Below are 138,859 nucleotides of genomic sequence, written 5' to 3' on the forward strand. Positions count from 1 at the left end.
AAATCCCGTGGACGGCGGAGCCTGGTGGGCTGCAGTCCGTGGGGTCGCAGAGTCGGACGCGACTGAAGCAGCTTAGCAGCAGGAGCAGTGCACGCTAGCGAAACGAGCTCGGAATTCTCCGAGCCAGGCTTCAGCAGCACGTGGACTCCCAGATGTTCAAGCTGGGCTTAGAAAAGGCAGAGGAACCAGAGATCAAATGGCCAACATCTGTTGGATCATCCGAAAAGCAAGAGAATTTTGGAAAAACATCTACTCTGCTTCATTGACTACGTGGAAGCCTTAGACTGTGTGGATCAAAACAAACTGGAAAATTCTTAAAGAGATGGGAACACCAAACCGCCTTACCTGCCTCCTGAGAAATGTGTATGCAGATTAAGAAGCAACAGTTAGAATCAGACATGAACAAAAAACTGGTTCCAAACTGGGAAAGGGGTACGTCAAGGCTGTATATTGTCACCCTGCTTATTTAACTTATATGCAGAGTACATCATGAGAAATGCTGGGCTGGATGAAGCTCAAGCTGGAATCAAGATTGCTGGGAGAAATAGCAACAACCTCAGATATGCAGATGATCCACCCTTATGGGAGAAAACAGAGAACTAAAGAGCCTCTTGATGAAAGTGAAAGAGGAGAGTGAAAAAGCTGGCTTAAACCTCAATGTTCAAAATACGAACATACAAAGTGGCAACCGGTCCCATCACTTCATGGCAAATAGATGGGGAAACAATGGAAACAGTGACAGACTTTATTTTTTTGGGCTCCAAAATCACTGCAGATGGTGACTACAGCCATGAAATTAAAAGACGTTTGCTCCTTGGAAGAAAAGCTATGACCAACCTAGACAGCATATTGAAAAGCAGAGACATTACTTTGCCAACAAGGGTCCAGCTAGTCCAAGCTATGGTTTTTCCAGTAGTTGTGTATGGATGTGAGAGGTGGACCATAAAGAAAGCTGATGCTGAAGCTGAAACTCCAATACTTTGGCCACCTGGTGCAAAGAACTGACTCATTGGAAAAGACCCTGATGCTGGGAAAGATTGAAGGCAGGAGGAGAAGGGGATGACAGAGGATGAGATGGTTGGATGGCATCACTGACTCAAGGGACATGAGTTTGAGCAAACTCTGGGAGTTGGTGATGGACAGGGAGGCGCGTGCTGCCATCCATGGGGTCACAGAGTCGGACACGACTGAGCGACTGAACTGAACAGTTAAGATAATTAGTGCAGAATGACTTGACTTTGAAATCTCTGATCCTTGAAGTGATGGTAGGAAAAGTTCTCAATGGTTTGAGAGCTTGAGGCTCTCAGAGAGCCCCTTTTCCTGAGCCACCCGTCACTAAATAATGAAACAACATACAAGCTGGGGGCAGGACCACCTCAGGGCTGACCCCCATCCACAGGTGCAGCTTAGAACCTTGCTACTTAAAGTGTGGTCTGTGGCCCAGCAGAATCGGTGCCGGGCGCGGAAAGCCGTGTCAGGGTCTGAACTGATGGCACACCGCCCACTCCCCCGCACATACACGCAAAGGACTCAGTGCAAGTCCGTGCTTGAGAAGCACTATTTTGGGGACAGAGTCTGATCTACAGGACACACAGACCTTGTTTAATTGCGCTTTGGAAATATTGTGTTTTGTACAACTGAGAGTTAGTACAAGCTTATTGACACTCATTTTCCAGCAACGCTGTCTTTAAAGTGAGTCTGTTCTTTCTTTAAGACGTGAAGCCGTCACACAGCTAGCAGACGTCCTGAGAGCTTGCGTGCTCACTCCCGCAGGCGTGTCCGACTCTTTGCAACCCCGTGGACCGTAGCCCGCCAGGCTCCTCTGTCCATGGGGTTCTCCAGGCAAGAACACTGGAGTGGGCTGCCATGCCCTCCTCCAGGGCTTCTTCCCCTCCCAGGGATGGAACCCAGGCCTCCTGCATCGTCAGGCCCCTGAGCCACGGGGAAGCCCGGCCCAGGACGTGCTCTCAGGCTATCTTAGAGCCTCAGGTCTGCCCGGCAGGGCGATGATAAACGGGGCACTTCTCTTTGCACTTCTGCCGCTGGCTTTGATGAGGTTTCCTTTGCTTTCCCTCACCAGTTTGATCACGCATTCTTCCCCGGGCGTTTCCAGTGATTCTGCTAAGCTAGTGATCAGAGCCTCATCTCAAATTCAAGTGCCCCAAAGACTTCAGTCTTTAGAGCAAAGTAGAGGCGACATGAGATTCCGACTTTTGCCGCACGTATTTGACTTGGAAGAAGGGCGTCATCGTCCTCTCTGGACCCCCTGGAAACGCTGCACGATCTGGTCCGGGTAAGGCAGGAAGCTCCCCGCCGAGGCCTTTAGGAAGCGTGTGTCATGCGAGCGTCGTCCACGAGGTGGCGCTATTGCGCCACAGAAGGAGGCGTCCCTCCTGCCTCTCCGTCTGAAAACCCCAAAACGGCTTTAAAAAGAGATCCCAGGGCTAAGAGGAATCACTTCTGGGGCTCTCACGTGCAGTTCGGTGAGTGTGGTCCATGCTATTTAGCACACGCTTGAACACTGGTAATGATACACGCTCTCAGCACAGGAAAGAAACGGCCCCCGTGTGCTGCGCCGTGGCTGCCGCGGTGGGCGGCTCACCAGATGCGAGCGAATCCGGGGGACCCGGGCCCGGCTGGCGCGCGGCCTCCTGCCGGCTCCCGCCCCCCTCACTCGGCCCTGAACCCCGGCGGCTCCGTCCTGTTTTCCAGCCCTGGTCTCTCGCAGGCCGAGGCTTTTCTTCCCACGGTCACGTCGCACACGCTCTTGAACCCAGCTGTTTGCAGAGTGTGTGTTCCTGCCCCTTTCTCAGTGTCTTATCTGTTTTGTTTCTGAGGCTAATCTTGTCTGTCTGCCCTCCTGGGAGTAACCCCTGAGGGATGGGGTGCATGGGGCTCGCCCACCCGGGTGTCGAGAGCTGCCCCTTGCCCCTGACAGCGCTGGGGTGGTCCCCAGGGTCAAGTGGCGCTGGGAGGGGGGTGGCTGGGAGCTGCGTGGCTGGGAGCTGGGGGGCTGGGAGCTGGGGGGCTGGGAACTGGGGGGCTGGGAAGAGGGCCCATTCCCTTTCCTGCAAAATGGATTGTTCCTTTTTGTTTCAATTTGGTAAAATGCGCAGCTGGCTCAGCCAGTAAAGAATCCACCTGCAATGCAAGAGACCTGGGGTCGATCCCTGGGTTGAGAAAATCCCTGGAGAAGGGAAAGGCTACTGACTCCAGTATTCCGGCCTGGAGAATTCCATGGACTGTGTAGTCCATGGGGGCACGAAGAGCCGGACACGACCGAGTGACTTCCACTTTCACACAGCCTAAAATGGAGCGTCTGCGCTATTCTGGAGTCCGCAGCGCCGCAGCAGCCAGTGCATTCTCAGCTCTGTGCTCCCATCCCTCCACCCTCCCCCAGACTTCCTCGCCCCCCAAACTGAAGCTCAGTCCCCATTAAACTCTACCTGCCCCTCCCCGCCCCGCCCCCCCCCCCCCACCTGCTCGCTACACTCTGTCTCCATGACGTCGACGGCTTGTATTCGTGGGATCAGGTGGTACAAGGCTCTTTGTGTCAGGCTTGTCTCCCTGGGCCTGGTGTCTTCAAGGTTTAGCTGTATTGGAGGCTGCGTCAGAATGTCCTTCTGTGTAAGTCTAACTGGTACTCCACTGTATGGAGAGACTACCTTTGGTGTGTCCATCATCTGCGGATGGACGTTGGCTTGCTCACACCACTTGGCTCTTGAGAAGCATGCTGCGTGAGCCTGGGTATGCAAATGTCTTTGAGATTCTGCTTTCAGTTCTTTTGGACAGGTATCCGGAAGTGGGGCTCGTAAATCACGTGGTTGCTCGACTTTTGGTGTTTTGAGGAAGCTGCGTGCAGTTCTCCTCGGGATGTACCATTCAGCATCCCCACCAGCAGCACACAGGTGTCCCCTTTTCTCCACACGGCCCCCAACGCTTGTTCAGACCATGTTTAAAACCTGCTGGGCGCGCACACCTAGCAGGGAAGAGTTAGCGTCCTGCTGGGCGCGCAAGGGTTGGCGTCCTGCTGGGCGCGCAAGGGTTGGAGTCCTGCCTCATTCGGAGCTCATGATGGCTGTTTCTGTTGGGACGCCTGCCTTCTATTTTCCCAGACAGTGTGCAGACTATTTCTTTTAGTCAATTTGCCTTCACGTCCCTCTTTTTGAGATGGTCATTTAAGATAAAAACTACACTGACTTCTTTCTTGTTGGGAAAACATCATAGTATGGTTTAGAATTACTTTTGAAAGCAGAGGAGGTATGTGAAAGGAATACCTTCAGGATGTCAACTTTTGGGTTCTCTAGCCAGATGGTGACTGAGGATCAGAGCTCTGGTTCTTCGAATGAGGAGGGCGGAGTCTAGCAGGTGAAGGCAGGAGACTTCCAAGCTGCGGACAGCAGAGGGGGGCTGACCGCAGGAGGCAAGTCCCAGGCCCCACCCCCTGTCCATGGGGGTGAGATGCACAAGTTTGCCCTCAACATCCATTTCCTGGATTTCAGTGAGTACCAGACGTGAGTCATGGACGATGGATACAGATTGCGGTTGGTCTGTGTCACCAGCAAACCACTCTCCGAAGTTTTACCCAAGCTTTACTTTTCCTCGCATTACGATAGTTCGGGGGAGAGAAACAGCGTGTCTGAACGATAGATGCTCCTGGTGTGACCCCAGCTGTTCTCCTTGGGGTTCAGGAAGCCCCTGCCAGGGCGAGGGTGGATGGCGTGCCCAGAGGGAGACCCTCCGTATTCCTGGCAGGGGCCCTTCCCCAGGCGCTGCCCTTGCTCTCAGCAGACTGTCTTGGCATCTGATTCTTCGTGTACAAGAACCCAGAGAGGACCTCAAGTGACATATCATTTAAAATAGGGGTTAAGTTATTTAAAATGATAGCATGTGGAATCCGTGGAAGGGGGGCAAATGGACCTATCTGCGGGGCAAGAATAGAGACGCAAACGTGGAGAACAGGCTTGTGGGCACAGGGGTCGGGAGGCTGGGACTACCTGGGAGGTCATACTCACACACTCCCGTGCGCAGAACGGACAGCTGGTGGGAGCTGCTAGCACAGGGACCTCGGCTAGGTGCTGTGGTGACTGGGGGGTGGGACGGGGGCAGGGAGGCTCCAGAGGGAGGGGGGACACAGGCATGCGTGCGGCCGAGTCATCTCATCGCGCAGCAGAAACCAGCACGGCACTGCAAAGCAAATATGTTCCAGTTTTTTAAAAAGAAGAAACACAGTATTGCAGCGCATTACTGAAATAGGTGAGCCAGCATGGACACCACTGGCTCTGTCTGCAGAGGTTCTGTGAAACTGGGGTGAAATATAGCACTTTCTAAATGTTCCAGGCTCAAATCTACAATTTTGAAAGCCCGCTTCTCCTGTCTGTGAGCATATAAAGCAGGTGTTCCTGTGAGCTGGGTGCGACCACACACAGGCAAGGAGGGATTTCCCACTTGGACGCACAGCACTGGCCTCGGTTTCTCGCAGTGAAGGGGCGGGCAGGGTTCCACCTCCCCCCTCCCCCACCCCTCCCTCCTCCAAAACCCTTCCCTCCCCTCCTCTCCCCCTCCCCTTCCCCTCCCCTAACCCCCTCCCTTCCCCTCCCCTCCCCCTCCCCTAACCCCCTCCCCCCACCCCTCCCCTCCTCTCTCCTCCCCTCCCTGCCACTAACACACAAACTCTGAGTCTTTGTTCATTTTCGTGTCTAATGTCTGGGCAAGAAAGAAAACGATAGCTAAGACCTGCAAATTCTATCCTCACAGGATTGGTAAACCCTTTAAATGGCCTGCTGAGCGCATGGCCTGATGGGGATTTCAGAGATGCTCCAGGCCACGAGTGGGCCTGTCCTTGCTGTTGGGCAGTCCCTTCCCTCGGTGAGCTCCTTGTGCGCTCACATCGATTCCCCAGCAGGGCAGGGCCCCCGGCCTGGCCTGGAAGCCCAGTTTCACGCTCAGCCCCTCTGTGGTCGCGGACAGGTCAGGGACCCGTGCTCAGCTCATCCGTCAAAACCAGCTGCTGGCGCCACGTCTGGGGGGAAGCAGAGTTTGCCACGGAGCCCGAGCTCCTCGCTGCCTGAGGTCCTGGCAGCAGAGTGGACTGTGACACGGGCCGGGGGGTGAGGGGTGGGGGTGCAGGCGGTGGTGCAGAAGCTGGGCCTGGAAGGAGAAGGGCCAGGCCTCATGGGGGCAGGCAGATGGGGGTCCCAGAGTGCCTTGGGCTGGGCACCCCCTGACCGCCTGCCCCGCTCCCGAGGTCAGTGTGACTAGTGCTGGGGGGCGCTGGAAGGCGTTTCATGGCAGAGACCGTCTCGTAGCGGAGCACCGGGTCTTCCTGGCAGAGAAGCCTGATCCTAATTAGGCTTCCATCGGGTGGCCCATCTATGGGCTCCGGGCTCCTCCAGTGGGGGGATCACACTGGCCCGCTTGACTCTGAAGCTGGGAGGTGGGGGGAACCACCAGGGCAAGAGTTTGAGCTACGGACACGCTCTGCGCAGCCAGCATCTGCAGCCCCTTCTGCTTACCGCTGTGGGTGGTGACCCACAGCGTCCCGGCCGAGCCCTGGCGACCTGGTCTGAGCAGATCTGCCGACGCGGCTCCCCCACCCACCCCTGTGCCATCCCTCCCGCCCGAGGGCCGTGGTCGAGATGTTGCTATTCCCTGCACTTCCATCGGTCCTGGGAGCCATCTGACAGCCGCCTGGGGCTCAGAATGGGGAGGAGACAGGCTCCGCAGCTCAGAGACTTGGTGTGACTCCGGCCACACCACTAGGTGCGGGGTCACAGCTCTGTGTAACTTGCCCACTCTGAGCCTCATTTCCTTACAAATCTACCTGAAGAGTAGCTGGGAAGATAAAAGAAAATGCTACCCAACATCTGCTCTGGGATGCGGCACACGCAGCGAGAGGGTGGTGACTGCTACAGAGAGAAAGCCGCTGCTACACTAACGTGGCGCCTCGGTCTGGCTTCCTGTCCCCTGCATCCGCCGCGGTCCTGGCCCTCCTGAGCCAGTCCGGGGGCCGTGCCAGTTCTTGGCGTCAAAGGAGGCTGCTGCAGCCACACTCCTGTTTTATCCTGAAACTGAGCTCTTACTGTTCTGAAAACCCTTGAGATAAGCTCTTGTCTTCTAGCCCTGGAGGTTTAGAGCAGGAAGAAGCTAGAGACTGCCTGACCCCTCCCTTGGCATTTGATGAGAAAAGGCCTGAAAAGCTCAGGGCGCGCCAGCAAACGGGAAGCAGGGACTGAGGCCCAGCTGAGCTCCCTGGGCGCCCACTCGGGCCTGGCTGGGCTGGTCGGCAGGCACCCGCCGGGACCCTGTGGTCACAGCTCACTGCATCTCCTCCTGCAGACAAGGGTGAAGGCGCCCGAGTCTGCCAGCTTCGATGCCGAGGCTCTCGCCTCCTGCCACCTCCTCATCCTTGTGGACACACGTGTGGCTGTCAGGGTGATGGGCTCGGCCGGGGCCGTCCATTTGACTCTGGCAGTCAGACCTGGAGCTGGAGTTGGAGAAGCAGCTCCGAAAAGCACTCCCCAATGCCTTTTCGGGCAGCTTTGCTGGAGCTGTATTGTGATTGGCATCGGGAGGGCCAGGCGGGAGCTGAGCCACCCCTGCTCAGGAAAGTCACAGGGCCTGACCCTCACCTCCAGGCATGAGGCAGGCCGAGGGGATTCCGAGGACGCTCTGCGCCTCGTCCCCCTGGCCTGGCGTCACCGAGAGCTCCTCAGCACTCCCTGCCTTGTTCCAGCCTGCCCGGTGGGAGCAAAATAAATCTTTATTTGGCTCCCCTCTCACAGTCCCGGGTCGTAGTCTGTCTCCACAGCAGTTAGTTTCTGGTGACGGTAGATGATGAGCTCAGGGCGGAAGGCAGGTAACCCTTCATAAACCGTCTGGGGCGGGTGGAGGCTTCCTCTTCCTGGAGCACATCTGGGGGAAAACAGTCTCCAGGGTGGATTAGAAATCTGGTCCCACTTGGGTTTACGAGGGTGAGGGTGGCCCCAGGTGCTGCCCCAAGATCACGGCTGTGAACAGTGGCCTTCCCTGGTGTGACCTGAGTGGGGTGCCCCAACCTTGCCTTGAGGTCGCGAGTCTCTTCTCTCCAAGCGTGTAATTGCTTGTAAGGGCGTCCCTGGTGGCTCAGTGGTAATGAATCTGCTTCCAATTCAGGAGATGCGGGTTCGATCCCTGGATTGGGAAGAGCCCCTGGAAGAGGAAATGGCTACCCACTCCAGGATTCTTGCCTGGAGAATCCCACGGACAGAGGAGCCTGGCGGGCTACTGCCAGGGGTTGTAAACAGACAGCGAGTAAACGGCGACAGCTGATTTTTAATGGCAGCGTCTAAACATTCACACAGTCCTTCCACCCTCAGCCTGGCTCTCCCCTGAGTGCTGCTGCGCCCTATCAGCCTCAGGCGAGCGTCCTGGGCCAGGGACAGGGCGCAGGCAGCTCCCAGTCGTTGCGGCTCTTGACTTTTCCTGTTCGCTTTCAGGCGGGACCCACCGCTGCTCAGCTTCCAAGGCTACTCAATGCCTGCGTTGCGCTCAGCACTTCTTTCACAGTTTTGCAGGCTTTTGGACACTGGGTTTATTTCACGCTTTCCAGCAGGCCACGTGCTCTGTGAGGTGGGGACCCCACCGGTCATCCCCCCTGTCTCCACAAGCCCAGTGTCTACGCTGCTCATGGAGTCGTGAACAGGTGACTCGAGCACCTGAGCGGACTTGACTTGTGAACATGCTAACTCCACAGTCTCTGTCCCTCTGCCCCCGTGCCCGGACCGCCAGCCCCCGTCATGATCAAGGCAGTCTCCTTGGGACACTGCTCAGGGGCATTCACGTATGATGTGAGCCTGAGCCTAATTCCTTTGCCTTCAGCATGGACACAGGATGTCTTCCTTATTCTTAATAATTGAATAACCCTTCAAAGCTGCCCTTCTAGTGGGTGGGCCCCAGGAGCCCTGCCCTGTGTCGTCTCCGTGACTCCACTGTTTGTCCAAGACTGTCTCAGTCTCACCCCCACCCACACGCACCTGAGTCGCTAGCGCGTCTCTTGCTAAAGGTGAGTTCCTGAGTTACATGCGCGGGATGATGGCATTTCATGCAACAACGTGAAACGAGGAGCTTCACCCACGTCTTTTCTTCAGATGCATCATATTTCAGTGTCCTCTTTATAAGTTCAGAGATCTGAGACTCATCCATATTACAAAGACTATTTCTTCAAATATGTTCCCACCATTAATCACCAATTTCTTCCGTTCATCCTTGGTGTGAATGCAAAATCTGTACCAAAGTTTGCAGACAGAAGTCCCGTCACTTGAATTTAACCAGCAGATGTGTTTTATTGAGCTGGTACAGTGTTTTTAAAAATACTATGAGCTAATATTTAAGAAGGAGATTTTACACAATAAGTTGGATTTGTGGCCGACCCACGCTGGCTGCCTTAGGCAGGGCTCTGCTGAGTCATTCCAGCCTTCTGGTTCGCTGCCTGCTGTTCAAATCCCTGAAAGTGGGCTTCCACGTGATTTGTTTTCTTTTTTCAAACTGCTAGTAATGTTTTAAAAAATGTTGAAATGATAAATGGAAACAATAGCTTTTAAGAGGTTTAAGTTATGGGCTTAAGAATTCATCTGTGTGTATCTTTCTTAGTCACATGGGACTCCCAGAAGCAGTGAACATTTTAGATCAGCAAAGTGAGGAGCAGACAAAGGAGGAGCGCCCCTCTTGCTCTGTCCGCTCAGGAGCTCCTCCTCCCCGGCCCTGTGGCCCTGGCCTGGCAGAGGCCACGCTGTCCTGGGGGTGGTGGGAGGGCCGACTGCCGTGGAGTGGCCTCCTCTCCAGTCCCCGCGGGCCTGCCCAGGTGCCGGCAGCTGTGGGATGATGACAATGTGGCTGCCACGGAGACAGGGTGGGGATGGGGCGTCCACGTCCGTTCAGCCGGGGGCCCCGGGTTCCGTCCCCTGCAGAGTCCCCACGGCCACCGTCATCTGAGGCTCCCACACATCCTGAGTCAGATGCTGCTTGCACCTGGAGCGCCCGCTCCTGGGGGAGCACTGAGGGGGGTCCTTCCTCGTCCTGCTGGTTCAGAGCCTTCCCTTGGCCTCCGTGTGGACATGAAGCCTCATCCTCTCACTGTACAAATTCTAGCAAAACAGGGACCATCCCTGTAGGCAGATTTAATTGAGAACACGTCTAACTGGCAGTAAGCTCTACCTTGATGGCACCTAACAGGAACACACGTTTCACTCGAAGACACAGAAAATTTACCCTCTGATTCTCGTAAGAAAACCTGGAGCTACAAGAGGATACAGTGGACCCTTCCTTCCCACCTGCGGCATGCGTGTGTCCATCAAGAAACCGAAAACAATGATCTAAAACCTACGGTAAATCAGAAAGCTAAAATCTGAAACAGAAGTGTTCCAAGATAAGGAGAAAACACAAAGGAAGGTCGGGGCACTTGCGGAGATGAACTTAGTAAGAGAGAGAAAGTGTGGGGGTGGACCCCAGGGCCTGTGAGCAGGCTGGGGGGGGAGGGGCCTGGGGGAGGGGGAGGGAGGAAGGGGCGGTGGGGAGGAGGGGCGGTGAGGGTCTTCCAGCGGCCGGAGCTGGACGTGCCCACCCCTCGTGCGGTCCCAGGCCCAGGGGCTCACAGCCCAGCGGCACTGGCAGGCTGCCCGGCGGGGGGGGGGGGGTGGGTCGAGGCCCGTCCTTCCCAGCATTTCCCCCATGAGCGCGGGGCGGGGGCTCTCACAGCCATTCCCTCAGTCCCCTCCGGCCGGGGTCCAGCCCACACTCCACTTGGCGAGGCAACTCCTGTGTGGATGTGGCTTTCCCAGGCCCTCGGCCCTGGGCGGGCTGGCTGGGGAGGGAGGCATGTGCCGAGATGAGCCACACTCAGAAGCCTCTCCTCAGGGTTTTTCCCTGAAGACAGCTTCTGCAAAGCTTCCGGCAGGAAGCCACCGCCAGCATGGACCCTCTGCCCCGGGGAGCAGGGGACGACGGGTACAGAGGGAGAAGCGATTCCCCTTGGAGGCAGGCCTCGGAAAACGGAGCGGGAGAAAGCCACACTGGGCTTCCCCAGCCCGCCCCAAAGGCAGGCCTGGGCCCAGGCAGGCGGCGGACGGTGGCTGGGTGCTCATGGTCAGGCCTCAGGCCTCCTGCACCACCAGCCCTGGCCTCAGTCCGGTCCACCCCATTTCGCTTCATCAGCCTCACACCCTCCGCCCTGTCCGCCCGTCTGCCCAGCCCAACTTGGGCTGGGAGGGCGGTGGTGGGAGGGGGCCGGGCTTCGTGTCAGTCTGGGGGTGGGGGGAGGTAAGCGCTTGGCTGTGCCGAGGAGGCGGTCACCTAGGCCTGGGGGTCCCCATGCGAGCGGGCACTCACGCTGGGCAAGAGGGCCATCCTCATCCTGGTGGCCACTTGCGGCTTCATGTCCTATTACAAAGCAGGAGAGGCGGTCTGCGTTACGTGCTGTTCCTTCTCGGAGGCTCTGGTCCTCTGTGCTGGCCTCTAGCATCTGGATCTATAGAAAGCCTGCGTCTCCCCACGGAGCTTCATGCCGTGTGGGTGAGGCTTCCAGAAGCCCCCAGTTTGAGCAATCGTCAGCTAGGCTGGCATAAAGATAGCGAGGAGCCGTCCCTCCCTGTAAATGGGTGGTGAGGGGCGGCGGGCAGGGAGGCAGGGTCCCCGCAGGGCTGAGGCCAGAGGGCAGGGCTCTCCCACCGCCCAGACACGTCCCCTTTCGCAGGAAATGCAGCAGACATTTAAATATTTCCAAACCAAACAAGACACCCTGAAGCACCCTCCTGCAACCCGCCGCCCCGGGCCGGATCTGAAAATATCAAACAAGGCGGAGAAGAGGCGCCAAGCGGAAGCTGCCGGCAGGAGGGCTGGACAACAAAGTCAGGCGCGCCGGGCTCCTGCCTGGGCGCCAGGGGCTGCTCCAAACCGCGGGGCCAGGACCGGGTGGTCTCCGAGGCGCAGCTCTGAGGGTCCCGGCCCCTTCCCCGGGCCCAGGTGGCCAGCCGGGTGGCCTTGTGGGTTTCACATCTGCCTTTCGCTCCTTCCCACCAGGGCCCGCCTGCTTCCGGCTCTCGTGCCCTGCAGTGCTCAGGGAGCGGTCCTGTGCCCTAATTTGTCCTAAAAAGCCTGTCTTGTCCGCAGTGCTTAGATCTGATCTAACGTTTTCATCCGGGCTCCGCCGGCACATGGAGCAAAGTCCCAGAACAAAGCTCCTGCCCTTCCCCTGGGAATTTGGAAAAAGTTCCTCTAACGCCAGCACAGAATCTGGGGAAGAAAAATGAAAGTTGTAACTCTGACCTCGTTCTGCATGTAATTGTTAATAGAGTTGTGGTTTCTTTCTTGGTTTTGTGATCTTGTTTTCCAAATTAAACCCCTCAGTGACTCAGCCTCCGCTCTGGTCCTGGGAGGCCCGCAGGGCTTGGGTTAAGGATGGGCATCAGAGGACTCAGTCCTGGGGGGCCACTGGCTGGCTCCCTCCCAGGGGTGCCCCACTTGTCCCCAACCCATGGGGGTGTTTCAGTCTCGGAGGAAATTTGGGAGCAGAGTTTGAGTCCTTACAAGGGAGCCTGGGCCAGACCCCAGAAGGGTGGCCAGCTACCCGCCCCCCCCCCCCAACCAATGCCAGGGCTGGGCTCCTGCTGACACCCGGGCGAGGAGCTGGCCGGAAGGTGGGTCGGAACCTGCTCTGCTGTCGGCCCAGGGAGATGTCTCGCTGGGGTGGGAGGTTTGGGGCTGACAGAGGGCTGGATTTCCTGGGACCTTGGGGCAGGAGCAGGCAGGAGGAAGCCCCAGGGGCCCTGCCTTTGGGGGCCCACTCCCTGCGTAAGGAGAATGTAGGGCTAGAGATCCTTCAGGGAGCCCCCTCCCTGGAGGCCGTGCCCCCCCCAACACACACACACACACACACACACACTCACACACACACACACACACGCTCTTTGCTGACCGCCTGCTTCAGTGTGTGGAACAGGGGCCACCTGGTGTGGGGGCTGGCCCTCCCAGCTCCCAGTGGACCAGTCTGGGCCCAGCTTTCCTCAGCGCTCGACCTCCGTGACACTGCTCTTCCCCCGCTCAGCCCGGGAAAGGACTCCTTCCCGGACCCCTTCCCGGGTCTCTCAGGACGTGCTCCTCCACGCAGGGCCTGTCTGATGCTCCAGCCTCAGGGGTGCGCCCCTCCCCGTCTCCCCAGGGAATCACGGGGCCCTGGCTTGGAGCGGGGGCCGGAGGGGCCGGGGCTCCCGAAGGAGCCTGAACCTCCCTCCTGGTCACCGAGGGGTGGATGCAGACGGGCGGCCCGGCCGCACCAGGGTCGTCCGTGCAGGCCTGACCTAGAGGCGGGCTGTGGGTGGGCAGTGGGCGGCGGGCGGCGGGCCGTAGGAAGTCAAGCTTCTGTTCAGCCTCGAACTTGGTTTACAGTTATTCCAGGATGAATTCTGTCCCCTAAAATCCTCACCCTCGGTGACTGACTGGGAGGTGGGGTCGCCACAGAGGTAAGAGAGCCGCAGGGAGGTCCCAGAGGAGGCCCCGATCCAGCACGAGCGGAGCCCCTAAAGCCCCGGGGCGCCTGGGCCAGAGGCAGGCAGAAGGACGGTGTCGTGGGCGTGTGGGGAGGAGGCGGCGTCCACCTGCTGCGGGAGCTTCGGGAGGAATCAGCCCCTGGGGACACCTGATGCTGAGAAAATCAGCGCCTCCCGCTCAGGCCCCAGGATCTGTGCTCTGTCACCGCTGCCCCCGCAGACGAAGGCAGCAGCCTTCCAACTGGCCCTCTGCGGGCCCCAAACCTGGCCCCCCAGTATCCTGCTCTGGGCATCCTCGGGGGCAGTCGGCCCCCTGCAGCTCTACCAGGCCAGGCGTCTGTCTCCCATCTGCCCACCGTGTGCGGGAACTGGCTGAGACCCCTGCAATCACACCCCCCCCCCAAACCCGGGACACGGACCTGTGCCCTGCTGCCCATTTAGGACACTGAGGCCCAAACCACCCCAGTGCTGTTGCCTCGGCCCAGTGGCCCCCTCTGCCTGCCTCTGCTCGGGGGGCACACACAGACGTGGAGAGGAGAGGCTGTCTGAAGACATTCCGGGGCACGTCTTCCTGAGCAGGTGAGCTTTCTCCACAGGCGATTTCTGGGGAAGCAAAGGCACCGGGCTTCTCCCTGTCGCCTGGAGCAGCAGGACGGTCCGCATGTTGGCCAGCCAGCTGTGCCCCTCGAGGCCAGGGCAGCGCCTTTCACTGCTGCTGCTGGGTGGGTTCTGACCCGGGTGGAGTCCAGGCCGCTTCCTGGTGCCTCTCGAGCTCGGGTCCTGACGTGAAGGGGTCAGCCCGACAGGCCTGCCCCCAGACCTGCTCTCACCCCTGCAGGGAGCGCCCCGAGCTCAGAGGCGGGCGGTGCAGAGCCCACAGGGACCTCGGCCCTTGGTGGAGCGGCCCATGCCCCCACCCCAAGTGCCCTGTGTGTCTGGGACAGCTGTGGGTCCCGCCCTGGTTCCAAGCCGCGGCCTCGCCTCGGGCAGCGGGTCGGTTTAGCCTCTGAAAACAAGAGTGACAGTTGGGAAGAGGCTGTTTTCCTGCTTCTGGAATCAGAGGAGGGGAAATTCCCGTCTTTAGAGAAGGGAACCTCGGAAGGCGGTTACTAAACTGTTGTGGTCGATTCGGAGACTCGGAAAGACGGCAGGCGTGGCGCAAGGTCGGCTTCAGTCCTCGGGCTGGAAGCGCACTGCGCGGAAGGTGGCGTGTGAGCGTGTGTCCACGTCGCCCTGTGCGTCTGTGGGCGCGTCTGTGTGTGACCGTGTCTGTCTGTCCACCTGCATGCCCGTGCCTGTGTGTGTCTGCCCACTTAAGCAGGGCCTCCGGCACCGGCCGGGGCGCCAGGCTCTCCCGGGCAGTGCTGGGCCCCCCACTTGGCCCTGATGGATGGGGTACTGTCAGCGTCCAGGGCCTGGGGCCCCTGCGTCCCCCCAGTCCCCCCCTGGTGCCTCCCGACCCTCCTCAGGAGGAGCCAGGGTCACTGATTCCTGTTAGGCTACACCCTGCGGCCACGGGGTGGTGACCCCTTCCCCGTGTGGAGCTGGGGCCAGAGCCTCCCCGCCCTACACCCGGTGCTTCTGCGAGACCGGGGTGGGGCCCCCACGCCGCCCAGCCAAAGCTGCCGGGGCAAGCGGTGTGCCACTGGGGTGGACACCAGCTAAACACAGCCGATGGCCGGCTTTTGTCTGAAACCCACGATGATAAGGCCTCCTCAGAGGGTTTCTGTGAGACATAAACAAGACCGTGCTCATTAGCGGTTGTCAATCCCGCCCGAGCCGCAGAGGCAGCTGGGGGCCATTTGAGGACTGCCGGGGCCAGGCCCCGTAGGGAGCCGACTTCCCTGTCCGGGGGTGACATGCGTGGTGTTCAGAGCTCCCCGGGTTCCCACCAGGAGGCAAGGCTGTGACCCGCCGCTGTGGCCACGAGTCACCAAGTAACAGCCGTTGACTCGCTCTCTCTGGACCGAATGCCAACCTGGTCACCTCGAATTTCAATCCAGGAAAGTGGTTCTTCTTCTTGAAGAACAGCCATTAGTGGGGGTTGTCCTGTGGTTCAGCCACTCACCCCCCCTCCAACACACACACACTCTCCTGGTGGTTCAGATGGTAAAGAATCCACCTGCAATGCAGAAGACCCAGGTTCGATCCCTGGGTCGGGAAGATCCCCTGGAGAAGGAAATGGCAATCCACTCCAGTATTCTTGCCTGGAGAATCCCGTGGATGGAGGAGCCTGCAGGCTGTAGTCCAAGGGGTCGCAAAGAGTCGGACACGACTGAGCGACTAACACTTTCTACCTGTCAGTGCAGGGTGGATGGAGTGAGGAAGACCACGGTGGCGTGCTCACACAGGGGAGGGGAGCCCCAGTGAAGAGACGCCCCCTGCGGCAGCTCGAGCCCCCACCCACGCCTCTGTGCCCTGCCTCCACCTCCCCTGCGGTGGGCAACGAGCGGTGACAAGGATGGGCCTGGGGGCACCGTGGGGATGAGCGTGGGAAGCGGAGTGGGACCCCGGGCCAGGTCCCAGCCACGAGAACAAGGGCTATGGCAGAGAGAGGCCCTCAGACTCAACAAAGTGGGAGCAGCTTGTGCCTCCGGGGAGCTCTGCCCGTCCCGGGCGGTGCTGAGCTGTCAGGGGTCAGGCCCCCACACCTCTTTGTGAGACAGCAGTTCCTGGGCGGAAGGGGGCCCTTCCGGAGGGGACACTGGAGGCACCTCCTTCAGCAGCCCCTCCCAGACCCCCTCCTTGCTCTCACACACTCAGGCCGAGACCCCTGGGACTGGAGCCCCGAACACGCACCAGTCAGTAGCCGCACACTCGGGGCGCGCTGAACTCCGAAAGACCTTCTGGCACTTTCACTGTTTCTCAAGTGAGCTTGACATCCATGAGCTGTGACCCAGCCTGGCCCGGTGGCTGCATCTGGGGTGTTTTTCTTGCTCAGATAGGATTTCGTGGAGGCAGTTTTGGTAAAAAGTATTTCCGCTCTGATAAAATATATTAAAATACATTTCCATGCTCAAGAGGCCACTGCCTGTTCTGAATTAATCACCATTATGCTCAGTCACTAGGTGACTAGGTAGATAGGAATCTACAAGGGAGGTTTTCTTTCGGGAAGGAGGTGCTAATTCCACCTAACACCTGAAGATTTCCCTGGAAACCAGACTTCCACTTTCTAAAGTGTAAGTCGAGATGATTCTCCCCAAATGCTAGGGCCGTTGCTGCAGCAGTTGAGACGCTTTGAGCATGAGCAACGGGAGCATCGCTCACGCGCCCAGAATCCTGGCAGAAGTCCGGGAAAGCAGAAGGACCTGGGGTTCACCCCCGCAGGACGGCTGCGGGCTCGGAGGACCGCAGCCCTGCCTCAAGGCTGCGCCGCTCCCGCCGGGCCGGGAGCTCCCGCGAGACAGAGCCCCCTCTGCAGACGGCTCCTCTCTCCGTCTCTCCCCCCACCCACCGCTGGTACCACCTGACCCATCTCTCTCTGGGGGTCACTGAGGGGAGCTCTACCTTCTCTCTGTTCCACCCTCTAAAGATTTTTATCACCAACAAAGGCATTCCTTTTCCTGCCGGCTTTAATCACCACCGCTGTCCGTCTGGAGAGCTGTGACGTCACTGTGGACTAACCCAGACTCCCGGTCCCGAGGTAGAGAAACCTCCGTGCTTCCACCTGACTTATCTTTGGAAAGGTCAGTAGAATGGAAAAAGGTATACCATGGCTTTGAATAAAAAGGGGAGTTTTCTACTTCCTTGTGCAGGGCTCAGCTCTAAGTTAGGCCTTACATTTCCCAGGGGCCAATAATCCATCAACCTGCTTTCAAAAACCCTTCTCAGATCTTTGCCCAACTAATGAACATACAAGCCTTAACACCCACCCGTCTGAACCTGTAAAATCTGGGTAACTCAGGCTGCCCTCCCGGGCCTGTGGGTCTCACAGTGTGCTCCTGGGCCCACACTGCCGACATCGCCCGGGAGCTGACTGGGGATGCGGGCTCCTCGGACTTATCAGAGTCGGGGTGGGCCCAGCAGCCTGCACTCCATCAGCCCCGTGACCGATGCGGCCATCTCACCCGCGTCGGCAACGCCAGACAGAGGAGTCTCGTCAGTGACCTTGTCACTGGGCTTCCCTGTGGCGGGCTTCCCAGCGTCAGCCTTTTTCTGCAGCTGGCACCCCTGCACACAGCCGCGGAAGGTGTTATTTCCCAACGACATTTGCTCACTCAGCGTCTCTGTCATACTGTGGTAATCCGCACGCCATGTGAGGCTTCAACATCAGTATCCATCATCCTTGCGCGTGTTACGCTGGTCTGTGCTGAGCGGTCTCGATGTCACTGTAACACCACGGCTCCCCGAGGGCTCCGGCGAGGCTCAGCATCTCTAAGGGTCGCTCACTTGCGCTTAGTTGTGGCCGTGCTGCGTCTCCCTGCGGCTTGCAGCTTCAGTGGTGCCGCACAGGACTGTACTGCCCCACGGCGTGTGGGATCCTCCCGGACCAGGGATCAAGCCCCCGTCCCCTGCACTGGCAGGCGGATTCTCAGCCACTGGACCACCAGGGAAGAGCCGGGGTCGAGCACTTTTAGTGATAAAACCTTTTAAAATTGAGGTCTGCGCACTGCTTTTTGGACACAACGCTACTGCCCTCTGGACAGGCCCCAGCAGCGTGTACACGTAACTTTTACCTGCCCTGGGAAACTAAAAGTTTACATGACTCACTGTATTGCAGGATTTAGTTTAAGCCGAGCCCGCTGTATCTCCGGGGTCTGCCTGCGCGGATCTGCGACAGGACCAGCGTCCTGACGTCAGGGGAGTCGGAGGCGGGAGAGCACCGAGCCGGCCGCTGGGGGCACCGCGGACCCCGCCTCCCGGGCGCCGGCCGCTCTCACCACGAGGGGGCGCGCTGGGCTCGCCGGGCCGGCCGCAGCCCTCCTCGCAGGTCCTGTCATTCCCTGTATAAACAAGTTACGCGCGAGTGTTTAGGATATAAATTACGACCATGCCGGCTGCCTTGGAAGGAATGTAAACACAGCACTGTGGTCGGAGCAGACTCTGAAACTGACTTCATAATTTATAGCAGGCCCCCGAGTAGCTCAGAATAAAAGGAGGAAAAAAATCCCTATTTAACTGCAAATATGATAAAGCAGACACAAAAAAATGTTTAAATCACAGCGAAATTTTGGAAAATATAGAAAGGAAGCCTCAGGATTAGGCATACGGTTAGGACTTCGTAAAACAAGATGTTTAACTGAGACCGTCTTTGGACTGAAAACTCACTCGGCATGCAGAAGACCCAGGGTACGGGGGCTTGGTGACAGACCAGGGGACAGCTTGCAGGAAGTGGGAATCCAAGGTGAGCCCTCAAAGTGGACTCAGCACCTGGAGAACCTCTGGCTCGCTCAGGAGTCTGCGGGCTGCCCGGACCTCAGGGCTGGCCGGTACCCGGCCCTCTGCCCAGGCTGGTCTCCTCTCTAGGTCCAGAAGTTCTCAGCCCAGCCTTCAGCATCTGTGACTGGGAAGGCCTGGAAACCAAGCAAGAAAGGAAATGGCCAAGAGGGATCCCAAGGGAAACCACGGCTCCCTGGAGAGGGACGGATGGGAGCAGAGAGGCAGACCTGGGTGGCACGTGCGGGCCGACCGCTGTGCCCTGAGCTGGGGGTGGACACATGTCTCATCCTGCTTCTGTCCCTGATGCCGGGACTGCCCACACCCTCCTCACCTTCCCTTCCGGACACGGGGATCTCACGGCCACCCAAGGAAGCAGGGCCTATGTCCTGGGTACCTGCCCTCTGCTCGCAGCTGGAGGAGGGCAACCCAGCCCAGCTGGTGGGGAAGGGAAAGCATAGTGCAGAGGCCCAGTGCACTCGGGAAGGACAGCGAAGGGCAGAGGCTCCTCAGCCCTTATCTTGCCTGGTTTTCTTTTAAACTCCTTTCACCTTCTGGTTTCGGTTTAGCCAGAAAGAGCGAGGGTGAAGCAAAGAAATAACAGAAAACGTTTCTTCTTCCCTTTCTCTCCCGAGAAGACCCACAATCAGAACCTGGCCTGCGTTACTCAAGGCACAGACCCCACACCACGCCAATTACACAGCTTAGAAAAAAATCCTGCCCAGTGTAGAGTTGCATCGTCCTGGCGATCAGATGCCCGTGGAGGAAAGAGGTCCCCCACGGCAACTATTTGTTATATACATTTTATTGAAAAAATTGTACATCAAAATAGTTTGGCAAACTGTAAAAGTATACATAAGTGCAAATATATCCTCCTTTTAAAATACAAGCAAAGTGTGAGTATACACGAAGATCATAGAAATATCTTTAAACTATGGTGGCAGAAAACAGCCTTGTAAAGACGTTGTATCGTCACAATACTGGAGACCACATTTCTTAAACTAGACACATCATTGCTAGATACTTTCTTGATAATGTTCTTTGGCACCTGGATCCAAAGGTAGTGTTTGGCAAAATACAGCTCTCCCACTGAGCCAGGCAACAAGATGAGGCTCTCTTGGAATCTTGTGCTGGGCACTGCCTTTTTCAAAAAAGAGCACACACATTTTCCATAGACAAAGAAACACACACACACACAGCCCGTCTGCATGTTTCAGACCCTGATTACTGAAGGCAGTGAAGATCCCAGAGTTCCACGTCTCTGTTTTCTGCGTGGTAAGTTTTCACCGTCTCCCGCCGCTGGGAGCCCGAGTGTGTTCGGGGCATCACCTCGCGGGGGGGTGCCTCCTACCAACAGTGGACAAACACCAGCGCGTGACGCTCACCCGGGGTCTCCAGGCGACTGGCGCGGCTACACTGGGACCCACCTCGGTCATCGCCGGGGGGCAGGGGGCCTGGGCGGCCCCCGCCCTGCGTTCACATAACACAGGGCTTGATGTCCTGGCAGACGCTCTGGTGGTGGTGGTGGTGGTAGTAGGGGCCGCTGGCAGAGGGGTGGAAGGAGGAGATGCCGTTGAAGTTGAGGACGAAGTCCTTCCGGTCGCACACGGGCGTGGAGTGGTGCTGGTATCGAGGGAGCGCCACTGAAGGGGAGAGAAGGGAAATGCTCTTCAGAAACGTTTGTCCCACTCAGGCCCCGCCTGTGACTCTTAAAATCGTCCTTTAACAGGCATCTCATTTTGACTCCAAGCGGGTGGGCCTGTCTTTCTATTGCCGAAAACCTGGGAGAGGAAAGCCAGCCCCAGAGTGTCTCAGCGTTTCAAGCTTTGGCCACGGGATGACTCTGGAGTTCTGGTTTGCCATTTGGTTTTCAGGGGCCCACAAGCACGGAGCACAGGCCGCTCACCCAGAAGCCAGGCTCTCCGTCCCTGAGTTCCTGTTGCTCCTGGAGGCCGGAGGGGCTCTGACAGCCCCCGGCTGGGGCCCTGAGCACTGGCCCTAGGGCTCCCGGCCCAGAAACACCGCGGGTTCCCTCGCTTCTGGTTTCCAGCCCCCGCCCCGCATTATTTCCCAACCTACCCGCCCCGCATTATTTCCCAACCTACTGGTGCCAGGCGGTGGCAGGAGGAGCGGACGGGGACAGGGGCCGGGGGGACGCGCCGGTCTCCGGGGTCGTGCCTCTAGAGAGGGGAGAGCCCAAGAACTGGGCCCGCCTGTCCGTGGGCGAGGGCTCCGCCGCGCAGGGAGCCCCTGGAGCGCCGGCCGGCCCGCAGCCTCTCCCCGGGCCCGAGGCCGGTCTCCTGTCGCCGACTTTTGCTTTTGCTTTTGCTTTCTCGGCGCCTCCGACCCGGGGGGCGCAGTTGGCTGGGGGTCCAGCGGCAGGCCTCTCAGGCCCCGCTGGGCTAGGCCTGCTCCCCGAGGCCTCTCCAGCCTCCCGCGCTGGGGATTCCGCAGCCCTCGCCGGTGCCCGGCGGGCGGTTCTCCGCTCGCACACCCTACCCCGCGGCCTGGCGCCTCACCCGGTCGCTCTGCGCTTGCGGAGCCGCCCGGCAGCCCCGTGGCCAGGAGCTCGGCCCACGTTCGGCGTCGGGCTGCGACTGCGGCCCACAGCGCGCCTCGACGCGAGTCTCTGCGGCCCCGCAGGTGCGCCCGCCCCCGGGCCACAGCACCTGGCAGCGCCGCTGGCCGCGGCTCTAATCCGCGGCCCCGCGGGGCGCTTTGATGAGGCCGAGGCCGAGGGGCCTCCGCGAGCGCGCGGGCCCGGCTCTCCCGGGGTGAGCTGGGTGCGCGCTCCGGGCCCTTTCTCGGCCTCCCTGTTCCACTCGCAGCCCCGGGTTCCTGAGGGGCCTGGCCCGGGAGACGCCTGCCAGGCCGCGGGGAAGAGCGGAGGTGGGGGTCAGGGCCCTGGAAGGGCGGTGGGGGTGAGGAGGGCGAAGCAGAAAGTCCAGGCTGGCCAGGGGCTCCTCAAGCCGGAGACTCGGGCCGGAGGGTGCGCGAGCCCTGGGGTTTGGGAGGCGGTGTCCCTTCTCCCCTGGACGAGCCGTGCCCGCCGGTCTCCGCGCTTCTGGGACCTGGGCGCGCCTGGCGTGCGGGGCGGGGCGAGGGTGGCCTCTCAGAATGGCCAGAAAGCTCTGTCTGCGCGATTTGGAAAGTTTAAGGAAGTGTTTCAGGACAACAGCGAGGCCTCGGGGTGCAGGTGGTGGCCGAGCGGGCGGCCGGAGCGGGGAGCCGGGAGGAGAGGCCGCAGCGCCCGCAGGCGAACCGCTGGGCAGGAGAGCGCAGAGCGCGCCGCGCGCCCGGCGCTGATTGACAGCCAGTCCGAGGGGGTTAAAGAAAATAAGAGCGGAGGGTCGGCTGTGTTGGTTACTTGTTGAAATTCCCATAAAACTGAACAAGACTCCGCTCTCAGTGGGTTGAGTCAGGCTGGAATCCTCTCCGGTGTGGTCCGCCCAGACGGTCTTTGTTTAGTTAACCTCTGAGACCCGCAGTTAAAAGGCCTATTCGGGAAACTTCACCGTCCAGGGAACCAACATCTTTTGCCCATTTCTGGGCTTCCTCTCTCCCTGACGCTCTGCTCCCACGCCGATGCACGAAAGTACAATGCAGGCGTGTCTGCCTGGAAACCCTCTTCCAGTTGGAGGGGGTAAGGGTCCGCTCCAGCCCCGCTTGCGCGGCACACCAGCGCGCCGAGGAGGGGTTAATGCGAGGTTTATCTCCGCGGTCCCCATAAACCTGGCTAAATATTCAAATTCCCTCCTCCACCCCGTCTGTCCCCTCCCACCTCTCACCGCCTTAGGCAGGTCAATAAATTTTCATAATCTGCAACCAACACAGTTCACACCAGCAACGCTGCAAGTGGGGCCCAAGGGCAGGCCTTTCTCAGGGGAGCCCCCTGGGCCTGGGGCCTGTGGGCCTAGGCCGCACCCGCGTGCCATCGACTTGGGCCCACTGAGGGGAGGCCGGGGCGCCCCTCCTCCCTGGCCACATGTCCCTCCTGTGACGGTCCCCGGACCCCTCAGTTCCTGGAGGCCCTGTCTCCCTGCTCCGGACGCCTCTCAGCAACGGCCCAGTGCAGCCTACCCCGCGTACTCCTGGAGACACAGCGTTTGCTCAGGTGAAAACACAGCAAAACCGACTTTAAAAGACAAAAGAAAGCAGCCACGGCGCCCTGGCCAAGGTCCCCTAAGGCGCGAGCCTTCTCCCTCTGCTAAGCCAGGCCTGAGCTCTGAGCCCTGCAGCCCGCAGAGACGCTGGACACGGGCGCTTCCTTCCCTCCTGGAGGGGTGGAAACTCCGGAGGCGCGGCGGGGGCCGAAGGTGTGGGGAAGGCCCTGTCACCCCAACCTCCCCAAAAGGGCGCCAGCGTTGCCTAGGCCTCGTCCCCCAGAGCAGGGAGGCCAGAGGCGACGGGCCCGCGGCCGGGCAGCACGTTACCTGGGAGGTCCTCGCGGGCGTTCTGGTGCAGGTAGCTCTGCTCCAGCGAGTAGGAAGACATGGTGCTGTGCAGGCCGGCGGGGGCCGCAGGGGTGCTGCCCGGCGTCAGGGCGGGCGGCTGCTTGAGGTAAGGCGAGGCGCCGGGCGAGCTCCAGTGCGCCGCGGGGCTGGTGTAGGGCGAGTGGCACTCGATGGCGCTCGCCACGGCCGGGGACGAGGGCACGGGGCTGCTGCTGCTGTCCGGACCATAGTCCCCGCCGCCGCCGCCCCCGGCCGCGCCGACGGCCCCGGGCCCGGCGGGCACCGGGCAGCTGGCCATGTAGGTGGAGCCCGGGCTGGGCGACATGTGGGGAACGTGGTGGTGGCGGTGGTGCGGGTGCGCGTGGCCCGGGGCGCCGGCGCCCGCGTCGTAGCCCGCCGGCGTCATGTCGAGGCCGCCGTAGCCGAGCGGCGCCGGCGGGGGCGCCTGGAAGTCGAAGCCCTGCGGCAGCAGCGAGGCCCCGAAGCCCAGGCCGCTCACCACGCGGTGGTACACGGGCTTGAGCGCCTGGCACTTCCGCCTGAAGCCGCGCGGCCGGCGGCGGAACGAGCCCTCCTCGAACATGAACTCGCTGGCCGGGTCGATGGTCCAGTAGTGGCCCTTGCCCGGCCGCCCGAGGCCCTTGGGCAGCTTGATGAAGCACTCGTTGAGCGAGAGGTTGTGGCGCACGGAGTTCTTCCAGCCCTGGTAGGCGCCGCGGAAGAAGGGGAAGCGCGCCTGCAGGAACTGGTAGATCTCGCTGAGCGTCAGGCGCTTGGCGGGCGAGCTCTGGATGGCCATGACGATGAGCGCGATGTACGAGTAGGGCGGCTTCTCGGGCCGCCGCAGCCCCGCGCTCGCCTTCCTGGCGCCCCCGCCGCCCGCGCCCGCGCCGCCGCCCGCGCTCTTGCAGGCGTTCGGGGCCGCGCCGGCCGAGGAGGCGGCCGAGGACGAGGACGAGGACGACGAGGCGGCCTCCAGGGCGGCGGCGGCGGCGGGCGGCGGGCTCATCAGGGCGGCCTGCAGCGCGCCGGGGCCCGGGCTGCGGGCGCGGCGGAGCGGGGCCGGCGGCGGGCGCGGCGGGGGTGGCGGCGGCGCGCCCTCGGAGGTCATCGGGCGCCCGGGAGCGGGGCCGGGCGGCGGGGGCGGGCCCGGGGCCGGGCGCGGGGGCGCGGGAGCGCGGGCGGCCCAGAGGCCGGGCGAGCGCCCTAGCCCTCCGCCCGGGCTGCAGCCGCGGCCGCTGCGAGCCAGCGCCTCGCCGTCGCCTCCTTCAGCCCTGCCGGCGCTTCTGGCCGAAGCCGCGGGCCGCCGGCGGCGCCCGGCGCATCCCTCCCCGGGCCTCGGGCCCGGCCTGCGCGGCGGCCTCCGGGCCGCGGAGCCGGAGCGGCCGGGCGGCTGCGCGCGCGAGCGGGAACGGCGGCCGGGACCCCGGGGACGAGCCCGACGTCTCCCCTCCGGAGCGCGGCTCGCTCTGTCTCTCGGACTTCCTCCTCCCGCGCCTCCCCCGTCCCCCCACCGCCCGCCCCCTCCTCCCCGCCCCCCCGGAGGGCGCGCGGGGCCGGCGCTCACTCCTCCCCCCGCCGCCGCCGCCCCTTCGCTTATCTCGCTCCGGGCTCTCCGGGGTCCCCCTTGGCCTCTTAATGCCTCTCCCGGGCGCTCGCCCTGTCCCCCACCCACCCCCTTGCAAGCCTAGGGATCGCAGCCCGGCTCACATTTGCCTCGGAAGACACCGCCGCCCCCGCCCCGCGGAACCCGACCACCTAGACTTTAGGGAACCTCCTTTCTCTCTGCCCCCGACAGCACCCCTGTCGCCCATGCCGGAGCCAAGCGCCCCCGGCGGCGCGGCCCACCCGGCTCCTCCCGTCCCCTCCCCTCCCCTCCCCTCCCCGCTCCCCCAGCCCCCTCCCCCTCTTCCCCCTCCCCCCCGCTACTCCCCTCCCCCCCGCTACCCCCCTCCCCGGGCCGGTCCTCGGCCGAGTGTGCGGCCGCCGGACCTCCGTAGCCGCTGCCCCTGCGCCCGCGCCGACGCCGTCCGCCCGCCGCGATCAGAGGCTGCCGAGCCCCCGCCGCGCGCCGGGCGCCCGACGCCCAGAGGTAACGCGCCGTCCCCGCTCGGGCCCGCCCTGCAGCCCCCGCAGCGGCGGCCGAGGCCGGGCCCCGTGCAGACTCTCAGGCCGGAGAGGACGCCCGCTTGCGTCTGCCTCCACTTCCTTTCGTCCCCACTGGAGAGTTAGCACAAAGTGCAGGGAGAAGGCCCCGCGGAGTGACAGGAGTGAGGTGGCCGGGTTTGTTCTCTGTGTCGAAGCGGGAAGGCTGCTGTCACCGGCTTGACACCCCGGGACCCCGCGCCGACCCCACCCCCCGGCCCGCGAGCCCCCTCGAAGCTGCCCCCCAGGGACAGAGCCCCACCCAGCGTGGCCGGTCCTCTCCAGCTAAGCAAGAGGCAGGCCGGGACGCACTCCCAGTGAGACTGGACCGTTAGTTTCTGGATTACACGTGCAGGGACTGGGCTGGAAGGGGGCGGGGGCCGGGGACGGAGGCCTGGGAGCCGCTGGGGCCACGGAGGGATGATGGGGGTGCCCGGAGCGGGTGCTGCGGACCGCAGGGGAGGCAGGGCTGCTCAGAAGGGACGGCTCAGCGGGGCCGAGAGAAAGAGAAGCGGCGCAGGGTCCCGAGAATGTGGCGGCCAGAGCTGCCCGGCTGGAGCAGGCCCGAGGCGGGGGCCCTGGGGCTGCCCCAGGTCTGTGAGCGGCCCTGAGCCCCGGGCTGCTCCCGGCTGAGCGCGCCGGTGGGGCTGGAGGGGGAGACGAAGGGCGGGAGGGGAGGCTGGGGGCTGGGCTGGGCTGGCCCCAGACAGTGACCTGAAGTTGAGTGGGAGCAGGCTTTTTCCATCAAGCCCTGCCTGGATGCCACACACAGAGGCCGAGTGTCAGCTTACTGCCCTGAGCCCGGCTCCTTTTCCCTAAGCTCCACTGTAATTAGACAAAGAAAACCTAAATTAGCTGAACAGGCGTCGACAGCTTCCTCCAGAGCACCCCTGGTACCTACATGGGAATGTGTCCGAAAAGGGCTTGATTGTAGCCGAGAGTCAGCTAAGAAAACACGGCCCAAATGAACGCAGTTTACCGCTCATTTCCAACAGAAAAAAGAAACAAGCCGCTCTTTTCCGGATGGGATGTTTTGGTTGAGATGGGGAAGGGGCTTTGCAGTTGTTTCCACTTCTAAGAATTCCTTTCTGAGTGACTGGTGAGCGTCTTTTTTTTTTCTTTTCCCTCTTTGATGGGGCCCATTAATTTCACGGTATTTTTTCTCTTACCCCTTTTGTCATTTTACAGGGAATAACTTAATTGTAAGTAAAAGTGGAAGTATTCAATAAATAGTGTATTTACTAAATCAATGCTTTAAATGTCTGAAAATTAATGAGATACAGTAGAAACTAGAGTGAGAGGAATATCTGAAAGGAGCTCCCCTGTGTGTGCGTGTGTGTGCGTGTGTGTGTGCGTGTGTGTGTGCGTGTGTGTGTGTGTGTGTGTGTGTGTGTGTGGCAACTGGCACAGCTGAGAGGCGCAGGGACAAGGAAGGCAGTCATCTCCTGTGGAGCTGGGAGTGGTAGGCAGCGGATTCGGGGAAAATTCAGCAAGCTGATGCGTCACTGGCTCTCAACCCTCTCTGATTTCTGCACCTGGAATTTTGGAATTCTGGGTCCCTTGGATCTCAGGTCCTAAAAGCTTTTAGGATCCAGAAAGTGAAGTAAGCACCAACCCTAAAACCAGGACAGAGTTAGTGATAACGCTGCATACCAGCAGCTCCCAGTTTGAGTCTTTTTGAGAACATGATGGAAGCGATGGAGCCCTCTTTCAGAAAAAATATTCTCAATTCGCCCAGGATTTTAGAAGGTCCATGGATACTCATAAAAAAAAATACTGTGCGTTTTTTGGCTTCTACCAACTTGCCTGCTGAAGTCATCAACGATCTTTAAAACCTCCTTTGCCATCTACGTGGTAGTGCTTCCCATTCTACCTAAACCCTCTGAACTTGCAAGACGCACCCGCCTGCCGGCTGGGGAGAGTCCCAGGAGGCCAGGCAGACGCTGGGGAGGCGGAAGGCTTTGGGCCGCAGGGCTGCAGACCTGGGCCCCTCCCCAGGATCTCAGTGCCGCCCTGTGCTCCAGGACCTTCTGGAGGGTGGGGCCCCTCGCAGTTATCTGAGCAGCAAGGGGCTCCTCGTCCAACCTCTTTCCTAGAGCTCTCCCCTCTGCCTCTGGAAGCCGGCCCACGTGTTCCCTGTGGGTTTCACTGCGTTCGTCTCAGGTGGCCCTCTACCTTCCCCTTTAGGGATACGGAAACTGTGGGCCCAGAGGTCAGATAGTCAGTCACACGTGGACAAGTGACAGGCTCGGCCGGAGCTCAGGTCCGGGGCCTCAGCCCAGCGCTGCTGCCACTGCTGGGCAGCAAAGCCTCTGGGAGCTTTGTTTAATTACTGTTTTATACACATCTCCTAGGTGCGCATGCATGCAATACCAATTTCATCAAACTCTCTGTCCCTGGTAGGAATACCTGAATTTCTGTGTGGCAGATGGTTGAAAAGGAAAGCTGTGTTTGTTTCTGAAATAGCCTTGCTCAGGAGGCTTCCGTGTTTCCAAGCTCTTCCTGATAGACTTTCACCGTCTTATAAACAAGAAAAGTCTTGACTTCTATCTTAGGGGAAGGAAAGGCATGGGCCCTTAACATGAGTACAGATCCAACCAGGCACTCCTCAGTTACCCAGAAATAGCGGGGCGCCTCGGGGCCGCCCGCATCCCGCAGCTGACCCCTCTCGGGTTGTCTGTCTCCATCTGGGCTGTGGCTTCGTTTCTGCTGCAAACCCCAAGGTCCCGCCCCTGCCGCAGCGCAGGGGAACGTAAACTTCGGGGAGCCTGTGTTTCTCTGGTTTTGTTCTATAATCGGCATTTTATTCTGAAGGAAATCTCTTCATTATTGTGGTCTAAGTTTCATGTTCTTAGCATGCTTCTCAGCCATGTGGGTTTTACATGAGGCGGCTTAGACTAAACCAGCTACCCGCCGGAGACGCACCCGTACCGCCCTGCTTGCGGCCCTCTGAGACCTCCATCACCAGCACCCTGGCCCTGGGCCTGCCCTCCCTTCCCCGCCTAGGGAGTCACCGCTGCCCGATTCTGACGGAAAGCGACCACCCCCTCAGCCTGTGCTTTGGTGCACAGCTAAGGTGGCCGCTCCAGAGGGCAGGGCCGCCCAGGGAATGACCCTGTGTGAGGAAGTGTCCCAGAGGCCCATCTAAAAACTCTGATTTACAATAGAAAGTTTGGCCCCCGAGGCCAGGAGGAGGCGCCGGCTGGGCTTGGAGAGGGCACCTGGGTCTGAGCGGCAACAGCGGGGATTTTACACCTCTGTCTGCTGGCCTTCCTCGGCCCAGAGCGCCAGACCTCCAGGTTTGAAAGCCAGTCACCCAATTCCCAATGTTTATTTAGATAGATTCCTCCGCTCTCCAAAGCGCATGTCTCGGCGGGCAGGACGCTTTTACGGCCACCTCCCTGAGTCCACGGGTGGGCCCCAGACCCCCAGCCCTGGCGGTGGGTGGGGGGCAGACTTGGTCGCCCTCTTGGCCAATGGGCGGTGCCTGGGAGGAGGGCAGGGGTCCTGCATCCTTCCATCCTTGCAACGCCCGAGCTTCTAGGCCCCCCTACGCTGCTAAATGCATCTCTGGGGTGCTTCCGCCCACCGGCCCCAGCGTGCTGCCCCTCCCCGGTAGACCAGCCTTGGGTCTCTCCCCGGCGGCCTGCTGTGCTCCCTGGGGGGCGGGCAGGGCTTTGCAGTGCTCCCGTCGCAGGGGTGGTCATCCCTCCCAGCGGTGGGAGCTCTGACGCCCCCAAAGGAGAGGAAGGGCAGTGCTGGAACAGACACTAGGAGTCTGTCTCCTAAAGGGGCGGCACCAGGACGCGTCCAGTGGTGAAGCCTGTCCCAGGCATTCCCAGTCTTGGGAGAAAACAAGGGGAACAAGTGTGGGTGCTGGCGCCCTTCCTCGAGATCATTGAGGGTTGGCTTGGGTGGCTGGGAGGGAGCCCCGCTGATGAGATGAAGACCTGGAGCCGGCTGTGTCCGGAGAGCAGGCCGAGGGTGCCCCGAACGCCCTACATCCCTTCCCGAGCCCACCCTGCTGGGCCCCTCTCATCCTGCTTTTGCGTCCCCAGGCTCCGGGGGGGAGGCAGCAGGCATGCTGGGCGGGCGGGCCAGGCCCAGAAGGAAGGAGGGTGCGTGCCCAGGGCTGCAGAGGTAGTGAGCAAAGGCGTTCGCGCTGGGAGGTCCCAAGACCCTCGGGAGAGGCCTAGCCGATCCGCGGCGAGGCGGCGAGCTGGGGGCGCCCTGGAGGTCCCAGCCCCACCCAAATCACGGTTTCTTCTCGCGTCTGGCTCATGCCCTCCCCTCCAGCCCTCGCCTCCTGCCTTCCCTTCCCCCCAGTAAATATCTTCCCGGGCAGCGAACCCCGCATGCTGGTTTGCGATGGATCAACTTCCTGGAGCATCAAAACCGCCCTTCTGTCTCCCCGCTGCGCTCAGGATATGGGGCGCTCTCACTTCTCTTCAAAAAAGGAAACGTAGCTCTTCCAAAAATATAAATCAGCTCTGACGTCCAAATATTTCTTTTGTCCTTCAGCATCCTCTGCACGGATAAATAAAGCGTGCTCGGCGCCCAGAGCCGACTCGGGACCTCTGGGCGCCCAGACGCCGTCTAGGTCCTAGGAGCTGCCTTTCAGGAGCCTTCCCTCCAACGGTCTCCCCATTCCTGCCCTCCCTCGCCCCACCCTGGCAGAGGGTCCCCTTCTGGAGGCAGCCTGACCTCAGTGACACGGGAAGCCTGCTGGAGGGGGAGGGAGTGCTCGCTGGTGCTGGGACAGGGGCCCGGGAATGCACCCGAGGCCGCCTCCCCAGGCCCACCTGGCCTTCGAGTCTTCCCTAGAAGGGAGCGGCCGCTGGCTCCCCAGCGCGGTTCCCACCCAGAGGGCTGCCGCCTCTTCCAGGCAGGCCCAGAGGGCGTGGAGTCAGACATCTCTGAGGGCTGCGGCCTCGCCTCTCCGAGGCTTGGTCCCAGGGGTTCCCGGCACGTCCAACCTCCAATGGTTGGACCCGTTTCAACCTTACCTGCCCCCTTCCCGATTTGGGAGAGGCGTCAGGTTTTTGGCTGGGGCTTCCAAATGAAACTCATGCCAAGGAGCGCACCGGGCAGCAGGGCGCTGGGTAGGTGCTGGGAGAGTAACGGTAGGGCAGCCCGCGTCCCTGACACCCCGTGCTGGGAACCCGCCAACCTTTCTGCTGCCCCCCGACCTCCACCGCCCCGCCCCGTAAATCACCCTGCAGCGCCCACGAGGTGCAGCCTGAAGGCGCCGGTCCAGGCAAGGCGTCTCCACCTGCCTGGGTCCTCCCCGCCTCCGCCTTGGCCCGGAGGCCTCCCGGCCGCGTGATGGGGGCTGTTCTCCAGCCCCCCTTCTCCAGGGGGGTCTTTATTGATGAGCTGCCTCGAAACTCCCGCCCGAAACGCCCCAGAAGGGCTTAGATGATCCATCACCCGCCACTTCAAGAACGCTTCCTCCCTTTCAAACAATCCTCGCACACCAGACGGGCTGCGATGGGGCGGGGCGCGCACTTGAGAAAGGCCAGCCAGAAAAATCAACGTCCAAACCCTCCCACAGCTTTTCGGAAACAGGGACTCGGGCCAAACATCCCTCCGGATGATTTACGCGGCCCGGTGGTCCCAGCCCCAGACCGTGGACCCTTCTTGTGCGGGCAGCTCGAGGCCAGCACGCGGTGCGTCCACGCGCGCGCGTCTCCGCGGGGCGGTTCGAATTTTAGGGGAAGCGCCTTCCATCTCCGGGTTCAGGGCAAAAGGAGAGCCCGGCCTGGCGGCCACGGTGTCCTTGCTGGTGAGAGGGGTGGGCGGCAGAGGGCAGGCACGGCTTTCTGGAGCCGGCACTAGGTGCCACCCTCCGAGAGAAGCGTTCCGGGAGCCTCGGGGTCGCGGGCTGCCCCCCTCCCCCAGGCGCGCGCACGTTCCCCCAGCTTCCGCCGGGTGGCGCCAGGCCCTCGGGAATCGCGGGGCCCGCGGCGCCCCGACCCCGCCCGCTGCGCCCCGCCGCCGCCCCGCCGCCCCGCCGCCCCGCCGCCCCGCCGCCCGGTGGGACCCCGGAGCGGGACCCACCTTCCCGCTCAGCCCGCCACCCTCGACCCGCCGGGCCCAGGCGACTGAGTCCGGCGCTTCCCCCCTCGGATTCGGCCTCGGTGGCCACCTTAGGGCACCCCCTGCTCTCCAGACCCCTCACGCGTGAAGGCAGAAGACGGCCCTCAGATGCTCGGGACCCTCCGTGGAAGCGCGCTCTGCCCTGCGACCCAGCTTGGTCTGCAGAGAAAGTCAGGCTTCGGATTGGCCCCTCTGGTTTCCGGCCGCCGGGAAGGGGCCGGGGCGGCCCGCCTGGAGCTCTGGCCACCGAGGTCTAGCAGGAAACAAGCGACAGACACTGGACGAGCCAGCCGCTTGGTCCCCGCGCCCGGGGACTGCAGACCACCTCTTGTTGTCTGGGTCTCGCTGACAGGAAGAGAAGCTTGCTTTCATTCTTCTTTTTACGAAGGAAAGCACCCTACGTTTGTCCTGGCAAAATGCAGAAGGGAGTTTTGGGGGTCCTTTGGGGCAGGCTGCATACGTGGGGTGGGGGGTAACAGGCAGGGCAGTGGGGGGCTTGGGAGTCAAAAGGCCGGCACTGCTGGCTCCAAGCTGTCACCACCGGTCTTCCTCTGTGATACCGCGTGGGGGGGGGGGGGTTGGGGTGGGGTTGGGGGGGCGGGTGAGCTTCACATTTTAGGAGATAAGAAGGCCTTTTCTATGTAGTCTTTTCATTTTATAATTCCTCAAAATTAACTTTATTCGGGTATACCTTACACAAAATAAGGGCTTCCCTTGTGGCTCAGCTGGTAAAGAATCCTCCTGCAACGCGGGAGACCTGGGTTCCGTCCCTTGGTTGGGAAGATCCCCTGGAGAAGGGAAAGGGTATGCATGCCAGTATTCTGGTCTAGAGAATTCCGTGGACTGTATGTCCATGGGGTCACAAAGAGACACGACTGAGTGACTTTCACACACAAAATAAAACACACGCATTTAAATGAAGAGGTTGTGTTTTTATTCTCATATTTTTTCTTACTAAAAGTTTCAGAAGTGGAGGGTGTATCATAAGCCACCCCTCAACACCCATCATCTTGATTTTCATTTCTTGCTAAGATATTTCGGGGCGAATACAGACACCGTGTTTTAAAAATCCCCCTTATTAGTCCTCTCCACACCCTCCAGCTCTGACTCTCTTGTACCTAAAATTGCATTTTGATGCAGACAGGCACCTTCCTTGGGGACTTGGAGACCGGCTGAGCTGTGTGTTTTAAAAGCAGAATGCGCTCTTCTGCTGCCTTCACCCCCAGTGACTTGCAGCCCCAAGTTTCTGGACTTCCCTGCCTACTGAGCTGTGAGGAGTGACAGCCTTTCCCATCACTGGTGTGTCCTTTAGCAGGGAGTCTCAGGGACACTCATTTGTGCAGTCCCCACGGTTACCCCCACACTGCCTCCACAAACGTGCACCAGATCCTACATACGGAATTCATTTTCCTGTAAGATCACTTATGTATAGAGTGTCCTTTCACTTTGAGTGTGCAATGTGTGTGTGTGTGTTTATCCCGGTGGACCATACAGTGCTTTCCAATCGTTTACCCAGATAGTGGCCAGCTGGGAAAAAAAAATTTTTTTTCATATTGTTCAGAAGTGCCTGTGGAGGCTGGGGTGAGGGGGCCATGAAGGGCAGGGGGTAGACCGGAAGGCCCTGGTTGGCCCGTATCCCCAAAGCCCAGTGTGTATCAGGACTCTGATGTTCGGCGGCTTGTCTGAGTTTCTCCCAGTCCTCCTAACCTTGCCTGGTTTCTTTGTTCTCAGCCTCCCCCTTAATGCAGCCAGCGGAGGAGGAGGTGGGGGGAGATGTGATGCCGTAGGGCAGGTGGCCTTTGACGACCGCACCTGCTCCTGGTGACGGTGAGCTCTTTTAAGACTGTGAGCTTCAATTTCTTTTTTCCTATGTGTGTAAAATGGGAATAATAAAAAATTTTAAAGTGTCTCCTCCCACAGTGACTACATAGATGAAATAAACTGAAATAATTAGCATTTTGAAATGAATCCATGTATAGTTATTTTTGTCCCCACGCAGAAAATCACTATTTGTTTATAAGGTTCTCTGAAGCCTCGTGTCCTTGGGAGCTCCCCTTCTCTCGTCAATCTCTTACGTGCACGTTTGGTTGGGTTCTTAGTAAGGAAAAGATGGGTCCTTTGTCTGCAAGTTTAAGCCCGCCTCTGCGGGCCGGGGTCTCCGGCTCTCCGGGTGTGTTCGGGCTCCGTGGCTTCACCGCCTAGAGCGAATTCTCCCCGGTGGCGGGAGGCTTTCCTGGACGAGATCTCGCGCCTCCTGGAGTGAGCTGACTCTTTCGCAGCACCCGGGACGGAGCGCACCCTTGCACCTCGGTGGTTGGGTTCCCGGGGGCTGACGCAGGCGGACACCGGGGCGCGGTGTGCGTGTGTGTGCGCGTGTGCGTGTGTGCGCGAGCTCTGGCAGAGGAGCCCACTCGAGCGAGGAGGGTGGGGAGCCAATCGTCCTGAGGATAGTGTGCCCGCAGAAAATCGAAGCGCCCGCGTACGATGCCCGGCGCGCCGCAGGCCCGGGTGTGGCGCGCGGGCTCGCGCCCCAGGGGCCAGTGGAACCTCCGACAGCGGCTCTGCGCCGCGAGCCCAGCGGGAAGCAAGCCCTCAAGTGCGGACAGAAAGCGAAGCTGCGCGCTGGGCCTGGGCAACGGGTCCTCGCCGGCGGCGGCCTCCCACCAGGCAGCGGCCCACGTTCGCGGTCTCACAGCGGACTTTCCTCCACCCCGTCTCATCTCTCCTTTGCGAGAGGCACGGGCTCGGGGCGGTGCTGCGGGGGCGGCGAGGCAGGCGGAGAGCCCTCCCGTCCCGTCTAGCTCAGCGCCCGGGCGGCGGGCGACGCCAGGCCACCCCGCTCGGCTCTCGAAGCTCTGATCGGAAAATGTAATGTGCAGTTTGGAAAGCTAGTATCACACACTAGGGCCGCACGGGCTATGCGGCTCATTCGTGTCTGTGGGTCCCCCGCCCGTGCGCCTCGCCATGACTCGTTTTGCGACCACGGGCAAGTCACTCATGTGCACGGACTTCCGTTTTGTCACTTCTGTCACCGGGGTCGTAGTAACAGCAGCGAGTTCCGACAGTGTAGCTCCTCGAACCATCAGCGCGCCGCGCGGAGGGCGCGCAGCAAACCTCGGGGATGGATTGGGCGGCGCGGACCCGCTGGCCTCGGGCCGGGGTGGGCGCGGGCCCCGCGGCTTTCCGTGGAGACCCGGAGCGGTTGGGGGGCCGGGCCTGTCCCAGCGCCACCTCAAGTCCGGCGCTTCGTGTTAGTTTTCGCATTTAGGGTCAAAACGCAGCCCGGAGACCGGAGAGGCTGGCGGGGGACCTGCGGGCGCCGGGCCGGAGCCCGGAGCGCGGAGCAGGTGCGGCGGGCCCAGCTCCACGGCCGATCCGGGGCCGCCGGCGCGTCGGGCTCGCGGGGCACAGCCCTTCCCAGCCTCGGCCTCGGCACTCGCCGCTCCGGGCGGCCAGAGCCCTCGGTGGTCCCGAGGCGAGGTGCCCCCCGGGGTGGGAGCGCCACCCGCCCGCAGGGCAGAGAGGGCGGCGAGTGTGGCAGCCGGCGATGGAGAGTTTTCGTTTGCGCGCCTTCCGAGTGTCCGCGCGGGTGATCCGCTGCGCCATCTCCAGATACTGCCCGGAAAGGCCGACCGGACGCGGCCCCTCTTCGGCTGTCGGCTGCGCTCGGGGCCGGCGTGGCCTATCCGCCCCGCGTGCAGGACGGCGGTGCCGCGCGGAACCTCCGCCCCGGCGGCGCAGAAGGGAGAAGAGGAAGTCCCCGCTTGAGCTTCATCAAATGCAGATTCTTTGTGTCTTAAGGAAAGAAAAGCGGAAGGAAGGGGAAATGGAGAGACGCGGGTTCACCTGAGGCATCAACGGCCTTTTCAGACTCTGGCCTCCGGGGCGTCTGGCTTCTCTGCGGGCGACCGAAGGCACCTCGTCCGAGAGCGCGTTTCACCTGTAGAAACGCCTTCGCAGCCTAAGGGCCGCTGAAATCCATCGCGCAGGTCAACTCCTGAGACAGTCCGGCGCAGAACCGCGTTTCTTCACTGGCGGCATTTCTTTCCTTCTTCGCATTGCTCGCTTTCGCGGCTGAAGTTTCGTCTCCAGGTTGGTGGCTTTGCAAAGCGTTTTCACACCGCTCAGCCACGTGTGACTGACTCATGAAAGAAGTCGCTCAATCCTGTCTCTTTGCGACCCCATGGACTGTGTAGCCCACCAGATTCCTCCATCCATGGGATTCTCCAGGCAAGAGTACTGGAGTGGGTTGCCATTTCCTTCTCCAGGAGACCTTCCTGACCCAGGGATCGAACCCCGGTCTGCGGCATTGCAGGCAGACGCTTTACCGTCTCAGCCACCAGGGAAGTCCAAACTTTCCCCATTAATGCATACCCGGGATACATTCAGAATTTTATTTTTCCTTTGGGAGAATAGCGCGTTTTTGGAAAAAGCAAATGCCGTTCTTGTTTGGTATTTAGCTAGTGAGAGAGAGTGCTGGAGGCCCCGGGCAGAGGAGACCCAGACGTGGGCAGTGCTTGGCTTTCAAAGAGGGACGCACTGGCAGAGTCACTGTTGCTCATTCCATCTTCAAGTCTCTGGAGTTAAAATATGCGGAGAATCTGAAAACCTGGTGGTTTCCTTTCATCAACTTTCCATTCAGCAAAAGGAGCTCTGAGTGCTGGCCCCACCCTCACTGAAAGGAAACTGTTTGGGATCTGATAAAGCACAGCAAATCCCCCAGCACCGGGGTCTGCGGGGGTCGAGGGGTTTGGGGTGGAGGCTGGGGGTGGGGCCTCCGCAGGTCTGGTGGACAGCGAGCCCCTCTGAGTCTCTGCCTGAATGCGCTGGGGGTCTGGCTGGGGTCCGGGAGGGGGCAGGGCTGGCGGCCTCCGTGGGGAGCCCTTTCCAGGGGAAGTGGCTCAGCCCGAGGTCCCCCCCGCGGCGCGGCCGCTGGTAGGGTGGAAGGTGTGCCCGGGCGGGCGGCGGGCAGAGGGAAGGGCCCGGTGGCGCCCGCGGTGGGGATGGGACCTCTCCCTCCCGTGGCTTCTACCTGTGAACACGGTGCGGGGTGGGGGCTGCTGGAAAGGGCTGAGCCTGGAGAGCTTCGAGCTTGTCAGTCAGTTACCAGAAAAGCTTTGCTGTGTATTTTACGGACGTAGGGATTTAAGAAAAAGGAAAAGAATGTAGATGCATCTAGCAGGTAAGTATGGCTGGAAAATAAGGGTTTGGGTTTTTTTTTTTTTTTTTTTGCTTTTATTTTTCAGTATTAGCAAATGTGTGTCTGTAGTAATGTGAAAATATTAGGTAATTAGAGGTTTCTTGATTTCACTGTAATGAACCCCAATCCCTTTCTAACCAGGAAATTGTTTTGGAGGCCACGATTCAGTTGATGTCTGGAGCTTGGCTGTTATTCTGAGGTGAGGATCAGAGCTGGGCGATGTAGATGGCATCCTTCAGAAGATTCCTGGCCTGTGGTATTTGTGGTTTTCTAGTTCTCATTCTCAGCTGAGGGGTCAGTTCTCTGACTTCTGATTTTGAGAAGCTCAGTCACAGCATCAAAGTCACCTTCATGAAAAAGTTAAAACCTTTAAGAAAAGGTTTAAATTTTGAAAATGTAAATGACTGTTACATTCTAAATTTCCCTTTTGTGTGATAACTTGCATTGTGTTTCCTTGTGACTCAGTTTGTCTTTTCTAGAAAAAGTGAACAACTTCAGTTCAGTTCAGTTCAGTCGCTCAGTCGTGTCCGACTCTGTGATCCCATGAATCGCAGCACGCCAGGCCTCCCTGTCCATCACCAACACTCAGATTCACGTCCACTGAGTCCGTGATGCCATCCAGCCATCTCATCCCTGTCGTCCCCTTCTCCTCCTGCCCCCAATCCCTCCCAGCATCAGAGTCTTTTCCAATGAGTCAACTCTTCGCATGAGGTGGCCAAAGTACTGGAGTTTCAGCTTTAGCATCATTCCTTCCAATGAACACCCAGGACTGATCTTTAGAATGGACTGGTTGGATCTCCTTGCAGTCCAAGGGACTCTCAAGAGTCTTCTCCAACACCGCAGTTCAAAAGCATCAATTCTTCAGCACGCAGCTTTCTTCACAGTCCAACTCTCACATCCATACATGACCACTGGAAAAACCGTAGCCTTGACTAGACGGACCTTTGTTGGCAAAGTAATGTCTCTGCTTTTGAATGTGCTGTCTAGGTTGGTCATAACTTTCCTTCCAAGGAGTAAGCATCTTTTAATTTCTTGGCTGCAATCACCATCTGCGGTGATTTTGGAGCCCCCCAAAATAAAGTCTGACACTGTTTCCACTGTTTCCCCATCTATTTCCCATGAAGTGATGGGACCAGATGCCATGATCTTCATTTTCTGAATGTTGAGCTTTAAGCCAACTTTTGCACTCTCCTCTTTCACTTTCATCAACTTAGGACATGTCTATTAACCTCCCATTAATCCTTTAGAGAGGGAGAGGGGCAAACGTGTCTTCACCGCTTGAAACAAGGAAAGAGGAGTCATTGCAAGAAGAGTGAGGCCTGAGGTCAAGCAGGTCGACGCCTTCATTAATAACCAGGAGTTTCAAGAGAGCAGGACATTGGAGAACGGTGGAAAAATGTGCTTTAAAACCTTTGTGTTATCTAGAGAGATTTTTAGACAGGTTTTCCTGTTTGCCCAGTGACTTGTCTCCCCTCCTCCCTACTAGTGACAGCATCTCATGTCCCTCTCACTTGGGGCTGGCCTGGGGCAGTCACTGGTTCTCTGAGTTGGCCCCATGCAGGTGTGGGTCGACCTCCAGCACCCGGAGCCCTTCCAGGGGTGCTCAGTAAAGGTAAGAAACAAGGATGCTGCTTGGAACGCCTGTGACCATCTGGTCACCTCCCCAGCTGCTCGACAGAAGGCCACTCACAGTAGGTGAGGCCTCCAGGAGAAAGCAGAGCAGCCGGTCAGCTGTGTGCTGACCTCACTGCTGGGGGCTGGCCAGACCCTGGAGCTCTCATTTCATTCCTTGGTTCTCAGACCATCTTTATGTACCACTCTGTGTGAGGCACAGTTCTAGGTGCTGTGCTGGGGAACATTCAGGGTGGGAACAGTCAAGGTGTCCACTTTTAAAATTTAAGTTCAAGGAAACAGACGACAAACAATTATGTACAAGAGAACCTTTCAGATAAGAGCAAAGTGAGGGCAGATGGTGAACCCTCTCTGACCGTAACGCGGGACAGGGGAGACGGCTTCCCCTTCCCAAGTCCTGTGGCTGAACCCCCTGTAATAAAAGGTAAATTAACAATAGAAAGCTGAGGCGCCAACCCTTTGGCCACCTGATGCGAAGAGCTGACTCATTGGAAAAGACCGTGATGCTGGGAAAGATTGAAGGCGGGAGGAGAAGGGGACGACAGAGGATGAGATGGTTGGATGGCGTCACTGACTCAATGGACATGAGTTTGCGCAAGCTCCAGGAGTTGGTGATGGGCAGGGAAGCCTGGCGTGCTGCAGTTCATGGGTCACAAAGAGTCAGACAGGACTGAATGATTAAACAAGAGAAAAAGAAGAGAAAGAGAAGAGCAAACATAAATTCAACAGCTTGTCTATGTCCTGAATACACGGGAGAGACCCAGGAAAAAGAGTTAGCCCCTGAAATGGCCGCGCCTTCCGCTTGGACACCGTCTTCAGCTAAAAATGAGGAGGTTGAGGTGGGGGTCCCCAGGAAGAGCTCGGGGACAAGGAAGCGGTCCCCACTGCAGAGCCGGTCCCCACCGTCTCAGGTGACGAGCGTCTCCTGTGACTGCGAGCCCTCGGCTGCCCGGCGCAGAGAGGGGCGTGACAAATGGGGGCTCCCCTCATAAGTCTGAGCACCCTTCTGGAGGGCTTCTAGGGCGTCAGAGCTTCTCCTGTGTCTGCCTTTTCTCAGATAATCGAAGTCATCCTGGGGGGCAGCATATTCTGTACTGGAGGTGATAACTGAGCAGGGTGATGCAGTGGAGAAATGGACGCTCGGTAGGGGTCAGCCACGGAGGACCTGGGGGTGTCATTGACTTGGACCTGATGGCCCAGAGACGCAGCTATGGGGAGATAGGGCAGATGAGCAGCAGAGACAAGGCCCTGAGGAGCCATCTCCGGGTGTTAAGGTACCCAGGATCAGGGCACCTGGGCTGACGAGCCCCTTCCCCGGGACAAGCGTCTGGGGTGAGTGAGGCATCAGTGGTGGGTGGTCATCGTGCCTGCCTGCTGGGCTCTTCTTTGTTCAGGCCGTCAGCCCTGCCCCCACCAACCCTCACTGCTCTCCTAGGTCACATGGCGTCGCCAAACTTCCCTTTGTGGCTACACATCTTGCAGGATCTGAGCTCCCTGAGCAGTGATTAAACCTGGCCCTCAGTGGTGGAAGCATGGATTCCTAACCACTGGGAATTCCCCAGACTGTTTATTGTTGTTGCTAAGTCGCTTCAGTCGTGTCTGACTCTGTGCCGCCCCATAGACGGCATGGTATAGCTTAATGGGTCACAAAGCTTTATCTTAAATGTTTAAGTAACGTATGTATTTGGCTGTGCTGGGTCTTCGCTGTGACATGCGGGATCTTTTTCTCGGGAGGTGTGAGATTCTTAGTGATGGCGTGTGACCTCTTCCTTCGTTGCAGCACACGGGCCCTAGTTTCCTGACCAGAGTCAGGACCCAGCCCCCAGCACCGGGAGCACGGCTGGCAGAGCTTTCGACTGTCATGTGCCCCCATTTTCCACGAGGCACTCATATTTCACTGGCGGACGTTTGCGGATAGGCTGATTTTGTTCTCATTTCGGTCACAGAGGCACATTGTCCCTGATCTCTGCAGCACTCAAGCCTGGCTCTGGGGCTGGGGTGGGTCAGTGAGGGGTTGGAGGAGACCGTGTTTAGCTGAGGGCTCACTCGACTGCGGTGGGTGCGTGTGCAGGTCTGTCTGGAACTCGGGCACCTGGGGAGGCGCCGAAGGGGCCACTCTGCTGAAAGGGATGGAGGTGCCCGCTGTTGGTGTGAAGCTGAGAGTCAGGCACAGGGTCTCAAGGAAGTTGATGAGGGAGCCTTCTTGTGGTTGTTAAGTAAGTGAGCGAGTCAGGCTTGGAAATCAAAAGTGGTTTGTGAAAGGGAACCAGAAACCCATAAGGATGACCCAGGCTGTGGCAGAAACCCTCCCTAACACACTAACTCAGGAACCTTGAGTAGGACAGGCTTTGGAACTGGCTCTGTTAACGGCTCAGAGATGTCAGCAAGACCCCAGATTCTCTCTTTCTGCTCTGCTGGCCACAGAATCCACTGCGTCCTAGGGCTCGTTCATGTGGCTGTAAGAGAGCTGTGTCTGGATCTCCGTGCTTCACTTTCAGAAAGACATGTACGGGGAGAGTCTGCAGCAGTGGAAGGGAAGTTAGCCTCTCCCCCCTTCTGGAGCTAGTCTGGGTCCCATACTCCTCTCTGCGCTGGCAGCAGTCTCCACGGAGGATCTTCCATGGATGACTCAGCCCGTCATGGGCAAATGCAGTGGGCTGGTCTACTAAGACTGCTTCTCTGGAGTCTGAAATGGGGTCAGTCTTCCCTAAATCACATGGTTTCATTGGATTAAAAAATGAAATATAGGTTCTGTAAGAAGGAAGTAGGGGAAATGCACGCGGGACAGAAAGTATGTGGGAGGCTTTTAGGGTGAAAAGTGAGGGTGTTGGTCTCCCAGTCGCGTCTGACTCTTTGCGACCCCGTGGACCGCAGCCCGCAAGGCTCCTCTGTCCATGGGATTCTCCAGGCAAGAATGCTGGAGTGGGCTGCCTGCCATTCCCTTCTCCAGGGGATCTTCCTGCCCCAGGGATCGAACCACGTCTCCTGCATTGCAGGCAGATTCTTTCCCATCTGGGCCACCTGGGAAGAAGAATCTGAAGTAGATAATTTGAATGTCAAAGAAAACGTAGTGTGGGAGGGTATGGGGTCAGTTTTTTCGAAATCCTAAGATTCTATTTGTGTGAAATTGAATCTCTGTTCCTGTCTGAATGTGGGGGCAGAGTGGGGTAGGAGAAAAAGAGAGCACCACCTAAAACTATCACCAGCATTAGCTAAGGTGCGGTGGACACACAGACTCAAGAGATTCAGATGTAGTATTTAAGGGTGAGGTCTGCGGTACTCTGTTTTAAAACAGTGATTCATATGTAGCTGATGCAGCTTGTCGGCTGAACTCCGTTTGGAAACCACTGGTAATGGATACGGAATACACGTTTTTTTGAGCACATGTGGAACATTCACAAAAGCTGACTGTGTCCTGGGCCACAAAGGAAGTCTCAATAAATTTCAAAGAATTTACATCATATGAATCACGTTCACTCACCACAGTGCAACAGACTCAGATGTACCTAACAAGAACATAAGAAAGAGGGCTTAAAATGTATGGGAGCATCCCCCCAAATTATGGAATGATCGTTGAGCTGCAGAGCTTGTCATAGAGAGACTGTGAGATGCTGAGAGCTGGCAGCAGAGAAGATGGTCCGTGTGAAGGGGCAGGCAAAGCGGTACTCGGAGGGGAGCCGACAGCTTTGGAACCAGGTATCAGAAACTAAGGAGGAGGGTTCCCAGGTGGCGGTAGCTGTGAGGAATCCACCTGCCAACACAGGAGTTGCAAGAGACACGTGTTCGATCCTTGGGTTGAGAAGATCCCCTGGAGGAGGAAATGACAACCCAACCCATCATCCTTGCCTAGTGAATCCAAAGGACAGAGGAGCCCGCGGGCTACAGTCCCTGGGGTCGCGAAGAGCTGACTGCGACTGAGCCTGCGTATGCGCGCAAGAAAGACGAAGAGCAAAGAAGAGCAAGGAAGCTAACGGCCAGATCCAGGGAGCGTGGAAGGCTGGGAGAGCCATCCAAAGAAGCAGCACGCTAGTCCGAATTTTTCCTGAGAAACGACAGTGCCCACTCAGGCTGCGTTCAGTGGAGAATGCATTTAGTGAAGGGTCCTTGAAGGCTCTGGTTTGGGAGGGCTGCAGAGTCCGTTCAGAAGCTGCGTCACCAGAAGGGCATCAAATCCCAGCACAGACAGCTGAGGGAGGAGGGCCCTACAGCGGCTGCCACGCTCAGCGCCTCAAACACTGACCGTGGACATCAGGGGCTCCCGGACTAACTCAGGCCTCTGAGGGGCCAGGCCAGGGAGGAGCGCCTCCATCGCAGGCCTGGTGCCCGTTCCCCCACCTGCTCTGTCCCAGAGGGGTTTGGCTGGCAGAGTAAATCTCAGGGGAACCCAGTGCAGGGGGCTGGGAAGACGAGTTTCTTTCTGGCTTCCACCTTGGGAGCCAGAACTCATCATGGAAGAAATTCAGAAGACAGGGGGTCGGTGAGTGCAAGGCGATACCCTCTGAATTCAAGGAGGAGGGGAATTGTGAAGATCATGGCAGGTACCGATAAAGTGTGCTTCTGCAGTGCTGAGGCAATTTACAGACCCAAAGGTGTTTCTTGGAAAAGAATAAGAAGGTGGACAAGTCAGAAAAACACTAAAGTTCCACATACACAAAAATATATCAGGAAATAGTGAAGGCAGAGGATTTCATGTCACTCATAAATGAACGGTTCTTCATCGGCTCGGGATTCAGCGTCCTGGGAGAGGTGATCTCTGTGTGAGTCTGACTCAGGTGCTGGCTCTGTGTGGGAAGAAAGGAGGCTCTGGCCCCTGGATTTCCATGAGGCGAGTCTTTCCTCCCAACAGGACTGTGCAGAGTGAGAAGCATCGCAGAGGGCAGCCAGCAATGGGGAACACGTAGCGCCTGTGACTCAAGTTATTCCGCTAGTTCCGGTTCGATGCCTACAGGAAATGGCAGCCCACCCCGCTGCTTGCCTGGAAAATGCTACGGACAGAAGAGCCTGGTGGGCTACCATCCTCGGGATCGCAAAGAGCTGGACCCGACTTAGCACGCACGCTGTTGACGGACGTCAACATTCTTCACAAAATGTCGTTACCATAAAAAAGCTTCAACAAACATCGTTGTTGTAATTTTTATCCTAGAAATGAAATGACTAAATTAAAAGATATGAACAATTGTATGGCTCTTGATTAAACAAATTTCTTTCTCTAACAGTTACAACAATTTATAGCCTCACCTGCTATGATGAAGAGGACCTACCTCATTACATGTTTCCTAGTTTTGATTATTTTAACAAGGGTGATAACTCGTGGTTGTTTTTACTGGAATTTTGAAACATATCTGAGGGTAAGCAACTTTACATGAATTATCTACTAGGTACAGTATTTTGTAAGGGAGATGTCATGATCTTTGCTTCACAGATGAGAAAACTGAAGCTCCAGGAAGGTGAAGGATCGTTCCCTCAGTCAGTCTAAAATGTATGGTTCAAACCTAAAAACTTACTATTATTACTATTTACTCTAAAGCTCTTATTTTAAACTACTGTTTTAGTTCATAGAAATGGATATATTTGGCTAAATACATAAATTGAAATATCTGCAGACTAGAAACAAATATAGTCAGAGCTGCCCAAAGAATGTCCCGAAGAACACAAGACTTCTCAGGTTCTCAGAGGGAAAAACAACTCAGTGTTTAAAACTTTGGGAAATGCTGGATAATGGGTCCCCTCTCGGAGACTCATAGTGAATGTCAGGATTTTTAAGGCTTTCAGAAGTCTTGAAGCAAAGAAACTGTTTAACTTTGTTTAACATTTCAGAGGAGTAGAGTTCCAAGGAACATGTTTGGGAAATGCAGCCAAACGTTGTACCTCGTATTTCTGCGTCGCGCTTCACCGAGTTGGCTATGACGTCTAGACGACGGTAAATGATATTGCTGGGAGTGGGTGTTTTATTCCCTGGCCCCTCCCCTTGATTTAATGAGAATGTTTCCAGAATTTCATCACTAAGTATTGTGCTGCCAATGAGTTTAAGGCAGATACCATCTTCCTTGCCTTTTTTCCAATGTAAAGACTCAGAGGCGGGTGTTGAGTGTGAGGGGTCATACAAAGGGGGTTTCCCAGTGTCTGTTCATCAGGGGGACAACGTGTCTGATGGACAGGGCTCCCTTCCCGGGGTTCCTGGAGTAATAAGACAGCTCCTGCCCGGGCATTTTCTGCCAGAGGCAGCACGTGGGTTTATCACCTTTTCCGTGGGCTGCAGAAGCAGGGGTGCGGGGTGGGGAGCGCCTGCCCCGCTCAGTCAGCACGTGTTTTCCGAGTGTGCCCCCCTAAGGGTCAGGCAGAGCTGGGCTCCCCATCTCTAAACGCAGCACGCAGCCCAGGGCTGGGGTGGGGCAAAGTGTAGGGAGGGGGACAGAGGCGGGGTGTGAAGAGCTGGCTTTGACGTGGGCTCCCTGCACGCCCCTGCCGAGGGGCCCGAAGCTGTGGGGGTCTCCCTCTCCTCCCCTCACACCCCCGGCTCTTTCCTCACCTTGGCTGCAGGCACTGGGACACAGCCGAGCAGCTGTTCCCTAGAGACCCCCAGGCCACCCAATCCTGGCTCAGGTGGGCAAGAGAATCGAGGATGGAATTGGGGTGGTTCTGGCCATTTAGGACACGAGGCTGCTTTTGGCTGGAAAGGACTCGGAGATAAGAGTCCTCAGGGTGCTGGCAAGTGGGTAACGGCATTTCAGCTCTGGAAACCGCCTTTTCACCCCTAATCTCCCCATCTTCCAGCTTATGGGGTGGGAAGCAACCCCAGTGTGCACAGTGGGTCTGGGTCACGGGTCTGGGCATGGAAAGCATCAGCTCACCAGCACTTTTATTAGCGACTCTCCCCGAGGCCGCACAGTCAGCCCTTCCAGCTCAACTTTCTGTCTGGACCCGCAGTGTCTTGCGGGGCCGCTTCGTCAGGACCCACGTCATCACCCGCGCCCCCTCCCCCTGGACCGTGGGGTGAGATGCCTGCCTGTCACACAGCCCTGATGCGGCGTTGTGGGCATGCGTCTTCCACCTTGGCTGTGATTAGGACAGTTCAGCTCAGTTGTGTCCGACTCTTTGCGACCCCATGGACTGCAGCACGCCAGGCCTCCCTGTCCATCACCAACTCCCAGAGCTTGCTCAAATTCATCTCCATTGAGTCGGTGATGCGATCCAACCATCTCATCCTCTGCCATCCTCTTCTCCTCCTGCCCTCAATCTTTTCCAGCATCAGGGTTTTTTTCCCAACGAGTCAGCTCTTTGCATCAGGTGGCCAAAGTATTGGAGTTTCAGCTTCAGCATCAGTCCTTCCAATGAATATTCAGTTTTCCAGAAACCCCATGTGGTCCTGATCTAAGGGGGTGACAGCTCCTCGGGTCTGTGACAAAGCTGGATGGCGTCTACCTTCCCTCTTGCTCTTTGTCCCAACCTGGGACCTGTGAAACTTTGGAGATTTGTATCTGAGTAAGTTGAAAGCTAGGTGAAGGAGGAAGGGCTGGTATGTAGGGATGAAGTATTAATTCTTAGTCTTCTTGGCTCTTTTTTTTGGTGAAATCAAAACATTTTCAAAGAGATGAGGACTGGAGAGTAAGAATTCTCCTGTGAGTGGAGAAACCTCGCTTCAGAGCTGATGGGAGAGCCCACGCGAAAGTGGTCCGTTCCCTGCATCAGCCTGGCTTCCCCATCCCTGGACCCAGGCTCACGGTGCAGAGCTGGAACGATGGTTGCAGTTTGTAAGGGCGAGTCTGATGAAGTGCTGATCACAGCACGTCCAGCTGGTGCCTAGAAACCAGGCAGGATGTACGTAGAGTGGGTTTGCTGCGGAGTCGACATGAATTCTCCTTTCCTCCCCGTCCTACCTGGGACTTCTTCTCGTTTCAAATGTTACCCAAAGTCTCTGCTTTGCAATGCCTAAGTTATAAAATGGCCTTTTGTCTTTACTTTGAGATAGGAAAATGTATGCTCAAGGAGGCGTGGCTGGCAGAGGCTGGTTCAGAGTCTGGGGGTGGAGGGGTCCCCCCAGCGCTGGGCTCAATGTGGCGGCTGCTCCTCCAGCGGCGGACCCCCGGTGGGGGTGAGGGTTAGATGGGATGGGCACCCCAGCTGGAGCGCTCCAGCTCTGTCCACCGTGTTTGGCCGCTGATGACACGACCGTGACGTTCGTCCAGCACGCTCTCCTGGCCTCGTTTTTGCTTCAGATTCCGCCGGGCAGCAGCGCCGCGCTTCAGCATTCTTGTTGTTCCCGTTTGATTTTGAGCGAACGCCAGCTCCTCAAGGCCCAGAACTGCCCTCAGTGCTTTGTGTTTAGCAGCTTGATGAAAGTTTGCGAAACTCCTTATGCTTAAAAGAATTCCCTTTGTCTGGGGACAAAGAAAAGAAAATCCAAACAAACAAAAAAGTATCAAAGGTTTCCTGCTTTTCTGGGTTATCACCATTTGAACCTGAAAATAAGATTTTCAAATACTTTCCGTTTTGAATGAAATTCCGAAGAATGGTCCTCTGGCCGAGGGCCTGCCCCTGGTGCCGGGGATGGGGCTCCAGGAGAACTCGCCTGCCCCCTGCCTGCATCCGAGCCTGGCGTGGCCGGGCAGGGGGCGGGGGTGCTGTCCTCCTTCTCTGAGGATGGGTCTCAGGTTTCCTGGCGTCGTTTCCCACGAGAGTCACTTAGCAGATGATAGTGATGAGGGGCCTCTGAGCTGAAACTGAGCTCCTACTCCCGGGGCGGAGGGGGGGTGCGGGTGGTGGGGGGCCACCTGGGCAGGGATCATCCAGGTCGCATCGACTGGGTTCCTGAAATGGAAGCATTTTATTTTCACAAGATCCTTTTCCCGTGCCCTTTCTTGGAGTGACGTCTTTCTCCAGGCCGCATTGTTATAGGCCAGGTTATCTGCAGGGCAGTGGGACCCCGGGTTGTTTGCATTTCCTAAAATTGTGCTTTGCCCTGAATGTGGCAGAGAGATTGTCCGAGCAGCATTGGAACGGGTCGGCCCGGGGCAGCTGCGCAGCTGCCCTTCTGCTTCTGCGGCTCCTGGGGCCTCACGGGTCCGTGTGTCCAGAGCCCTCGAGTCCGCAGCGAGAGCTCCTGGACTTCTGAAGCTCCCAGCCAGTTTTGTGGAGTTCAGAACCGCCTTGTTTTTCGAGATCATTTTCCCCCTGGCTTTCCAGGAGGAATCATTTTCCAGGCCCAGTGTATGCTGACTTGCAGAGATGCAGGCTGGTACCTCCAGATACAGCTCCAGATTCTGCGGTTCATGGGGAGGCGCCCTGTTGTTTTGCTGTTGAGAGAGAGGAAGAGTCCACCAGAGTTGCCTAATTTCCTGCTGTAAACACTCGCACTTTGAAGTTCATTTACATATGAAATTGAATCATGTGACCGCGTGTGTGGGGAAATTTTGGCCGAAACCCTTTTCCCTTTGATCTGCACGTGCTGTGGATCCGGTAAGTGCTGTCACTGCTGAGGGGACACGTCCTCCAGGGAGGGTGCAGTTTAAAATCCACTCAACTCAGCGAGCGGCTTTGCAAACGGGTCCTAAATCCGGTTCTGAAAAGGATAGTATAAAAGTTTGTTTAGTTTCTTTATCTTTAAAATAGGGAAATAATAATAAAAAAAAGAAAGAAAAAAAAAATAAAATAGGGAAAAGACACTAAGTAAATCCATAGAATTATTTTGTTACCACCATGAGAATAATTTAAGGCATGGTAATTCACAGCAATGTAACAATCGTTGCTAATATTTTTCGGTAATTTGTATGAGAATGAATGATCATTTGTTACATGAAACTATATCACTGAGCCGCTTGGAAGCAGGATTCTGTTTTACTATTTTTCATCTTTGTGATGCTGATGGATCTACATGTGAATATTTGCAGAACTTTCATATTTTCAACAAATGCATATTGAACCCTCATCACGGGCCAGGAAACTTTCTAAGTGCTGTCGAATCGGAGGTGAGCGGGCCGGACGTGTTGGCTGCCTGACTCACATGGAAAACACTTCGGGAAGTATAGGGGGTCACGGCAGAGACAGTGCTCTGGCCCGAATCACGCCTGGGTCTCAGCACCCAGGATCCTGTGGCTGTGTTTGGAGGTGGGGCCTTTACAGAGCTGGTTAAGTTAAAAGGAGGTCACTAGAGTCACACTGATCCCACAGGACCAGCATCCCTATGAAGAGTGAGGTCACAGACACACACAGAGGAGGACCACACGGGGTCACAGGGAGAAGGTGGCGTCTCCAAGCCCAGGAGAGAAGCCTCGGGAGGACCTAGGCCCTGGTAATGCCTTGATCTTGGATGTCCGGCCTCCAGACTGTGAGGGGTGAACGTGTGTGGCTTAAGCCGCCCTGCCTGTTCGTTGTCAGGGCTGGGCGAGCTGAACACACAGCCAGGAAGCTCCCTTGTGAGACAGAAAGGCTGACGGTGCTTCAGGACAATGGTCTCACGGCAGCTCCTCTCCTCTGGGCTGAACACAGTGTTGTCCCCCAGCAAGAGCCGAGGAAGGGCTCGGCCTGCCCGCAGGCCCGGGACAACGAGGGGGTGCCCCACTGCCGTCTCCCCAGCACTCTCTCAGCGTTGTTGCTGCAGAGCGTGCAAGGCCCAGAGGGAGTGCTGAGCGCTGGGGGCAGGGGGCTTCTCAGGAGGGTGGCTGTTCACGCATCTTTCTTCTCAGGAAGAAGCTGAGGGCCTGCTTTGGCCTCATTTTTGTCTCTGTTAAGTAGATAAATGTGGTTTGCATCACTCAGAACCTTGGGAATGTCTTACAGGATATTTCTGGAATGGGCCAAGTTCAGCACAGTCTGGAGCCAAAACATCCCCATTACTGAGTCAGTATGGTCCACATGTTTACGACCGTCTCCAGAATGGCCTGCACGTGCGTGAAACGGATGGTGCGGCTCAGCACATCCCTGGGAACCAAGGAAGAGCTCCCAGAAGCAGGGCTGGCTGGGGCTGCCTGCGGGCGTCTTCTCTGTTTTGGAGCCTGCAGCTGCGGAGAAGGCCCGCAGCTTATGAAGCTTTTCCTCTTCAAAGCACGCAGCCTCCGAAGCCAGGGTTGGAAGCCCCAAAGGCTGTGGGAAAGCCCCAGTGGCCTTTGGGGTTTTTGCCCTGGACTCTGCCCCCAGGACCAGCATCTCTGAAGCTTCTGAAGGGAGTCACCTATAGCAGAGTCCTCACACTGTGGTCTGTGGGCCCTGGGGTCTCTGGCACTCCTCCAGGGGTCTTTGAGGTCCTAATAATAACAACATATTCCTATAATAATTCTATTCCAGTAATCATTATTCCTAATAATAATCCTCTTCTTCGTTTCCCTCTCCCGCACCCGGGCAGTGGGGCTTTCCAGAGGCTCTGAGGCACGTGGAGAGGACACTGCCACTGGATGTGAGCTCTATCTCTGTGTTCCCTACAGCGTTCTTAATAAGGAGGGTCGAGTTGCACATGTGTGCGTTTTCCGAGATTAACAGCTTTAAATACCTCTGTGTCCCTACTAGTTATCTTTCATTATGCCTACTATAAGACTGTTTTCTCAAATCTTAAGTTCTCTTAGCTATCCTTAGACTTATTCATGTTATGAAATGGGTTTCCCCAGGTGGCTCAGAGGTAAGGAATTCACTTGCGATGGAGGAGACATGGGTTCAATCCCTGGGTTGGAAAGATTCCCTGGAGGAGGGCATGGCAACCCACTCCAGTGTTCTGGCCGGGAAAGTCCCAGGGACAGAGGAGCCTGGTGGGCTACTGTCCACGGGGTTGCAAAGAGCTGGACACAACTGAGTGACTGACTTTTGTAATTTCTGGTATTCAGCGTTTTACAACATGTCCTAAGGAAAAAGAAAGTAGAATTATTTATTTACAAATGAAGTGCTTCTGTACATAGAAAACCCAAAAGATTCAACATGAAACAGTTCAGTTCAGTTCAGTTCAGTCGCTCAGTCGTGTTCGACTCTTTGCGACCCCATGAATCACAGTTAGCAGGACTTTTAGTATAAAAATTTTAGTATAAAAATAAGGGGAAATTTTTATTTACAGCAACAAACATAATATACCTAAGGATAAGCAAATCGAGGTAAACTATATTTAAAAAGTAATAGTCTACCAAAGAACAGAATGTGAAACCAAAACGTAACGATGATCAATAAGGCAAATAATAGATGGGGTGGCGATTCCTCCACATCAGCACATACTTTTAATTCAGTTTTAAGCAAAATCTCATTAACTCTTTTTAACTAGACAAAACGTGTCTACCAGTTGTATGGAAAAGTGAAGGAGTGAGGTCTGACAAGGTACTTGTGATAATGAAAATTAGTGACCAGGACTCTGTGTACGTATTCTTAGAACTTCCTGTGAAGCTACAGTGTAGAATGACCATAAGATGGACAAACGCATTAATTCGATTATATACAAGTTAACAAGCTTCATCTTTGAAGGGAAAAAAACCCGAACAAAATTAAAAAATAATATTAATTATATTGTTGTTTAGTCACTAGGTCATGTCTTACTCTCTGTGACCCCTCGGACTGTAGCCCATGAGGCTCCTCTGTCCGTGAGATTTCCCAGCAAGAACACTGGAGTGGGTAGCCGTTTCCTTCTCCAAGGGATCTTCCTGACCCAGGGACCAAATCCCTTTCTCCTGCACCGCAGGCAGATTCTTTACCACTGAGCCATCTGGGGAGCCCGGTATTAATTTTAATAAGGTAAAATTCTATATGTTATTAAGAGAAAGAAAATCTTTTTTTCTCTCTTTTCTTTGTAAATTAACTTAATTGGAGGCTAATTACTTTACAGTATTGTAGTGGTTTTCGCCATACACGCACTTGAAGCAGCCATGGGTATACATGCGTCCCTCGTCCTGAGCTCCCCTCCCACCTCCTTCCCCATCCCGTCCCTCAGGGATATCCCAGGGCACCAGCCCTGAGCGCCCTGCCTCAAGCATCAGGGAACAAATTAAGTGAGTAAGCAGATCACTGAAGAGAAAAGCTATACATAAAAGAGTTTAATGTCACTAATGGACAACATAACATTTGGCAAAAAAAAAAAATAAATAAAAGTAATCTCAAGTGTCTTATGCAGAAACACAACAAAAAGTAAGCATGCTTTTTTTGACTAATTTCAGTGAATATTTCAACTTTATGGAAAAACATTGTATAATTTAAATTTTATAAATTTTATAACTCTGTCTAAAACTGTTACTCTTTTAGAATTGAGTTCAGTTCAGTTCAGTCACTCAGTCTTGTCCAACTCTTTGCAACCCCATGAACCACAGCACACCAGGCCTCCCTGTCCATCACCAACTCCTGGAGTTTACCCAAACCCATGTCCATTGAGTCGGTGATGCCATCCAGCCATCTCATCCTCTGTCGTCCCCTTCTCCTCCCGTCCTCAATCTTTCCCAGCATCAGGGTCTTTTCCAATGAGTCAGCTTTTTGCATCAGATGGCCAAAGTATTGGAGTTTCAGCTTCAACATCACTCCTTCCAATGAACGCCCAGGACTGATCTCCTATAGGATGGACTGGTTGGATCTCCTTGCAGTCCAAGGGACTCTCAAGAGTCTTTTCCAACACCACAGTTCAAAAGCATCGATTCTTCGGCACTCAGCTTTCTTTATAGTCCAACTCTCACATCCATACATGACCACAGGAAAAACCATAGCCTTGACTAGATGGACCTTTGTTGACAAAGTAATGTCTCTGCTTTTGAATATGCTATCTAGGTTGGTCATAACTTTCCTTCCAAGGAGTAAGCGTCTTTTAATTTCATGGCTACAATCACCATATGCGGTGATTTTGGAGCCCAGAAGAATAAAGTCAGCCATTGTTTCCACTGTTTCCCCATCTATTTGCCATGAAATGATGGGACCGGATGCCATGATCTTCGTTTTCTGAATGTTGAGCTTTAAGCCAACTTTTTTGCTCTCCTCTTTCACTTTCATCAAGAGGCTTTTTAGCTCCTCTTCACTTTCTGCCATAAGGGTGGTGTCATCTGCATATCTGAGGTTATTGCTATTTCTCCCAGCAGTCTTGATTCCAGCTTGTGCTTCTTCCAGCCCAGCGTTTCTCATGATGTACTCTGCATATAAGTTAAATAAGCAGGGTGACAGTATACAGCCTTGATGTACTCCTTTTCCTATTTGGAACCAGTCTGTTGTTCCATGTCCAGTTCTAACTGTTGCTTCCTGACCTGCTTACAGTTTTCTCTAAGAGGCAGGTCAGGTGGTCTGGGATTCCCATCTCTTTCAGTACTTCCTCTATAATAGAATGAAACTTACTTGTGGTGTATTTTGTCATATTTAAGGATAAGTCATTAGCTTTCAAATGGGAGAATAGAAGGCTTGCTTTCTCCATCCACAACTGTAGCATTTGGGTAGAAAGATGCTGTGAAGGATAAATGGGTGCTTCAGGGTATTCTCTTGCTCTTGAAAGGAGCCATCTAATCCGAGGAAACTGGATGAGCTGTAAGTAAAAATAGAAATATGATGAAAGCTATTTCCCCTCAGTGCTATAGATCAGTAATTTACCATCTGGTTTTTAATGCAATGGAAAAAAAATCAGATGACACTAAGGTGCCAGTTAAATTGTGACCATCAACTTTGGACTTCCCATTCAGAATTTAAAGGAAAAGGAATATAATATTGGAAACAATGAGTTCTTTTTAGACATTTCAGACATTAAATTTTCTTTTAAAAACAAAAAATTGCTTGTTACTACTTTTCAAATGAGAAATTAAAAAAAAAAAAAAAAGACCACAGGAGCATCTTACGGAGTGAGGGATGGGCTTGCTGGAGAAGGGCGCGCCGCACGCAGGGACGCATGGAGCCACGCACTGGCCTTGCTGGACGTCTGCTGGCTGGCCGGCCAGGGCAGGAGTGGCGGCTCGGCCGCTTCCCAGCACCACAGTCCCCCGCTGTGTTAGAGCTGTGGCTGCAAACAGGAAGATCTTGTCTGCAGACTTGTACCTGTAGCTTATGAAGGATGCTCGGCTTGCCTTTCCTGTATCCATCCGGGTCGATCAGTGATCCTGGGTAACAAGCACAGGTTGGGGGACGTAGTCCGGGTGATGAACCCCTTTCCTGAGCCTCGTGGTCTGTCCTGGAACAGCCGTGCTGACGTCTGCACTGCTGGTGTCTCACCACAAACGAGGACGGGTGGGGGCTGACCTGCCCAAGGGTCACGGCGTCTGCACTGCCGCACCCACAGGGAGGAGCCCGCCACTCCTTAAACGTCCAGAGGAAGAGTAGCCGCTTGAGCAGACTCCAGGGTCTCTGAGGCCCTGTTCTTCCTTCTTGTTTCTTTCTGCCCCTCACACTGGCCGCCTCACCTGTCTTACAGACTTCAGAGTTCGTCCTCTCCCTGCTCTGGTCTGATGCGGAGCTCCAGTGAAGCTCCGTTTCAGCGTCTGTAAGTTCCGGTTTGCTGCGCCCTGTGGCATAGGCTGGAGCCTGGGCCCCTCCGCTGGAAGCTTGGAGTCTTAGCTGCTGAACCACCAGGGAATGCTGCAATGCTGCCTTCTAGATTTGCCATTTGGTCTTTGGAAAACAAATCCTTGTATGGATAGTCTGTTTGGCGAAACACTCCCCATACTTCCTTTAGTGATTTAGATACGGTTGCCTTTAGTTAGATCGCCAGTTTAAAGCCGTAGTCCAGCCTGTGCGGGGGGTTTTCCAGGTGGCACGGTTGGTAAAGAAGACATACAGGAGACACGGGCTTGAGCCCTAAAGAATCTGCCTGCAATGCAGGAGACAGGGGGTCGATCCCTGGGTCGGGAAGATCCCCTGGGGAAGGAAACAGCAACCCACTCCAGTATTCTTGCCTGGGAAATCCCAAGGATGGAGGAGCCTGGTGGGCTACAGTCCATGGGGTCACACAGAGTCGGACACGACCGAGCACCTAAACAGCAGCACGCCTGAGTGGGGCCACAATTTCTTGCTTCTTTGCAGGCCTTGCAGCACTGTTTTGAAAACTGCATGTTTTAAACGCTGAACCTGGCGGCGCCATCAAGCTCTCCCTCCCACCCCGGGGCTGTCGCCGTCCTGCTCGTCGCTGCTTCTGCTGTTTGCTCACCGGCTTTTCTTACGTGGAACTGATTCTGTAAAGTCCGGGCTCTTTGTCACGCGTGGTCACTGAAGTCTCCCCTGTCATTTCCTCAGTGTCTGGAGCTGAGATCTTCCACGTTGCCGAGGTCCTCGTGCATGCGGGGAGAAGCCTGCGGCTCCCGGGGGGGCAGGATGGCCTGCTGCCTTAGCATCACTCCCTGGCCCAGAGCCTCCGGGTCAGCCAGAGGTGAGACTCTCTGGGTCAGCCAGGGAGGGGCACTCTGAGGTCTTCCCCGGGACGTGACAGCCTTGCACACCCGTGCAGCCTCCTGGAGCCCTGCAGACACGTCAGAGCTCCTCAGCGCCCTCTGTGGACATCTCTTCGCTCAGCCCTGGCTTTGCTCCACTTTCACCACGGTCTCAGGCAATCGTGACTTTGCACAACGGCCACTGATCCGTTTTCACAAGCGTCCTGGGGGAAAGGTTGTTCTCCTTTCATGTGAGTTGGGTCAGATACAGTGGGATCTCTCATAGAACCATCTAGAAGCCACTGGAACGCTCTGGGGAGGTTCCAGTCCGCTCTCTGCTTCTGAGGCCCCCAGGCTCCTGGTTTTCAAGGTTCCAAGCAGAAAGGGCAGAGCAGAGGGGACGCAGGCGTCAAGGCTCTAGCTGAAAGGAGGCCGTGTTTCCCGAAGGCAGGCTCGCAGGTTACCGCGGCCTTGGTGAACTGCCAGCTGTCAAGGAGCGTTGATGGCGACCATTCCTGCCAGTGCGGACGCTGCTTTTATGGAGGAGAGGATTTCTGGAGGTCTGTCCTTGCCATCACAGTGACGCCTACACTGTTTCCACAACAAACCCCCAAAACCAGCCTGCCAGCTCATCAGCCGGAGTTCTCTGTGCCGTGGAATGGCTGTGTCATGTGCTGTTGTGAAACCACTCGGGAGGATGAACCGTGTCTCCTGAGGTGGAGGGGCCTCATCATGCGTGAAATTGGAAACGTTGGGGGGGAATGCGTTCACTTTTCTGAAAGCACGACCACCCAAGTCCCCGTGTGTGTGTCTGTGTCTTCCTTTGTGCGGGGGACAGGTGTGTCAGGATGACACGGGGGTCAGCACTGGCTGCAGTGAGCCTGGGGCGTGTGGCGGTTGCTCAGCAGTCCGTCTTGCGTTCTTCAGAGATTGTGGGGGGCATGTCTCAGATTTGCCATTTCTGAAGATGTTATCTCAAGAAGTATTTGTGAGGACAAAACCATGCGTTATTCTACAGTCCTGAAGGGTTTTACATGTAAAGTTCTCTCCTTTTCTCTCCGCTTTCTATATCCACAACAGTACATTTCCGGGGTCATAGCGTAGATAAACTTCTCTTGTCCCTGTTCATGTACATAAAAGACTGTCTTGTTCAGAAATGTAAATGCTCTTTACTTTTGCACTGACTCTCCATGCTTGCTTTCTAGACTCGAGTGAGGAGCCATTCACTTGATGCTTCTGGCCAATTCCCAGCTCTGCTTCCGGCGACGCGGGGTTAACCCCGAGACGGTTGCCAGGGTTCCCAGAGCCGCTGCCGCCGGCCAGCCACTCGGAACCTTCGGGACCCCGTGAAAGGTGAGGGGCGTGTCCAGCAGGCGCAGCCCGTCTCGCGGAGCCTTGCAGGACGTCTGCTGTCCTGTCCCCAGCCCCCACGTGTCTGCTCCAGAATCTGTAGTCACCCAGGCCTCGGGCAGCCGCTCTTCACTCTGATTTATTTGGCCGCACTAGGTCTTGCCTGTGGCGCGTGGGGTCTGGCTCCCTGCTGCTGCTGCTGCTGCTGCTGCTGCACGAGGGACCAAGCCCAGGCCCTCTGCACTGGGGGCACAGTCTTAGCCACTGGACCACCAGGGAGGCCCCCGCTCTTCACTCTTGAGACGCCCCAAGTCCTCTCTGCCCACCCCCCAACGCAGGGGCCCCTCTCACCCGGTAACGTGTAGGTTCAAGAAGCCACTCAAGGGAAGGGGCTGGGGCCTGGGGCGGGCAGCCTGGTCATGGTAACACCAGGCTTTGGACCCACAGGGTGCAATCGGTCCCTCGAGCGGCGAGCAAGGCCGTGGACGGGTGGCCGGCCGCACGGTGTGCAGGCCCGTTGTGTGCATCAGGGGGAGGTGGACAGTGCCAAGGCCAGTCGCAGGCTCGTGAGTGAGGACATGGGTGAGAACTGGCCGTGTGCTGACGCCCAACATGACCACTAACGTGGGGTGCGGGACAGGCTGGGGGTGGAGTCCCAGACCCAGCCCTGCTGGGAACGCAGCAGAAGCAACGTGGCCCATCTGTGTGTTCTGTTCTTTTAGGTGCCAAAGACTCAAATCCGGGGTCCTGTGAATAAAAGCTTCCCAGATTTTGAGAAACCTTCGCTTACAGAGATATGAGTACCGAGAGAATGAAGCTGCAAACGCAGAGCCTCTGTTTACAACCTTACAATTGCATGTGGGGATAAAACCCAAACCTGAGCTACCAGGTTCCACAGAAAGGGGCTTGGGGTTGTTGGCCAGATCTTTTTCTCTTAAACTGACAAGTTGAGAAATGTATATGGTAAAAAAAAAAAAAAATTGCTAGAAGTTCAAAATGTCAAATGTTCAAAATGCCTGAAAAATCTCCCCGGCTCCGTCCCTGGGTCCGGCTGCCCTGAAGGGACTGCACTGTCAGCTTTTGTGCTTTCTCCCAGGAATAATCTGTGTGCGAGCAAATTTAGGCCAAATATTTACCTATCTGTTGATTATATTAAATTGTGGTAAGATACACATAGGACAAAATTTACCGCTTTAACCATTGTTACGTCCACAGGCTAGTCATACACCCGATCTCCAGAACTCTTTCATCTTGGAAAACTGGAACTCTGTCCCCATTAAACAACTAAGCCCACTCTGCTCTCCCCCTCAGCCCCTGACACCCGCCCTCCTAATCTGTTCCTAAGAACTTGATGACTCTACGGCCTTCGTGTGGTGGGATTACACAGCATCCTGCTCTGTGTGGCTGACTTCACGAACACCGTGTCTTCAGGTTTCCTCCCTGCTGTAGCAGCTGAGGCTCCTCCGTGCAGCAGGGGGAGAAGACGAGCTTGAGAAGCCCCCTCTGGGCTGGACGGTGATGCCGCCCACCTTCCTGATGGGGTGTCTGCCAGCGGCTCCCTGAGCTGTGGGAGCCGGTGACCTGACGCTGCCCCGAGGTCAGTGCTCTTCCTGTTGCTCAGTGTCACAGACTCAGACTCTTTCTGAAATGCATCAGAAAGGCCTTTACGCATTTTCCTGGACTGGTCTGACTTCTGAGGTGGGCAGGCTGTGGTCAGCGGGGTACACATTCTGTAGGGTGCTGCCCCATTTTGGGGCCCTTGCTTCTCAACGTGACGGTGATGCGGGGACCCAGCCCACCTTGCTCCACGCTGCACGATGCCAGCCTGTGCTTCACTTCTGGCTCTGAGATCCTAACGGGGCGAGGGCCACGGGCAGCCCATCACTGCTGAGAAAGAGAACGGGTTAGCCCGGCCGCCCGGCTGGAGGAGGAGGAAGTCACCCAATGATGCCGTGGGTTCTGGGAAGAGGAGCGGGACCACGGGGATGGATGGCTCCTGTGACGTCAGTCCCACTCGGAGCCCCGACGCGTCCCTCGTGCTGGTGGTGAAGGGGCAGTCCTGCTGAGCTCCATGGCCTTGAATTTGGAAGGAACCCCTGAGTGACTTTAGGTTAGCCTTGCCTGCTGTGCATCCTTGGAGGAGAACACGCAGCTGAGTCTGGGACTGCAGCAGCTGGCTGAACCTGGGAAGCGACAACAGACCATGGCCACCAGCCGGAGCCCTGACCTGAGCAGCGCGCCCAACCAGAGCCAGTCCCATCCGCCCAGCAGCACCCGGGGGAGGCAGAGGCACCAGCCTCTTGTGTCAGCTCAGCCGCCTGCAGCTCGGAGCTGATGGGAGGGAGTCCTGCAAACACGGCATTCCCCACACGGAATTCCCCAGTGTGTCCCGGAAGCCTTCAGGTGGGGACCCGAGGCCACCGGGATGCATGGCTCCCTGGCCCCCAGGACAAGAGCTGGAGAAGGGAGGTTGGCTGAACGGAGGCCGCCCTCCTGGGAAGACTGGTGAAACTCTTCTCTGAACGGAGCTTCTCAGAGGTTAGTGTGTGCCAGCCACTGAGTCTTGTCCGACTCTTTGCAATCCCGTGGACTCTAGCCCACCAGGTTCCTCTGTCCATGGGATTCTTCAGGCAAGAATACCAGAGTGGGTTGCCATGTCCTTCTCCAGGGGATCTTCCTGACCCAGGGACTGAACCCAGGTCTCCTGCACTGCAGGCAGACGCATTACCAGCTGAGTGTGGGCATCATCTGGGCATGTGTGACAATGCAGGCTGTGTGTCGGGGGGTCTGGGGCCAGGCCGGCTGCTCTGCGTTTCTAATGGATGAAGCCCAAGTGAATGGTCAAAGACCCAGAAAGCAAGGCTCTACTGAAATCTAGGCAAAACTGACATTTATTTTATTTTTTCCTGGATCCCTCTCCCCACTTAGGGTTCCCTGGTGGCTCAGATAGTAAAGAATCTGCCTGCAACGCAGGAGACCCGGGTTCGATCCCTGGGTCGGAAAAACCCCTGGAGAAGGAAATGGCAACCCACCCCAGTATCGCTGCCTGGAGAATCCCACGGACAGAGGAGCCTGGCGGGCTACAGTCCACGGGGTCGCAAAGAGTCAGACCCGACCGAGCGCACTCACACAGACACACCCACACCACTTGACCTGCCTGCCTGAGATAATGCTCCAAATAAGACGTGTAGAGTCTTCGTTCTTACTTAAGGACTGTTCCGTCTCCATGCATATCAGTTCCTAGTGGCAGACATTCAGATGGCCCCTCATCTTGGTTCTTTTTAAAGAAAATTTTAATTTTATTAGTGTCTAGTTGATCCACGATGTTGAGTTAGTTTCGGGTGTACAGCAATGCGACTCAGTCATGCTTCCGCATGTATTCATCCTTTTTAGATTCTTTCTGATCTTTGTTCCTAAAGCCAGAATGCAAGGAGCAGAATCACTCGCGTGAATGTCTCAAGTGTGTTTGAAAAGGTGTGAGTCTGAATGAAGGGAAGCATACGGGACGCTTGTGCGCTGGAAGCTGTGATGGTTCTAACCACCGAGGACCCCAGGAACCAGGCGTTCTGACAGGCTGGCGCCCTCTGGACTCGGGTCACGCCGGCCGTCTCCCAGGATGCCTTCAGCCTTGCGCGTGCCGTTCTCCTTCCATCTCACGCTTGTGCAGTTGTCTTCTGGAGTCTAAGTGTGGGGCTGGCTTACGCAGGCTGTTCAGTTCCGTTTGCTGGCTCCAGACTGCATCTCATCTGCTGAGGTGACTGTGGCTATTGACCCTGTCACCTAACACTTTCCCCCACTCTCCTGGGTCATTCCATCTTCACAGTGGAGTCTTCCATCCACCCCTCCCTCCCTCCCTCTGGTGACTGTCTCCTGAGAGCCCTGGACTCTGAAGCCTCTGTGCTCAGCTCTGGGGTGTTCACCATGGCGCGCCAAACGGAAAGGAATCTGTGTTCTCCTGGACGTTCGTTCCAGTGGGGAAGACAGACGCTAAGCAAGGACGCTAAGCTCTGTGGATGTGGAGCTGGTGATGAGTGCCAGGGAGGGAAATTCAGCAAGGACGAGGCAGGGGAAGGGTGGCCAGAGAAAAGCCTCACAGAACGCGACACCTGAGCAGAAGGTGTGTCAGCCCGACTCACTGGACCGCAGGCTGGAGAAGGGTCCTCTGACCTGCCGCGAGAGGCTTCCCCATGGCCCGACGTCAGTCCACGAGCTGGCACCTTTGGGCTACAGCTGATGAGTCCGCAGACATGCTCTGTGATGAGGCCTCCAGACTGCATCTCTTGGTATCCACGGCTCTTCCCTGATCCCGGCTGGTCCCGCTCTCACATCAGAGAAGCGAGTTTAATGTGAAGGAGGTGTTCCCCTTGTTGCTGTGATGTAGCAGTGCGCTGTGAGTGGAGGGCGGGAAGGGGCAGCTTGGCGCTGGCCATCCTCGAGGCCTCAGTGGTAAATCGTGGGTGGAAAGACCAGATTCTCTTGGCAAAATCATAGGAAACTCAAGGTTTTTCCCCAGGAAACTTTGGCGAATGTGTTTCTGAGTAGCAGACACTCCTGGCACCCCACCAGCTCCGGCCAAACCCTAAGCGGCGCGCGGCCAGGGTCCCCGCAGGTGGAGGTGGCCGACGGCCGGCCCCGCGGCGCTGCCCGGCGCTCCGTCCAGGGGAAGAGCTGCATTCTTCAGACTCACCTGCAGGCTGCAGTGCTGCCTACCTTCCCAGCTCTCAGGGCGGGCTCTCCAGGTGAGCAGAAGGGCGGGGGAGGCGCAGGCAGACACTGAAGTCACAGGGAGGCAGGGAGCACAGGTTCCCGTGTAGCCCAAGAACCCAGGTGGCAGCGGGGCCTCATCAGGTCAGCCGTGTGCCGAGCCGACTGTCTGCCGGCCGCCCTGGCCTCGGTCCCTCCGTCTGTGACGTCAGTGACTAGACCAGGTCGTTGCTGAAGCCAGGGCTCTGAACTTCAGGTTCTGTGTGTGTGCTGTGTGAGTTGCCACCAGGGCAGCTACGCTTTAGAACCTGGTTTTGCAGAAACTGCTCCTGACAGACGAAGGCCCTGGGGCCTGAGGACAACCTGGAGGGGCTGGGACCCGGGGAGGCTCGGAGCCCCTGGGGGGTGCGGCCACAGCTGGTGAGCAAGGCCGGGGGCCCAGGACCAAAGCGTCTTGATCTGGTGGGAGACGAAACAGCGGCAACAGCAGCAAGAACCAGACCCTCCCCATGCAGTCCTCCAGCGCCCCTGCTCCGGAGGCAGGGGACCCCCTGACTGTGAGAAGGTGGGTCTCAGTTCCGGAGAGCAGGAGAGCAGACCCCGCCCTGGTCAGAATGGCCCTTTGTTCTGAGACTCTGTGACTAATGATGCTGCTATGTGAAGGCTTATGCAACCTGGCAGGGCCGGGCCCTCGCCCCGACCCGGAGCCTGTGATCCGGGCGCCCGGCCCGAAGTTGCGCAAGAAGTAATTAGGGGTCCAGCCGAGGCTTGCTGGCTCCTCGTCAGGCCGGGCTCCCGGGCCCAGCACCCCGACAGGCTCGTTAATGTTTAAACCTCCTGGTGTGGGAGGGTGTTTTGTCACCCCGGAGGGTTCAGCGCGGGGCTGGGGTGGGGCAGTGGGGGGAGCTGGCATGCTGTTCTTCCTGCCCCCTCCCCCTTTTCCATAGAAAAGTCATTTTTAAAGCTCTCTAAAAATCTCTGAAATTAAAAAAAAAGTTATTAAAAAAAATAATTTTCTCCGGCAATCCATTATCTTCTAAAAATAGACCTCAAGTATAACTTTAACCTTGAGAAATACATGAAAAATAAAAACTAGTCTAGCTTCCTGTCCACTGCCAGAATCTCAAGGGGGAAGACAGAAAGTTATATGATCTGGTGAAAGCTTGAGGGCACACGTGGTAGAGGCCGCCACTGCCAGGAAGCACCCCCTGCCTCCAGGAGGGCCCCGCCTTAGAAAGCAAGCCGGCCTGGAGACCTTCCTGTCCGTGGGCTCCTCTCGGCCGAAGCCTGTGAGCTCCCAGCTCTGTGCTCCGAGGCCTCCTCAACAGAAGCCAGGACACCCTCCCGTTTGCGCATCCCAGGAGGATCTGCCAGCCTCAGTCCCCAAGGACTTCACCCCCAGGGGCTTTGCCAGGACCAGGGACAGGGCACAGACCAGCAGCTGGCACTCCCTGCTTCACTCATAGAAGAACCCGAAGTTGTCCGTCTGCACAGTTTGGGGACATCGCTCAGGTTTGGGATGTGCTGGCCTCTGTCTCCATCCTCACAGGCCCAGGGCTCATCTCAGGAGACTGAGGTTTCTGCCCCGGCTCACCTACTGCCTTCCCTCCCTCCCTCCTTTGTTTTCCTTCCCTCTCAGTGGACTGGGCTTGTTTAAATTGTAAAGCAATGGACTATAATGGGAAAAAAAAAAAGTTCTTCCAACCAGAATAAAAATGCATAAGGTGAAAAATAAACGGTTTCCCCTCGCCCACATCTCTGCAGCCCTGTCAGCTACCCGCAGGCAACTCTGCAACATGAGTGTTTGGCAAAATCCCTCTGACCCTTTCCTCTGTGAGCACTTCTGTGGAGGGAGACACACGTGACGCCCTGTGCCGAGCACGGGCCCACAGTCGGTGTGCGGAACACGCGGCTTTCCACAGCACTCCCGTCCTGACTGCCTGCGGTCCGCTGCTAGGCTGTGCCCCAGCCGACTTAAACTGGACCCCTGCGCTGGTGTATATACATCCTCCCCAGTTTGGGGGGCCACAGGCAGGGCTGCCCTACACACCCCAACACCTGCCCTTGTGCTCCGCTGGAATAGTGCACCCTTGGGATAAATTCCTAGCAGTGGTTTTGCTGGGTCAAAGGTTATGTGCATTTTGCATTTTAATAGGCATTGCTCAACTGCCCTGCAGAAAAGGCGCACCGATTTACAGCCCCATTAACACTGTGTGAACAGCTGATCTCCTCACAACCTCACCAAACCACAGACTATCAGCCTCGCAGGTCTCTGCAATAGACGGAAAACAGCAGGTCTTTCTTTTCTTAAGTTCGTGTTTGTATTATGAAAGGTGTTTATGGACTATTTGCCGCTTGGGGTGAAAATATGCTAGCCTCGACCGTGGTTCATTTCTATTTTTAGTTGTTTTAAAAATGGCTTTCTAACAGCTTTCATTTATCATTAGCCAGCTAGGTCACAAATATCTTCCCCTTTCCCCTACTATTTAGGCACAGAGGAGTTTACAATATTTACAGAGAGAATCGATCTGCACTGAGAGTTTCCGCCAGGCTCAAGGGAGCCCTGCCTGCAGAGAAAGCTTACCCTCTCCCGCTCCCCTGCTGCTCTGCCCTGGGCTTGCCTTCCACACGCGCATCTTTGCCACTCCAGCCCGTGTTCTGGTGTGCGGGGCGAGGTAGGGATTCAGCTGATGCTTTGGAGTTTGCTCATCAGCCTGCTGGCTCGAGGGACCCGCTGCTCGAGGGGGCTTTCTGCTCCCTGTGAAGTAAGTGGATTCAGACAGGCTTTTGGAGGATCCAGACAGGAACGTGCCTCCTTCCCTTCTTCTTAGATAGATCTGGCCCTTCCCTCAGAACCCTGGCCTTTTTTGAAGGAAGCTTCAAGGAGTAAATGCAAAAAAAGAGTGATTGAGAGAAAAACGGAAAATGGAGGCTTCTGGTAGGAAAAGAAAAACACCAACTTAAAAGGGTTAAATCACTTATGTGCATGAGCCACTTAGGATTCCACTTAAACCGAGAGCACAGAGTCCCTCGGACATCAAGGAGATCAAACCAGTCAGTCCTAAAGGGAGTCAACCCGGCATATCCATTGGCAGAGCTAATGCTGAGGCTGAAGCACCAGTACTTTGGCCACCTGATGTGAAAAGTCAGCTCACTGGAAAAGACTGATGCTGGGAAAGATTGATGGCAGGAGGAGAAGGGGATGGCAGAGGATGAGACGGTTGGATGGCATCATCGACTCGATGGACGTGCGTTTGAGCAAGCTCCGGGAGATGGCAGAGGGTGGAGGAGTCTGGTGCGCTGCAGGCCATGGGGCCGAGAAACGCCGGACACGACTTAGGGACTGGACAACACCGACAGACAGAATCGCTGGGCCAGGAAGCAGCCGAGCAGACGAACTCTGCTTGCCGCTCGCTTGCCCAACTCTGCTTAAGAGAGAAGGGATGTACAGCTTAGTTGTCACTCTCATTTTATCAGTATCTCTGCAGGGAGTTTTCTTAGTTGAACAGATCAAAACTCTTGTGGGAAGTTCAAGAGGTCACATTTGTAGCCCGGGTTTTCAGGATTCCCCCTATAGTTCCTAAGTAGGTGGGGTATTTTCTCTTTAAAGACCAAATAAGTTAATTGCACAATCAGTAGCATCAGCAGTTTCGACTTCTTGGCATGAGTGATGTGACATGCATGTTGGCAAAGACCTACACACTCTGATTTGCAGCACGATTCATAGAATCCTGTAGCTCAGACTCCAGGTGATTTAGCTAAAAGGCGCTGAAGCACCCCTTCCACCCCCCGCCCCAAGTACCCACCTCACGGTAAACTGTGTAATTTGTACGATGGTCTAAGGTGATTGATGAGGATTTGGTCTCTCATCGTTCCGGGCTAAGGAATATCACTGCTGTTGGTCCCGATCCACCGAGAGGCCTCTGCTGCGTCTGCCCCGCCTGCTCCTTAAATGCAGCTTTTCTGGATTTTGTGAATCCGTCCGTCCCCTTTCCCTCCTTCTCAGGCTCCTGCATCAGCCTCTCCTTCTGCTCCTCGTACCCAAGCTCCCCTGGCCCTCTCTCAGCTCAGGACACTCACCCCATCTTTAACTTGAGCCTAATTTGCTGACTTTGTGTCTTTCTTTCAACTGATTTCCCCCCAAGTCTTTGCACTTGCCGGGGATGAGGCCGTCACGCCTCTGGTGATAGGAACTGTGCGGGCCGTTGCCAAGCATGCCCCAGCCGGGTCTGTCCTGGGCTTCAGACGAGGGGTGTCCGTCAGGGAACCAGACTCCACGGCCTCCAGAGTCTGCCCCCGCCCCTGTGCACTTGGGGAGACTCAGACGGTGCCTTTGAGCACATTCGAAGTGTTCTTTCCTCAAACCACTTACTTCCATTGGGCAAAATTTGTTGGAATTACCAAGACTGCTGAGAATGGCCCCCTTCACCTGTATTAGGGAGGGGACCACCCCATCACACGGCCCCTTATCTTGTGTTTCCAAGACTCTGTTGCTGCCGGTTGAGGGGTTCCCGTGGCCCCCGTCCGGCCGTGGCCCTGGGGCTGAGGGTGCACAGCCACCTGCCTGCCTGCTGCCCGGGAAGTGTCTGCCTCTGCCCGGAGGATGTGTGGTGTCCAGCTGATGTCTCCTGGACGGAAGGAGTGATGTGGCTTGCTGCCATCTCGGGTGAGCGGAGAGGTGTGCCTGCCAGGCCCAGAGTGGCTGCTGCCTGGCTCTCTGTCCAGGAGGGATCCGCCACTTCACCGGCTGCCTGGGGGGACCGCCGAAGACACCATGGGCAGGATGTGTGGGCAGGTGGTCTCTCGGAACCTCTGGAATCTCTGGGAACTCGTGTGCCCCCGGTCTGGTGGGGCGGCCATGTGTGGTCACGTGATGGGCAGGTGGTCTCTCGGAACCTCTGGAATCTCTGGGAACTCGTGTGCCCCCTGGTCTGGTAGGGCGGCCATGCGTGGTCACGTGACCCGCACATCCTCCAGGCAATGTCTCCCCAGGACCAGAGGCTGCCTCTGCCTTGGCCGTGCTCAGGGCCTTCAACACAGCCTCCTCCTCCAAAAGGGCAAAGCAGCGCAGCTCAGGGAGCTGTTGGGGGCCACGGCCTCCGGGCGGTGTCTGGACTGAGGGCCAGGCCGGAGGGCTAGCCGGGCAGTGGCCCCCTGATGGGTCCTGGTGCCCAGTCACTCCCCTGGAGCCTGGCTGCTGACTGTGGGCCTGGGCTGTAGGTCCTGCGTTTGCTTTCTAACTTGGACAGTTCGTAGTCGAAGGAATTCAAGAGCAGACTTATTCCAGTGCGCTTGAACAATGCAACTGAACAGTTTACTCACGTCCCTGCACAGAGGAGGAGGCGCGCCTGTGGGGAAAGCCGCCTGTGTCCTGCGGGCAGCGGGACTTCTTCACCGTGCGGGCTGGACTCGCTGCTGGTCTCTGGGCCTGGCTGGGGCTTACCTGGATCAGCGGCCAATTTCCAGAGCTGTTTCTCTTATACTGAGCATCTCCACTAGTGCCGTGTGGCAGATAAAAGCTTGAGCTCAGCCGCAGGAATGTTCCCGAAGACTCTGACGTTCGTGTGGGTCTGTGGACGGGCGCCTCTGGGTGTGGACGGTGAGTGCTTGAGGCCGGCGAGCCCATCCATGGCCCTGCGGTCACAGAGCGAGGAGGGCGTTTGTGAGGCAGCCTGGTCTTCCTCTGCCTGTTTTCTCTATTTCACCCCTGAAGAGCGTCTGTCCTGTGTCTGCTGCGTGACTTAGAGTGACTCAGTGGTGGCAACTGAGACAGCAGGGGACGTGGATCTGAGAGCCCTCCACAAACAGCCCGCGGCCAGTCCAGAGCGGGGGTGGACCCTGATGCTGTTGAATCCACTGTGCCTGAAAGAGGGGTGGGTTCCTATCCCCGTGACTGGTTAAGAAACCCCACTGGGCGTGCTGTGTCCAAGGCCCTCTGCCAGCCAAAGGGCAGGCCCCGAAGTGTGTCTGAGCTGCAGACACCCCTCTTCCGTCACAAGTCATCCTGGGGTTCCCAGTTGGAGATCCGGGCTCAGGTTATCTTGGCTGGGTCCAGGTCGGCAGACAGCTCCTGCTGACATCCTAGGAAGCAAAGGCGGAGGCTGCCCTCAACCTTTCCCGGATCTGGACAGACAGGCTGCCCGCCTGAGGGCTTGCTTCAGCCAGAACCCAGAAAGAGCCTCGTCATTTTGCAGTAAACAATGATGCACCTTTTATTGCGTTTATAAATGTCCCCAGAGGCGATTACTCAAAAGGGGTTCAGCTAATAAATACAGAACTAATAATTACCTCAGTTCAGAGTGCTGACGTGTGTAACTGCCGTCGGGGTCAAGAATGTCCCGTTTGCTCAACCTCCCCGGCACCTCGACACCTGCGGTTACGGAGCCGGGGTGCAGGCTGAGGTCAGGAGTCAGGGAACAGGATGTCCTTCCCGCTGGGTCTGAGTGTGGTGGGCAGGCTGTGGCCCTGTCGCCGGGCCCTTGGGGTGTCCTTTCTTTGCAGGGGTGCTGGGTCCTGCTGTGGGCCCTGGACAGACGGCAGCCCCCGGAGCTGCTCTGGGGGCTCACCGGGCGTCAGGTGGGACCGCAGCAAGGCTGTTTCTCTTCCGCTTGGGCATTTGGTCCCTTGTCCATCCTCGGCCAGGTGGCTAGATGGAGGGAACAGTCGGCCCGTGCTGTGCTTGGACTTGGTTGGAGGTCAGCCCTCTTGCCGGGCGGCCGTCGGTTGGGCCAGGCCCCAGGTGCCCGCCCTCGTCTCCCAGGGCTGGGGCAGGGGAAGACAGAGCTGCCCGCACTGCCGGCCTGATGCCCACCACACGAGGCGCGGCCCGTGTCCCCACATCCTCCCGCCAGGCCCCATGGGGTCCCCAGCCGGCCAGCGCGAGGCTGCAGTGCAGCCGGGAAAGGCCTGGCTCTGCACCCGGGCTGGCCCACAGCCTGGCACTGGGGGTGCCGGCGACGGACACGTGGGCGAACAAATGGGACCAAGACAGGGCTGCTTGGGAGGCCTCCCCCGAGGAGGCAGCCAGGCCTCCCGTAGCCAGGACTGATGGGCCACCTCCCGGGCCCAGGGAAAGGTCAGCTCCCTTCGTCTGGGATGGAGTCCGCCCTCGCCCCAGCTCCGGAGCCCTGGGGAGATGGCCGGGCCCCCTGTGCACCCACCGCGGGAGCAGAGCCCCAGGAGGTCGGGGGTGCCCCGGCTAAGAGGGTAGGCCTCCGCGGGGCCCTGGAGCCCGGGTCGCTCCGGCTTATCTTCCTGGAGCCCCATCCTGAGCGCTCCTGTGCGTGGGCTGGCTCCGTGGTTCTGAGCCTCACAGACTTCCGACGGCAATGAGCAAAGCCAGCCAGAGGCTGCTAACGCTTCTGCCTTTTCCCTTAACCCTTAGACCTTGGGGATCAGAAGCCGCAAATCCGCGTCAAGGCTGTTGAATATGTTTGCTATCTCAGACTCCAGATGTGATGAAAAGGCTGAGATCTGGCAGACCCTCTGGGCTGAACTTTCCCTGAGAGGAGTGGCAAAGAGGCTCTGGGCGTGCAGAGGACAGTGTCGCGGGGTCCGTGTTTGTGTCTGCCTGTAGTGCCCCGGGAAGGAGCGTGTAAGGCCCGTGTGTAAGCTGGAGGAGGGCAGGACACCGCTCGCTTCTAGCCAACCGTCCATCTGAAAGCCAAACACAAGAGGTCCGCCCAATAGCGCTGTGTGATGTTGGAGCCTCTGCCAGTTTGAAAAGGACCTGGAATCCGGGGAAGACGCATTTTCATATTTTTGATCACAGTCTTAGGGCCGTTTGCTGACAACATTAAGAATTAACAAGTTATGTCGTGGAAGCATAAAAGAGTTTAATGGTTTCATTAGGGAACTGTAAAGTCTGTTACTTAGAACTATTGTAGCATTAGAAAGCAGGGCATATTTACCGGGCTCTGCGGTCTAATTTCTAGAACCCGGGCAAAGCTCAGCTACTATGATATAAATAATTCATTGTTGTTTGGTTGCTAAGTTGTGTCTGACTCTTTGCTACCCTGTGGACTGTAGCCCGCCAGGCTCCTCTGTCCATGGGATTCTCCAGGCGAGAATTCTGGAGTGAGTTGCTGTGCCCTTCTCCAGGGGATCTTCCCCACCCAGGGATTGAACCCACATCTCTCACACTGCAGGCAGATCTTTTACTGCTGAGCCTCCTGGGAAGTAAAGAAATAAAGAACGGTATAACAGAGGGCTAATGCCTTTGGACACGTGATGCCAACACAGCTCTTGACACCTAAGAAAGTTGTGGGTCCTGTCAGCACATCGTGTTGGCATTTTTCAGATGTGAAAACGGAAGGTGGGTTGCTGGCAGTTCTCTCTTTCCAGCATGGGAGGGGCCGTTTCTGTTGTTTTGGGAGAGTGGGAGAGGCCTGTGGAAGGGCGCCCGCCTGTCCCTTCACCAGAGAGCAGGGCTGGGGAGGGTTTCTGGGGCGCTCTGGGCACAGAATCTTGCTGTGCCCTCGGGAGGTCGCTCTGTAGTCACAGAAACGGCACCAGGGGCGCTGCCTGACCTCGACAGTGATGCCATGGCCCCCCACGCCCAGGCCTCCCCTCAGGGGACACCAGCTCTCACTAAGGAAACAAACCATGTTGCAGTTTGGGAGGCCTGCCTACCAGTTAATGAGTGAACTGAGACAGTTGTCTGAAGAGTTCAACTAAGTTTAGGCCAACCCAAGAGGAAACCAAGACCCAGTTCAGAATTCTTTCCATCCTAATTGTGTTGTGTTTTGCATGAAGTACTCTGCACAGACTGGTTCCAAACAGGAAAAGGAGTCCCTGAAGGCTGTATACTGTCACCCTGCTTATTTAACTCCTATGCAGAGTACATCATGAGAAACGCTGGGCTGAAAGAAACACAAGCTGGAATCAAGATTGCCGGGAGAAATATCAGTCACCTCAGATATGCAGATGACACCACCCTTATGGCAGAAAGTGAAGAGGAACTCAAAAGCCTCTTGATGAAAGTGAAAGAGGAGAGTGAAAAAGTTGGCTTAAAGCTCAACATTCAGAAAACGAAGATCATGGCATCTGGTCCCATCACTTCATGGGAAATGGATGGGGAAACAGTGGAAACAGTGTCAGACTTTATTTTTCTGGGCTCCGAAATCACTGAAGATGGCGACTGCAGCCATGAAATTAAAAGATGCTTACTCCTTGGAAGGGAAGTTATGCCCAACCTAGATGGCATATTCAAAAGCAGAGACATTACTTTGCCGACTAAGGTCCGTCTAGTCAAGGCTATGGTTTTTCCTGCGGTCATGTATGGATGTGAGAGTTGGACTGTGAAGAAGGCTGAGTGCCGAAGAATTGATGCTTTTGAACTGTGGTGTTGGAGGAGACTCTTGAGAGTCCCTTGGACTGCAAGGAGATCCAACCAGTCCATTCTGAAGGAGATCGGCCCTAGGATTTCTCTGGAAGGAATGATGCTGAAGCTGAAACTCCAGTACTTTGGCCACCTCATGCGAACAGTTGACTCATTGGAAAAGACTCTGATGCTGGGAGGGATTGGGGGCAGGAGGAGAAGGGGACGACCGAGGATGAGATGGCTGGATGGCATCACGGACTCAATTGACGTGAGTCTGAGTGAACTCCGGGAGATGGTGATGGACAGGGAGGCCTGGCGTGCTACAATTCATGGGGTCGCAAAGAGTCGGACACGACTGAGCGACTGAACTTTCTGACTCTGCATATAAGTTAAATAAGCAGGCTGACATAAGATTAGGGTCTGGCCAATAGAATCAAGGAGCTATCTTCTGTTTGTGTGTGATTTTTCCTGAGAAAGGGCAATGTTGCTTTGTAACAGTGGCAGCGTGACAGAGTGGGCCTGGGGGGCCCCCATGAGCCCCTCTTCCCCTGCGGGGTGGAGGCAACTTTCTCTATTTGTTTCTTCTTTTCTTGAGAGCCCAAGGGACTAAGAAGTTGGCTCAGTTCTGGAGGGAGCCCAGGGTGTGGGGAGGTCTGCCAGGGGTCGTGGGGTTGGGGCAGGGCCCAGCGCCCTGCTTCAGCCTCTGGCGTTTGGGAGAATCCTCTTCTATCTTAGGAAGCGGCTGGGCTGTTCGGGTTTTCCGGCACCAAAATCAGCAGATTGATCCCGGGTTGTAAGGGGCTTGGCCTGGGGCACTGGGGCAGTGCTGGCCCTACAGGGTGAGGCCGGGCACAGGGCGTGGGGCGTGGGTTTCTCTCTGCGGATCCAGCGTCCTGGGCCTGGAGGGTTCTTCTGGGTGGGGGTGGTCAGGTGAGGGGACCACAAAGCACTCCGGGCGGGGCGCCAGTCTCTGGCGCTCAGGTATCAAAGGGCATTTCCCTAACCAAACAGACCCCCACCCCACCCCGCCGTCCTGAGCTCCCGCATCGGTCGAGGGTCAGCTGCCCTCTGCCCGTTGTTTGCACAGGTGGGCCTTGGCCCCGTGGCCTGGAGGCTGGGGGAGGGCTGAGGCAGGTTAGGGCTGGGGTGGGCCCATGGGGTGGGCTGGGGAGGGTCAAGGGCGGGAGGGTCGGGGCACAGGCGGGGTGGGGTAGGGCTCCCTCGGGCCCTGCCCTTTGCCCTCCGCAGTGCAGGAGCAACGGGGTCTTCTGGGCGGACTTGATAAGGTTGGACCTCGGTGGAGTCTCCCAGGGAAACTGCCCCAAGGATGCCAAGCTCCCAGGGCTGAATGTGTTCCAGCCGAGGCGGGACCTCCGCCCTCTGCTGCCTCTGGCCGGGCCCAGCAGGGCGATGCACAGGGTTCATGGGAGCTGGTGCCTGGCAGAGGTCATGACCCCTGGTCCCAGGGGCGCCCAGGTCCCCTGACTCTGGCCTTTTTGTAGAGAACCTGATGGTCGCTGGTGGCGCGGGAAGGGGCCCCTCACTCACGGAGTGTGTCTCTGGGAGGACTGACCTTGGAGGGGAGCGGGAAGCGCTGTGACTGAGAAGACATCCTCTTCCCCCTCGCTGTTTCTGTCCATTCGCAGAGTCGTCCTCGTGTATCGACTGGACATGCAAAGACTGGCTTCACCTACCCAAGGGGGCAGTCGGCAGGGCCGGACCTCTGAAGGCAGCAGAGTCGGAGAGGAGGGCTTGGTGGGCGGGAGCCAGTGATGGGGATGGGTGGGCGCTCCCCAGGTGTCCCGGGGGCTTCAGGGTCGCAAGGAGCTGAGCGACGGGTCCCCACTTCTACCCCGTGAACCTGGGCTCCCCCCATTTCAGTTTTATTTTATCTAATTATTGCCCATGTGGGTGCAATCTCCGCGTAAATGGGTGCCTTTTGTCGTAATTCAGCCCTGTTATTATCCTTCCTCATGACCACTAAGTAGATCAAGTGAGAATCAGTCAGGACTTGCTTCCTGTTAACTAGACTTAGGGATGGGCTTTCCCTCCTATTTCTGCCAAAACACAGCATCCTGAAGTAAACGCCACTCACCATGCCCAGCCTCCACGTCGCCCTCTTGTCCTGGTTGCGATGACACCTGCCTGGCCCCCGGAACAGGAGCGGGGCCTGAATCTGCAGCCTCTGCGTCTTCTCTCTGCATTCCTTTCCCAAGGCTGCAGTCCAGAGGCTGTCACAGCTCGGCTGCCTCTGAGTTTATGGAGAGGCAGACAGGCAGGCTGACTTCCGGTACTTCCTCTGATGGACCCTCCCTCCTATGTCCCCGCCAAACCAGTGGCTCTTCCCTGCAGATCAGAAGGAGCTAGAACCTCCTCTGCATTCCTAAATAGGTGGGAGGTTTTGTTTAGACACAAAAAACACTGGCTTTCAAAGTGTCCTTAAAGCTTCCTTGAAGTACTTCCCTGGGGGTCCAGTGGCTAGGACCCAAGCTCCCAATGCGGTGGGCCCAGGTTTGACCCCTGGTCTGGGGACTAGATTCTATATGCCACAACCAAAACACAGTCAAATAAACAAATAATTAAAAAAAAATTTCCCTGAGGAAATCTTCAGTGTCAAGACAAGTACCTTGCCAAGATCACAGTTTTGAGTGTGATCAGAACCAGTTTACCCAATAATATCTGCTTGAGGCTAAGATGGTTAACAGCTGAACTTGTCCCCAGAGGTTCTTGGGGAAGGCGGGCCCACACGTTATCGTTTGTTCTGGTAACTTAAATGAATTTTTGGAGGTCATTGCTTTGACGTTTAAGAAACCCCACTGATGGAACTTGGATCCTGCAGAATCCTACAGTGATGTGTCGGATAATGAAACCCACAGCGTCTGCCTTTATGGAATTATTCAGGAAAACAGTTTGAACTCCACAAGGAGTTTAAGAGTCAAACCTGAGATTATTTGGGAGGGGGGTACAAACCTCTGTCTCCAACCCATCACCACAAAGTGCTGAAGTCAGTTGTCAGTTTTATTAAAAAATGAGCACTATGCCGGGGTTTCATAAAACTTATACATGAGTATGTACAGACACAAATAAAATAATATTAAAAGTAAAAATCACACTTGCTTTCAGGTGGCAGTGATCCTGGCACCCCACAAACATAACGGTTAGCTCTTGCTTGGAAGAAGCCACCCGGCCTAAGGAGAACACACTTAAGAAATGACCCAATAGACAGTAAAGCCACAACCGTCGCCTGCAACATTTTCCATTCGGGTTTCAAAAATATATAAATAATTTAATCATAAAACCCAACAATATACATATTTTTCATCTTTTGGCACAGTGAAACGTTGGTCGATAGCAGAGATGACTGAAGCTCCTCTGGCCCCTGGTACTCGGCTGCGCCTGTAAAGGCCACAGGCGCGCGAGGAGGGCCCGCGGCCCCGGCAGTCGCTGTGCGCGGCCACCGGGAGTCACGGTCACCGGGAGCGGCTCCCTGATGTGCTGCTTAGGTTTTGTTTCGCTTTGTAAGGGACAAAGCACTGGAAGGTGCAACAGCAGGAACAAGGCAGAGCCTGGGCCATGAGGAGAGGTTTCTGTGAGGCACAGGCTTGGCTCAGGAATGGAAACTATCCGAGGCCCTGCTTTGCTCCTTTGAACGTGAGTTACAGAGGACGAAGGGAACGTTCGGGATGAAGGTGCGACCCTCCCGTCCGGTGTTCGCTCTAAGGCACGTCGGGTGATGGTTCTGTGACGGTCTCTGTCCTCGGGCGGAAAGCGCCCAGCCCGAGCCCGCCGCCCCCGGCGCGCTCATGCCAGGAGCGTCTCAGGCCGACTAGGCAGGTGCGGGCCGGGCGCGCGGGCCGAGGCCGCGAGCAGGGCGTCGGGCAGCCGCACGGGGCAGTACAGGTGCGCACCGGCGGCCGGGCCTCGGAGCGGCTTGGCCGGCGCCGGGGCGGCCAGGGGCGCGAGGAGGAGGGGCGGCGCCTCGGCCCCGCGCGCTAGCAGCCCCGGCGGCTCGGCCGCTCCAAACGCGCAGAGCGGCAGCAGGGCCCCGGCGGGCGCGGCCTGGAGCAGCGCCGGGTAGGCGGGCGGCGGCGGGCAAGGCGCCGCGCCCCACGGAGGGCGCGCCCCGGGGCCCATGTCCCCGGTGCAGCGGCTGCGGAAGGGCTTGCTGAGGATACTGTCGATGGCGAAGGGGCCGGAGAACCTGCCCGCCGGGCTGGCGCGCCCCTCTGGGCGGGCGGGCGAGCGCGCGCGGGGCGAAGCCGGGGCCGGGGCGGCGGGCGCGGGCGGCGGAGGCGCGCCGTCCGCGGGCCGGAGCGCGGGGCCGGGGGCCGCTGCCCGGTGGCTGAGGCGCTTGCGGCGGCGGCGGAAGACGCCGTCGGCGAAGGTGTACTCGCTGTTGGGGTTCAGCATCCAGTAGTTGTCCTTGCCCCAGGGCCGCGAGGGGTCGCGAAGCACCTTGACGAAGCAGTCGTTGAGCGAGAGGTTGTGGCGCACGGAGTTGCGCCAGCCGGTGTAGCTGCCGCGGAAGAACGGGAACCTGCCCATGAGGTACTCGTTGATCTCGGCCAGCGTCAGGCGCCCGCCCGCCGAGTCGCGGATGGCCATTGCGATGAGCGCGATGTACGAATACGGGGGCTTGGGCCGCCGGGTGTAGGGCTTGCCGCGCGCGCCCTCGCCGCCGCCCGCGCCCCCCGAGCCTGCGCCCCCGGCTCTGGGCCCCGCCGCCGCCCCCGCCGCGCCCGCCTCCTCGGCGCCCGGCCCGCCGCCCGCGCTCCGCTCGCCGCTGCCTGCCGCCGGGCTGTTGGCCGCGCAGTCCCCGTCCGAGCCCAGGGAGTCGTCGCCCGCGGCCGACAGCGGAGACGGCGCGTCGCTGCCGCCCGCACCCTCCAGGTCACTCCCCGGCTTGTCCGCGAGACCCGCGCGGGGCCCGAACACCTCCAGCTTCATGCCCGCGCCCGTCCTCGCCCGGCGCGTACCCCTTGCCCCCGCGCGGTCCTGGACAGCGGGTGTCCGGGGCGTGGCGGCGATCGGGGCCGGGGTCCTGGCCTCTCTCTCCCGGAGCTCGCCTTCCTCTGGTTGAGACAGTCGCTTTCCAGATTGGAGTCCCCTTCCGCTGGAGTTCTTCTTTGGAGCGGTTGTGCTTATTGGGTGAAACGACAGGGGCGAAGAGGGAGGAGCTGAGGGCGTACTGGCTTCAGGGTGAGGAGCGGAGACTTGGGGGAAGGCGCGCAGAGCCGCGGTTCCAGCCTCGGGTGCCGGGGCGCTCGGGGCTTGGAGTTCCTGCCGGAGGAGGAGGAAGCGTGCGCATCTGCTTCCCGCTCGAGAGACGGGGTTTCTTCTCCCGCAGCCGCAGGTCCCGGCCAGGCGTCCTCGCGGGTCGAGTCAGTGCCGCTGCCGTGCCTGCCACCCCGGGGCGAGGGTCCAGCCTTCAGCCTCGAGCGCCCACGGAGCCGAGCCTCCGAGGCCGTGGCGCCCGCAACCGCCTTCCCGGCCCCGGCCTCCGGAGCAGCATCTCCACGCCTGCCGCCGCGGCCCCGTCTCGTCTCCACCTTCGGCCCGGCCCGATATAACCCCGCGGCGCCCCGCGAGGGCGGGGCCTGGGCGCCGGCGGCGGGCGGGGAGCGCGGTGGCCCAGGTGGCCGCGGCTCCGCGGCGGGAGCGCGCCAGGCGGGGGCCCCGCGGCGGCGCGGCCGCAGCTTGTTTGTTTTGGGTCCGCCCGGCCCCGCCCTCCTCCTCCCGCCAACGGGAGGCGTGCGCGCGGCTGAGGTCCTCGCGTGTGCGCGCGTGCGTGTGCGCCTCGCCTGGGGGCCGCGCGCGGCGCTGGAGGGGCCCCTGCGCCCGGGAGCTCTCGGAAGCCGTGCGAGCGCGCGGCCCGGGCACCTGTCGGGACGCCTGGCGCGGCTGGGGCCCGCGGCCTCCCTGAGCCGCACTTGGTGTGCGGGTGCTCTGCTCCCCCGCGCAGACCCCCGTCGTCCCGGCCGAGGGGCGAGCAGCGGAGCACGCGCAGGACACGCTGCGGTGACCTCCCAGCGGGGCCGCGCGGCGTGCCCTTCTCGGGACCTCGTTTTGAGGACCGTCTCTCTCTCCTTTCCTTCTCTAATGAATAAAAGTCTGGACTCGAGATTGGCTACACCTGAGACGACCTTGACTCACTCTCATCCTGGCCCGACTTTCTTTGTCTTCCGTGGCCTCTTCCCTCACCTGGGCGGGGGCTCCTGCGAGGAGCGGCGGGGCCCCTGCCGGCTCTGCGCGGCTCCTGCCCCCGGGCGGCCGGCAGCTCTCCTGCTCTAGGACGTTCGCTGCGGTTTCCGTGGCACCGGCGGCGTCCGGCGGTCGGGAGAGCCGGCCCTCTCACCTCGGCGGGACGCCCGGTGGCGTGGATGGTCCCCGAGGGCGCACTTCTAACCCGCTGCCCTTCCAAGCTGAGGCTTCGTCCTTTTCCGGCCTTTGTTGCAAATAAGCGACGGAGCTGCGAGTAGGTGGGACCCCCGTCGATGTTTATTTTATTACTTTCCACCATTTGTGCAGAAAATGTACACAACCCTCTCTTATCTTATTTCAGGCAGTTTTAAAGGCATTCAGCATGGGGTCCGAAAAATGGAGAGCTCTGTTGTTTCTGGTGTTTGGGGGAAAGATCTGTTTTGGAGATTAGACTGGCTTGCGTGCCTGCGGAGAGCTGGGAGCTGGCAGGAGTGGCTTTTTTTCTGAAGGCAGATGCCTGAGGGGCCTGGCTCCGGGCCAGGAGTCTGTGGACCCCAGGACCTGGAGGTGGGGTGGGCTGGAAAAGGAGAGCAGCAGGTGAGCCGCCAGGGGTGACAGCGTTGGCAGTGAGTGCCGTCCTGGTGTGAACTCTGGAGGTGGGACGGAGGCCTGTTTCATGGGGCAGATAAGCCGGGAACTTGAAGTGTGGGCCATCCAGCTGCTGCAGAGTCTAAGGGAGGCCAGAGACTCTCCAGGGCCAGGTGTACGGGGACCCAGTTCCACCCTGGAGATGCCTAGGAGGCAGTCCTGCAGGCCTGTCCGCCTGGCCACCACCACAGCCCTGCCCTCAAGCCACCCAGAGCCTGGATTCGCAGCAGTCCCCTTCCTGGGCTCCCCACTTGCCGCCCCCCAGCCCCTCCTGTTCTCCAGCTGGAAGATTAGGCTGGGAAGTGCTAGTGAGCTGAGCGTGTCGATGCGGGTTTGATCAGAAGGGAGAGAAGAGATTACACACTGGGCCCTGTTGCCACTCACAACACTCACAGCAGCGACCCTGGGCCCTGTCCTCGCCGCTGCGCGTGTAAATGATGCCCAACAGATCCTCGCCGCTGCGCGTGCAAATGATGCCCAACAGGTCCTCGCCGCTGCGCGTGTAAATGATGCCCAACAGATCCTCGCCACTGCGCGTGTACATGATGCCCAACAGAAGGACTTCTGTGCTCATTGCCTTTGGCACTGCTCCTTTCTCGGGGTGAATATACGGCATTGCGTTTCTGCCTCTGGGCACTTGGGCCTTCGGGTGAACTCCCGGAGCCCTGAGATCCTGCCCCTCGCCCTACTCCAGCCTGGCCTGGTAGGAGGGGGCGTGTTGAAGCGCGGGTGCTCTCCCCCCGCTCCCGCTCCAGGGCAAAGGAGCGTGGGTCCTGCCAGGGAAGCAGCCGCCCGCCCTGCCCCCTCTACCGCCACTGTTCTGCTGGGGAAAGGACCAGCTGTCACTCCCATGGGGCGGTCTCTCCCTGCCCCGGGGCTGGGCCGCTGGTGGGCCGCTGGGTAGGCTGCAGGTTTGGGAGGAGGGGAATGAGGAGAGAGGGGCATGGGAGTGGGGGGACTGTCGCCAAGAAAACCTTTTTTATTTTCAGGATGACAGAGCTTTGGGAGATGGGGAAAGGGCTTTGTAAAGGAAGACCCCGCTGGCCGTGGTAGGCAGAGGGCCACTCAGAAGGTTGGAAAGACCCCCAGGTTCTGGAATGCAGGCCCCAGGAAGCCAGGAGCTGTTTCTCGTCCCGGCTGTGTCCCCAGTCCTTGCCCCAAGGACTGTCTCGCTGTGCTGTTCCCTGAGGCAGTGTCCGCTGCTGTTCTGAACCCTTGTTACCTTTCCGTTCTTTTACTCCCAAGAAGTCTTCCCCCGTCTGCAGGTACAGGAAGACGGAGGTGGATGGAGGTTGCCTCCCCTCTGCATCGTGTGCACGGCGCCCTCCAGGCCAGTGCGGGCCCTGCCGACATTTCACGTGTGCTGTGCGCACGTTCCCTAGAAAGGTTTGGAGACGTCTGCGCCCTAACTTTCAATCCTTTGGGGATCAGCACTGATGGGTTAATGATAAATGCCCGTCCGTGGAGCCTCACCAAACACTTTGTCAGGTTTGAAAGACCCATGTGTTTGTTCATTTATCCCCTTGCCCTTGAACTTGTGTGGTGATGAGGAGGTAGATCGCGTCCCACTGGTCACCCGGGGCTCCTTGCGCCTGGAGGAGGGCACGGCCACCCACTCCAGGATTCTTGCCTGGAGAGTTCCACGGACAGAGGAGTCTGGTGGGCTGCAGTCCATGGGGTCGCAAAGAGTCAGACACGGCTCGGCGATTAACCCTTTCTTCACTTTCTTTCTTCTTGGGCTCCTTGAAGTGGTTTTAGGCAAAGGAAGGACATGCGTCCATCTCCAGACAAAGACTAACAGCTGGAAACCCTCGGTGGGTTTCGAGCTCACTGTGACCTGATGTTTCTCTGCGCCATGCCTAAACCTTGGGGTGTGGCTCCTGGAATGTGAGGGGCTCGGTGGACCTGACTCCGCTGGAGACGTGGGTGCTGGCCCCAGTGCACACAGCCTCCTGGCCCCAAAGGAGCCAGGGGATCGCCTCTGTCACTCTCCCCTGCGCCCGGACACCTGGAACCGTCGGTGAGCTTCTTGCTGGGTTCCCTCTGCAGGAGCCACCTTTGGCCTCTGGGTCTGAAGAGAAGGTGAACTTACATTGCCTGCCCTGGGGTCCCAGGCCTCTAACTCTGTGAGAGCGGCTGTGTTGGGGCCCCAGTCCACAGGGGTGGCTCAGATCCAAGCTCCATCACTTGTGGAACGGGGTGGGGCTGAAAGTTGGGGCCTGGCGTCCTCTTCAGGGCTCAGGCCCAGCTCCCTGGACACGCCTTGCTCGTGGTGAAAGGGCAGAAAGAGGCCTGGCTCTGCCCAGGCCTCCTCGTCGGTCTGGCTGGCTCGTGGTGACGCAGGGCCCTCGGGGAACCTGCAGGGTGGGCACACATGCCTCTCACTGAGCCCGCCTCACTGGCCTGTGCCATGTCGCTTCTCTTCCTGCTGCTCGGGGACTCGGTTCAAGTGAGGGCCCGGCACTGTCTGGCACTGTTCACCAGGGGAGACCCGAGGGCTGTGCTGGAAGTTTCTCTGGAGACCGCAGCAGTGCTGACCACAAGAAGCCTGGTGGGCGTGCCTGCACTGCAGGTGCGGCTCCTGGGCGTGGGGAGGGTGGGGAGGGGCGCAGTGACCTGGGGTGGAGAGAGGGGGGTGGGACTCCCTGGGGAAGGGGGTGAGGACGGGGGTCAGCCCCAGCTGGAGGCAAGGGAAAGCCGGGGAGGGGGAGGATGGAGGCCGGGGGAGCCGCCTGAAGCTCACAACAGCCATGCTGCCTGTGGGAGGTGCTGCTGAAGGAGGGGAAGCCTGGGGGACTTATCGCGGTGCGGTGGCAGCTCGACCCTGGGGTCCTGGAGCCGTCCTCAGGGGAACGCTCTGGCCCAGCTCTGGTCCAGCCTCCCTTCCACTTGAAGTTCTTTAACTTGTGAGTTTTAAAAGCAGAGCAAGAAAGCTTGCACTTCCCTTTAAGTTAGGCTAATGATCAGACGCATGCCCGTGTTTGTCCAGGAAGGAGATCTTTGCAGGTGCGTCTGAGCCTCCCTTCACCCCCTGGTACTGCCCCTTCGGCCTGCTGTTACAGGATCCGGCGAGCTTCGGGAGATGGCAGATGGGACCCGCTGTGTCCTTGGAATGAGACAGTGCGTGCAGGGCCCATTCAGCCCTCTCCTGCCTTGACCAGGAGCCCCAGATCCTGGGGTTACAGCTTACCATGGGCAGTTGGGCCTATGGAGACCGGACATCTTTGCAAATGTTCAAAAACTCCCTTCAAAATCCCACAGGGCCCCCGTCAAACACCTTAATCTTGGCTCAGTTAAACAGCACTGACTGGAGCAGCTAGAAATATGAGGGGAGCGTCCCTGGTGGCCCAGTGCTCAGACTCCGCGGCTCCTCTGTAGGACTGCAGGTCCCATGCCCGGCTGAGAACTAAGATCCGCACCATGGCCAACTTTTTTTTTAATTAAAAAAATATATTATGACAACATCGTTCTATAATTTTATGCCCCAAAGTATTGGCCACTCTAAATAGGTTATCTTTTTAAATGAATAACTTAATGACATCGTCCATGCATTTAGAGCACTTCAGAGAAAGTTCCACACATTTATTGTAAAAGGTAAAGAAAACAGGATAATGAGCCCCCACATACCCGAGCTTCCACTCCAGCCACTCCCAACCGACGGCCAGGATTATTCTATCCTTATTCCTTCCCATTCCTCTGCCACCTACCTACATTTTTTAAAAGACAAACCTCAGACAGCATATGATTTTATCTATATTTCACTGTTATTCTAAAGATAAGAATTCATTAAAAAATTAACCAAATTCCATTATCATACCTAAAAAATTAATAGTAATTTTTAACATTACATATTCAGTATTCAAATTTTCAATTATCTTAAAATGTAAGATTACTTTAAAGTCATTTTTACTGAGGTGCATTTTTTGTATAATAAAATGTACCTATATTAAGGGTGCAGGTAAACTGACAAATTTAAACACTCCTGTAACCACCGTCATATCAAGATGCAGAACATTTTTGCCACCACGGGAAGCTGCTTCCTACGCACGCTGTCAACTTCACCTCCTTTTCCATCCTCAGCCCCAGGCTACCTGGCTTTTCTTTTTTCTTTTTACATTTATGAACAGTCAGGAGTTCTAACAAGTCCATCCTAAAGAATATGATCCCTGAATATTTACTGGAAGGACTGATGCTGAAGCTGAAGCTCCAACACTTTAGCCACCTGATGCGAAGAGCCGACTCACTAGAAAAGACCCTGATTCTGGGCAAGCTTGAAGGCAGGAGGAGAAGGCGACAGCAGAGGATGAGGTGGTTGGACGGCATCACTGACTCAATGGACAAGAGTGTGAGCAAGCTCTGGGAGCTGGTGATGGACAGGGAGGCCTGGCGTGCTGTGGCTCACGGGGCTGCAGAGAGATGGACTGACTTAGTGACTGAGTATCGGGAGTATAGGGCCCGTGTGGATATCTTCTTCTTTCCTTTTCCTGGCCACTTAAAGCATTCACTGCCAACAGCTGGTTCTCAGCAACTTCGCTGATGCTTCTCTGTGGCTGCCTCCTTCCTGGACTCGAATCACGCACGTTTGACTACTTGGCAACTGACCTGCAGGCTGCTGAGCGCGCGTGTGTGTGCTGTCTGTTTTCCTGCCTGTCTGAACATTGTCCATTGCGGTGTCTTCGTATTCACTGATTTTCTTTTGGAATATCTGATCCGACGTTACAATTGTCCAGTTAAAATTTCCCCACAGATACTGTACTTTTCTTCTCTGGAAGTCCCATTTGATTCGTTTAAAAAAAATATTTTCGTCTATCTCTTCATCCTGTTCATGTTTTCCTCTTAGATTTTAAATATACGTATTACACATTTCTAGGTGTCCTTGTCCGCGGTTTCCAGCCTCTCATCATTTGTAGATTTGTTCCTTTCGACTGATTTTCCTTCTTGTTATTGGTCGAAATTTGCTGATTTTTTTTTTTTGCATGTCTAGTAATTTTTAATTGGATGCAGGACATGAACTTTAGGTCACTGAGTGTTTGGATTTTGTTTCTTCTTTAAAAGGGTTTTTGAATTTGTTTTGCTCGAAAATTAAGTTACGTGTTTCTGATTAACCCTTACCAAGTTTATTTACTTATTTAAACTGGAGTGTGTTGCTTCACAACGCGGGGGTCGCTCCTTCTGTACAACAGCATGAATCAGACGTGTGTACACGGACATTTGCTCCCTCTCGAGCCTCCCACTCTACCACCCCCGCCCCACCCCCTGCCCCGGGTCAGCACAGAGCACCGAGCTCAGCTCCCCCAGCTCCCCCAGCTGTCTGTTTGCGTGTGGCAGTGCATGAGCGTCGGCGCCACACTCTCGATCTGTGCCCCCGCCTCCCACCCCCATGTCTGTGCCCCCGCCTCCCACCCCCATGTCTGTGAGTCCGCACCGGCTTTGTTCTTAAGCCCCTTCTAGGGCAGCTCTAGACCAGTCTGCAGTCAGTCCCGTTACTAAGATGCGCCACTTCCGGCATCTCCGCCTACGGCCCGGCCCTGGGTGTTCGAGCGGTTGCGCCCACTGCGGCTGGTTGGAAGCCGCAGCTCTCCCAGCCCTGCGAAGTCTGGGAACCGTCGCAACTGCAGTTCTTCTTTGGTTCTCTGTCCCCCCTTGCAGATGCCCCCTGCCCCGCGCATGGTCTGGGTTTGCCCAGATCCAGGGCCCCTGCAGACTTCCGGACCCTTCCGTGCACAGTTCGGTCCTCCTGGGCACTTGGCCCCTCACACCCTGCAGGCTCCGCTTCCCGAGCTCAGCCCAGCGTCCCTCGGCTCAGACGTGGACCTCCTCTCCACTGCTCCTGTCCTTTGCTGTTGTTTTAAATTTACTTTCAGGCAAAAATCGAGGATGTTGTAATCTCTGGGATCAGCGTCATATTGTTTGATGTCTTATGTCTAAAAAGGTTTTTATTTGTATTTTGCCCAATTTTCTGTTTGCTCAGTGGAGAAAAATATTGACTTCTCCTTCACAGCTGGGAATATAAGCCATGACTTTAAGACACAGTTTATGTACTTGAATTGGGATGCAAACAAAGCTCACACAGTTCGATCGGCTCGTGTGTCTTCTAACCTTTTAAAATGATGAAGTCCATCCTCCCCCTTCCTCGCTGTCTCTTTTGCCACTGACTTTTGCTGGAACCCTGGCAGTGCTCGCATGCTGAGTTTCACACATCTTTCTGGACTTCACTGACTCCGTTCCCAGGGCGTCTACCCTGATCCTCTGTACGTGTTCCTTCGTAGCTGGTCGTTGGATTGACAGACTCGATCAGATTCAGATTAGGTTTTCTCAAGACAGCGCTAAAGATGTTGGCTGACTTCCCGTCACAAGCACACGCCTTTCTGTCGTGTCTGCAGTCACTGATGCTCAGCAACTAGACCGAAGCCTTTCGTTTAATTTGCTGAGTTATCCCAGAGCCTGGGTCTCAGCAAGGATGAGTTTCTAGACTGAGCAAATGGGACTGTTGTATCTAGCCACGTACTTGTTTTCAAAAATACCAATAATGATGACAACGTGGAGCTCCAGTAAAACGTGGAGTGTTTTTAAACTTGCTCAAGGCAAAGTTGTCCCATCTGTGCACACTGGAAGGAGGCCACGCTGAATTATATCCGTCCATACCTGTTCCTTTCAAAGCTGTGCTCCAGCGGAAGCTGGGCTCAAGCCGTGCTGCCAGGAGGGAAGGCACCCACCCTCCTCAGTGTGAGGCGAGCTCAGCTTTTCAGATCCGTCCTCGACAAGTGTGATCCTGTGGTGCCGCTGTCCCTGTCTGGGGGTAGGCACAGGACTGTGTCGCGTGGGTTGTGTCCACTGAGGCTGCGTCCATGGAGGCTGCGTCCTTGGGGTGTGTGTCCATGGATGCTGCCTCCACTCTGAGGGCAGGGCGTCCAGAAGGCCCTTCCACCATCTGCATAGACATGCCTGTGGGTGTGGGATGCTCTCTGTCTGCTGTGAGACACCCGATCCTCATCCTAGTCCCGTGAGGACGGAGCGGGTGATGGTGAGAGAAGTGAGCTCGGGGACCGTTCGGGGCTCCGCCGTGAGCCTGGGGACCCTAGGGTCTGGCTGGGGCCCCCATCCTTTCAAGTCCCACAGTCTTGTCCAGTTTAGCAGCTGTTGCCTCACTGGGGGGAAAGAAAGAGTCGGAGTGAGGATTGAATGAAGCCTGAGTGTGCTTGGAGACGCCAGCTTAGAACGATCCTCAGCGAGCGGCCAGGACCTCAGGGGCTCTGCGAGCCTGGCCGCCCGCTTCCTGCCCCTTCCTGTATCTTCCCTGAGGAGCTTGTGAGTGAGGGAAGTTGACCTGTCCACAGCAGCAGCCTCGAGAATTCAGCTCGCTGCCAGAACGTTTACACGGGGCTTGGTGATGCTCAGCCTGGGCCAAGGGGCCCGATGGTCCTCGAGAGCCCAGGACGTGTGAGAGCCGAGGGGCCTTTGGGGGCTGGCCCCGCTAGCTCCGAGTGTCTGAGCGGGTCCTGGGACCTGTCCTGTGGTGCCGCGAGGCTGAGGTTCAGAGGCGTGGGGGGCAGGCTTCTGACCGCTCCCCGTGGGCTGGATTGAGCCCCCAGGAGCAGCAACCTTGCAGCTCTCCAGCAGCTGCAGGGCCTCACCATGAACTACCAGGTAGGAGGGGAGCGCTCCGGACCAGGCGCTCCCGGGTCAGTCACTCAGCTGACCAGGGGCACCGTTGCCTCTGCGCGCTGAGCCCCAGGGAGAGGGTGTGCCTGGCGGCTCCTCGGAAGGCCGCTCTGCAGCAGAGGACGTGTCAGGAGCCTGGGTACGAGTCCTCCGGGAAGGGAGGGCTCTTCCTCTCAAGGCTCCCGTCAGGAGAGCTTCGAGAGGCTTTGGCAGCTTTGTCCTGTGAGGCTCCCATCAGGCTGGGGGAGGCTGCGGACCGGTGTGTGGGGAAGGAGCGGGCAGGACGGCACTTTCCTCCGCAGGTGTGGTGACGGACTGCTGCCTCTCTGTCCGTCTGCACTGGACTGTTTTGGGCCCAGAGGCAACAGCAGCGCTTCAGCACCTCACTCACTCGGGGAGGCGCCCCTGTGGACCTGGACTCGGTGAGGACGGCCGGCCCGCTGCCCCAAGCCAAGGGTGGTGGGGGTCTCGGCCCCAGACTGACCGCAGACCCCTGCACTCTACACCAGTGTCCCCTGCCCAACCTCCCCGGACGCGCCGGGTCTGTGCACTGGGCACCAGGACCGGCCTTTTCCGAACATTTTACTCCCAGTTACTTCACGGCTCGATGCGGCTGTTGGTCTGAGCGTCCGCTGACGTTCAGGTGCAAATGCAAAGCTGAAAGTGAGCCAGGCCCCCCGGGTCACAGGGTCACCTTTGGAGCTCCCGACGTTCCTGCCTGAAGAGGGGAGGTGTGCGTGTGTGCACTGCGTGTGTGGTGTCTGAGCATGAATACGTGTCTGTGTGTGTGCCTGAGCACGGGTGCCTGCAAGTGCCCTGCACATGCGGGAACACGCGTGTGTATGTACACGTACATGTGTGCAGGTGTGCATGCGGGGGGGTGTATGTACACGAAGAACTGGAAGTGTGTGTGTGAGGTATGATTGGAGGCACATGATTTCTGGCCATTTTTTTGCATTGACCAGCCCATCAGGTCATTAACCTACTATTTGGACATTAGTTCTGTTAACAGTTAAGCATAGGAATGGGACTGCATTATCCTAAAGAGAATTTTCAGCCTGAAACGTCCGTGTTTCCGTCATGAATGCTCTGAAACCTTTGCAACCCCCGGTTGGAGAGCGGGCGAGCTGACCTTGGTGTCTGTGCCCTTGAATGTGAGTGCGTGTAGTTTGCGCTCCAACCCACCTTGTCGGTTTGTTCTGATCCTACGTCTGGGTGACACTGGTTTGGACTGCATTTCCTGGCTTCCTCCTAAAGCTGGGATGGGTTTTACCTCCTGTCGTGTGGCCCGAGGGCTGCGGTGTCACCAGGAGCACGGGCGAGCTGAGCAGGAGGAAGGCCCCAGGAGCAGGCTGGAGGGGAGGGCAGTGCCCACTGCTGAGGCCGCTGTGACCACCCCAGGGGAGGGCAGTGCCCACTGCTGAGGCTGCCATGACCGCTCTGGGAGAGGGCAGTGCCCACTGCTGAGGCCGCTATGACCGTCCCTGGGGAGGATGGGTGTCCAGCGCCCAGGCCCCCGACTGCCTGGTGTGCATTCAGCCCTGACTCCCATCTGCTGAGATGAGATGCTGTCCTCCATCGACTGAGGGCTTCTCAGTCCTGAGCTGGAGGCACTAGTGGGGGCTGTCTGTGGGGCGAGCCGACGTCTGGTTCCACCTTCTGGGTGGTGGGGTTGCAGGTATCTGCAGCCTCAGCCGGGCTCCCTTTGGGGGACACCGGGACGGGGCTGTGTTCTCGGTGGATTTGAGGGGCACCGAGGACATCAACAGCTGTGGGGCTTGGGTGCGGCTGGCGCATTGCACGCAGCGGCCGCAGTGGCCAGGCGGCGCAGAGGCACCCAAGCTAGACTGCGCTCCGGTCGTTGCCTGGCTGTGCGGGCCCTCCTTTGCCGGGAGCGGGGCTTGAGGCGAGGTGGGCATGTGTCCTTCCAGCCTGCGGCGCTTTGGAAGGAGGGGCAGCGCTAGGCTCAGCAGAGCCCGGGGCCGGACGGGTGGCTGGGCAGTGACTGGTGTTCGTGGGTGACTGACCAGGACTCAGCCAACGAGGGGATCCTCTTGGTCCTAACAGTGAGCTGAGTGGGTCACTGTTCTCAGCTGCCTTGAAGGAGTTCTGATGTGTTTAGGATCCTCTTTGTGAATTTTGATTCTGCAGTCCCGTGTAATCGAAGGGAACGACAGAAGCCCCTGGGGCCACAGGATGGCTCTGGATGAGCCCTGGGGTCCCCCGCGTGGACGGCAGACAGAGGGGCCCGCAGCCTCTGGGGTTCATGAGCTCAGGCGCCGTCCTGAGGGTGGTTCTGGAGGCGCACAGGCTGAAGTCCCAGCTCAGAGCAGGTCTGCGAGCCAGAGCAGCTGCGCAGCCCTCCCAGGCCCACGGGACCCTCCTCCTCCATGAGCCCGGCTCTCTGGGCCCTGGGGGACGGGGGAGGCCATGCCGTCTGCCGAGACTCGCGGCCCACACGGCCCAACGCCCTACGCTCATTTCCGAGCCACTTTGTCAGTTGGTCATCCCGTCCCTATGCTGACGGGGACCCTGAGGCCAAGAGGCTGGAACGCGTCCCCACGCAGCCACGTGCCCGGGGTGGGGGCGCAGCCTCGCCTCTGACCCCACAGCCCCTCCTTCACATGTGCCCCACTTCCTGGAGAACAGTCTGTCACCAAAGCTTAGCCTCTGCTTCAATAAAGGGAGATTTAAGTTTCCGAAGAGGAGAAGAGGGTTAGCCCTGTTGGAACCATCCCAAGCGATAAAAGCCACTTTTTGTGGGGGGGCGGCTGGCACTTATCACAGAAATAGAGACTCGGCAGCTGAGCCAGCGGAGGGGGGAGTCTGTCTCTGATCAGCCCGCCCTTTCCTCCCTCCCACCCCCGGGTCTCACCGCCGACCTCCTGGGCTCCGTGACTGAGCCACCAGTGGCATCTGACGCCCGGCTCGCCAGCCTGCCCGCATCCCGGGCACGTCAGGGTCTTGTGCCAGGCGCCCCAGCCCTCGCCCAGGTGCCCACACTGAGTACAAGCAGAAATGAAGGCTGCAAGGTGGGGGTAAATACTTTCCACAGAGGAACAGTCAGTAGCAAAAAAAGACAGTTTACTATACTTAACATGTAACGTGTCACGGCTAATTAATGAGAAAAAGATGAGCACTCCAATTGTAAGGTGGGCAAAGGGCGTAAACACAACACCCTGGGTTAGAACATCCATAGCCCGCTCACACCCGGAGGTAAATGGAGGTGCAGCCTGGCTGGAGGACACGTCGGAGGACGGGCCCACCGGCCTGAGTCCTGGGTCACTGTTGTTTGGCTCCACGAACTTCGGCACGTGAGACTTGCTGAGCCCTGGTTGTTCTCTGTGGAACAGGGGCAGGAGGTACCCGCCTGCAGGGCCGTCCTCAGGTTGGAAGAGTCGATTCTGTGAGGAGCTGAGCGAGCGCCTGGTATGCGCGCTCTGACATCTCTGCCAGGGGCGCAGGGCTGCTAACGAGGCATGTTCATGAGTTCACACCTCACCGATATCACACGCGTGATGGAAACAGCAGGGAAATGCTATTTGTTGCCTATTGGAGTGGGGCAAAGGTGGAGGCGTTGCTAACAACCCCCGTGGGTGAGGTGTGGGAAGCCAGTGCTGGGCCGGTGGGACCCAGCACCCCACCTCCGCTGGGCTATTTGGCCATTTGCCCTCACGCTGGAAACGCAGACAGGACCTGACTCAGTCTTCTCCCGGAAATTAACCCGGGAAAGTTCTGGGACGAGGGCACAGTGAAGAATGTGTCAGGATGCTTATCCCGCCATTGTTAGTAGGAGCAACAATTCAGAAGCAAGCATGAACTGATCATCAGTTCAGCTCAGTTGCTCGTGTCTGCCCTTTATGACCCCGTTAACTGCAGCACACCAGGCCTCCCTGTCCATCAGCAACTCCCGGAGTTCACCCAAACCCATATCCATCAAGTTGGTGATGCCATCCAACCATATCATCCTCTGTCATCCCCTTCTCCTGCCCTCAATCTTTCCCAGCATCAGGGTCTTTTCCAATGAGTCAACTCTCCGCATCAGGTGGCCAAAGTACTGGAGTTTCAGCTTCAACATCACTCCTTCCAATGAACACCCAGGACTGATCTCCTTTAGGATGGACTGGTTGGATCTCCTTGCAGTCCAAGGGACTCTCAAGAGTCTTTTCCAACACCACAGTTCAAAAGCATCGATTCTTTGGCACTCAGCTTTCTTTATAGTCCAACTCTCACATCCATACATGACCACAGGAAAAACCATAGCCTTGACTAGACGGACTTTTGTTGGCAAAGTAATGTCTCTGCTTTTCAATATGCTGTCTAGGTTGGTCATAACTTTCCTTCCAAGGAGTAAGCATCTTTTAATTTATGGCTGCAGTCACCATCTGCAGTGATTTTGGAGCCCAAAAGAATAAAATCTGACACTGTTTCCACTGTTTCCCCATCTATTTGCCATGAAATGATGGGACCAGATGCCATGATCTTCGTTTTCTGAATGTTGAGCTTTAAGCCAACTTTTTCACTCTCCTCTTTCACTTTCATCAAGAGGCTTTTTAGTTCCTCTTCACTTTCTGCCATAAGGGTGGTGTCGTCTGCATATCTGAAGTTATTGATATTTCTCCTGGCAATCTTGATTACAGCTTGTGCTTCTTCCAGCCCAGCGTTTCTCATGATGTACTCTGCATATAAGTTAAATAAGCAGGGTGACAATATACAGCCTAGATGTACTCCTTTTCCTATTTGGAACCAGTCTGTTGTTCCATGTCCAGTTCTAACTGTTGCTTCCTGACCTGAAACAGGTTTCTCAAGAGGCAAGTCAGGTGGTGTGGTATTCCCATCTCTTTCAGAATTGTCCACAGTTTATTGTTATCCACACAGTCAAAGGCTTTGGCATAGTCAATAAAGCAGAAATAGATGTTTTTCTGGAACTCTTGCTTTTTCGATGATCCAGCAGATGTTGGCAATTTGATCTCTGGTTCCTCCGCCTTTTCTAAAACCAGCTTGAACATCTGGAAGTTCATGGTTCACGTATTGCTGAAGCCTGGCTTGGAGAATTTTGAGCATTACTTTGCTAGCGTGTGAGATGAGTACAATTGTGCGGTAGTTTGAGCATTCTTTGGCATTGCCTTTCTTTGGGATTGGAATGAAAACTGACCTTTTCCAGTCCTGTGGCCACTGCTGAGTTTTCCAAATTTGCTGGCATATTGAGTGCAGCACTCTCGCAGCGTCATCTTTGGATCATAGTTGGATCAAATCCGCATGTTTTATACCTTAGATGTCCACGGTGTGTACACCTGTGTAAACTGCATCTCAATAAGAAAACTCAGGAGCCTTTTAAACACCCCTAAGTGAGACTGATCAGTGAGTCGCACTTCATCCACACGAGGGTGTCCCTCGTGAGCACATGGCAACACGGCGCCGTGCCCCAGCCTGAGCAGCTGTCACGGGTGAGGCTCCCTGACGGCAACAGTGACGAGAGGCACGTCTGTCCAGCTTCTCCGTCTGTGTGCACCGCCTATCAGTTCAATTAAAGGGAAGAGTCTGGAAAGACGCGCTGGCTTGGAAACACCTACATTTCCTTCTTTTGGGGCTACGTTTTTGATTTGACTTTTGTGTGTCTATTATCTTTTAACCAGAAAAGAAAACAAATGCATTTTTGGTCCTTTAACAGCTTACACTATCCGCAGAGGTCTTCGTGTTGATTTTGCTCCAAGTGTAAACGGACTTGGAGCTGTGGCCCAGGAACAAGTCAGCCCAGCTTTCTTCCTTTTCTTTTTTCCTTGTTTCTCATCCAGGAGCGTTTCTTCAGTCTTTGGTCTGTGACTCAGCAGCGAGACGTGAGAGCCAGTGTTTTGCAAGCGTCTCCGTGCCGTGCCGGGCACCCCAGCCCTGGCGCCAGAGCCAGGCGGGCACAGAGCCTCACCACCCGCCCGCCCAGGTAGGACGCAGCCCCACGGGGTGGGGCGAGCTGGAGCCAGCCGGTCAATGCTGGACGCCTGGCCGCGGCCTCGGGCAGCACCGCGATGCATAGGCCTCCTCTGCCTGTGTGGCTGAGACTCACTGCGGCAAAGGGTCCCCGAGGCGTCCAACAGTGTCGCCCAGCCGTTCGCTAGGGAACTGTGGGGACGCGCCCCGGTGGCTCCCAAGCCACCCTGGTAGGCGTCTCTTTCCCTCTTGGCTTGAGCTTCCCACCGTCAACCGGGCTTCCACAGACTTTCACAACGCCCCAGCCAGCCTTGTTTTGCGCCATGCACAGCGTGTAGCAACTCTTGCTCCATCCGCGCTGCCCAGAATCCCGGGGAGCAGGCAGAGCGGGAATCACCATCCTCATTTTGCAAATGAGGAAGGAGCTCAAAGACTTCTGAGGCTTGGCTGGGCACCCACAGCACAGCCAGGCCCGGCGCCGGGTCCTCTGTGCCCACTGGTTTCGTTTCTCCTCTGTGAGTCCCCAGCTCTGCAGAAAGCCATTGCCGTTGCCCTCTGTGGACACCCGAGAGCTGACCTTCCGTTTTCCAGCTGAGACACTCGGTTTAAACTGTGGGCCTGCACGGACGCACACGCGCACACGTCTGAGACGGAAGTCTTGAGAAGCGAGACTTGCCCTCCCTGCCCTGTGTGCGCGATGACGCAGATGTCTCCCATCGTCCATTCCATTCTATTCTTTCTCCAAAAGAAAAAGGAGGGAACGTTTGCCCCTGACGTGGTGACTTGACTTCATGACCCCTGGGGACAGTCCTCCGGCTGCCTGGCGAGGCAAGGTGTGTGCCCCGTGTGCCCCTCTGGAGGGCGGGCTCCCGGGTGGGGTCCTGGAGGGGAGGGGCAGAGCGCCTGTCTCTGCAGAATGGAGTGAGGGGCCGGCAGGGGGCTGCAGACAGAGACAGGCCGGTGTGGACTGAGCAGCTCAAGGGCCCAAAGGGCAGCTTTGTCCTCTGCCTCTTTTCTTTCTCCGGTGGGTGATGGGCCCTGTTGCCTGGGGGCCCTGAGGTTCTGTCTCCTTCCCCGTTTGGGGTCAGGCAGCCTCTTGGGGAGGACACTCAGCTCTCCCCTCTCAACCCTGGTCAGGGTACCATGACCATGCCACCAGCCGCTGAGGGTCCCCAGGTGACTGTGCAGGGGCTCCCTGGGGCCACAGGGGGCTTTCAGCAGACCTCGGCATGGGGTCCCAGTGAGCTGCTCCTCTGCAGCGGCCTGACGGCTCCTCGGGGCGCAGCCTGCACCCGGGCTCTTCACCTTCGTGGGTCGGAGATCGTTGCCTCACATTTCACAGACACAGAGGTCAGCGTCCGTCCAAAGCCTGGAAAGGGCTGTGGACCCAGAGGATCCTAAAGGCTGAAGTCAAAGAAGATGGCGCTGAAGAGGGAATTCTCGCGGGAAGCTCTTCCTTGCGGCCCCCTCTTCTGTAGACGACCTGGTGAACCACAGAGTCTGCTGTGTCTGACCTCACAAGAGTTAGCCGCCTTCTCTTCTTTGCGCATGTGGATACGCTAATTCTCTCCAGTCATGTCTGACTCTTTGCGACCCATGGACTGTGGCGCACCAGGCTTCCCTGTCCTTCACTGTCTCCCAGAATTTGCTGAAACTCATGCCCATCGAGTCGATGATGCCATCCAACCATCTCATTCTCTGTTGCCCACTTCTCCTGTTGTCCTCAATCTTTCCCAGCATCAGGGTCTTTTCTAATGAGTCGGGTCTTCCCATCACGTGGCCAAAGTATTGGAGCTTAAGCTTCAGCATCAGTCTTTCCAGTGAATATTCAGGGCTGATCTCCTTTCGGATGGACTGGTTTGATCTCCTTGCTGTCCAAAGGACTCTCAAGAGTCTTCTCCAGCACCACAGCTCAAAAGCATCAATTCTTCAGTGGTCAGTCTTCCTTACGGTCCAACTCTCACATCCGTTGTTGCCTGTGTCCATCAGAAAATGAGATGAGTTACCAGTGATAGAAAATTCAAATTAATGGTGACTCAAACGAAAAATGCTTGAAGTGCCTCCAAAAGCTGGAGGGTGGGCTGGGTCAGTCCAGGGCCGGCATGGCTCTCCCAGCGGGCCCTCGGGGGCCCAGCCTCGTCCCGCTGCCTGCTTTGCCACTCCCTAGACTGCATCGTCCGCCATGGATGCTGGTGCCCCTGCCATCGCATCCACCCTCCAGCCAGCAGGAAGGAGAGAGAGGCAGGGGGGAGGCCTCTCTTCTCTGTATGCAGCCGAGAGGTACATGTGCAGCTCTGCTTGAATCTCCTCAGCCGGAAAGCACTGTCGTGGCCGCACCCGGGTACAGGAGATGGGAAGTGTAGTCCTCACTCGGGACAGCTGGGCATTGAGGGATGGGGCGCCTGTACAGGGGCCAGCATCAGCTCCTGCTACGGGGCTCCAGGGAGTCGATGTCTTAGCCAGAGGGGACTGGGAGGGTCCCACGTGAACCCCTTGGTGGTAGATTTTAGTACCTCAGACTCTGCTTTGTGGAGCAGAAAACCGAGCTGCCTGGCTGGTGGGTGGAGTCCCTGGGCACTGGAATCAGTCTGAAAGGTGGGAGGAACAGGACTCCAGGCAGACAGCGTCTGGGGAGCTGTCTTCAGTAGGTCAGCGAAGGCTCTGGAGTGATTTTGAACTTGGACTCAAATGCCAGAGCTGCTGTGTGACCTTGGGAAAAGCGTTTGGTCTCCGGAAGCTTCCGTGGTCTCATGCCCTGGACACCTGACTTGTCTCGGCTCCTGGCAGCGTCCCCTGCTAGAGGAGGCCCCTCTGACCCTGGCCTCACCTGGAAAGAAGGCAGCTGTTGGCTCATGGTTTTCAAGGTCCCTTCAAGCCCCCAGCTCTTCTGACTCCTCATTCAGGCCCAGTCAGCCCAGCACTGTTGCATTAGACTGTTTTTTTTTTTTTTTTTTAATGCTGACACAATTCAGTTATTTTTAAAACAGTTTCCATAAACAGAGAAAGCAAATGGCTTTCTACCTGCTTTTCAGGCATGAGTAAATACTGACAAACGCTCGCAGGTAATTTTCCGTGATGGAACCAGTCACCTGGGCGACCACGCATCGCAGGCGCAAAGTGGCACTCCAAGCCACACGAGTGTCCAGCGGGGAGGCGGCCGGGACGGGGTGGGGGGCTGAGTCCGGCTTCCCCAGGACACCAGGACTTTCAGGAGAAAGTTGCTGCTGAAACATCTACAAGGTGTTTCCAAGAGCAGTTTAATTATGACCGCCAGCCCCAGTCCTGCATCAGCGTGCCCAGCTGAGCTAGTCGCATCAGGAGAAGCGCATCCGACGCTCTGCCCCTGCGGCCTAGATGCTGAGCCTTGGGGAGCGCGCCAGGGTGGGGAGCATCTCGTTCTCAGCCCCGGGCACTCCTGGGAGCCTCGGGGGGCTCTGCCAGCTGTCGACATGGGGCGGTCCACCTACCTCCAGGGCCCGGCCCCCACCCAAATCTCCATGCATCGCCGGGCTCAGGGACCACGAGGTTAAACCGCCCCATCACAGCCTCCCTCCCCCAGTGCTGCTGAGGGTCATGGCTGAGCTCCCCCGCCCCTGGCGCCCCACGCCACCCCAGGGCAGATCTGGTCCCCAGGGTTCCTGGGTGCCCTGCATGACGGAGCTTCTCTCCGGGTTTCTCAAGCAGGGTCAGCTTTGTCCCCAGAGGAGGGATGCTTGGGAACTCTCGTTCTGAAGAATGCATGAACCCACGGGGGCTGAGGCCCACTTCTCCTCACTGGTGATGGGTAGCCACCTCCCGACTAGGGGGGATGTCCTGGGACTGCGCTGCCTGGGGAGTAGCCGCGGGCCTCAGATGCCTTCCAGGCGGGGAGTGAGGGCCGCATGTCTGTTTCCTGTCCCTGCACACGCGCGTCTGGATGGCCGAGGGTCTGGTCCGGACCCTCCAGGACCGCGCAGATGCAGACAGAGGTCAGCCTGTGTCAGCAGCAGGCCCGGGACCTGGACTTTGTTTTCTGCAGGATGGGCAGCCAGCAGAGCCTTTGGATTAAGAGCAGGGAGCTGGGGGTGGTGCCCGGGGCACCGAGACGTCACTGCCGAGACGGTGGCAGTGACCAGGGGAGTAAGGAGGAAGGGGACACAGAGGAGGGAGTTCGGGAGTGACGACCGGGCTTCATGCCTGGGGGTCCACGTTGGCTGAGCAACCAGGCCAGCAGTGGGTGCTTCAGCGCAGACAACCGTAAGTGGGCAGCCTGCAGGGGGTCCGCGCCCCTGTCAGGCCTGCCTGAGGCCCGCTCGGAGCCGAGTGCCCACAGCAGGGCCTTCTGGGCAGGGGCTCCAGGTGCTCACCCCCACGCTGTCGGGCTCACCTGGGTCCCAGGGCAGGGCCAGAGCGCAGGCGGGGGTGCCCGTTCCTGCTGGGGGAGTTCGTCCAGCGCGAGACAGGCGCGGGGCCTGGCGCCGGGGTGCGGGAGGTCGTTTTGCCTCCAGGCCCGCCTTGCAGTGACCCCTGTGCTCGAGAGTGGACGGAGGCTACTCAGGGGCTGCCGGGCGGGCTCGGTTCAGGGTGAGGAACAGGAGCCGTGCGCGGGGTGGGGCCAGAGGCTGGGGAGCATCCAGGAGGGTGAGTGGGGGATGGCTGGGCTCCAGAGGCCAGGCCTGAGTCTGCTGGACTCTGGGGGCGGCCAGGAGTGACCCGTGTGGTTTGCAGGTTTGATGGGGTGTTGGCGGGGCGCCTCTGCTCTGGCCCTGTCCCTCTGCCCGACTCCGCCGTAAATGGGGTGGTGTGCGAGGCTCCTGGGGAGAACAGCACCTAGAATGCCTCGGAAAGCTCTGAGTGCCGTCTGAGAACAATCCCTGCACCCAGTGAAGGGATTCCAAGGCCGCTGGCTCCTCACCCCCAGTGAGCTGAGTGCGGCGCGACCAGCTCGAGGGACGTTGTGTATCCAGGGATGGATTTTCCAAAAGTGCAAAACGGAATGTGCGGAGAAGCGGGGCGGTTGCTTCCTGAGAGTATGTCCTGGACAGCGGGGAACAGCACCCCACTCCCGCTCCCGAGGGGGCTGGTCCTTCCGTCTGTTGCCCCTTCTGCAAGCAGGGCGGCTCACTGTAGGGATTCTCAGACCGAGCAGGGGCCGGAGGTGATTTGAGTCTCTGTTATCTTCCTGTTTGACAGAGAAAATGGAGGCAGGGAGTCCAGGGGACCTGCCAGGATTGCAGGCTCCGGCAGGGCAGCCGCGTGATACCCGCACGGCTCAGGCTCTCTGCCGCCTACCCTGCATCCGGCCACTCTCGGCTCACCTGCCGTCCTGCCACCACCCTCTGGCTTGACTTGGACCCAGGTGCCCAGGGGTCCCACCTTCACAGAGCTCCTGTCTCGGGGGAGTGACTGACTGACCAGCACCACACCACGAAGGGACCCCCCGCCGGTGGGCAGGGGCTCGGAGCCCAGTGGTGAGCTTAGGGCAGGAAATGCCCCGACCAGCTTGCAAAGGTTACCACCAGGGTCGCTCATGCACGTGGGGGGCATTCTAGAGGATGCACACCGACGATTCTGGGACAAGTGTACAGTCAGAAGGACTGTTTCTCTCGGCTTCGTTTCTCTCTCACTGACATGCTGGACGAGTTCGCCCCAAAACACTTGGCCCCACTGACACCTGTTTCATTTTTTTCAAATGTTTGTTTTATGGATATTTTATTCTTGTATTCAGTTTTCCCTTAGCATATTTTGTTTTTTAAAATAAAGGGAACAAGAAAAAAAGAAAAAGATTATCTTAATCCTACTGCTCTAACACAAATTTGCAGTTCTTTTAAATACCAAAAAACTGTACAAAACTCAAAAAAATGGAAACCCCAAACTAGGCAATCTTAACCATTCTCTCGACAACCAGTGAAAATAAAATTCTGTGAACAGATCCCCTCAGGAGCCAGAATTTCCAGTTTGTTCACGGGACTTTCCAGGCGCTGGGCACTGCCTCTTGCACTGAGTAAATAGCAGATGATAAAGAGTAGAAAGAGTTCCTCTTTCCTGGTTGAGCGACCAAGTAACACAGAAGAAATCATTTCTGTTTAGAAAGAAAATAAAAGAAAGTGTCATTTTATGGGCCAAGAGTGAAGCGCCGTCGCCCCACACCAAGGTCCCTGTGAATCCTACACCCGTTCTGGGGCCTCTGCCTCCAGGTCGCCCATCCTCCAGGCTGCAGGACAGTGTCCACACAGAGAGCATCTCCTGGGGCCAGTCCTTGGGCTCCGCCCAGAGCCGGGGGCTGGAGGTGCCAGGGCGCAGGGGCCAGAGCCCATGGAGGCCCTAAGCATCTGCCCGGGGCTCGGACGCAGGGCGTCTGGTCTGGTTCTGAGATTCCTCACCCACGGCGACTGTTGTTCCAAATTGACATCCACACAAATGGCCCTCTCCAGCCCAGCTCAGCTTCGCCTTCAGGAGCTGGGGCTCTGTGGTCACCATGGGCCAGGAGATGGTGCAGGCCTGCCCCACGACACGACCTGCTGGTGCCCAGCTCCAGCTTCTCCCGGCCAGTGGTGGAGGGCAGAGGGGCTGATCTCAAAGCACCTTGTGGCTGTGAGCTGGGGTGGGGCTTTCCTTCTCCGGGGACACCCTGGTTCTGCCACCATCTGCTGTTTTACATGAAGTCTGTCTCCGGGCCTGCGTTTGGCGAGCGTTCACAGTCATGTCTGGGTCTGCAGACCTATTCCACTTAGACAGCAGAGCAGGTGGCACTCCGGGTGATGACCACAGGCTGGACGTTGTCATTCACATCCTGGCTGTGGCACCCAGGCAGTGTGTGACCTGTCCGCGGTTCTCAACCTCTCCGAGCCTCATGGCAAGTTTTGCTTCAGTTCAGGGGAAACCTGGCCCCCATGGCTTCAGAATGTTCCTCCTTTGAAGAGACTCTGAGGGCTGTGCGGCTGAGTTCTGAGAAACCCTGGTGGGGTGTGCAGGCATCCACAGGGATTTCTCACAGCTGTTAGCACCTGCTGACACTCTGGGTGCAAGGCCGTCACAGGGCAGGGTGTTTCGGGATGTTTCCGGCTGTTTCAGAATGCTTCAGGCTGTTTCGGGTGGTTTTTCAGGATGCTTCAGGCTGTTTCGGGGTGTTTCAGGATGTTTTGGGGTTTTTCTGGATGTTTCAGGGTGTTTCCGCATGTTTCAGGATGTTTCGGGGTGTTTTAGCATGCTTCAGGATGTTTCACAGTGTTTTGGGCTAATTTAGGGTGTTTCGGGCTGTTTCCGGCTGTTTCAGGTTGTTTTGGGATGTTTCAGGCTGTTTCCAGCTGTTTCCGGCTGTTTCGGGGTGTTTCTGGGTGTTTCCGGCTGTTTCGAGATGTTTCCGGCTGTTTCAGGCTGTTTCCGGCTGTTTCGGGGTGTTTCAGGCTGTTTCCGGCTGTTTCGGGATGTTTCAGGCTGTTTTGGGCTGTTGTTTCGGGCTGTTTCAGGCTGCCAGGAGGCTCCGGGCTCCAGCCTTGAATCCGGTCCCGCTGCCCGTCACCTATATGGAGGAAGCCCCCACCCAGCCTGTCTCCCTGGTGATCCACCCAGAGTGATGAGACCCTGCGATCTGTCCTGCGATCACAAGGGAATCTAACATCACAGAGAAGAGAGGAGGACCCCGAACCACAGAGGTTCGAGGCTCAGACAACTCTCAGCACCTCCTGAATGAAAGGTGTGAGGCTGCTGTGCTGAACGTCTCTTGGGGTCTCCGGACGAGGCGCTGGAGCTGCCCCAGGTCACAGGGCAGCTCGGGAGGTGAGGTAGGACCCCAGCCCTGCGCCCAGGCCTGGGCGCTGCCCCACAGAGCTGTTCCAGAGTTCACTCCCAGCAGCTCCTCCTGACTCACCTGCGTGACTCCCTGGCTGAGCCCTGTGGAGCCACCGGCCCAGCCCCGCTCCCCGCGGTCTGCCTACGCAACACTCCCCTCCCTCCTGGAAGCCGGGCTGCAGGGCCAGCGGCCTCATCCCGCCGCTTTGCAGCTCCGCCGTCTCAGGCGTCCCCACCAATCAAGACCACAGTTAGCCCGCTTCGTCCCACCACAGTGCCTCCAGGAGGACTATCTGAGGGCCCAGAAAGCTGTGGTTCTGTCAGGCCCGGGCCACACCGAGGCTCCCTGTCTCACAGGCTCTGAGTCCGTCTCACAGTCAGCGTTTCCGTGGCCCCTATTTCTATTATCAAATCATACAGTCTTTGCAAAACAGATCAGACTTTTGGCCTCTGCCTCCTTTCCTCACTAGCACGCTCCGAAGTCTTGTAAATATATTTGTTAACTTACTCATATTTGTGATAACACGGTTTTGCTGGTTGCTGCAAATATTCACGTTTATCGCCACTGGTTTCTAATTATGTTTGAACTTTAAGCGATAAATTGCATGCGCTGTCCTGTGTCCCCCACCCATAAACTGCAGGTAGCTTGGTGAGCAGAGTGCTAGAGAGGTGTCTAGGCGTTTCACAAGGCCTGAGCCTGTGGGCCGTGTGGGCTTGCTGGTTGGCTGGACACACGTGTGGGCTTGCTGGTTGGCTGGACACACGTGTGGGCTTGCTGGTTGGCTGGACACGCGTGTGGGCTTGCTGGTTGGCTAGACACGCGTGTGGGCTTGCTGGTTGGCTGGACACGCGTGTGGGCTTGCTGGTTGGCTGGACACGCAGGGTCAGGCCATCTGGACCACTGCTGGCTGAAGAAAGAAGAAACCAACTCTGTATGAGAATCTGATGCTAAAATGTGTAGTTTTTCGAACACATGGCCTTGGAGAAATTCTGTCCCAGCACGTTTCACAGTGAAGCCTGGTGTGTGCAGAAGAGTTGCCTCTCCAGCTGGGCGAACTCGCCACACCTGCTGTGCAGCTGCCCGCCCTCTGCTCGTTCCCCCAGCCGGCTATCGGTGCATCTTGTTCTTAATTACAAGAGCATCCTCTTCTCCGTAAACACTTAGTCTTGAGAGAGCTCGATGCTCGTTTACAGTTTTTCTCTTTTGAGGTAAACTGTGTGTGCTCAGTTGCTCCATCGTGTCTGACTCTCTGTGACCCTGTGGACTGTAGCCGAGCACGCACCTCTGTCCATGGGGTTCTCCAGGCAAGAATACTAAAGCGGGTTGCCATGCCCTCCTCCAGGGGATCTTCCTGACCCAGGGATGGAACCCACGTCTTCTGCACTGCAAGCAGATTCTTCACCATCTGAGTTACTCAAAGTGAAATGCAAACCTCAAGGGTCATATCCTCTGGGTTTTGACCAGGGTGTTAGTGTGACCCAAACATATATCAAGATATTGAACGTGACCCCTGACCCCTAAAGCTCTATGATGCTTATCAAGCCCCACCCACCCATCCTCAGGCGAACTTGTCCTACAGAATTTGAGACAGACAGATGCACACCGCGTGTACTCTGTGCAAAGTGTCCCTTTATTTAGCAAACTCCTCTCAGGGCTCCTGTGTGCTGCTGAACACGTGAGCAGTTCCCTGCTTTCTGTGTCTAGATGGTAGTCCGTTGGACAAGTCCACTGCAGGCAGCTTTCACGCTCTCTGACTGATGGACAACGTGGGCGGTTTTCACCTTTTGGCTACTGAAAGTAAAGCCGTTACAGACATTCTTATGGAGACCTTTGCAGAAATGCGTTTTCATTTCTCTTGGGCAAACGCCTGGTGGCTGGGTCACATGCAGCTGTGTGTTTGGTTTTTAAGAAACTGCGAGATGTTTTCCCAAAGTACTTGTGCCGTTTTATACCTCCATCTGATTGCTTTACGTCCTCACCAATATTAAGTCTTGTCAGTGTTTCTTTGTCTTGGGGAATTGTCTGATCTAGTGGCCCAGTAGTTAGGGCTCTGTGCTTCCACTGATGAAGGTCCAGGTTCAATCCCTGGTTGGGGAAGTAAGGCCCCATAAGCCACACAGCACGGCCAGAAAGAGAGAGCCTTGGGCTCAGACCCGCTCCTTGGAGCACAGTGGCACCTCGCGGTAGCTTTCCTTTTCAGTTCCCCCATCGGTGGTGATGGTGAACCCCTTTCACGTGTTTCCCTTCTTTTGTAAAGTGTTGAAATCTCTCACTGGCTTTTATTTTTATTGAGTTTTAGGGGCTCTTTATAATATGTGAATATTTGTTTTGCAAATAATTTCTCCCAGTCTGTTTCTTGCCTAATCATTATCTTAAAGGCATTTTTTAATGACCACCAGTTTAAAGTTTTGATAAAGACTAGTCATTTCTATTTAATGATCATTGTTTTCCATATCTTGGCTGAATTACCTGAAGTCACAAAGGTATTCCTATGCTCTCCTGTAAAAGCTTCCTGGTTTTGGCCTTTACGTTTTAGTTTATGACTCATCTCAAATTAATTCTGGTGGGTGGTGTAAAATAAGGATCAAAGTGTATTTTTCCTCCACCGGTGTATCATTTGTTTGATCTGTTTTTCTAGAGAATCTGAAAAGAAGGCCACGTTTTCCACATCCACTTGTCTTCCTCAAAGGCCCACAGGCTACCCTTTGAGTTTCTGAATGGTTTTATGATGAAGATTTTTGTTATGTAATAGGTTGAGGTCCAGAATGCAGCATGCCAAGCTTGTTTGAAAACCGTTGCAGTAACTCAAATCACAGACCCCCACCCCAGGTTAAATGTTACGGCACACCTACATGGTCTCGTTTCTGCCTGCTGATTTTTCTCAGGTCATCTTCAATACTTTTAGCTGGTATCATTACTGTTATTATGTAGAGCACTTTGTTTCATGACAGCATTACTCAGCTTTTGGATTTTATAGTCTAAACCAGAAATAAAGTTTTATTTCATGACTCATTTTATGTAAGTAAGCAAATCACTTTGTTGAGCAAGGGTGTTTCATCTCATGATGATGGCAAAGAATTTGGGGATTAACTAAATGATGGATGTAGAATTTAATAGGTCGTGACAGACCAAGGCATAATCTTTTAAATCTTTATGAATATGTTTATATACTGTGCTTTACCTAAACACTAAATAGTCAGTATCTTTGGACTCCTATTAAAATCTCCCACATATTTCAAAGAGTAAGAGCTCATAATATGCATCATTGTCCACTCATTTCGGTTCTTTGATTTGTTTTTGATAATAGCCGACACCATAGATTCTTCAGAAGAATCTCTTTAACCAACAGACAAAACACCACACATCCATTACCCTTACTCTGCCTGGCAGGCTTTCCACAGCTCAGAACATTTGGAATCTCCATTCATTCTCTTAGGAGACCCTAGGGAGGCTTTTCTCATTAGCCGAGCAGGTACTTTCACCTGTATTTGTCTTTCCTTGATAGAGACATGGAGACCGCAAATGTCTCTTTCCTTCAGCCTAGAATCCGCTCTTTGGTGTATAATGAAATTTCGCGTGAGGTGAGTGCATCTTGGGCAGTGGGGACTGAAGTGTCTTCGTTGAAGAACTAAAGGGCATCAGGCTGGGACGGGCCCTTTGTGTGAACACCTTGAGGCCGGGACTCTCGGGTGCAGCAGAGTTATCAGGCTGAAATCATGGGCCGAGGACTGTGTGTGTACACGCGTGTGTGTGTGATTGTCTAGATCAATCAGGTAACGTGTTAGCTACCAGCTGCTGAATAACAAATCACCCCAAACACAGCACCCTAAGACAACAAGGAGTCATTGTATCAGTTTCTGTGGGCTGGGCCTGGGAGCACTCAGCAGTTGGTTCCAGCTCAAGCCCCGTCATCGCCAGCGCTGTGGTCATCCAGAGGTTCAGCGGAGGGCATGTCTGCCTCACATGGTCGTGAGTGGACCTGTGTCCTTGGTACCTGTTGGCTGGAATCTCAGTGCTTTGCCTTGACTTTGCCTGAGAATCCCCAGGATGCGCCACGGCTTCCCTGGAGCTGGTGATTCAGGGTGAAAACCCAGAGCACCTCCTCCTCCATCACTGCCACTGTGTTCTGCAACAGGGACCACGTGCTGCTGCCTGGGGGGCGGTGCCCAAGGGGAGTCCCTCTCGCAGCACTGGGCACGCAGCTGACGGTCCCTGATGCACAGACGTTTCTCTACTTCACTCGCTTTCAACATCGATTTTCTATCCAGTGGGACATCCGTAATGTCACATCATCAAACTGAATAGTAAGGCCTTATTAATTTTTTTGGAAAAAAACTTCCTTTTCTATATAACTCCTCACTCTGAGAAGATACACATTTATGGATCACAGAAATGACTGTCCAGTGGGTCTTCAGAGCTCCAAGCAGAACACGGCAGTCGTTACTGGCCCTTGTTTTAGAAACGAGAGAAGCTGTAGTGGCCGAGCGACTGGCCTGGATGTTACATCCGAGTCCGGGGGAGGGAGGAAGCGGCCATCCCCACGGCCCTGAGATGGGATCCCTCATGAGCCGTCTCGGGAGGGACGCCAAGAGGCCGCCCACTCTGCAGTGAGCAGGTGAGGCTGAGTCAGGGGCCCGGGTGTAGCCTTGGAGGTCACACAAGGGCCTGAGATTCAGTGCAGGACCTCAGGCTGGAACCTTAGCCTTCCACCCCATTGCTGTCCCCACAGAGCCCAGGACCCTGTCCCCACTGCATCCTCTGGGGGGCATCTGGGATGGTGTCAGGACCACTGCGATCCTCTGGGGGGGACACTCTGGGATGGTGTCAGGTCTTATGACATGACAAGGTCATGCGTGTGCAGGATGGATTGGTTCCTCATGTCCGACCCACGTCTCAGGACATCCAGCCCCCTCGTCCCCCCAGACACTCCCGCCCTTTGGGCTCCTACCCTGGGCTGGCACTGGGCTGGCACTTGGACGTAGGACCCTGGGGTTGTGCAGGGGACGTAGTGCATGTGAGCTGAGAGCCGGAGGCAGGAGGTGCCACACGGGCGCAGAAGACCGGGCCCCACTTTCCGCACTCATCCTCACCCCCTGCCCCTGACACCCTGGACTGCAGGGACACACGACGCTCAAGCAGAAGACTGCGCTGCGAGGCGGGAGGTGGCGGCCCTCGCAGCGTTAGCCTCTGTCACGCCCTGGGGCCCCACCCCTGAGGTCACCTGGGGGAGCCACTCTTGGGCCATTCCCCCTCCAGGCGACATTCTCAGCTGCAGCAGAAACTGACTCGGGCCGATTTTGGAAGAAAAAGAAGGTATCAAAATGTGCTGACCTTCCAGGGGTCTGAACCCTCCGCCTTCCCATTGTGCAGAGCCGGGAAAGTCCTGTGGTGAGGTCACGGACCGGGAGCAAGGTCACGACGTGACCGAGGCCACCCTCTAAGGGGACACCAGTGGCCACCGCTGCAGACCAGGGGTAGCTCCTGAGCCTTGTGCTCGGCACAACGGGCTCCTGAGCTGCCGTCCCCCGCCTGCGGAGCCCGGGAGGCAAGGGTCAGCTTCCCCGAGTGGCAGCCTCGCCCCCATCACGAGCAGACCAACGTAAAGTGAGCAACGATGAGGCCATGGGCGCCCCGCCTGCAGCCCCCGCCCGCTCTCGGCCCCGTAAGTCTCCTTCCGGGAACCCTCACACACCCGATGCCATTTCACCCCTTTGGCTCAGTTTCACCCCAGAATGAACTGCCCTGTCATCACCCATCTGACTGGATGGTTTTGGAGAAGCAGCTTTTGATGGAAAGTACCAAAAGAGAAATCAGGGGTCGGGGGGTTCCAAAGAAAACGCCGCAAGTTTTCACCGGAGCTGGCCTGTCTAAGATGCAACCGTGCCATCTTCCCTCTGGCCTGGCTCACTCTAGGGCTCCGTCTGCCGACTTAGCACCGTCCCCGCTGTGCGCAGCCCCAGGTTTGCCTGGTCCAGAAGGCAGTCCTTGGAGACTCTCTGAAAAGTGGCCTAAGACATTCCTGCTGTAGCTCACCGTTCCCATGAAGCCCACCCAGACTTCTCTGGCCACCCCTGTGTCAAGGTCAGCAGAGACCCCACTGTTTTCCAGGGATTTCCCTGCTGGAGCCTTGTTCTCTGCTCTAAAACACCAGCATCCAGCACCTGCCTGGAGGAAGGGGGCCCAGGACCCACAGGGCACAGCAGCAAGGCTGTCTGACCTCAGTTAGGTCTTTAGCAACGACTTCTCGGAGGCTCTGACGTCTAAGGTACACCAGTCTGTCTGACCTTCACAAGAGTTCACCCCTCACCCCCGAGAAGAAAGGGCTCGGGTACACACCCGAGGAGTCAGGCAAAAATTCCTGAGCCGATGCTCACCTTAACTGCAGTGAGCACTTTGAAAGCAAATATGTTTGTTGTGTGTATGTGTCCAGGGCTGTGTTTTAAGGCAAGTGTCTGTCAATTCTGTGGCAGCCTCAGCCTCAGGACATGGTTGAGCCAAAGGGCTCCATGAGATTTTAGGAAGGATTAGCTGTGCTGGTGAATAGGACTAGGTTCTGTAACTATTCCCGAAGCCGTTTCTCAGTGGGCAATTAGGGGATTAAGCCTACGATCTGATCAAATGTTCAGGCCTTTGACACCCTGCACCACACTCGCCAGGCCTCGGAATACCTCCGTCTGTCCTAATGTAACAGTCGTCCTTAAAGGGATCACTCAGCTAAGGGATTTACCACCAGCAATTAAACTGAAGGCGCTACAGCTCAGACAGCAAAACTTAATGATTTTTCTGTCTCCAACATCACAGAGAATTTCATCCCTCTCAGAATTTCACAACGGTACCTCGTCAGTCCTGTGTGGACAGAGCCCCAGCCAGATCAAAGGCTGAGCCTCCACACACGAGTTTTATGTTCCATCTAAGTGATTCTTCTGTAAGAAAGCGGCATGACTAAAGCCTAATTGTAGAAGTACAAGGAACACTGCCATGAACTTTATGAAGTCAGTGGGCAATGAACAAATGTCCTCTGAAGAGCAGCCTTCCTGCCTGTTAAGGAGTGAATCACTCACATCAGGGTCACAGCCTTCGCTACACCCATTTCAGGCTTCCCACCAAGAGTGCACTGTAGAGCTAGGCGTCTGCCGCGTCCATTGCCTGGGACAGTCTCCCCGAACACCAGGAGGCTCTGCACTGGCAGTTTAGTAACACCAGCGCACGCACGTCCATCCTTTTGAGGCGGCGAGGGTCTCGACCCCTCAGGGCGTGGCCTTGCTTCTCCCTCAGGCTCCCGCGGGCTCTCCTCGGTGCCCACAGACGCCTCACGCTTGTGTGCAGCTTCTCGCGCAGGCAAAGACGCTTAGACTTTCTTTTGTGTCTTTTTATGTAACTTTACCCCTAAATTTTTTATACAACGTTACAACTATTGGTCTGTGTCCTTGGTCCTGGACTGGGAGGTGGGGGCCGGGGGCCATGAGTTTGTTCTCCAGAAAACCCTGGTGAATATCTGGGGACGTTCTTTGTGGTCACGACTTGGGGTGCAGGGGCAGAGGTCGGGGCGCTGCAGAACAGCCAGGACACAGGGCAGCCCCTGGATACAGGCTCATCTGCTCCAAAGGCCAGCGACGCAGGGGCTGAAGCCTGGACATGGGGGCCTTTCCTGTTAGACGGAGGGCCCGGAGCGCTGGTGGCACGCAGATCTTTTCAGAGGAGTGAGCGTCTACCGTTGATCCTGTCTCCTCTCCCAAGTTCACATCTGGAGCTGGGTTCATGGCAGGCACGGAAACTGTTTACCTGCAGAGGTCGGTGGAAGACCCACCCTCGCTCCCCACCAGGGTCCAAGCATCCCCAGAGGCCCCTGAACCTTCTCTGGTCCCCTGCCTAGCATCCTTCAGGGCAGCCCAAGCTGCAGATGGAAACATTCTTTTTTTTTGCCCAGAAAACATCCTCTCCTTTCCAGCTCCACGGTTCACATGCGGGGAAGGAAGCAGGAAAGGACCGGGTGCAGAGCCGCTGAGCAGAGAGAGCAGGGGCCCTCCCTCGGCCCCAGGGGATGAAGTGTTTGGAGAAGCGTGGCTCTGGGCTCATCTGGAAAGTATGCGTCTTGAAAGGGAGATGATGCAAAACACCCTGTTTGGTGCCCGCAACTGTCGCCTGGAGGCTTGGCTCCCCCTGCCAAGATCCGGGCGACTCCAGGCTGGAAACGTTCAGGAGCCCGTTAGGTGGGCGTTGGTCTGGGGGCTGGGGCCCAGCTCCAGGAGGCTTCAGTCGAATGTCCCCCGCCTCGCTCCCCTTCGGAGGATGTTTCATTGACCTCTGGTCTCACAGCCTCTGTTTCTCTCGCCCGACCTTTGACAGAGCCGGCCCCGATGGCTGTCCAGCCGATAAAGGTGTGAGACGGGCCGGCGGGCGGGGTGCCCCATGTGTCCAAGTCCACTCGATAAAGGCCTTTGTGGGTGTTGATCTGCGCATCTGAAGTGTGATTTCAGACAAAACTCGAGGGTGGATGCACCCTGGTCAGAGAAGGCTGGAGCTGCGGTTCCCCGCCCCCAGGCCCCGTCACCGGACAAAGCCCTCCTGGAAAGCTCCTCTTTCGGAGCAGGCCCAGGACGCCACCTCCTAGACGCGGCCTTGGTGGAGCCTTTGCTCTCGGCTTTGAGAGTTGCCCCGGGTTGGACGAGGCCAGCTCGCCCATCAGTGGTTAACCTTGGCCAGTGGGCTTCCCAACAGACATTGTTTGCTCAAGACCCAGCCCTTCTGGTTGCTTCGAGGAAGTGGTGTGTGACTGTTTCTATGTGCTTGCGGCTTCTCCTTTCTAAACACACAGATTTCAGGGTGATTGGATTGTTGTGTGGGGATCAGTGAGTCCGCCCGGGGCCAGGGCGCCTGCAGGAGGGGGGTCGGGCCAGCGGGGGTGGTGGGCTCCCTGCCAGCCCGCACCCAGGTGGACTGTTTGCCCAGGTCTGTGTGTTCGTCCCCCGTCACGGCCAGGTGGCAGTGAGCACCCTGCTCCATGCAGAATCTGCGAGGCCATGAAGGGGACGCATTAGTCCTTTCTGGGAACCCCGTGGCGGGCGGTCATCTGAACTGGCGGAGGCCTGGGTATCACATTCCGCGGCTTGTGCCTTTGTCCTGGAAGCTTTGCCGTGAGCCCGTGGGCCCTGGGGCAGCCATGAGTCCCTGCGGGGGCTTCTGGGGCAGGGGTCTTGCTGGCTCTGGGGACGCCAGCCCTGCGTGGGGTCCGCTCTCATCTCTCTAAGGGCTCCTTCGGGTGCCGAATAGGGGGAGGGACATGGCCTCCAGGGGCCCCGACAGCTCACACGAGCTTAGCAAGCCCGCCAACACCGGCGTAGTGACCCCCCCCGCCGCCCCCCTCAGGACAGAGGCTCCCGGCTGGGCTGACCTGCCCCAGGGACGTTTGGAGACCTTTTTGTCTGGTGGTGAGTCCTGGGGGGCTGTGCTGCTGGCCCTTCGCAGGCCGCTGGGGCACATGTCCCCTGAGCACAGGGCCCCTTCAGGCCGGCTCACAGCCCCGGGCGTGTGGGGCACAGCTGAGACCCTGGGCTGTGGCCGTGAGGTGCTGTCCCGCGAAGCCCCAGCCCCTCTCCCACCCGGCTCTCGCCTCCCCGGGCGCAGCACTAACCCATGGTGTGCAGCGGCCGCAGCAGCGCCGTTTGCCCTGCATCCGCCGCACGCCCGGCTGGGGGCAGTCAGAGCTCGCCTTGCCTTGTGGTGGCTCCCACCTGAGAGCGCCCAGCTCCGCGGAATCCCACGCCTGCAGGCACTGCCCTTGCCCACGTTCCTCTGGCACTTTCCGCCTGAGCCTGGCCCCGAAGACCCCGGGCGCCCCCAGGCTCCTGCCGCCGTCAGCTCGGCGACCGCAAGCCCACCAGGGTGGTGCCCGTCCCCGCCTCCTTCCCTCCCGCATGGCCTGCTGCCCCTGCTCTGGCCCCTGGTCCCGGGGACCCTACCTGGAACCCCCCAACCTCGCTGCTGTGGGTCCCTGCCTCCTTCCCTCTTGTGCAGCCTGCTGCCCCTGCTCTGGCCCCTGGTCCCGGGGACCCTGCCTGGAACCCCCCCAACCTCGCTGCTGTGGGTCCCTGCCTCCTTCCCTCCCGCACTGCCTGCTGCCCCTGCTCTGGCCCCTGGTCCCGGGGACCCTCCCTGGAACCCCCCCAGCCTCGCTGCTGTGGGTCCCTGCCTCCTTCCCTCTTGTGCAGCCTGCTGCCCCTGCTCTGGCCCCGGGTCCCAGGGACCCTCCCTGGAACCCCCCAACCTCGCTGCTGTGGCCCATGCTGCCAAGGTCACCCAGGGTCACTGGGGCCGGTCCCCTGCAAAGACCCCCGGCACCCTGAGCCCCACCCCCAGCCTGATTTCTTCAGCCTCAGCCAGTGTGCCCTTTACCACATGCCCCCCTGACCAGGGCCCCCCTTGTCCCCAGGACCCAGTCAAGTTCCCGCCCTGGCCCCAGCCCTGGGGCCCTGGGCCTGCTCCTCTGTGGACCGGCCCTTCTGCTCGCCCGTTGGGGCCAGGCCTTGGACTTTTACCGCCCATGTTCCTGCCTGGGATCTCCTCCCCCGGGACTTTCCACCTGCTGCTCATGTAACCCGTGGCTTGTTCAGCCTAACTTCCTCAGGCCCCAGGATGCCAGCCTCCGCTCTGCCCTTTTGGTGCTTTGCTCTCTGCCTGGCCTCGAGCGCCCGGGTGTGTGCCTGCTTCTTCTGTCTGCCCTGTTAGATTGCTAGGCCTGCGGGGCGGGGATTTCATCTCTATTAGTCACAACACCTCCTGGGTGCCTGGAACAGTGAGGGGAACAGTGTGGGCGCTGCCTGGATGCCCGTGAGGTCCCCTCCCCTCTGATGGACAAAGAGAGAGACCAGCCAGCGGCTTTGGCTCCCACGGTCCTGGGGGCAGCCTGGCTGGAGTCTTTCCCCAGCGGCCGTATAAGCAGGTGGAGCCGGCTACTCGGGAAGTCCTCTTTCCTGAAATCTTCAGGATGAGGGGAGCTAGGAGTGCGGCGAGCTGGCCTCAAGGTTGGGGGGGCCACTCGTCGGATGCTTGTCGGACAACATCTGCGAAGGTCCTGCCGTCCTGGGCCACGGGCTGCGTCTTCGGTTTCCTCACCCCTCACTCGGGGTTGACTCGCTCCCTCTCTGAAATGCAGACGCCTCTTTCTCCTAGACAGGTGTCAGGGGGCTCCTTTCTCTCTCAAGGTCTCAAGGGAAGTGAGACCATTCTTACTCGGATGAGCTCACGCCAGAAATCGAGAGGTTTGAAAATTATCTCTATTTTCTCCAAAAGCGATTTGAGGCAAACAAGGGCAAACCCACAGTTTGTTATGATTTTTGCTGCTATTGTTCATTGGCTATTACTATTGACGGAATCTATGGCAACCTTCGGGATAATTCCAAAACTCTACTGAAGACAAGGCCTCAGGACTCTGCCCTAGCTCCTCTACAATCAGGCTAAAGGAGTGTTTCAGGGGGTCACTGCGCCGGCGTTGGCGGGCGCGCTAAGCTCGTGTGAGCTGTCGGGGACCCTGGGCTGCAGGCGCTCCAGCTCCCCCGGCCCCTGCCCTTCGACGCGGGTCGCTGTCCGCGCGTGCTCTCGCCCAGGAAGCTGTGCCTGGGAGCTTCTTGTGGTCTTCATTTGTGCCACGTGCCCTCGTGTTCTGGTCATTTTCTACCATGAATTTTAAGACAGGCTACCTATCTATGGAGAAAAGAAGTCCAACGATAAATGCTTCTGGGAATAAGGTGCGCTTGAAAAAAGTGGACGGCTGCAAAGTTTCATTTCAAGTAGGCAGAGTGAGTCTGAGTGATGATTATCCTGACCCAGTTTCTACGTTCTGCTAAGAGTGTGGAAAATACTTTTGCAATTACAGGGGTTGGATTTGGGCTTCTCGACTCTGTAATGAGTTTGACAAAGGATGTTTACGTAACTGAACTCGGGACGAGCCTTGCCAAAGCAGCAAACAAGTCGCTCTGCTGTTCTGATTGCCAGCAGGCATTACAGCCCGCGTTGCATCACGCTTCTTTTATGTAGATTATCCGTCGCTGGAGCCTCCTCAGGTCACTGTTACCATTTCCCCCCTTGGCATCAAAGCAAGTTTACTGAGCTAACTCATTACTCTTGCTTTTGAAATGTAAGCGTCGATTGGCAAGTTTATGCCCAACATCTCGCATCAGTTTCTCCTGGAAGCTGTAAAATCTAATCTGAAAAGGGAAGTAGGAGCAGCTTCTACAGAGGTTAGTGTAACGCACACTGAGAGCCTTTTCTCTGTTGCTAGCCAGTTCTTTTTGCAGCTTTTTTTTTGTAATTGGAAATAGTCCCTAAAGGTTTTGTTTCAGGCGGATGAGGAAATACGTCCAAGTACTGGATCCCTCTTGGACGACGTGCATTGGTCGCTTGCTTCCACGTTTCAAATAGTCACGCTCCTTCCTTGCCTTCCTCTTCTGTTCTTTGAAGAGCAATTCATTCCGTGGAGATCACTTTTTAATCGACTATTCCCCTCCCACATACTTTAAAGGGCATATTTAAATAGCTCTTACTTTGTTCAACCAGCCCCTGTCTGGGAAAATGCTACGGTCCGCTCCTCAGACAGTCGGTCTCCCTAGAATGTCTCCGCTTAAGAATTGTTGTTGTTCAGTCACTCAGCCATGTCTGACTCTGCGACCCCATGGACCACAGCCCGCCAGGCTCCTCCGTCCATGGGATTCTCCAGGCAATAATACTGGAGTGGGCTGCCATTTCCTCCTCCAGGGGATCTCCCCAACCCAGGGGTCGAACCTGTGTCCCCTGCATTGGCAGGCGGATTCTTCACCGCCGAGCCACCAGGGAAGCCTTCTGCAATTAACGACCCCTTGATCACCTGCTCAGCTGCTCTTGTAGAGGCCCGGCTATGCCTCAGAGCGCCTGATCCTCCTCCCCCTTCCTTGCTCTCCGTCTCTTTGCAGCGCTTGGCACCAGAGCTGCACTCCAGGCTGCGAATTCTCTTCTCCCTGAGCCCCTGTGACCTCCAGGTTTCCTATCCTCTGTCTCCTGACGGACCCCCTTTCCTTGGCTCCTCCCGGGGGCTGCTCTCCAGGGTCCACGTTCCCATCAGTGTTCCCTCTTTCTTCTTCCTGGCGGCCGTCTCTGTCTTGTGACTTCAGAAGCAACTTCGGATCGGAGACGCTCATCTCAGCTGTCTTCTCCCCCAATCTCCGAGGGTCTTCGAGCGCCTTTGTCTGGACGTGTCAGGACCATCTCACACTCAGCACATCTGAAGCCGCAGCAGCACGACCGGTTTCCCTTTTCAAGTCCTTTATTTCTAATCAGCCTCAGAATCTTGGAATAATCTCTTGTGTCTGCTTCTTTCTCTTCTCACATAGCCACGCTGTAGATCGTGACAGGGGTTGCCATTTCTACAAGCTTCCACAGTACCCCTCAGTATTAGTAGGTTATTCCTAAGTAATGACTGACAGCGTTATTACCTGCTTAGAAAGACACCTTACATTTGAATGACCTGACCAGGAGCCACAGGACAAGATCACACCGAAACCGGAAGGACAAGCATTAGGTTTTGAGTCAGTCTTTTGAGTCAGAGTAGCTTCTGGGGCCTGGTCTTATCCGTCCATCATCCCACCCACCCACCCATCCACCCACCTACCTACCTACCCACCTACCTACTTACCTATGAACCGACTTGCCTACATCTCTGTCTCTCTTCCAGAATTTCTCAGCATTGGCACTGAGAATGTCTTTACAAATAACTCTGTTCTGTAAGTCATGTTACAATATTCAGCGTGCACTGTCTACCTGTAATTGTTTTCTTTTTTAAAAAGACTAGTTGAAGAAACCGGACAAGCCCTTATCTGGCTTCTGGTTAGAGGACTGAGCAGGGTCAGGACTTAGGAGACAGCAGAGAAAGAGCTTTGCCCACTGGAAACCGGAAGACGTTTTATTACTCAATCCCTTCTGGCCAATCCCCAGACAACCCTCTGGCCCACTGTGGGTTCATCCAGCTTCCTGAGAGCCTCTCACCTGGACCCGGTCCCCCGTGGCGGCCTTGGAGCAGAGTCCACTGGGCCACAGCTGCGGCAGGACTGAGCGCCGATCCTGCCCGTGTCCCAGCAGGACTGCCCTCTGTGCCCCTCAGCTGGGTCATCCTCCTGCGGGCCCACTGCCACGCAGCCCTCCTCTGAGAGGCTGGGATGCTGTGCTGTGCGTGCTCACACGGCTCTGTGAGGGGCTGTCTGACTCTCTCCCTAGCTGTCCCCCCTTCATGAACACGGCAGCACCCGACCTGCAGGGGTCTTCGGTCCCCTGGTGCTTTCACTTTGCCGGCCGGAGCTCTGGAGGCGGGTGGCCTGGCTGAAGGGTGCGAGCTTCTCCCCCCATTACAGATGGTCAGCTCAGGCCCTCGCGTCCCCACCACGAGCCCATGCGATGATGTCGCCGCGTGCGAGGGCCGTGCGGGGCCTCTGCCCGTCCTCGCCCTGCGGCCGACCTCCTCACCGCAGGGCTGTTCGTGTGTGCCTCGAAGCCGCCTCACTTCCTGGGCCACTTTGCGCCGGGTTGTGGGTGTCCCCTCATCTTCAGCACTTGCGGAAGCCTGTGCCCCTGTGTGTGCTGGGGCGTTGACCTACAGACCGTTCCTTTCAGAAGACGCACTGCAGGTGTGTGCCCCGGAGTGCCATCTGCCTACTGATTTTATTTATACTCTACTTTGGCCTTACGTGTTTAAGCTTTTTTCTGTAGTTGATTAGGTGTGTGTGTATTTACAAGTGTATGTCTGTGTGTGTGTGTGTGTCTCTGTGTCTGTGTCTGTGTGTATGTGTGTGGTGTGTCTGTGTGGCTCTGTGTGTGTGTGGTGTGTGTCTCTGTGTATGCCTGTGTGTGTGTCTGTGTGTGGTGTGTCTATTTCTGTGTGTGTGTGTGTGGTGTGTGTGTCTCTGTGTGTCTCGTGTGTAAGTGGTGTGTGTGTGGTGTGTGTGTGGTGTGCGTGTGGTGTGTGTGTGGGTGTGTGTGTGGTGTGTGTCTGTGTGTGTGGTGTGTGTGTCTCTGTATATGTCTGTGTGTGTGTTTCTGTGTGTGTGTGTGGGGTGTGTGGTGTGTGTGTCTATGTGTGTGGTGTGTGTGTCTATGTGTGTGTGTGTGTGGGGTGTGTGGTGTATGTGTCTATGTGTGTGTGTGTGTGGGGTGTGGGGTGTGTGTGTGTGTACTGTGTGTGTTTCTGTGTGTGTATGTGTGTGTGTGTCTATGGGTGTGTCTATGTGTGTGTGTCTGTGTGTGGTGTGTGTGTGTCTCTGTGTGTATCTGTGTGTATGGTATGTGTGTGTCTGTGTATGTCTGTGTGTGTCTCTGTATGTGTGTGTGTGCTGTGTGTCTGTCTGTGTGTATCCTTGTGTGTGGTGTGTCTGTCTGTGTGTGTGTCTCTGTGTGCGGTGTGTGTGTGCCTGTGTGTGTGTCTGTCTCTGTGTGAGTGTGAAGTGTGTGTGTAGTGTGTGTGTGTCTGTGTGTAGTGTGTGTGTGTCTGTGTGTGGTGTGTGTGTGGGGGATGTGTGTGTACTGTGTGTGTGTCTGTTTGTGTGGTGTGTCTGTCTTTGTGTATGTCTCTGTGTGTGTCTCTGTGTGTCTGTGTGTGTGTGGTGTGTGTGTCTCTGTGTATGCCTGTGTGTGTGTCTGTGTGTGTGTGTGTCTGTGTGTGTGTATCTGTGTGTGTGTCTCTGTGTGTGTGTCTGTGTGTGTGTGGTGTGTGTGTGTCTGTGTGTGTGTGTGTCTGTGTGTGTGGTGTGTGTGTCTCTGTGTGTGTGTGTCTGTCTCTGTGTGTCTGTGTGTGTGTGTGTCTGTCTCTGTGTGTCTGTGTGTGTGTGTGTGTGTCTGTCTCTGTGTGTCTGTGTCTGTCTCTGTGTGTCTGTGTGTGTGTGTGGTGTGTGGGCCTATATTCTGAACCCCCTCTTCTTTCTCCTTTGTTCCCTTATATGTGAGAAGACCTCTCTATGCTCCAGCTCCTCAGTGTATTGGGCTGAAATTCACTGTGGGTCATCACTGGCTTCCTTTGTGCGTTGAGGTCCTTTTCTCGCTGACGTTCATGTGGTGAGTCTCTGTCCCTCAGACGGATCACCATGCGGCCGCTCTCATCTATGTAATAAACCCACCTCCACCCACCAAACTGGAATACCAGCAGTGTCATTCATGACATTCTTACACAGATGACGCTGTTTCTGGAATTCGGGCTTCTTTCATTGATCTGCTTGTCTTCAGGCCAAAGCCATTTCGTCTTGTTTATCACGGGATCGTGTTATGCAGCGTGTGCTGGCAGCTGGTGAGACGAGCGCCCTGCCTGCAGCATCGCCCACACACCAGGAGACTTTTTCTCTGCGATCTTTGATCATTTATTTTGCCACAGGAACATTAGGGTAACTTAAACCTACATTTCCACCAAGTCTAAAAGGATTAAAACTGCAGTTTTTAGGTTATTTACTAATTTTTGGAGGAGTGAAAATTTGTCAGGTTGACGCTTCTCACTCAAGAGCATGATAGACTGCCTGCATCTTCAGAACTTGTTTTTTGGCAAGAACTTTTGGTAAGATTTCATGGTCTTCTTCACATCACCTGCACGATATTTCTTATGGAATGTTTTCCTGTTCTAGAGACCTCTCTATTAAGAACTAAACATTTCCCCAAATATCTATTTCTAGCTATTTAATACCAGTATAGAAAAAAATCGTTACAGATTTTTGTGTGTCTATCTTGTATATGGATACTTTGTTAACTTCTTTGATTAATTCTATTTTTTTTCCTCCAAGTTCTAATGTTTTTTCCCTCCAGATTCCTCTCAAATTTTATAGAATCACATCACCAGCAAAGAATGAACTGCCTTCGCTCCCCCAATATTTATATGGGCTGTTTCCTTTTCTCCTTTCAGCTGTCAGATCGCTGGGTATCTGTGTTGAGTCGTCCCAGTGAGAGTGGACACTGTGTTTCTCCCTGCCTTTGATGCAGGTGGCTTGGCCTTTTTTCATTTACAAGGAAGCCTGTTATTTTTTCATCCTCTGCTATGTTGCAGGCATTCAGTTTCCATTCCCATTTAACTGAACTTTGGCAGAACAACCCTTGAGCGTTTACAAAACGTCTTCAGAGCATCAGCTGTGTGCTTGTGAGATTCTCCCCGTGGGTTTAACCAGCTATGTTGCCTTGTCTCCAAATAGTAAACGCACATTCATTCTTGGGTTAAAACGAATTTGACCCCATTCTTTTATTCTTTTGAGACACTTAGGAGTTCATTTTATTCACTAATTTAAAATTTTTTAATTCATAAATATTATTTGTCTACAGGGTATTTTGGGTACTGGGTTAATCTTATAAAGATTGACTAGCTTTAGAAAGTGAATTAAGGAAATTTTCATCTTTTTATGTGCCATATGTGAATATATGGTACATTAATAGGCACTGTACAGAAATATGAGACTGGACTCAGCTCTGAAGCCAGCTGGCCTGGGATCTTTTTCGATGGTACATGTTTAATCACTCTGAGTCTCTCATATAGTAACCCACATCTTTTTTTTCTTCTTAAGGGGAAATTTTGTATTTGTTAGAAAAATCACTACATTTTTTCTGGGTTTTGACTTCATTGCCCCAGAGTTATGGACGCTATTTACTCACCATTCCTATTTTTTGTGTCTGTATACATTCTTCCAGAGTTTTGAGTATTTCTTTTATTTTCTTTTTCTTAATCAGGTCCATGGAGGGATTGTTTATTTTAATGGTCTTTCCAAGTAGTCAGTTCTAGGATTTCTTCGTCTTTTCTACTCTTTTCTTCTTATTTTTCTTAATCTCAGCTCACATCTATCGTCGCCGATACTTCCAGTTACTTTTCCTCACACTTTTTCTCCCTCGTTTCTTAAGATAAATAGCTAGCACTGCTTTAGCTGCACCTTTTTAGTAGAAAATATTTTTTTATTGTTTTGGAGATAGATTTAATTTAGAATTTGATTTTCAATATTTTAAAATGGATTATTTACAAAGATATATTTTAGTTTCTAACAAAGCTTTTTTTCTATCATAGTCTTCTAATTTTATTGGATTGTGATCAGAATATCCTAACATATTTTTCTGCTGCTGCTGCTGCTGAGTCGCTTCAGTCGTGTCTGACTCTGTGCGACCCCATAGGCGGCAGCCCACCAGGCTCCCCCGTCCCTGAGATTCTCCAGGCAAGAGCACTGGAGTGGGTTGCCATTTCCTTCTCCAGTGCATGAAAGTGCAAAGTCAAAGTGAAGTCGCTCAGTCGTGTCCGACTCTTAGCGACCCCATGGACTGCAGCCTTCCAGGCTCCTCCATCCATGGGATTTTCCAGGCAGGAGTACTGGAGTGGGGTGCCATTGCCTTTTTTCTGTTAGGTCTGTCTAATTCTGAAAGAAGCAAATCTGCTGGGTTTTTTTTTTTTTTTTGGTAACTACTACTATTTGTGACCATTATATATTTTTCTTAATTAAATACCTTTAAATCACAGTTTTCATGTGAATATTGTAGCTCCTGCTCTCGTTACTTTTGCCTAGCATCTGTCTGCGGCGCTGTCTCTTCACTCCCGCACTTTCTCCACCTTTGGACAAAGGCTAGCCTTGTACATCCATCTGCAACAAACTAGCATCCCCTGGGGGCTCAGACGGCAAAGAACTCGCCTGCAATGCAGGAGACCTGTGTGTCATCCCTGAGTTGGGAAGATCCCCTGGAGGAGGGCATGGCAACGCACTCCAGTATTCTTGCCTGAAGCATCCCGTGGACAGAGGAGCCTGGCGGGCTATGTAGTCACAGTCAGACATGACTGAGTGACCCAACACACAAGCACACAACATACAGGCGGCACATCCCTCCCAGAGCAAGGAGGAGAATGAGTGAGAGAGAAAGGAGAGGAAAAGGAGAGGGAAAAAGGAAAGCAAATCCATCACTAAATAATAGGGAGAAATTTGGAGACTTCAGCCTGGGCCCAGGCAAGGCGCACGATAAGGAAGGTGACTCAGTGTGCTCTGAAGTCAGCGTCCCTTATTGATCCTGGTTCTTCTCATTTTGGACCAGGCCTCTCTCTCCCATAAAAAATATTTATTAACTTCAAATGTTCAGAAATATATACATATTAAAAATGAGAAAATAAAAAGTGGAATAAATTCTACTTCACTGTAATGGTCTGTCCCTGTAAAGAACCGCTTTAATAAGAAGACTGACTCAAGGTGGTTCTAATTTCAGACTTGAAGCTTCCTGGGTTAGTTGGACCAAATTAAACATCTGTAAGGAATGCTGTTAAGGGTTTAACCACCGGCTTGGGGTGGGGGGGTGGCGGTGCGTGGAGCTAACAGAGTCTGATTCGCCTTTCTCATGACGTCTCTCATCTGTGATTTCTGCTGTTCAGCTTCGGGCTGGGAACGTGGCGAGCCTGCCCGGGGAGCTGGGGGCACAGGCCGCGTCCCAGGGCTCCGTGCGTTTTGTTCCCGCGGGTTTCGAGGAGCAGCCGGACCGGTGTGCACCCAGAGCCTCGCCCGGCGTGGGCACCGCTGGATGTGGGTGCAAGAGTCACGTGAAGGACTCAACGGACGAGTTCCCCAGATGCATTCCTGTGGTCTGCCGGCTGTTTTTAGTAATTTAGTCACGACTTCAAGGGTCTAATTACAGGGTTTTGTTTTTATTTTTAAAAACAGTGTCGTCTTGACACGAGCAGTCCCTGCAGTGCACAGTCTCAGCTTTATCAACAGCCCCTTCCTGACAGACCCAGCGCTGAGAGGCCTACGCACCCCGACACTCAGGGAACTCCGGTCTCAAGGCTGCGAGGCTGATTAGACCCCCTTCCTCGTCTATAAGCCTCATCAGAGGCCTGAGGGGGAAGGCTGGCTGTTAGCTGGGTTAGAGCCTTCTGAGTCTGTCTGGCTCACTGTATTTACCAGATTTTAATGGGAGTTAATTTATGTGGCTACAAGGCCAGTGAGGCTATTATCTTGTACTGGGGAAAGCTGCCATCATCCAACCAGGGAACGTAGCTCTAAACGTCTTCCTGAGCAGTCTGAATCCCAGAGAGAGGAATCCGGGGTTTAAATGACACTATCCTAGACAACAGTGATGGACGCAACGGGGACGGACCGAGTACATGCCTCCTCCGCTGGGCGCCCACCTGTCGCATGTCCTCACGGAGCCCTCCCGCCCACCTTGATCCTGTCTCACTGGGTGAGAGGCACCTGTGAACCCGCTGCCCAGGTCGGGGGTCAGGTGGCCACACCGGACTCCATGTCCCCCGGAACCCCTAGGCGAGGACAGCTTCATGGGGGCATCACCCGAGGTGACTGGAGCCCCAGGACTGCTGTGTTGCGTGCAGAGGATTCGAGGTGCTGAGTGTGCTGGTGGGAGGCGGTCTCTGTCACAGGCGGAACATTTTAGGGCTGGTCGTTCACCCTGTCTCTTCCTCGTGGCGATCAGGGCAGGGGGGCAGGGTCGGCTGGGCCTCGAGCTGGGAACGGGGCCCTGCAGGGCGTCGGGCACGGGGTACGCAGAGCCCTTGGTGTCAGGGGGCCAGAACTCCAGGTCAGGACCCTGCCGGGCTGTGGCTGCATGGGATAGAACCGAGTCGCCAGGGGACTGCAGCCCCGTGTCCGGGGAGGGAGAGGAGCCACACGTGGAGGAGGCGGGGGTGGGGGATGTGGGAGACCCGGGGGGGCAGGCGGAGACCCGAGGGGGCGCAGAGACCCGGGGGGGCGGCGCAGAGACCCAGAGGGTGGCCGGGCGCAGAGACGTGGCTGACAGCAGCAGGCTTCACCGCTTGGTGCGGCTGCCAAACACCCGCAGAGAAGAGATGCTGCGATGATACGTCCCGAAGGAGCGGCCGGCCCCACGGGCGAGGGGGTTCAGAAGATCAGAGGGCGGAGGGGCCGAAGGCTGACCTCAGGGGGCTAATGTTGTTACAAAGGAAGGGGCTCATTCCCTTCAACACGTGAGCAACCGTTTCTCCCCCTGATTCCGGAAGTCCTGTCTGGGGGAGGCCCCTTTTGTTGTAGTCTAGGGTCTGCTCCCGAGGCCAGAAGGGAGGGAGCGGTCCGCAGGCTGCCCAGTTTCCCTAAGGACCAGGGATGTGGGTTGGGGAGCAGAGGGTCTGTCTGATGTGCTGGGAGCAGGTCCATTAACCCCGGTCTTCACTGAATTGCTTCCCAGGAGGACTGTGGTTGGGTGACGCCAGCACAACTCGGCAGCTGCAGGTCCGCGGTGCCGCCTGGGACGTGGCCGCACGGTCCGCTGCCCACCCCTGGGTCCGCGGTACATGCTCCCTGCACTGGAGGGGGTGGGCCTGGGCCAGCGCCCCGCCCCCTCTGTCAGGGGTGCCTGACACCCCCCGACCCGCCATCCCCGCACACCCCTCTGTGCTCGCGCCGACCAGCACAGTCCCTGCTCGCCAGCGGGCGGGGGCGAGCCGCGCAGCACCTCTGAACTGCAGTCCCTTCACCTCCCTTTGTGAGGATCGCATGAGGCCTGCAGACAAGACCGGGCTCTGCACTCAGAGACCTAACCAACTCTGGACGGAAGATGTTTGAAAACAAATTCCAGAAAGTTCCAAAGAGCGCAGCTTGAATTTCCTACACACTGGCAAGTATTTACAGGCGTTCACATTGCATTTACAACAGTCTACACGGCATTTACTCCGCATTAGGCCTTACTCGCCGTCCAGGGTGATTTGATGTGCATGGGAGAATGTATACAGGAAGTGCGCATGTGACATGAAGGGGCCTCGAGCGTCCCCAGGTTTTAGATTTCATGGAGGTCCTGGAACCCACCTCCCCATCAGACACCAAGGGGTGACTGTATGTTACCTGCTGCTTCGTGGACACTCCATGGATTGTAACTTTTGTTATTAGTTGGCACTGATGGAAATTTTTGGGAACATCATATTAAAAGTGGAGAAAACCACACAGAATCTCTGAGGCCTCAGGGTGCTGACGTCCAGCCCAGCCCTGAAGCCCCCTTCCTAGTCCTTTAGACCATGGTTGGCATGTAAGTGCAAAGCTGTGCCAGGAACTCCGGACGGATGGACAGACGCTCACAACTGAGGTTCTAGGAGCAGAAGGCCCGAGGCCCGGGGTGGACGCAGGGCAGCAACGCCCAGCCCTGGGGAGGGGCCCCGAGGGGCGCGGCCGGCCAGCCTCGGTGCCGACCCGAGGCCTGGCCGTCTGGGAACACATCACAGTCAGGGGAAGCTGTGCGGTTTAGAAAACAAGGGCTTGTTTGTCGTCTTGTTCCTCTGAAGCCCGAGGCAGCGGTGTGGGTCCCCAAACCACCGAAACTGGGCAGGGGCCGCGCCTGCTCTGGGCACCTGTGTGCCCGTCCCTGTGCCAAGCAGCCGCCTCCTCCAGGCAGGACGTGGGGGTGCCAACGGCCCGGTGGGCTGGGCCCCTGAGAGCGCACAGGCCGCCCCCAAGCATCCACGCCCCCTCTCTCCTCGAATGGGCCTGCCCCTCGAGGTTCCCATGACTTCCCCTGGGGCGTGCACAGCACAACCCTTGCGGCTTCACCCTGGACCCCAGGGCCGTCAAGGGAGACGGGCGAAGGCCAGGCGGAGCCCCTCCTTCGGGTGGAGCTGGAGGGAAGGGGGTTTAGCATTGTCACCTGTGGGAATGACCGCAGCCCGTCCTGAAAGCGAACCTCGGCGTGTCTCCATGGCGAGGCTGTGGCTGGGTGCTCAGGAGGCAGGAGCGTGCTTTGTCCACAACAAAAGCCAGAGCCCCCCACGCAGGAATCCCCCCGGGGCCCTGCCGGCCACAGCCCCCCGAACTCCAGTCTGCTCTCGTTCGTGGTTCCCGCCGCCCTGCAGGCCCCTGGCAGGAAGCCGGTGAAGCCCATGGCCGTGGACCCGCCGGGCCCGTTCCTAACCCTCCCCACCCTGAGCGCGAGCCCCTCAAACCGCAGTCCAGGGGCATCTTTGGGGGTTTCTCCCTAAACCTGGGAGGAAGACTGTGGCTGTTTGTGTACTTTGCTCCCCGAACCCCAGGGCCGTCTGGGGAAGCCTCTGTGCTTCGGCAGCTTAATCACCTCCATTAAGGCTCATCACTGTAATTGCCGCCTCGCAGCCGTCACTGGCTCCTGCTGGCTTTGCAAGGATCCCCGAGGCCCTGTGAGTTCTGTGCGGTTGTTTACATGGTGTTTGATTCCGTCTGTGCTCCCCATTGTTTACTCCCCGCTCCCGAGGGCTTGGCTGTGTGGCCCGCCCAGGACCGGCGCGGCCCGGGCTCTGGGCTGGTGCTCAGCTGTGTGACGCTGTCAGCCTGCGACGGTGGAGGTCACTAACCAGCTCGGCACAGCAGGTCGTGAAAATGCAGTCACCCTGCAGACCTTACCACCACCAAAAGGCTCCTGGAGACTCACCTGTGAGCCTCAAAGGCGGCGCATATTCAGGCCAGCTCCCCCCTCCCCCGCACCGAGTTACCCCAGCACAGATGCCCTGGTGCTCTCAGGGCTCACTGAGACAGGTGAGGGGCCTCCCATTCTCATCCTTCTGGTCTGAATTACCTTCTCAAGTGTTCACTCACACTTCTATTGAAGTGTTTAATAACAAAATCCATTGCTTATGAGTGTGAATATGTAACTTCGATCATTATTATAGTAAACAATTTAACAGTAGTGGTGATAATGAGAATACACGTTTAGGAGGCCTCCCCTCAGTGCCTTCCGCCATGCTAATGCCGTTGTGTTTTATCTCTTTGGATCCTCACTGTCTGCTAAGGGCTAATCAATTATTATCCCCATTAAAGTGACACAAGCTTATGAAGGTTCAATCAGCCATACACGCTCACACAGCTAGTGATACAGTCTGGTTTATTCAGAGCTTGACCTGGAATGTTAACCACTTGCCTGTCATGTTAAGCTCTTGCCTCCTGGTTTATTGTTCATTTCTCACTTTAACCAGTGCTCTTCTTAATGCAGAAACTTTCGGATGCTCACACAGTCCTGCACACCGGTCTTTCACGATTGCGTTTTTTGGTGACTTCTCTCAGGGCCACTGTCCCTACTAGGGATCAGGTCAGCATTCAGCTGGGACAGGTCAGCCTTCAGCTGGGACAGGTCAGCATTCAGCTGTGTGGCTTTTTAGTCTTTCTGTTGGTAACTTTCTGTACATAACTCTCTGTATTCCATTCAAAGCTTCTTTTGCTGTAAGATGCGATTTGGGAATGAAGCTCTTTACTAAATAATCTGTCTTCGCTTCTGATTTTAAATCCAGCTTCTGTCGGATGTGAGCCCGTCTCGCGTGTGCAGGAGTCTGATCGGCGCTTCATTCTGCCCGGCGGGTCTGTCTCCTCTTCTCCCCCGCGTCTTGCCGTCTTGATCGCGGCCCCTTCGTGCTGCGCTGGCGTCTGGGGAGCAAACCCTCTCCTCCTGGGCCCACGCGCTCCTGGCTGTTCTGTAATCAGGGGGAGAGGGCTCCTCCCCGGCTCTGATAGTCCCCTTGGGCTCTCCCGGCCCATCGACAGTTCAATGATGTTGAACTGTTTGGTGGGCCACTCAGAGTCCTGTTTTCTGAGGAGGGTTGTGAGCCTCCCATCCCCCAGGGGCAGAGTTGAGGACGTGTCCAGTGGAAGGGCTGGCGGACTTCCCGGCAGCAGGGCCCCCAGACCCCGGATGTGGTCAGCAGAGGGAGGCTGTGTGCTCACCGCTGACGGCAGGTGATGGGGAGGTTGGGGAGCCTGGCCCTTTCTGTGCAACGGTGAAAGAGGCTCAGTCCCCACCCAGAGTCGATCGGAGGATCTATATTCAGTGCCCTCCCAGAGCCGATCGGAGGATCTACACGCTGGCTTCTCGTCATTCCTGATGCCCTTTGTTCCTTCTCAATTTACAGCCTGAGAAACACACTTTGGACAGAAACCAAGACAGGAAGTCATGGGAGGGGTTAGACAAGAGGGGAGGGAGGCGTAAGTGAGAGGCACCCTCTCCCACCCCAGTTCCGGGATCGCAGCGCGGCTCCAGGTGGACCAGCGGGGCCTGGGGACCAGGCGTGTGCAGGAGGCACCAAGGGCCCCCGGACAGGCCTGGGCCCTGCATGGCCAGTGGCCGCTGCCTAGAGACCGTCTTACCCACTGGGCTGTGGGTCCCGCTGCCTTCTGGCCCCGGAAACCCGGGAAGGAACCCTTAGCCTGGACCTCACCATCTGCTCTACACCATCAGGAATCAAGTGCGGTGGCCTGTGGGCACCCAGGGTCTGTGACATCCATGCCTCTGAGACACCTCCAGCACACAGCCGGGAGCCTCGTGGTGGGCAACGAGCCCCACCCATGCGGGTGGGCACAGTCCTCTCCCCTCACTGGCACAGCTAGTGGCCTTGGTCCTCAGGGGTTCCTCGGCGACTCTTGAAGCAGAAGATGGCCTTGGTCCTCAGGGGTTCCTCGGCGACTCTTGAAGCAGAAGACTCATGAAGCAGGCATGTGCCCTCTAGGCCGCATGGTGTGCCTGCAGCCGCAGGGGCCGGGCATCCGGCCTGGGGCGGCGGCGCTGGCCGGTGGGAGAGCTGGGGAGAGGCCCCCAAGTCTCCTGACTGAGTCTCTGACCAGACCTAACTCTGGCCTGCAGAGAGGAGGGGGCCTGGGTGAGGGTCCAGTCTGCCCCAGTTGCCCTTAAGTTCCTCGGACATGGTCGTTTTAAAAGCAAAGGCAGACAGGGTGAAGGGCTAAAGACACTCACGGGAAACTAAAGCCAGCCAGTTGTCTCTTCAGAGTTCCAGCCTCTTCACTGAAAATCCTGAGCTGTTCATCGAGCATTTTACAAAAGCCTGCTTATGCAAACGCCCACATGCTTACTGACCGTCAGCTCGCTGTCCGTGTGGGACTGGGGAAGGTGTGTTTCCTCTTGACCCGGTTTGTCCTCCCAAGAGTACTCCTGGCAGGAGCAAGCCGGACTCCCCCAGTCTGTTGCCAGGCGCTCCCTGCGCTCGGCGGTCCTCTGCTGGGGGCCCGGCTGCCCGGCTCTCGCTGACCGCAGGGAGCTGAGACAGCTGAGATCACTGGGGGTTGAGGAGATGCCACTCATTGGCTGTTTTCCACGCATTCAGACTCTTATCTGAGCTCAGCAGGCTTTGTGTGCTTTCCCCACATGCCTGGACAGGCCTGTTCCCAGCGACCAGCTCCGGGAGGAGGGAAGCAGCTTGTCTGGCACGCGGTCCCTGGTGCAGGCCCGTCTGTCCCACATGGGGCTTCCCCTGGTCAGTCCTCCTCCTGGGGGTCAGGAGCTTCCTCCAGGGACTCTGCGCCATCCCCTAAGCATGAACCCGCCCTCTAACTCACACAGTGCCACTGCCCCCCTGCCCCGTCCTGGGTGTGTATCTGAGTCTCTGGCGAAAAGGCAGCTACAGTTTCTTCATTAAGACGCTTGTGCTTGAAGAGGTGCTTTAGTTTCCCTGGCTCCTCTGGCTCGTCACGGCCGCAGGGAGGGTTGGGGTCTGGGTTTCCATCAGGCCATAACATGACGTCTGGACCTGTGACAACCTCATTATTCACAGGAGTGAGGCAGAGGTGAGCTCCGAGTGGTCCTGGAGATGGAGAGGAAGCTGGAAGCATCCAAAGGGGGGCTTGGCGGAACCTGGGCGCTGATGGAGGCAGAGAGGGACCCAGAAGGACGTAGGAGAGATGACCTTGGTCTCCAGTTGACTCGGCTGCGGGATGCCCTGGGGTGTCACTGAAACGGGTTGGGGGGCACCCAGGTGAGAATGTTTTTGGACATTTGGATCTATTGAACTTAAACTGTTTGGAAGCTAACTGTTTGATTGTCTGAGTCTCTGACCAGACGTGATTCTGGGCTGCAGAGTGAAGGGGGCCTGGGTGAGGGTCCAGTCTGCCCCAGTTGCCTTTAAGTCCTCCAGATGTGGGCATTCTGAATGCGAAGGCAGAAAGGGTGAAAAAACTGAAGACACTAAGGAGAAACTGAACAGTCTTCCCAGTGCCGTAGAGACATTTGGGAGTGAAGGAGGAGCCTTCGGTTCAGGACGACAGGCCTAGATGGGGTGGGACCCTGCGTGGAGCTCGCCAGTGGGGCTGTGTCGCCCGCGCAGCCCCCGCTGACGCACCTGCACATCGGCACACCAGTGTCTTCTGTCTCAGTGACTCATGAAAACAAGGCCTCTGTCACTGTCTCTGTTCAGCGTCCCACCCGACATCTAGGGGAAAATTATCCCTGCTTGTGCTCCCTGGATGGTGGCCCGCTAGGCTCCTCTGTCCCTGGGATTCTCCAGGCAAGAACACTGGAGCGGGTTGCCATTCCCTTCTCCAGGGGGTCAGGGGATTAAACGGATTTCACATTTACACTTGCAGCTTGCACGCCCACATTTTCCACCAGCTAAGGAGAAAGACGCGTGCACCAACCACAGCACTCCATGAGGCTGCGAGAGGCTTTAGAGGCGCGCGTGGGGATGCTTGTCCCCGAAGGACGGGGCCGCATCAAACATGGGGCCCTCGGGGATGGCGTGCAGTGCCACTCTGGCCCTGGGACACCACACTTCTTCACTGCACAGACTGTCCTGTGATTTCCCAACACGGGAGGAGCCATCTGTGTTCCTTGCCCTGTGTTCTCGGATTGTCTTGCCTTTCCCGATTGGCTGGGCTTAATCTTACGTGTTGATTTTTCATCACCTATTCATGTCAAGGTGGACTTTTCAGGACTCTGCCCGGGCCTCAGTGCAGCAGTGGTCCATGGCCTTTGACTGCAGGCCAGCCCTGCGCGGAGCCCAGCTCTGTCACTGATTTGCAGCTCCGTGCTCACAGGCCAGCTCTCAAACGTCTCTGAGGGTGGGCATCCGCGTCCTAGAAGCTGAGGGTGAAGCGTGCCGGTCATGGGCTGTGGTGAGGACTGAAGGTGAACGCACGAGGGGCCTGGCATGTGGCGAGAGCTGGTGCTCTGCCGGGGCCTGTGGGCTGGGGGCGCATCAGAAGTAAGAATTCACCCTGACGCTTAGCCACGCCCTTCCCTGCTTCTCGTTTGCTGTGGGTGATGCCCACGCCCTTCCTCCATCCAGGGAAATAGTTTAAAGGCTCTCCCAATCTTCTTGGGGCCCCGGGAGACTCTGGTCTGGGGACCAGCTTCCTCTCTGCACGCTGCTGTCTGGAGCTGTTTGTTCAGGTCCCAGTCAGAAAAAACCAGCACACGAACCTAGAAAAACAACGCTTGGCAGGAACTTGGCAACAATAGCCCCCTTGTTGCCAGAATCCTTGTTCTCAGTGTGGGTGGCTCAGATGGCACTTAATTAAATGCGTTTTCCTATAAATTCTCAGCAGCGTGCTTATTTTTGCTGGTGGCTAATGACTGTGCCATCTCTAAGGCAACCCAACTTCGCAGCTCACAGGGAAGAAAGTAGGGTGTAGAAATACCACATTGCTTGTTAGCACCCAGCCCCTCTCCTCACCGGCCACCTGCGAGGGCAGATTACCTGTCATCTTTCCCGATCTGCACTGTCTTCCAGCGCTTTCCTCCCAGTGGACGCACCGACGCGCCTGCATGACAGAAACAAGTCCCACTATTTGGGGGCCGAGCGCACCTCAGGCAACGTCACCGGAGCCTCAGGTTCTTGATCTAATTTAATTTTCGCAAGTCTTTGAGGTGGGTATCCGTGTGCCCATTTAGCAGATGGAGAAAGCAAGGCTCAAGGAGGTTCAGTGCTTTGGCCATTCAGCCGTGAAGTGGGCAATGCGAAGCGGCATTGCTGAAGCCCGCGAGCTCTCCCTTGTGCCCTGGGGACTTTGCTAAGAAGCAAAGTCAGACAGCCTCAACAGCCCCTCCTGGGACAGCTCATCTCCAAAAACGACATCTGCCTTCACTCAGGGCCATGTCTTGCCCCGAGCCTCCGTCCACAGCAGGAGCACCAGGAAGGTCGTCAGCGGCCGGGTGGAGCAGGTGAAACAGTGGAGTTCATCTTCCTCACATTTCTGAATCACCACAGAGGTTTACCTGGCAGAGACACAGCTTCTTAGGCACATTTCACATACTTGAAGACCAAGGTGAAGGTTGGCTGGAAGTTGTAAACTGGAGCAAGAACAGGGGAGGCGTTGGTGGGCTGCTGTTAGCAACCACGGGTGCTTTCCCATCGCGCCTGTTTCCTCGGGGCTGTAGCTGGCGGGGACAAGCAAGATGTTAGCAGAGGAGTGAGCGGCACGGACTGCTTTTAATGTGTCTATACAGCTTCATCCACCGTGCTGGACATCGATGGATAGACTTGACTGAGTGCCTCTTGCAGCTTCATTTAAAAGATCTTTTTCTGCGTCTGGTTCGGCCACCGTTTTCTTTCCGTGTTTATAGACGCCATGCAGCGTCTTCTGCATTCCACTGGTTGTTTTTTTTTTTTTTTTGAAGTCAGCTGTGGATACGACTCTGCTTCCTTGAAGGCAGCGGCCCCTTCCTGCTTCACTGTGCACGGCTCTCACCCCTGGCTGTGCTGAAGGCTCCTTTTGCTTTGAGTTTTGGTGTGTTGAGCTGTGATGTTCACAGCCTAGTGTGACCTAGACGGATCTAAGCGTGTTTCTCCTGCACTGCCTTTATCCAGCTTCAATTTCTTAGAGCTTCTTGCATCTATGGGTTCGTGTTTTCACTGTTTGGTGAAATTTCTTGCCCGGTTCCTCCTCAAATTTTGTTTCTGACCCTTTTCTGCCCCTCTTCCTCTGGAACTCCATTTCCACGGATGCCACGCCTTCCCACCGTGTGACGCGTTTCTCAAGCTCTCACTTACATTTCTCAGGATTGTCCTCTCTTTGGTCAGCCTTCCTGCAAGCCTGTTTCCCTCGTTCTCGCCCCGGCTCTGCTGTGGTCACTTCTGAGCCTGACTCAGCGTTCTTCATTGTGATAATTATGTATTTCATTTCTAGCTTTTTTTTCTTTTTAAAAATTATCAGTTCTCCATCTTTGCCATCTCTTCTCTTAGCTATTAATCATAGCTATTTAAATATTCTGTCTGATAACAGTAAACCCCAGGTCACCCAAGGGGCTGTTTCTATTGTCTTTGATTTTTCCCTGGTTTTCATTCCTTTGGTCCTATTTACTAGGACTCCTGACAATTTATGGTTGGATGCTGAATATTGTGTATAAAAGTTGTAGGTTGTCTTAATGATGTTATCTTTATCTTTCATGGAAGTTCCTCTTCTCACAGGCAGTTTATGGGGTCCGCGTACCCTGGTTCCATCAGGGGCTTGGCCACCCGTGTCCTCATGGACAGGACTGTTCCTAGTTAATCCTCACCTGCAGGCCCACTCCCGGGGCTCCCCCTCGGGGGCCCCTCCTTTCTCTCTGGCATCCTGAGTTTCCTGACAGCTCTGCTCAACTTTGTGGCCTCTTGGGCAACATTCTCTCCTTGGCTCCTTGCACGCTGGCCGCACGCAGGGTGGGAACTGGCAAATGCCTCAGGGTGGCCACAGTGCGGGGCCAAGCTCGCTTTTCTGTGGCTTCCGTTTCTCCAGACTCTCAGCTTCTCCGGTGCTGCTGCCTTGGTGCGGGGACTCTGACCTGATTCCCAGCGAGTGCGCTCAGCTCCTGCCTTCTCCACCTAGGACGCAGCAGATGCTCTGGTGGAAAAGCCAGGAGGACGGTGATGCTCAGCTGTGATTCCTACTTCTCCGAGCACCTGGCCCAGTCCTGCTTGAGTGCGGTCCACAGCTAGTTTTGCATCTCGTCCAGGTTTCATGCTCGTCCTCGGCAGCATGGTCTGATTGACACCGGCTCCTTCACTGCAGCCAGAGAGGAAAGTCCTAGAGCCGCAGCTCTGAGCTGCAAGCTTTACTGCTCATCTCTGGTCTCATTTAACTACTTGGACAATGAAATAGACATTACCTGGGTTGTAGCACTGAATCAAAATGAGGAAAACCGGATTTCTTTCCAGAATCCATAGGAAAGCGCTCTGTGACCGTGGGTTTCCTGGTCCACTGTCCTGTCTGACCTGTGTTTGTCTATTTAATTTCTAGGGCTACTGAGATTATTTAAATGAAATAGAGAGACATTTTTGGAAAAGGGAGATTTTTCTTGTTATTCTTCCTCATTCTAAGTTAGTTCCCTGTGGGAAGTGAGAAGTGAATTCCTACTTAAACTCTTGCTACAACAGCCAACAGCAACCCTTCCTGCCCCGTGTTGTGCCCACCTTTGCCCTCTGCTCCCCCCACACACCCTGTCCAGGAAATTGGAGGAGGAGGGCAAACGGCGACTCTGTGTGAAGCTGCCACTGGAGCCCAATCTGTTTCTGTCCTGCAGCATCTTTGTGGGCTTTGCGCAGCGTTTGGAGTTGATTTCAAGATGTTTTCAAGAGAAACGCCTTTTGTTCCCAGAGGTGACGCTGACCTCGATCGTGCGTGTTCACTCCACCAGCCGGAGGGAGGGGAGAAGGTCTGAGCTGGCTGAGCACACACAGCTGAGCCGCCGGAGTGTACGGTCCTGGCCATCTCAGGAAGCCAAGGCTGAGCCAACCGTTCTCTAGGTTAGCCTAATCTAAAAATAACACTTTCATCTCATTAGTAGGCTGGTCATTATCTAATGTTTTGCTGTGGGTTCAGGGCCCCAGAATAAATCATGCTTTGATGATAGTGTGGTTCCAGTTATCTGACTCACACGGGATGGGCCTGGCACAGATTGAGGTCTGTCCGGAGCCTCAGCTGGGACAGGGCTTGTCAAGTCCCCAGCCCTGCTTATGCCATGTAGGCGGAGCTGCAGAAAGTCTTGCATTCCGCGGGAGCCCCGTGGTTGGAGCAGGGGAGGAAAAAGTTTTCTAAAGATATTTTTTCTTTCTTCTAGCCCCACTAGGAGATTGAGCCTCATCGTTAGTCCCAGTCAAGGGAAGCCAGGTCACCCTGGAGGTTGACTAGGGAGGCCGAGCACCATGGCCTCTTTTCACTGTCAAATTTCTGGGTTGAGGATCAGGCCCTTCTCTCTTCGACAAAGTCTCTGGGCCTTGTCTGTTTATTTGTTTTGCTTTGCACTGCAGAAGACTCTCAGAGGACCCAGGCTTTTTATTCTGAAATTGCAGAGGGGAGGAAGGAAGAGCAGCAAGCAGCATCCACAGATGCCTGGCACGGCCGCCGGGAGCAGAGATCCCGAGGGGGTGACGGTCGCCAGGAGGCCCTGAGGGTGGTGGGCACAGGTGCCCTTCAGGGGTGTGTGGGGGGACAGAAGGCAGGACAGCCTCCCACGGGCCGCTCCCTGAGTGACAGGTGACCGTGTTTGGTGTCGTGGAAGTGAGGAGGTTGTGGGTCAGGCCCAGCAGGACGTGGGGTGATCACGTGCAGGTTGGGGCAGGCTGCGCCCGGTGGCCCCAGGGACCCGGAGCCCTTCCTTGGAGGGTGTCTAGGACCCCCTGGCATCTGCCTGCCAGATGCAGAAGCCCAGCCCAGCTGTGAAGACAGAACTCTCCCCTGAGGCCACGGTCACTCTCAGCTGGGCGTCCCTGCTAGGAGGGAAGCCGTCCAGGCCGGAGAGCTGAGAATCCAGTGCTTTTCAATGGCCATCCATCAACCCCAGACTCTTGCACACACTCGGCAAACAAACAAAAGGACAGTTGAAAAGCCCCATCCGGGGGCAAAGGTTTTACTCCACCCAGGTTGAGTTCACCGAGATGCTCCCGTTGGTTTGAATAAACGTCGCCACCTCAGGAGGGGAGAGAACCTGCTCAGCTGCCCCCGGGGTCGCTCTCCCGCTGTGGTTCGCTGTCTTCCTTCAGCTTGCTTGGTCTCATCCAGCAGATCCCGCGTGTTTCCCAGTAAATCGTGTGCTCCTGGCAACCAGTGATGGTGACACCTAAGCCTGACAGTATTATCCAGTGTGTTTGGGATTTCTGGTTAAAGGGACTTCAGGATAGCATGGAGTGATTCATACCGGTTTACTGACCGGAATTACGGAAGAAAGCCTGGTGGGAGGATTCTCTGTGGCTCAAGGAAGCTGCCGTGGCCGATCCGAAATGAAGAAACATGGTTACCTCTTGGGCCCCCGATGTGAACAGGAAGTGAACCCAGGAGAAGGCTCTGGGTTCCTGGCGGGGCAGGAGGGGCTGGGTGAGGAGAGGCCCTGGGCCGGGGGAGGGAGGCTCCCGCGCCAGCTCCGGTGTGTCAGGCGTGGTTGACGGAGCCTGGCCAGGTCCGCACAGCGTGTCGCTTCCGGTGGGGGGGACCAGGGTCTGCGTCCCTAACCACGGCCCTAAATTCACACAGAGAGACCCAGTGGGGCCTCAGCATGCTGAGGGCAGCCGAGAGCCACCCCTCCTGGTCCTTGGGGCCTCACGGGGCCGACGCAGGGAGGCGGGCAGCAGCCCCGCTGGGCTGAACCGAGATGCCCAGGACGTCCCGGAGCGGGCGACTCCATCAGGACCTGCCCCGCCACGCTGGGCAGAACTTTCCCCGCGGCTGCTGCCCTGCCGCCCAGGCGGAGCAGGAACTCGGTGACCAGCGTTCTCATCAGACCTGATTCACTGGCCTCAGAACAGCCTTTGATCTCAGGGAGGTTTGAGAGGAGAGAGGAGGGCGCGGGGCTGAGGGTGAGAGCAGGCCGGGCGAGGGCAGGGGAGCGGGGAGGCCGGGCTGCTCCCCAGCGTGCAGGCCTGAGTCGGGGATGGACATGGGGAGGCCATGGCCACCACCCCCAGGGTGCCTCGTGGGCTTGCTGGAAATTCTGTGCCTGTGTTTGGCTTGGTGGGCGTCTCCCCATCCCTAGGTCTGGATGCGTTTCCACGTCGCCCTCAGGTAACCTGCAGCGGTCGCCCCTTTCCCTCTAGGCAGTCGCTTTCCAGCAGGGAGCCCCAGGGGGCTGCCCCGGGTGCCACGTGCTTTGTCTGATGGACTTTGTTCCTACTGCTACAGCCTCAGAGGCTTTAATCAAAGGCCGTGTGGAAGCGCTGCCAGCTAGTTAGCTGGTGATGCTTCGAGGCTAACTGACCGGGACAGAAACCTTTCCTTGAGACGGCGGGCTTGAGCTGTCCAGGAAGACAGACAGTGCAGGAGTCTCTGCCAGGTGAGGCTCCCCGTCGATGAGAGCGGAGGAGCCGCAGGCTCGTGCACTGTGGGCCTGCAGGAACACGTCTGTGCCCGGGGTCGGGCTGGCCAGTGTGAGCGGTGGGTGTCTGGTCACTAGTGGGCGTGGACAGGCCTCAGGGACCTCTGCTGTGCCCACGGGAAGCACCCAGAAGTCCTCGAACTGTGCTTTTAAGAGAAAGCTGAGGCGGAACTCGGGTGCGGGCTCAGGTCCCTGAGTTTTCATACCTGATTTACGACGGAACCCTCCTTTCCTCTGGGCAACGGCGTTTCGAGCCCCGAGCCTGGGTCAGACCCTCTCAGAACCCTCTGAGCAGAGGCTTGCAGCCAGGCTTGGAAAGGAGCAGGCGGTAATTACAGAACATCCCTGAGGGGCTGCGACGGGCGGGGCTGTGAGGTACACCCTGGGCGTTCGGCGGGGAGCAGGGAGGGCTTGAGTGGCGGAGCCTGGCTGTCTGTCCCGGCTCTGGGCCTCAGGCACATCCTCCTCCTCCAGCCCCCAGCACAGCGTTCATCCAGCCTGCAGGGCGCATCTTTCTCTTCTTATTCTTGATGATGAGATTATCCAACATTGATGTCAACTGACTTCAACACTAGCTGTTACCTGGTTTGGAACCTGGTGTCTGTCTAACTCTGCATTTCTGCAATAAAGCAATTGGCTTGAGGTCTTACTGTTGACATGTGCAAGAATTTAGACAGAAATTGGATGGATTCACCTTGAACTACCAGCAAAAGAAAGGATTTGGTAATTAAATTAAGAATTAAGGAAAACTACGGGGATTTGATTACAACTTTTAAAGAGAATCAGTTGTCTTAAGGCTCCCCATTTACCTTCAAAAGAAAAAGAAATATTATTTCATACGTTTTCCTAAAGGACTAGACACAAACATCAACACCTAGTTCCGTTGTTAAAATTCCAAACTGAACTTACATTTTCAAGTATATAAACTAGACTTTTCCTAAATCACATCAAATAGCGTAAGTTAGGGTCATTTTAACATTTTTATTGAGTTATTAATATCAACAAAATACTCAAATAAAGGTCTTGAGTTGGTTGATATAAGAGAACTACCCTTAAATTTCTGAGGACATGACCCTCTTTGAGAATTGGATCAGGAATACAGACTTCTCAGACAAGAAGAGGCCCAGACCGCGCGGCAGACGGTTGCAGGATTCCTGGGCTGGGGGCATTTGCTTGCAGATGCCCTGGTTTTGAAGCCAGTGGGTGGACCCCTGGGCGACTCCTGACCTAGTGTAGGAGCCTTCTCCCAGGTGTAGCACCGGCCGCCCAGTGGCAGCCTCAGACCCCGCGGCGTAGTGCTCAGCCCCACAAGAGGCCCCCATCTGAGACCCAGTCACTTCTCCACTGCTTCTGACCAAAGAGCTGCAGAGGTGAGGCTCCCAGGACCCCTCCTCAGGCTCAGCCAGCTTGCTGGAGCAGCTCACTGAACTCAGAGAAACATATTACTAACCAGACCCCCGTGAATTACGAGGAATGAAGCTCAGGGTGCAGGAGAGCTGGGGAGAGCGCAAGCCTCCCTGTCTCCCCAGGTGCTCTGTCCCTGGAAGGCCTCACACTGCCCAACCCCGGAGTTCTCCAGGCCTGTTTTCTGGGGTTTACAGAGGCTTTGCTTGACTGATCAGATCACTGGCCATTGGCCATCAATCCAGCCTCCAACCCCAGGGGTCAGGAAGGGCGACTGAGGCTTCTAACCCTCTTATCTCGGTGGGTTCTGCAGGCTGCCAGCCCCCTCCTCGGGTGCTTCCAAAGCCTCATCAACAAGACAAAAGGCAGCCGCATCATCTCAGCACTCGGGCATTCTAAGTGTTTAGGAGCTCTGCAGAAGCATCAGGATAAAACAAACGTATCTCTCATAAATCCCAGTCTCACATATAACAAAACACCCGCGGAACATTTGTGAGGAAGTGTGTGTGTGTGTGCCTGCGAGTGTGTGTATTTCCGCAGCGCATCCATACCTCCCCTACTCTCATAATCAGCATGGTTTAGCGCCCACATCTTCTCATGACACAAGGCCCCTGTCTGAGGCCCCGCCTTCTTTCTCTTCTCCTTAAGGTGACACTCAAACGTACAGGGGCGGGGGGACAGGAGGAAACGTCAGATGATGACGGGCGGCTCAGCAGGCCAGCCGCTGGGGCCAGGGCCTCGTCTTGGGACGTCCCCCCTCAGGAAGCAGGACGGGGGATCCGAGGTGGCCCGGGTGGGCCGTGGATACGGACCCGGGACACGGAGGCAGGGCTGTGCTGCCCGCTGTGGCTCTAGAGCTCGGGACGGGTCAGTGGGAAGGGCAGAGGGACCTTGGCCTCCAGGAGCCAGCACTCCCGAGGGTCTCAGCAGGGGCCAGGCTGCACCGCTCCTGCCTGGGGATGGAGTGGAAGATTCTGGAATGTTCCTCCTTATCCTCAGGCACGGGTCTGCACCCACCTCTCACCCAGACCTCTGAGGTGTCGGAGCCCCAGGCCTGCACCAGGCCGGCCGTCCTCCCGGTCCTGCACGGGTCCCTGGCCCAGTCCCTCCTGCGCTGCCAGCTGGACCGGCGCTGTCCCCGCGTGAGACCGTCCCGCTGGCGGCCTGTCCCTGCCTCTCGTCGCTGCCTTGTGCACGGGGGAATGCCGGACACTCGGGCCTGTTCCTCGTGTTCAGACCCTGCCAAGGTCAGGAGGGCTGGGCACTGGGTCTCGCAGGACTCCCGTCCCCGCTCAGCTCCTGGTCCAGGACACCAGGCCCACCAGCCGCTGGTCCACCCTGTCTCCAAGGGCCTGGCTTTGCTCTGGGCTCGGCCGTATTCTGATCCACTCACTGTTCCTACTGCTTCAGTTCAGTCACTCAGTTGTGTCTGACTCTTTGCAACCCCCAGGACTGTAGCCCCTCAGGCTCCTCTGTCCATGGATTTCCCAGCAAGAATACTGGAATAGGTTTCCATTTCCTTCTCCAGGGGAGTCTTCCCAACCCGGGGATCAAGCCCACACCTCCTGCACTGGCAGGCGGGTTCTTTAGCACTGAGCCACCTGAAACAATGACTCCTCCTCAGTTTAGCCGTTTATTTTGCTTTTCTCACCGAGGCTCAGCCTTTCCAGTGCGGAGCGCACGTGACTGACCTGCCTCACTTTCCTACGCTCTTGGCCATTCCTTGTTAATATTCAAGGGCCTTTGGCAACAACCGTCCTCATGTGGAGGGTCACGATGATCCTGGGGTCTGCGGAACAGCAAGGGGAACGCTGGCAGCCCCATCGCTGTGGGGTCTGAGTACAGGAGAGCAGGTGTGCCCAGTGAGGACAGAGACGCTGGCACTACCTGGAGCCTGTTACCTGCGCTGCTGTCGTCCCCACTCGCTGGGGGAGTGACGGGGTGCAGGGAAGGAATAAACCCAGATTCGGGCTTCTCTAGCCTTGCTCGTAACCAGGGGCGACACGCTGGTCTCAGCGACGGGTCATGAAGCCGAAGCTGCCATTCTCTGGGAATGCTTCTTCTTTCTCGATGAGAAAGGACAGACAGGGCTGGTGTGTCTTGTTCTTCATCACGCCTTGAATGGGAGTGTGATGGCTGGAGCTGCAGCAACAGCATTGCAACCCTGAAGCAAAAGAGAAAACAGACGCAGAGACGTGAGTCCTGGCATCACTCGGTGACCGAACCAACACTAGCAGGGGCTTGCATGGGAGCTTGTGTTGGAAACGGAACCCTTCCTTTTCAGGAAGTGATTTACTCTGGGCCGTGCTGGGAGTGATTTCCTCGCTGTGTGTGCAGCCTCTCTCCAGCGGCAGCTCTCAGGCTTCTCACAGCAGAGTCTGCTCTTGTGCAAAGCACGGGCTCTGGGGACAGGCTCCAGTGGTTACAGCTCATGGGCTCAGCAGCCTCGGCTCCAGGGCCCTTGAGAAGAGACTCAGCAGGTGTGCCGCACGGGCTTAGCTGCTTCGTGGTTTGTGGGATCTTCTCGGATCGGGGATTGAACCAGGTGGGGTCTTTACCAGTGAGCCACCAGGAAAGCCCCGGGCTCTTCTCTTAAAGCCGCTGCAGTTCAACCTTCTGTTACTTGCAGCTGAGTGCTTTCCTAACTGAAAAGCTCTAGCATTTTATTAGAGGCGACCTGATGTCCATGGCTGTTCCTCCTCTCACTGCAGACACAAGCACACGTGTGTGTCCATTTGTCCTAAACAGCACTTCTGGAAAGCTGCGTGTGTTGAAGCCACCCAGATTCACAGACTGGATGGAGCTTGGCTGGACGATTGAGGGGGTCGCTGCGCTTGAGCCTTCAGGGGGTCCAGGCCCACGGGGGGCACACCTCCGGGGGGGCTCACCTCCAGGAGGGGCTCACCTCCAGGAGGGGCTCACCTCCAGGAAGGTTCACATCCAGGAGGGTCTCACCTTCAGGAAGGTTCACCTCCAGGAGGGGCTTGCCTCCAGGGGGCTCACCTCCAGGAGGGGCTCACCTCCAAGGGGGCTCACCTTCAGGAAGGTTCACCTCCAGGAGGGGTTCACCTCCAGTGGGGGGCTCACCTCCAGGGGAGCTCACTTCCAGGACGGGCTCACCTCCAGGGGGCTCACCTCCAGGGGGGCTCACTTCCAGGAGGGGCTCGCCTCCAGGGGTGCTCAACACCAAGGGCCTCACCTCCAGGATGGGCTCACCTCCAGGGGGGCTCACCTCCAGGATGGGCTCATCTCCAGAGGGGTTCACCTCTAGGAGGGCTCACCTCCAGGGGGGCTCACTTCCACGAGGACTCACCTCCAGGAGGGGCTTGCCTCCAATCTACTTCCCTTGGGCCGCTCCCTTCCCTGCCTGCCTGCTCTCAGGGGGATTAGCGTGAGGGCTGCCCATTTACCTGTCAGACTCTGACATGGTCAGACTTGAAAATCATGACTTTTCCTTGTCCCAGACATGAACAAATCAACCCTGATCCTCAGCCTGCCACTCCCTCACTAATAAATTAGCAGAGTTTACATAACCCGCAGTCGGCAGTTTGCGCTGGGCGCCACCAACCCAATTACGCGGCTCACGTCCTCCAGGTGGAATTTTCCTTCTGTTCATGACACTTTCGACAGTGAGCAGCTGAACCTGGCTGTAAAAGTGTCTGATGGGTCCCCTCGGGGGCGGCCAGGAGCCAGCCTCCTCCACGCATTACCCCTTTAATTGTCCTAAGAGTCCCCAGGGTGGGGGCAGGGAGTGGTGCTGATGTTTTCCCCGCTGACAGATGAGAAGAAAGAGGCTCTGGGATGTTGGAGTGCCAGGTCGGTGTCCTGGGCTACACGTCTTCCAGGGAGATGTGGACCGAGGTCCAGACCCCTCCCTTCTGGGCTTTCAAGGGGCTCCGTCTCAGGGCATGAAGACGTGGTCACCGATGGAGGGGCTTGACTTTGTAAAGGTGTGACAGAAGGCCATGATCTGCAGGACTCATTTTCCCGGTTTCCTCCAACCTGAAGGAGGAACAGGAGCCCTGAGCCAGGTGAGGCCCATTTGGGGTAAGAAGCCACCACGATCAGCACCCCACCCCCCGGCTCCTTTCAGTGCAGGTGGCTCCAGGGTCTGAGCTTTTCCCCCAAAACCACTCCTGGTCCTGGTGGCCGAGGCTCTCATGGGGTCCTGGGCACTGGGCCCCTTTCCCTGTTGCTGTGACGGAGCCAAAGCTGCAGAGGGCAGGAGGCCGACTCTGCCCACTGGTGTCTGCACACCCACCCCTCGCCCCCCGTGAAGAGCAGGCAGCTGAGTGACGGCGTCCAGCTGTGGCCTGGGGGACAGGTCCTAAGCTGGCCTGGGAGAGGGAGTGGGGCCATGCCAGGCCCGCCCGGGTGCAGCCGCCCCCAGGGGAGGGCTCGGGCTGGGGAACGCCGGACTGGCTATGTTCTGGGGGACGGCCCTGTCACCTGCTAGAAGACTGCGCAGAAGACTCCTGTCCTCTAGTCTGGACTCAGCGGCAGACGCCGTCTCTAGAACGCAGGAAAGAGGCTGTTTCTTTAAGGAAGAGAACTGACAGTGTTTATGAGCCGATGATAAACTCTGAGTTTTGAAGGGAAAACTAAAATTTTGGAAAACTTTTATCTACCACTATAAGCAAGGTGATCAAACCAACGAATCCTAAAGGAAATCAGTCCTGAATACTCATTGGAAGGACTGATGCTGAAGCTACAGTATTTTGGCCACCTGATGGGAAGAACTGACTCACTGGAAGAGACCCTGATGCTGGGAAAGATTGAAGGTGGGAGCAGAAGGGGACGACAGAGGATGAGATGGTTGGATGGCATCACTGACTCAATGGACATGAGTTTGAGCAAGCTCTGGGAGATAGTGATGGACAGGGAGGCCTGGTGTCCGTGGGGTTGCAGGGCGTCGGACACGACTGAGTGGCAGACACACTTCCACGAAAGCCCTTCCGGGGTCCCTCCATAAACTGTAAGCCTGGAAAGGTGCCCTGTCTCCAGTGAGCCTAGAATGACTGTGGAGGAAGTTTTTAAAGGTCTCGATGGGGAGGGGATGAGGTTCCTAGTTCTCTTTCCTCTTCTGGCGGCTGGAAGAGGGGAGGCTGGGCCTTGCCATCTGGTGGAGTTTGATGTCCCCTTGGGCCCCAGCATTACAGATTTCACTTCCTCC

The 138,859-nt window shown here is 56.7% G+C and overlaps 2 protein-coding genes and 4 long non-coding RNA genes across 7 annotated transcripts; 2 read left to right on the plus strand and 4 right to left on the minus strand.

Annotated features, from left to right (window-relative positions):
• Positions 1-19,683: 19,683 nt before the first annotated feature.
• On the minus strand, positions 19,684-24,818 carry FOXF2 (forkhead box F2). Its single transcript, XM_069562784.1, has 2 exons — positions 23,330-24,818; positions 19,684-20,539 (listed from the first exon to the last, which is right to left on the minus strand). Exons 1-2 carry the CDS (start codon positions 24,459-24,461, stop codon positions 20,373-20,375), a joined length of 1,299 nt encoding a protein of 432 aa, XP_069418885.1. The 5' UTR covers positions 24,462-24,818; the 3' UTR covers positions 19,684-20,372.
• A 115-nt stretch (positions 24,819-24,933) lies between these two features.
• On the plus strand, positions 24,934-70,531 carry LOC138426063 (uncharacterized). 2 transcript variants are annotated; one of them, XR_011251496.1, is made up of 4 exons: positions 24,934-25,442; positions 55,915-56,062; positions 56,782-58,597; positions 58,988-70,531. It is a non-coding gene; the product is annotated as an uncharacterized lncRNA (long non-coding RNA). The 2 variants fall into 2 exon arrangements; XR_011251495.1 differs by having other exon boundaries at positions 56,782-70,531.
• LOC138426064 (uncharacterized) lies at positions 68,574-72,406 on the minus strand. Its single transcript, XR_011251497.1, has 3 exons — positions 72,181-72,406; positions 71,659-71,808; positions 68,574-68,934 (listed from the first exon to the last, which is right to left on the minus strand). It is a non-coding gene; the product is annotated as an uncharacterized lncRNA (long non-coding RNA).
• Positions 72,407-73,085: 679 nt separating this feature from the next.
• Positions 73,086-75,738, minus strand: FOXQ1 (forkhead box Q1). Its single transcript, XM_069564722.1, has one exon. It carries the CDS (start codon positions 75,030-75,032, stop codon positions 73,887-73,889), a length of 1,146 nt encoding a protein of 381 aa, XP_069420823.1. The 5' UTR covers positions 75,033-75,738; the 3' UTR covers positions 73,086-73,886.
• Positions 75,739-122,089: 46,351 nt separating this feature from the next.
• LOC138425064 (uncharacterized) lies at positions 122,090-124,252 on the minus strand. Its single transcript, XR_011251079.1, has 2 exons — positions 123,431-124,252; positions 122,090-123,137 (listed from the first exon to the last, which is right to left on the minus strand). It is a non-coding gene; the product is annotated as an uncharacterized lncRNA (long non-coding RNA).
• A 3,444-nt stretch (positions 124,253-127,696) lies between these two features.
• LOC138425031 (uncharacterized) lies at positions 127,697-133,109 on the plus strand. Its single transcript, XR_011251063.1, has 2 exons — positions 127,697-129,721; positions 130,036-133,109. It is a non-coding gene; the product is annotated as an uncharacterized lncRNA (long non-coding RNA).
• The last annotated feature ends 5,750 nt before the right edge of the window (positions 133,110-138,859 follow it).

This window comes from Ovis canadensis, chromosome 20 (genome assembly GCF_042477335.2).
Source record: "Ovis canadensis isolate MfBH-ARS-UI-01 breed Bighorn chromosome 20, ARS-UI_OviCan_v2, whole genome shotgun sequence".
In the NCBI taxonomy this organism is placed as follows: domain Eukaryota; kingdom Metazoa; phylum Chordata; class Mammalia; order Artiodactyla; family Bovidae; genus Ovis; species Ovis canadensis.

Bases quoted from the DNA above. Each gene is read 5' to 3' on its own strand.
- FOXF2 (XM_069562784.1), bottom strand. From the start codon at position 24,461: ATGACCTCCGAGGGCGCGCCGCCGCCACCCCCGCCGCGCCCGCCGCCG. The intron at 20,540-23,329 runs GTAACGTGCTGC...TCTCCCCTTCAG, and splicing joins CGCCCGCGAGGACCTCCCAG to TGGCGCTCCCTCGATACCAG.
- FOXQ1 (XM_069564722.1), bottom strand. From the start codon at position 75,032: ATGAAGCTGGAGGTGTTCGGGCCCCGCGCGGGTCTCGCGGACAAGCCG.